The following is a 144179-nucleotide window of genomic DNA, read 5'->3' as shown; positions in this document are numbered from 1 at the left end:
AGCTTGATGAGGAGCCAAAGAGGCCGTTCATGGGTGATGACTTGGGGTCTCGTTAGGGTGGGGAGGACAGGCCTGGCTCCACCTCCCCCCCCATCCCGTGAGACCCAACAAGTTTCGTCACTGTGGGCCCAAGCCTGACTGTCCAATGGCCTCTGGAGGATGACAGCCACCAAGTCGCCAAGAGGGAGCAGGCGGAGGGACAGCACCCATTCCCCCCTGGGGTGGCCCGGCGACAGTAACATACTGTGGAGTCCGGATGCGTTTCTGCCAAATGCCACTGGGTTTTGAGATTTGTTTCTGAGTCTCTGGGATCATGGCCGTTAAGCAGCTTGATCAGGAGCCAGAGAGGCCATTCGTGGGCGATGACTTGGGGTCTCATTGGGGTGGGGAGGACAAGCCCGGCTCCACCCTCATCCCGTGAGGCCCTGTGTGTCTCGTCACTGGGGGCCCAAATGTGACTATCCAGTGGCCTCAGAAGGATGGTGGCCACTGGGCCGCCAGGGGGAACAGGCCAAGGCATGAAACCTATTCCCACCTGGGTTGGCCCAGCACCGGTAGCCTACTGCAGAGACCAGACGCATTTCTACCTAAAGCCACTGGGTTCTGAGATTCGTTTCTGAGTCTCTGGGATCATGTCCATTAAGCAGTTCAATCAGGAACCAAAGAGGCTTTGCCTCCAATTATATAGCTGAGCCGGAGGTGGTTTGTGGGTGTGTTTCCCACATACCTAACTTTTGGCTGTTTACTTTCTTGGTAAACTTTGCCCCAAGTTTTTGGGGTCTGGCCAAAGGCACAGCAGCAATTTTGGGGTATCTGGAAGTCTGAAGTCACCATGAGGCTGCTGATGCACTCGCCTCACAGGTACAGATTGACCTGCTGGCAGCACCATACCCCCTTGGGGTGAGCTTTTAATGTGACCAATTAAATAAACTATTTTATCTGGTGTTCCTCCCATTCATTCCCATGGTAACAGCATCACCTCTACAAAACCCCATCCCTGATGTTTTGTTTTTACAGTGCTTGGTTTTTCATACATTTTTTCCAGTCATAATTTATGCTATAAACAATGAACTTTGGATAGGGGCTAGTTTGGGGATGCAGAAGGAAGGACACTCAGAGTGGATGTGTGTGCTAGTTTGCTAAACCGTGTGTTGAAATCAGAGTTTTGGGCTATCAGAATCATCTGAAATGATTAAAACATTTCCTCGGAACATTCCTTGACTCTTCTTTAATACTGCTGCATCAGAAATTTGGGAAAAGAGGAGTGATCTATAACTGCATTTTATACACGTTCTTTCTCCATGTTATTCTAATGTGATCTAAAGGATACAACGGCCAGGATCCAGAGATTATCACAACAAGCTCCCGGGAGAGCACAAGGCAGAGTCTCCTACCCTGTGCCTGACTATCCTCGCCAGGGCCCAACAGCTGAAGACCTCCAGGCCCCAGCCAAGGCCTTACTGGGGCCACTCTCCACACATTTGGATAAGCCTCAGGCATAACAGAACTGGCAGAGGATCCCAGGTGTGTGGGACCTGGGGCTGAGATCTCCAAGCCTACACGGTTTGGGACTGGACCTGTCAGTAGCTATACAGTTACACCCTCCAACTGCCGTGTAACCCCAACAACGGCCAGGATCCAGAGATTATCACAACAAGCTCCCGGGACTATTTATTTACTTTTCTCTAAGTTTTCAGGGTACCTTAAATATCCAACCCGCACAGCAGAGCCTGGCAAGCTATCCGTGGTCTATGCCAAATAGACCAAATTGATATGCCAAATCCAGTAATAAATGGATCTCATTTCCCTAACCCTGAAATATGTAGAGTCGAGAAGGATATGGAAGGAGAGGCTGATAAAATACCAAGGCAGAAATAGGCTGCCAAAATGCAGAAAAACAAAAATGATTGTCTGTACTTTTAATGCTCGTACACTGGCATCTGCTGCATCCATTGAAGACCTTATGGTACAAGCGCGAAAGATCAAGTACGACATCATTGGTCTGACCGAAACGAGAAGACATCAATCACATCATGCTGTTTTCGACATTGGAGAAGAACTGTTCCTTGGAACATGTGATAAAAGAGGCGTCGGTGGTGTCGGTATCCTTGTCAACACAAACTTAGTCACGAGGATTGATTCATTCGAATGCCTAAAAACCCGAATCGGACGATTACACTTGAATAAATGTGGCTCACTACCGGCAGTTTCTATCTTTGTTGTCTATGCACCAACATCCAGTTATGGTGAAAGAGAAACTGAGAAATTCTACATGGAGCTGGAGAAGTTCTATAAAGAAGATCGCACCTTCTACAAGATCATTGTCGGTGATTTTAATGCCAAGATAGGACCAAGAAGATCAGTCGATGAACTCCACATCGGGACTCATGGCCTGGAATGGAACGAACAGGGTGACAGGGTGACAGACTGAGTTCATCATGTCAACCAAAACCTTCCAGGGTAACTCACAGTTCCAAAAGGCTGAATCTAAACGTTGGACATGGGAGTCTCCCGATGGACGGTTCCACAATGAAATAGACCACATCATATTCAATCGGCGGTTTTGCCTAACTGATGTTGCTGTTGTCCCAAAATTCCAAACGGGATCAGACCTCTGTCTTCTTCGTGCAAAATTCTACCTCACAGAACGAGGAGAAAAGAATGCAAGGTTTAAGAAGAGGACTCCCAGAACAACCACCAACTGGGAGCTCTTTGTCTCTGTTGCGGCAACATGGGAAGATGCTGTCATTGACAACATTGATGAGGAATACGATTGAATGATCCAGCACCTCCATGATTGTGCAAGGAATGCCAAGAGGGAGATAACCACAAAAAACCGCCTTTCTTCGAACACTCTTGAACTTATTCGCCAACGTGGCTTGGCACATGCCTCAGGCAACCACAAGCGAACATCCGAACTGGCAAAACAGTGCAGAGAAGCCATCAAGGATGACCTCAAAAACAGGAGAGCAGCAGTACTGGTAGATGCGGCAGAAGCTGGGAAAAGCATTCGTAATGCCCGCCTGTCCTTCACCAACTACAAAACCAAGATGACTGCCCTCCAACATCATGATGGATCTATCACATCTTCCAGAAGGGCAATGGAGAAGATTATTCATGACTTCTACTCTGATCTCTTTAATAGCCACGTCCACTTACCCACATACCACATACCACATGATGGATATGTCGTTCCCAATGTTCTCCCTTCCGAAATCCAACATGCCATCTCGTCGGTAAAGAAACAAATAGCACCTGGCCCAGACAAGATCAGACCTGAACACCTGAAGAACTTACCATCAGTACTCATCAATACATTGGCTCGGCTCTTCACACACTACCTGTCTGAATGCAAGGTTCCATCCCAATGGAAAACCAGCAGGACTGTACTACTATACAAGAAAGGAGACATCCATGACATTGGCAACTATCGCCCAATCTGCCTATTGTCTGTCATCTACAAACTATTCTCTCGAGTCATCCTGAATAGGATTAGCAGAACACTAGATGAAGGACAACCATGTGAACAAGCTGGATTCCGAAAAGGATTCAGTACCATCGACCATTTCCACACGATTACTAAGCTCATTGAGGTTTCTCGGGAGTTCAAGATGCCGCTCTGTCTAACGTTCATTGATTTAAAGAAGGCCTTTGATTCTGTTGAGATGGAAGCGGTCATGGAAGCCCTAGCCAATCAGGGCGTACAAACTCAATACATCAGGATCCTTCGTGAGCTCTATTGCGGATTCACTACCAAGATCTCACCATTCTACAAAGAAGTAATCATCCATATCAAGAGAGGGGTTCGGCAGGGTGATACCATTTCACCAAAACTCTTCAGTGTCACCCTCGAGAACATCATGCGATGACTAGAATGGGAAAGCATGGGAGTGAAGATAGATGGTCGGCAACTACACCATCTCCGCTTTGCTGATGACATCGTTTTAATAACACCAAACATCAGCCAAGCAGCACAAATGCTGAACGACTTTGACTGTGAATGTGGAAAGGTCGGACTACAGCTGAATCTTACGAAGACAATGTTTATGAGAAACAGCCTTGTTCCTGACGCTCCATTCGCTCTCAATGGAACCACCATCTCCGAATGCAACAGTTATATATGTACCTAGGTCGAGAAATCAACATGATGAATGACCTGTCACCTGAGTTGCGCAGGAGGAAGAGAGTGGCTTGGAATGCCTTCAAGAGCATTGAAGAAATAACTAAAAGGACAAAGAACCTCCAGCTACGAGCACATCTCTTTGATTCCACTGTTCTTCCTGCATTAACATATGCCTCAGAGACCTGGAACCTACGAAAACGGGATGAGAACGCTATTCGGGTATCTCAAAGAGGAATCGAAAGAACTATGCTTGGAATATCACAATTCACTCAAATGAGAGATAGAATCCGGAGTTCTGATCTTCGTCAACGCTCAAGAATCAGGGACGCTGTCTCATTTGCCAAGACATCAAAAATCAGATGGGCTGGACATGTAATGAGGTTTACAGACAACCGCTGGACTAGAGCCATTACTGATTGGATTCCACGGGACATCAAAAGATCACGTGGACACCCACCTACAAGATGGTCAGACTTCTTCGTCAAGACCCTAAATGATCGGTTTGAGGCTCTGCATGTTCCTAAAACGAACAGATACCATTGGGCTATGCTAGCACGCAACCGGGATGAATGGAGACGTTACTGGCACCCGCTCGAATAAATCGATGAATAACGGGGATTAAGTGATTAAGTGAAGAGCTAAAGGATCACATGGGCTTTTGTTTTTGGTTTTGGTGAGGGACATGTCTAATGGAGCGCAAGGCTTACTCCTGGCTTTGTGTCCAGGTATCACCCTTGGTGGGACACAGGCCCATATGTAGTGCCAGAGATCAAAACTGGGTCAGCCTCATTAAAGCCCTACCCACTGGTACTATCTCTCTAGCCCCCTCTCTACCCAGGTTCCTTTGAATAAGACAGTATTCCAATTTTTCAACAGTTGTTTATATCCAATCTAAACCTCAGGTTCTTGAGAAAGACTGTGGATGGCTTCATGTTCCAATTATCTATTGATGAATAACCACTTATCATTAAACTCAGTGGTTTAAAACAACATTTTACCTCATGATCCATGGTCAGGAACTTTGTCAGAGCTGGAGGGGGTTGTTCTCTGTTCTAAGAAAGATGGTGCATTCATGTGACAAGCAGTTTAGTGCTGACGGGAACTGGGATCTCAGTCTGATCTTACTGATGAGGGAGTGCAATTCCTCTTTGTGTGCAACAGTCCTCTGTGAGACTGCTCAACTTCCCCAAGATACTTGGGAGGTTCCAAGAGTAAATGTTCTGAGGACTGAGATAGATGCCACAGTGCTTCTTCTGACATGGACACACAGCATTTCTGTCATATTTGATTAAGAAATTGGTTAAGAAATTCACCAAGTTGACCTAGGAATGTGGCTTAGTCATGGATCCTGTAGATCGGAGGCTGTGACTTTGGTTTTCAGTGCTTAGTGCCACCTTAGTGGAACTCCCACAGGGATCCCTAGCACCACAGCAGACTATGTCATTTCTGGTGTGCTACAGCTGTGTGCCCCGCCCCCAACGTGGTCATTGTTACTGGAATACAATCATGCCTATGTATTTCCTTATTGTCATGTATACTTTTATGCTCTCAGAGTTAAGGAGCTATGGCAGAGACTGTGCATCCCTGCCAAACCTAAAATATTTTTCCATCTGATCTCTTACTGGAAAAAAAAATCCCATCCCTGATAAGGTGCTTCTTTTAGTCTGTTTGATATAATAAAAAAATGCCATCAAGTGGGTGACTTTCAAGCAACATAAATTCATTTCTCACAGTTCTGGAGACTGGAAGTTCAAGATCAGTGTTTCCATGGGGTATGGTGCTGCCAGCAGGTCAATTTGTACCTGTGAGGCGAGTGCATCAGCAGCCTGATGGCACTGTCAGGCTTTCAGATACCCCCAACATTGCTGCTGTGCCTTTGGCCAGACTCCAAAAACTTGGGGCAAAGTTTACCAAGAAAGTAAATAGCCAAAAGTTAGGTATGTGGGAGACACACCCACAAACCACCTCTGGCTCAGCTATATAATTGGAGGCTTGGCCCCTCTGGTTCCTGACCAAACTGCTTAACGGCCATGATCCCAGAGACTCAAAAAAGAATCTCGGAACCCAAAGGCTTGTGGCAGAAATGCGTCCTGTTCCTGCAGTAGGTTACTGGCGCTGGGCCACTCCAGGTGGGAATAGGTTTTGTGCCTTGGCCTGTTTCCCTTGGCCACCCAGTGACCACCATCCTCCAGAGGCCACTGGACAGTCAGATTTGCACCTGCAGTGATGAGACATACGGGGCCTCACTAGATGGGGATGGATCCGGCCCTTTCCTCCCCATCCCAGCGAGAACTAGAGTCTCCGCCTACAAACGGCCTCTCTGGCCATTTAGCTTGATCATCTGTCTCCTGATCAAGCTAATTAACGGCCATGATCCCAGAGACTCAGAAACAAATCTCAAAACCCAGCGGTTTTTGGCAGAAATGCATCTGGACTGCATACAAGGTGGCCGCCACCTCAGAGCTTATTGGAAAGCCAGGTATGAGCTGGCAGAGACGGGGCAACTGCAGTCTCATGGGAAGGGAGATGGTACCGGCTCGTCCTTCACGCCCTACCGAGGTCACGAGTTGCCCCCCATGAGCGGCTCCCTGGCACGGCCATGGCTCCAGAGGCAAAATGACTTAATCCAGAGCCGAGCAGCTTGCAGCAGAAAAGTGAATGGACCATGCGTTAAACTATGGTGCCATGCCTCCCTGGGAGGGAAAGGGTATTGCTCCCTTCTGCCTCTCCCCACCCCCCAACTAGCAAGGTGGCCACCGCCTCAGAGCTTATAAGAAAGCCAGGTATGAGCCGGCAGTGAGAGGGGAAGCAACTGCAGTCACATGGGAAGGGGGGGTGGTACTGGCTCATCCTTCATGCCCTACCAAGGTCACGAGTTGCCCCCAATGAGTGGCTCTTCGGCACAGCATAACACCAGATGCACAGAAATTAATCTAGTAATTATCTGGCTCTTTGTAGAAATCCAAAATCATGAGGCCACTATTGTGGCCACACGAGATTATATGATTCTCATAACCAACTATAGAAAACAAAGTATTTCACAATGCCTTTTCAGCAATTTTGATTGTTGGAGGGGGGGGGAATTCTAAACAATAATGGTGCATCCTTTGTCGAAATAATGAATGTAATCAAAGAAGAGAAGAGTTAAGTGGAAATCATCTGCCTCACAGGCATTGGGAGGGGTGGGAGGGGAGATATATTGGGGTTCTTGGTGAAAAATGAGTACTGGTGAAGGGAGAGGTGTTTAATCATTGTGTGACTGAGACTTAAACCTGAAAGCTTACTAACTTTTCCCACAGTGAATCAATAAATAAATATAAGAAGGGGAAAAAAAGATCAGTGTTTCCAGCATGGTCGGTGAGGACCCAGGTTGCAATTTCTTTATATCCTCATACAATGGAAACTGGGCTAAAGTGTGAGGTGGGGGTCTTTATTTATACATTTTGGATTTTTTTATTTGTGTGATAGAAATGGAATCCAGATCTTCACACATGTGAGTCATGTGCCCTACCATTCAACCATATCACTGATTATTTTTATGAGATCATTACTCCCGTCCCCGAGAACTCCTTCCTCCTTCTTCAGGACCTAATCATCACCCAAAGGCCCCATCTTTTAATACCTTTTCATTGGGCTTTAGGATTCCAACATATGAATTTAAAGGTGGGAATCTACAAATGTTCAGATCATAGGGGATTTATTCTTGGCCCTTAATTAGTTTCTTTGGAAAAGTTGAACTCCTATTTACACATTTTTTCATTTTGCAACTTCTCCAAACAAAGAGAACTCTTCCTATTTTTCTGTAGGGGAAACTCAAATTATACTAAATTTCTTAGGTAAAAACAAAGTAAAGGCCTTTGATAATCAATGAATATGCTGACCATGAGTCAGCATAAGGGGCAAAGGACTTTTAACACAAGAGCATGTGTTTGGGAGTTATTAATCCAGTAGTAGACATTTATTGCTTGTTATTTGTCTTGAATACAGTTCCTCTTTCTTTTGTAATAATCGTTTATTTATTCTGGGAAATTACCCCTCTCCCACTAAGTGTTGTCTTTGTTGAATCAAGGCACTTTGACCTATCCTACCCAAGTTTAGATATATTACTCAAGGTAGGGCTCTATGACCAAAGAATGGGAATAATCTTGAAGTTAACTCATTCACTAATAAAGGTATACATATATATCTTTATATATAATATATACATATATACATTATATATATATATAGAGAGAGAGAGAGCACTGTAGCCCTTCAGTTGTTCATTGATTTATTCGAGTGGGCATCAGTAATGTCTCACAACAAATTGTGAGACTTGTTGTTACTCTTTTTGTCATATTGAATATGTCATGGGTAGCTTGCCAGACTTTGCCGTGCAGGTGAGATACTCTCAGTAGCTTGCCAGGCTCTCTGAGAGGGGCAGACGAATCGAACCCAGGTTGGCCGTGTGCAAGGCAAATACCCTACCTGCTGTGCTATCGCTCCAATCCATGTATATATATATATACCTTTATATATATATATATAAAGCTCCTGATATATATACACACATATATAAATATATAACAGCTTATATATATATAAGCTCCTGTTACCTAGAGCTATAGGGACGTAAAATGTTTTGGTCCCTGTCCCTTTTTATGTTAGATTTTATAAACTTCTTTTTAATTAAACAAAGTATCTATAGTCTTTCAGTACATCTTTTTCCAATTACAATTAGTCAGACACTAATGCTTACATCTGAATGCGCCAAATGATACAAATAAATGATAATGGGCATATGAAGAAATGCATAAATAAAAATCAAAATAAGGGTTTTTTGGACAGTAAAATATTTTAATCTGGGAAATGAGAGAGAGAAGAGAGGAAATCTCTGCAAAGTAAATGAAAGGGATTGCATATTTCAAGTTAGGATTTAGGCAATGACCAAAATGAAGTTTTCCACAATTTGAGAAGAAACTACACATCCAGGGCAGGGGTTTATGCAACTCTAAGATGACTCTTACTCCTTGATTTTGAAGATCTGATTTTTATGGGATTTTTCCAAGATGCCCTGGCTTGGGGCTATCTATACAGATAATAGTTTGTTGCTAGTGTGTTGTTAATGAATGAGTTTGAACTTTTGCTGTTCTCCATTTAGTCTTATCAGGGTCATCAAAATAATTATTAATAGCCTATAAAAGTTAGCAGATATTAAAACAGTGATAATATTATGTCAAAGATATAGTGAACATTCACTAAGATTGCTGATTGGCATTTACTCTCTGGGGAAATTATTATTTTAAGTTTTATTTTATTGAATCACTGTGAGATCCTTACAAAGCTGTTCACGATTAGGTTACAGTCATATAGTGTCCCAACACTCATCTCTCCACCAGTGTACATTTCCCAGCACTAATGTCCCCAGTTTCCCTCCCATCACCGTCCCTCACCCCCAGTCTGCCTCTATGGCAAATGCTCTCTCTCTCTCTCTCTCTCTCTCTCTCTCTCTCTCTCTCTCTTCCTTTTGGGCATTGTGGTTTGCAATACAGATATTGAAAGATTATCAGGAATATCCCTTTACCTACTTTTAGCACTCAGTTCTTGTCCAATGTGATCATTTCCAGCTATTATTGTAATACTGTTCCCTTCTCTGTCTTATCTACCCTCTGCCCCACACACTGGAAATTATTTTAAAAATATATTCAGAGGATTAAATAATTTGTACCATTTGACCTAGACATCTTGCCTCTTTGCATTTGTCTAAAAGAAGTAACAGGAGATGGATATAGAGATTTGTGTAGGAAGTATTTAGTGCTCTTTAAGTTGTTAAAATATCGGAGTTTATTTAAATATCCAAAGTATTTGAAGGATAATGAAATAAATAGATTAAAGATGCAGTATATTGTAATCAGTCTGTATTTAAGTTCTATTCCCCATCTGATCAGTTGTTTAAATTGGACCAATTTCTCATCTTTAAAATATAAACAAAATTTTCATTTTCCAATTGTATTTTTCAATCTTCCAAGATGACCTTCATTGATATGTTTCCTGTTATTTATGACTTTGTGTAACTACATCAGTATTGTAGAATATTACCTATATAATCAGTGGAATATTATGAGAGTGACGAAGTTTGTCTTCTGAGTTTAGCTTATAAAGATGTTGTGGCTTCCATCTCGATCCCTTTGGGATTACTTGATTGGAATGAATTCAGACATTGAGTTGGTTGGTCACTCAAGCGATTTCCTGGAAAGGTCCATGTGACACAGAGTTGATGTCATCAGCCATGTGAATCAACCATATTGGGAGTGAATCCTGCAGCTTCAGAAAAAAACTTCAGATAAAATGTGCCAGATCGGGGCTGACAAGATAGTACAGCAGGTACAGTGCTTGCTTTGCACGTGGTCAATCTGGGTTTGATCCCTGGCATCCTAAATCATCCCCTAAACATCACTTGGACTAATCCCTGAGGGCAGAGCCAGGAAGCAAGTCCTAAGAACTGCCAGGTGTGGCCAAAAATCAATCTCCCCTCAAAAAAAAAAAAATCCCACCAAAATAAAACATGCTAAATCATTCGCTGACAGCCTAGCTGCAATTTTGTGAGTGACCCTAGCCAATACTAATCTCTCTCACCCACAGTCACTGTGAAATAATAAATGCTTATTCGCATTTTAATTACTAGCTTTTATAGTGATTTATTATGCACCATAGATAAAACTGGTAGAATTTTTATCAGAATAAAAAAATTAATGTTTATTACAGACTGCTTTTAACATTATGTTACTAAATGCTATGCAACTATTTTGAAAATTACCTTTTAAGAATTACTTTACATAAGTTTTTATTTTTTTTTTCATTTTTTCATTTCATCATCCTGTTAATCGTCGATTGCCTCAAGCAGGCCCCAGTAACGTCTCTTTCATCCTAGCCCTGAGATTATATTCACGGCTCTTTAGGAGAATGAGACCCATCATTGTTACTGGTATTTGGCATATTTGGTACGCCACGGGGAGTTTGCCAGACTCTGCCCTGTGGGCAGGTTACATTCGATAGCCTGCAAGTTTGTCTAAAGTAGGAATGAGATAATAAGATGTCATAAAGAAAAGTTCTGATAAGATGTCACGCGGCTGCGAACGCAGCCGCGCAGTTCCGGGATCTGAATTTTATAGTCTCTGAGTCTTGGCCGCTGATGGGATTACACGGCGCCAGGGGGCCAGGTGGTGGGTGTGACCCCCGCCTACTGGAATTTGGAGGATCTGGGTGGAAGATGCTCGACTCCAATTCGAGTAGGCTTGGAGGTCTCGGCCCCGGAACCCGCGTGGCTTTGTCCCTCTGCCAGTACCTTCATGTGTGCGGAGAGTGGTCTCAGCATGGTGGTGGCTGGTCCTGGAGGTCTTCGGCTGCCGGAGCCCCGGTCGGGGTGGGGAGGAAAGCTCGACCCGCTCCCCTCCAAGGGAGCATACAGTGTTAAGATATTATGGGGCAGGGACCGGAGTGATAGTACAGCGGATAGGGTGTTTGCCTTGCACAAGGCCGACCTGGGTTCGATTTCCAACATCCCAGGTACTGGTCGCCTGAGTACCGCCAGGGGTAATTCCTCAGTGCAAAGCCAGGAGTAACCCCTGTGCATCGCTGGGTGTGACCCAAAAAGCCAAAAAAGAAAAAAAAAGATGTTATGGGACAATATGTTGAAAGAAAACTGTTAAAGAGAACAAAGGGGAATGCCCTGCCACAGAGGCAGGGTAGGATGTTGGGGGGACAGGGGGTGGGAGGGATACTGGGATCAGTGGTGGTGGAGAATGGGCACTGGTGGAGGGATGGGTATTCGATCATTGTATAACTGAAACCCAAGCACAAAAATTTGTAAATCTACAACTGTCCTCATGATGTTTCACTAATAAAAATCTAGAAAGAAAGAAAGAAAGAAAGAAAGAAAGAAAGAAAGAAAGAAAGAGAGAAAACTGTTAAGAGGTGTTATTTCTGTGGTGGGACTATGACCATGTTCTTTGTTGCATTATTTCATATTTTCCAAATTCTCTACAATAACTGACTTTATGTTTGTTTATAGTTAGAAGCATCCTCAAAACATTTGAAGAAACATCACAACTACTGCAAACACAGTTTATGTTTTGCTGGGTTTAGTAAACCGTTGGCTGAGAAAATGTGCAAAATACTTTCAGGTGGGAAAAGGATGCAGAAACGTTGACCTGCTTCAAGAACATAGACATGCAAAGCTTATGCAGGTGTCAGGTTAAAACCCATAGACACCTATTTAATGCTGGTTAATCCCTAAAGGCTAAGAAGTGTCTGTGTATAAACACATAAGGCTACGAGTGCAAGTATAGTAGGATATTAAAAAAAAGTAACTGGGAAAATAAAGAAAATAATTTGCTATGTGGAGGTTTGGTAGGAGACAGTTTATAGTGTGGAATAGAAGAGACAGGAAACTATTATTAAGGAATCTGAGCTATTGGATAAGCTACTTTACATAATTTATCTTTCCAGTTTATAAAAGTTCTAAAAGTAGTAGCTTTAGATACTATAACTTGTTCTAAGCATTTTATATAGTTATTTATAGTAATTTTCTACCCCATTGAATAGACTCATTGGTATCTTATAAGGCAAGGCTTTTTATCTAAAAAAGAAATAGTATCTGGTAGATTTACATACCAGAAATAAATTTTGGGGAAAGATTTAGGCTAAGCCCTTGATTCTAAAGGGCAAGCTGTTGAGTTAAGTTCTAACAATTGATTAAGCCTTGATTACTTCCCACTTGTACAATGAAGGGATTATAGATTCAAAAGAGTTTTATTATTTTGGACTGGTTTCTTCACTTGCTCTCTATTTTATCTGGTTGATATTGGCTCTTTTCTCCTTGGTTTCAGTGGGTGAAGACAAATATGGCCTCCACACTCTGGAAACCCAAGTTCAACAAACTCTATAAATCAGCATTCAGAGTTCTATCCCCATATGAATTGTTCTCACTTCTGGGTCAACACCTGATAGTCATGACCTCCAAGGAGATCAGTGAATCATCCAGTCATGGGGTTTGGAGATGATTCAGCAAGATTGAAGTGGTGTCAGGAGTGCTTTTGGCTGAAGTTCTTCAAGGTACTGATTACACATTGAATTATGCAACTGGCCCTGAGGCTTGCATTGTGGTAAATCTGATTCTCACCCAAACTAGGCATTGAAGTAGGGATCTCACCTGGCAAAGCAAGATAACCTGATAGAATTAGGATCTTAGAAACCAGGAGAATTGTTTTTGTCAAGATGGTTCTCTTCCTTCTTTTCAGAAGATGTAAAATGGACTGAGGGCCACCTTCATCCCTTATTCATATTTAACTTCTCATTAGTTTCCCCCTCTTTTTGAACCAAGTCCAGGCACTATTGGGTGAACCAGAAATAATTTTTATGCTACGTCCTCTTGATCCACTTTCATGGTATGAAGGAAAAATTCTAGAGGATGAATCAGTTCTTAGAGTCCAACATTTAATAAACAGATTCTCATTCAAATGTAGCAAAACGTTGTCACTTGTTCTTGTAAACAACACAGAACTAGAACCAAAATATATGAACTTGGAATCAAAATCAACTCCCTTCTCTACTGCTAATTGAAGACTTGACAAAATCATTAAACATATTTGAGCTTCAGATTTATCAATGAAGAAAGATGGGTAAAAGGAAGACACAGAAGTTTTAATAGTTCACAATTCTCTTCAAGAAGTTTATTTTAAGTTCCTTATCTTTCATTTTCTATTCATCCATCCAATGATTTGGAATTTTTTTTATCATGTTCACTGTACTGTTCTAAGCATCAACAATTCATGGTTTCTACTTTTGGTTTATATTCTAGTGTGGAAGAAGGGAGGATAATATAAAGCAGACACAAAACAGAAAGCAAATTTTAGACAGGAGAAATTGAAGATAGTGGTAAGTGTTACAAGGGACTTATAAAGCAGGAGGCAAGAGTGACTGTATGGTGAAGTGGCCATGACTGCAAGAGGTGTTGATCAGGGAAGGATGCTTGGAAGGAGGTGATATTTGAGATAAAAATTAATAATAAGTAGGTAATATTTATTGAATGAATGAATGAATGAATGAACAAAAAAGGATTATAGAAATAGCTGGAGAAAGAACACTGTAGGCAGAGAAAATAGTTAATGAAATATCCTGAGGTGGCAATGACCTTGACCTACTTGATGACCAAAATGTAGGTAGTGGAATTGAAGCAGTCAGTAAAGTCGTTGAGAAAATTAGAACTAACTAGGCCTTGTAAGTCAGATTAAAGAGTTGGGTTTTATAGTGAGTGCAAAGGGTAACCATTGGCAGAGTCACAAAATCTGATTTACACTTTAAAAATATCATTCTGCAATGTGACACCACTTTCCACCCACCCAGAATGGCTAAAATGAAAAGGACGATGCCAATATCAAATGTTATTGAGGATATGGAGCAACTGGAACTCTCCTGCACAGCAGGTGTGAGTAGATGTTGGTGTCTGGGTTGTAAAACTTACTGCCCACTATCTGTTAAGCAAAACATATCCTATGAGACAGCAAATTCATTAATAGTGAAACACACAACAGATATGTATTCACATGTTCATCAAAAGATATGCACAAGAATGCTCACAATAGCCCAAGAAGAAAACTACAAAACTGATCTGTAAGAGTGCAACATGTGGGCTAGAGATGGTATAATGGGTAGGGTCCTTGCCTTGCATGTCACTGACTAAGGTTTGATCCCTGGCACCTGATACAGTACCCAAAGCCGTAACCGCAGTGATCCCTGAGAGCAGAGCCAGAAGTAACCCTGATCATTGCTGGGTGTGGCTCAAAAGCAAAACCCACAAAAATAAAAAAAAACCCAAAACCAAAACCAAACCCAAGAGTGAAACATGCATGAAATAGTATATGGTCATAGTTGAATGCTACGGACACAATAAAAAAAATATTGCTACCCATGAGAACATTAATGTATTTCACAAATTTAAGATAAAAAAAGAGAGCTCTATGCCAGATTTCAAATTATCCACTTTTATTTATATTAAGTTCACACACAGGTAAATTGATTTTTTATTGATAATTTGTGATTTACAGTACTGCTAATAAAGGTTTCTCACGCACACAGTTCCACACAGAATCCATCACCAGCGTACCCATATCCCTCTCCCCAAAATCTCAATACCCCTCTCTCCCTGACTGTCCTCCCCAACCCAATTGTGTGAATCAGTGCTGCCATTACTATTATGTTGTGTTTGGACCTCTGTTGTTACCTTTCTGTGTATCTTTAAGTCTCACACATAATAGAGATCTTTCCGAAAACAGATGCATTTATTGTGTATTTATTATTTTATTTTATTATTTTTTATTAAGTCACAGTTAGATAAACAGTTACAAAGTTTTCAATAATTGGGTTTCAGTCATACAATGTTCCAACACCTGTCCCTTCACCACTGTACATTTTGCACTACCAATGTCCCCAATTTCCCCTCCTTCTACCGCCCTGCCCTAGTCTGCCTCTACAGCAGTCAGTTCTCTCTCTCTCTCTCTCTCTCTCTCTCTCTTGCTCTCGCTCTCTCTCTTTCCTTTTGGTCATTATAGTTTGTGGTACAGGTACTGCAAATTTATCATGCATAACTCTTTACCTACTTTTAGCACTTAGTTCTTGCGCAGAATGACCATTTGCAGCAACTGTTATTGTTATAATGGTCGCTTCTTTTTCCTGTCCTCTCCCCCTTCCCCCTATTTGTGACAAGCTTCCAACAGTGGGTCAGTGCTCCTGTTCCTCCATTTAAGCAGACATACTTTGTCTGAGGTGTTGGAAGCCAGGATAGTTGTTTCCTTTTGGAGAGGAAGGGGGCATGCAGGAACCCTCTCTGTTCTATTGTCCTGTTCTGGATCTAGATGCTGGTCATGACAATGGGTATGTTTAGTAGCTTTCTCTAATCACTGGCTTCCACAGGCCAAATAGACCTGAAGCCCTGAGAGATGGAGTAAAGAACATGGAAGAAAATTTATCCCTTGTCACTATGAATTCTTTTTCTCTGTGCCATTTACTTTTTTTTTTTTTTGTCTTTTTGAGTTACATCCGGCAATGCCCCAGGGTTACTTCTAGTTTTGCACTCAGGAATTACTCCTGGCAGTACTCTGGAGGTCATGTGGGATACCACAATCGAACCCAGGTATACCACATGCAAGGCAAATTCCTTACCTGTTGTGCTATCGTTCTGGCCCTATGTGCTATTTATTTATTAAAGTTTTTCCAAGAGTGTTAGACAGATTAAAAGTATCCCTTTTATAGGAAAGGATATTGTAGTTTAGTCCCAAGGTCCCTGGACTTCCGATGGAAAGTCCAACCTTAAATCTAGGTCCCTGAGTGCTCTGAAAGAGGCTCACTGCTGTCTCCATTTCGCCATGCTGCCTTTCCAAATTGGATCAACTAGTCTCTCGAGCTCCCTTCTAACTCCATGACTTGGAAATGTTACATTTGCATTTGCAAATTTGAATCCTGAAATGAATCCAAAAAAGTATAGTGCTTCCACCATTATCTTTATTTATAGAGTCTACATCTAATTATTTTTAAAGGCAATGTTTTTGATTAAGAGTATAAAAATATAATAAGAAAAAAAGGAAAGAGATTAAACTTCCTTCATTAAAATGAAGAAACGGTGTTTTCAATGTCATATTTTCTCAGTCCCACTTCATGGACATATGGGATCATGTGTGATACATTTTTGTCCTAACCACAAAATTTTGTGAATTTTCAGTCACTGAATAACAAAATAAATCATGCTTTTAGATGAAAAGGAGACAATGTTGGATGCAAAAATGTTTCCTTGAACACTTTAAGAAACTAAGCCTTGACCACATTCACTGGGACTGAGCCTTTATAGGAACAGTGTGCTGTGCCTTTGGCATGGAAAAACGGGTCACTATGGGATGAGGAACTGGTAGCCATATGTCCAAGATCTATTTAGACTCTGTTTCTATAATTACTGTTTGATATATCTAATAACTAAGCATTGTTCATCATTAGGCAAATGACAGTTGCCTTTTTGATCATTGAAAAGAACAGAGTTTGGGGGCAGCAAGAAAACAGCATTTATGAAATTCCTGTTGGGTGGACCTCATGCAACTGTTTTGTGTTAACTAATGCACTGGAGATGCTTGTTCTTGCACACAAGGAAGATCTCATGGATCTGAAAGTGGAATTTTGAGGTGGGAAACCATTGAAGGAATTTGAGCAAGGAAGAGATCTGGCCAGACCAATCTTTTAGAAAGAGGATAGGACCATTCCTTCCTGTATCTGGCTAGAATTGGCCCTTCAAACACTGATTCCTGGTGGCAGGAGAAAGTGAGTGAGACAAGGGGATAATGGAGTCAGTGAGAGTAGTTCGGAGGGATCTCTTTGTACAGTCTTGCTGAGAGAAAGCTGCATCTCCATTCAGAACTCCCATGAAGCATTGCCATCCCCTCCCTCTCATTCTTGCTACAGTAATTGTTATAGGAACTTTAAATTTTAAGGCCTGTAGAGAAAATACAGCAGGTATGGAGGCTTGCTTTGCATGCCACTGATCTGTGTTCAATCCCTGACATCTTGCATGGTCCTTTGAGCATTCCTAGGAGTGATTCCTGAGTGCAGAGCCAGGAGTACCCCCTGAGCATTGCTAGGTGTGGTCCAAAAACCCAAAACCAAAACAAAACAAAATTTAACTGCCATTGATATTGAAATGCAATTGTATATTTCACCTCTACTTCTGTTATTACCCTCACCATTCACAGTTACTATTATTTCTTTTTCTTTTTTGGCTTTTTCAGATCATATCTGGCAATGCTCAGGGGTTATTCCTGGTTCTGCATTCAGGAATTACTCCTGGTGATGCTCAGGAGTATCATATGGGATGCTGGGGATCAGACCTGGGTCAGTCACGTGCAAGGCAAACATCTTACCCACTGTACTACTGCTCCAGATCCTACTATTATTCCTTTAGCCCTTTCTCCAGTAATTTTAAGTGCTTTCTCCTTATCAAGCCTCAAAAAGAAGAAGTTAGTCATAATTACTGAAACATAGTTTGCACAACCATGTCTTATTGGCATTGAGTCTTTTGTCCAGTGATCTTCTGTCATGTCAGATGATCTGTAAGGTTTTCAGGGTTCTTTTTATTTTGTGTTAGGAGTTTCACCAAGAAGTACTGAGAACTACTCCTGGATTTGAGGGTTGTTCTTGGCAATGCTCAGTGGACCATGGATCAAACTGGAGCTTCCTGCATGCAGGGCATGAACTTTATCCCATTAAACTATCTTCCTAATCCAGGATTCTGCCTTACAACATCATCTCTGGTGAGAAGATGGGAATAAAGTTAGGTGATCACTACTAGACTGCCTCAAGTTCTTGGGGAGAGGGCAGTTGGGATATAGAAGGGACCACTATGATAATGATGGTTGGAGGAACCACTCAGGATGGGAGATGTGTGCTGAAAGTGGGTAAAGGACCGAACATGATACACTATCTGTATTGCAACCCATACTATCTGTATTGCAACAATACACTATCTGTATTGCAAGCCATACTGCCCAAAAGTAGAGAGTAAGAAGAAAAGTGCCTGCTCTAGAGGCAGGTGGGGGTGGGGTGGGACAGGATGAAGGAGATGGGATTGATACTGGGTTCATTGGTGGTGAGAAATGTGCTCTGGTGAAGGGATGGGTGTTTGAATGTTCTAAGACTGAAAGCTTTGTAACTGTATCTCACAGTGATTAAAAAAATCTAGGTGATCACTGTCTTTTGGATGGACCCAGAAATGGGGTAGTCTGTAAACATGAGAGCATTTTTTTTATCATGAACCCCTGGGTGAGGGGCAGGATGGAGAGGACAGGAGATGATCCTGACTCCTTATGAGGATCTGAGTGATGGAGTGGACACAAGGCAGAGGACCTTGCATGCCTTTATCCCATTGAACATTCTTGTTTCACAGGGGTGGGAATGAAGGTCCATAGAAAGAGAGTAGATTGCAAAAATAATGGTTTAAAGGTGCTAAGTACTTGCAACTTTATGGATGTAACCTTTTTTACCCCCCTCCAGCCCCCAGGTTCCCCTCCATACAATCCAATTAGATAGTGCATTAGTATCCTGTGACTGCTACAACAAACGAACACAAACTTGGCCTAAAGTAACACAAACTTATCCTTTCACAGTTATGGAGGACCTCTCCATAAATCAAGACTGTCCTCCCTCCAGAGGTTGGAGGTGGCCATTCTTCCTTTCTTCTTCTATCTTCCAAAGGGTTCAGGCTGGGCTTGTGGGCTATAGAACTCCACTCTCTGCCCTTGTCTTTAACATAGCCTTTTCTTCTGTACCTTTAATATTCTCTTACAGGGCATTAATCATGGGGTTTAGAGTCTGCCCAGATAATCCAGGATTATCTCTTATCAAGATTATATTTGCCAAAGATCATTTTTCCCCAAATAAGGTAATATCTTTTGAGGAACCATGATTTAATCCACTGCAGTTTAACATCACCATCATCTTTGTTTTACCAATGAGAATATTGGTGCTCAGAGAGGTTTAGCTATCTTTTCAAGGCCAAGCAGTCAGCATATGGCTTATTGCAGTTTATAATGCACCATATTCAATAAAAGTCATGTTAGTTATAACTATCCCACAGATAGCATTTACATATAATAATTCAGTTAATTCTCTCAATAAATGGGCTGGAGAGACAGTACAGTGAATAAGGTGCTTGCTTTACACAATCTAACCTGGGTCCATTCAGTGGCATCCCATTTGGTCCCAGAGCCCTACCAGGAGTGATCCCTGAGTGCATAGCCAGAAGTAAGTCCTGAACACAGTCAGGTGTGGCCCCCAAACAAAAACAAACAAAAATCCTTGAGGAGTACTATGAAATGAGTACAGGGAGGATCAGGGATGATGGTCACTTTTTCTAGGGCCACACAGTCTATGAAAAGCAGTACTGGGCATGTTGGCTCAGTCTATGCTCTCATCCACTCAAGACACTGCCTTCAGGCTCCTTTGAAGATGGGAGAGGTCTGCACACAGATCATTGTTAAAGGTATTTTCAGTGTGACTCGGGAGTTTTTTACAGAGGTTCCCTAAGCTCACAGGGATATAGACTATATGCAAGCTGGCAGGTGGGACAAGAAACACTTGTCTGCGACTCACCTGGGGAGACCCAAACCTGTCTGCACTCTATCACTTCCTGGCCAGGGGCACCCTTGAAAACTCCTGCTGCCTTTTGTTTTTGTTGTGCTTGGGAGACCGTATGTGGTGCTGGGGAATTGAAACAGGGATGGTGGCATGCAAGGCAAGTGCCTTAACCGCTGTTCTATCTTTCTGGCCTCATGCCTTTAGGTTTGTACTTATCTGCTGATGATATCAGTGTCCTGTTGGTCAATCCAGCCAGCAGCTCCTTTTTCCTTGTTTCCTAAACCTTCCCTTTCCACATGCACAGAGTTGTCCATTCTCTATGCTACTGTCACCTAGTTTCATAGCCCCCTCCTCCCCTTCCATTGCTCTCTGTTCCATAGCTTCTTACCTCTTTAATCTTTCTAGGTCTTCGGGCATTGTAGCAATCATCTAGGTATCTATGTTCCATCATCCCCTTTCCCACATCACCTCTCCCCTCCAAAACCCAGCCATTCTAAATACAACTTTTCTCAGTACAGTGGGTAGAGCGCTTTGCTTTGTATGCTAATCCTGGTACACTTTATGGTTTCCTAATCCCTGACATGAGTGATCCCTGAGCACTGAGAGAGGAGTAAGGGCACTGCTGGGTGCATTTCCCTCACCAAAACCAAAATAAAAACACCTACCATTTCCTACCATTTCCATGTTGTATGTGCCAGGACCACTTCTCATTCCTTTGTTCAACATATCTCTCTGAATTGCCTCTGGGTATCAGGTGTCAGGAAAATAGATGTGAACAATGAAGCCATAATTGACTGTCCTCACAGCCATTCCATCTGGGGGTGGGGGACCATCACCTCATACACTCAGCAGAGCAAGTAAGACAACAACTAGTGATGGTGAGCTGCAGAAAGGGGGTTGGGTGAGAGACCGTAAGTGCCACTGCTGCAAGGAGGTACCTGCCAGAAGGTTCTTGGGTGACAGATTGAGGGGATTCACCTGGTGCTGAGCAAATGGGCAATCGATGTAAGCTAGTCTCATGCCTGGACTCTCATTCAGTGAACACTCTGGACCTAATGGCTACACCGGGGGGGGGGGGGGGGGGGGGGCACAGGCATCAGGGATATCAGTCTGGAGTGAGAATGATCTGGACTCTTTCAAACCCATTAACATTCTTAACTTTGCCCTTAAGATAAGGAAGTCAAATCAACCTAGACCCTAAATGGGGATTAATTCTTATTTTTTTTTCTCAAACACTCCATGAGAGATTATCATCTCAGAGGCTGGCTAATGACTACTCCTATTTTTTTCACCTTGGCCTTATCTGAAGTGTAGATGTCTCCACCTTGCTTCTTTTCTTAGCTCAATTCAGAAGGTTTTGATTTGCCTTCTTGTCTCTGATGAGGTGTGGGATGATGGGGTCTTTTGCAGGGTGGGGGGTGGGGGTCCTAACGACAGCTTCTGAATTTAAATACAATAAATTTCTGATCCTGAGAACATGATTCTTCCTAACTTATGACCCCCTCAGAGTCTGTACCATATCTTCAAAGCAGCATTTTTCAGGACCATTGGCTCAGGATGGGAGAATTATTGTGGAATTCTGAATCACAGACCCCGAATTCAGTGAACTCAAACCAGTGAAATAAAGAGTAAGATGAGACTTGTGGATATCTTTAGGGAAAACAAAAACCAAATTCCCCACACAAAGTGAATGACGTGGCGTTTGAATGGGAGCCTAGAATTCCTATAAGATTGCGTGAGAGCTGACATTTCTAAAACCAGGGCCCCTCCCACGGGCACCCTCTGCCTTGATTTCTGCTTTTAATATGCTCCCTCTCACAGACGTCACCCAAAGGCTTATGTTTGCAAGACCCGGAATGGCTTTTGTGGTGACATTTTGCTAACGGATTACTTTACCAGGAAAACTGCATATACCTGACACTGAGCTTCTCCTTACAGACCCTAATTCCTTCTTGATTGACTTTTTTGCAGATGCATGTTGGACTTATAGGAAACTGCTTGGAAGCTGAGTTGTATATATTGGCCTGGGAGTTCAGTAAAAATGTGAAATGGTTTTGTTTAATTCAATGCATAGTCAGTGGGTGTCCGCAGTGCCAGACTGTCCTTAAAGAGAGAAAAGCCATGATCCCTGCTCACAGACAGTCTGGGGAACCAGGGAAAGTGAATTGATGCTAGAGTAGATGAGTGTAAGCGGAACAGATGGAAACTCATCATGGAGGTCTTTTGGGATGGGATAATTTATCCAGGGGTTTGAATAGTGTCCTGTCCAAATTCAGATCCACCTGTACCAGAATGTTTTACGCAGGGCTACTCAGAGTGTGGCGGGTGAATCCCATTACCTGCCTCAACAAAGCCCCAGCAGCTGAAAACCTCCAGAACTCAATCACTGCCATGCTCATGGTGGTTCTCCATAGACTCAGATGAGCCTCATCCATGAGTGAATCTGCTGAAAAGCTCAGGTATGTGGGATCTGTGACCAAAGTCTCCAGCCCCACCCATCCCCCTGTTCTTCTGATAGCCTGACAGTCACATCCAGGAACTGCCTTTGGCACCATCTAAGCTCATTAATGGCCATGATCCAGAGACTGACAAATAAACCTTGGAAGAGAGCAAAAAACAAACAAATAAATACAAATTCAGGTCCACCTGGAACTTTGGGACATTCCTTCATTTGGCAACTGGGTCTTTGTAGATATAACCCAGGTTTAGAGGCAATATGAGATTATATATTATTATTATTATTATTTGTGGAGAGAGCACACTCAATGGTACACCCCTGTTCTGTGCTCAGGGATCACTCTTGACAGTGCTTGAGGGATAATACACAGGGTCAGTAATTGAACTAGGGTGTGCAAGGCAAGTGCCTTGCTCACTGGACTATCTCTCTGTGGATGTGAATTTAGAGGAACCTAAACTCAATGGAACACATAAAAGGGGCATACAGAAAAGAAGCCTTGTGATGGCAGAGGCAGAAGTGTAGTGAGTTAGCTACAGACCATGGAATAGCAGAATTTTCTAGAAGTCACTGGATCTTGGAAGAGATCAGAAATGAATTGTCCTTTAAGCCAGTGGTTTTCAGTCTCTGGTCCATGAGCCAATGTGGGTCTATGGATATAAAAGGGAGAACCACAGACTTCGAGCTTCCAATAGAGCACAGCCCTACTGATGCCTTGAATTTAAACCTCCAGCTCTCAGAACTATGAGAGAACAAGTTTCTGTAAGGTTAAGAAACCATATTTGAGGTGTCTTGTTGCAACAATCCTGGAAGCTCTATAGAATATCTAAGCATTGGAATAGAGTCAGTCTTTAGCTTTTCCCTCGCTGTCATTTCCTCCTACCTGGCATGCCAAGATGGGACAGCTTCATTGGCCTGGGAGGTCTGGATGGGAAGGAGTGTCTTGGTCCTCTTTGCTAACTCTGTGACCTCTCCACATTCACTTTCATTCCTGACTTGGAGGAGGTTCTGGTCTACGCTTGTTGAGTGCATCAATACTGAGTGTGCAAATGGATAAGTGAGTGCATAAACTGAGAGTGCTCAGCGGGTTGTGGGGGGAAAAATAGAGACTGGAGTGGAGGACACTATTCTTTGGGGTCAACTTCCCTTCTTTGGTGAAAGTGGCCCTTTGGGTGAGTTTCTTTTTGGGAAAACACAGATGTATCAGCAATGAAGAGAGAGAGTGGTCTCAGGTCCCGTCTGCTCCCAAGCTTGTTTGCTTTCTAGTACAATGTGCTGCATCTACTACTACTAATAATAAGCAGAATAAGCAGATGGGATCCATGAAAGTGCAACAGATAATGTCTTTCAAGTTCAGAATACTGGAAAATAGAATCTGTGGGAAATGAGCTATGGATAGAAGAGCACTTGAAAAGTTCTGGGGAATTGGGTCATCTGAATGCCACCTCCCGGGATCCCTTTAGCTTTCATTGAATGGTGCTTGCAAGGTTGAAATCCATGCCATTTTCTTCCCTACCCTCTTTCCTCCTATGCTAGCCCAAATCGTCTCACTGTTCCGACATCTGCACGAACAGTCTTTATTACTTGTTTATTAAATGAAATTTTCAGCTGTCTTTGGTTTAAGATGTCATGTAAGTTTGGGTAGGATGGCTTCACAGCTGGAGATGCACAGGCATCCTGGCCGCTACCTCAATGTTTCTAGTGCCACACGCCACTCTCAAACCACCCCCCTATCCACTCTCCCTTCCCCCTCTCTTTCCCTCTGCTGTCATCTTTTCTCAGTCTAACCATAATATTTTTTTTGCTTTTTGGGTCACATGTGGTGATGCTCAGGGGTTACTCCTGGCTCTGCACTCAGGAATTACACCTGGTGGTGCTCAGGGGACCATATGGTATGCTGGAAATCAAACCCAGGTCGGCCGCGTGCAAGGCAAATGCCCTACCCGCTGTGCTATTGCTCCAGCCCCTAACCATCATTTTTATTGTGATTGTTAGTTCATTGGATTTGATTCTTTATATTCCACCTACAAGTGGAACTACTTGGTACTTGTCTTTCACTTTCTGGATTATTTCACCTAGACCAGTCCCCTCCAGTTCCATCTGAATTATTGCTGAAAGAAAGATGTCACCCTTTCGAATAACTGAGTAGGAGAGACCACCATCTAGTAGGCATACCGCAACTTATTTCAAGACATGTGATACTAATTTTTAAGGGCTAGCTTCCATCTGGGCCAGAGTGATATCATACCAGGTAGGGCATTTGCCTTGCATATGGTCAGCCTGAGTTCGATTCCTTCGCCCCTCTCAGAGAGCCCGGCAAGCTACCGAGAGTATTCCACCTGCACGGCAAAGCCTGGCAAGCTACCTGTGACGTATTCGATATGCCAAAAACAGTAACAACAAGTCTCACAATGGAGATGTTACTGGTGCCCGCTCAAGAAAATCAATGAACAATGGGAGGACAGTGCTCCAGCCTCCATCTGCTTCCTACCTGATTTGATCCCCAATTTTCCCATGATTAAGCCCTCATTTTTATCTAGGGCGATCTGGCTGCTCCAGTGCTGATTTGGACCATTCTTAGATGCATCCACTGTCTCATTCCACACACATATGCTTGTTTGCTAAGGACTGACCCAACTAATCCAGAGGATCCTAGGGGCCAAGACTCTCTCTTTGCCCCCATGCCGAATCACCCTTCTATTTATACTCTACCTCTTGCTGTGATGCTGTCATGTGAAAGGAGGAGGAACAGATGTGTGTGAGAGAGAGAGGAGAGACAGAGAGAGGCAGGAGGTAGGCAGAGAGGCAGAGAGGTAGACAGGACGGGAGGTAGGAAGAGAGACTGGAGGAGGCTGAGTGTTAATTCACTGGGTACGAGGGAGTAAGTCATCCCTGCAGGGGGCACACCATATGCATGGACATGGGCATGGCCTGTTGAAGAGGGCCAGGGTGTCTGGCGTTCCAAGAAGCACAAAGATGGAGAGAGAGCACTGGGGTAAGGTGCTTGCCTTGCACGTGACCAAAACAGGTTCCATCCCTGCTGCTGCATATGGTCCCTTGAATATCACATATGGTCCCAGAATCTTCCCTGGGCAGGCAGAAAACCAGAAATAAACCCTGAGGACCACTAAGTGTTCCCCCACCCCCCAAAGGTGCCTCAAACAAAAAAATCCCCAAACCAGGTACAGTCTTGTTTTCTGGAATATCACCATTGACTTTTGTTGCTGGTGTTAATGATGCATTCAGCCCATCTCGGACTTCGGTTTAAGAAGTGAAGACTCAGGACTTTGAGCACAGAGAGTGGATGGAGAATTATAAGAAGGGACTCCAGGACGGTACTTTTTGAGGCGCATTAGGAAGCCCACTGAGCCTGGGGAGCAGCAGCCCTGGCTATGGGGGCCTTGCCACTCTGCCAGGGGACTGAGGAAGCAGAATCTGGCTGACCATGCCCTGCCAGCACAGGATTGGGTGTTGGCCTCAGCACAGCAGGTCTTCTTCCAAGAAATGGCTGGCTGTCTGGGCTGTGACCAGGGCTTCTAGGAGCACCTCTCTCTCTCCTCTCTCAGCTGCAGTGTCTCCCCTTGGGTGTGATTGTCTTGCTTACTGGGGTATGTGGTGGCAGGGTGGTTATGCTTATGAATTTTCTCACTAAGTCTTAGCTCTGTCCCATTCCGCCCACTGCTCCCCTTCCCTGGTTGTCTGCTGAGATGATTAGTTGAACAGTTTGACATTATTTTGCTTAAAATGTTTCAGTTGAACCACCATGGGCTAAATTTATTTTGACCTCAGCTCTGTACTGTGACTTGACTCAGCCTATGAGCCCAAGGCAACTTGGTGCCAAAACTCTCTCTCTCTCTCTCTCTCCCTCTCCCCCTCTCTCTCACCCTCTCTCTCTTACCCTCTCTCTCTCCTCTCTTTTTCTCTCTCTCTCTTCCCCTCTCGCTCCCCCACTTCCTACTGAGATTCTTCCCAGCATTCTTCTCTTGAATCCTGAGGGATTTTGAAGCAGGAAACACAGTTTGGGGTTGGAGTTTGGTCAGTGGGACATGTAGGTGTGTGACAGGCAGGCTCGGGTGTGTCACTGGGGGCAAAAGACCTACTCATCATCTTGTGTCCAGATGTGTCTGACACTGGGGCTATTTGATTTACCAACCCCACGGGGGCAATTTAGCTTGTTGGTATCCTAGGGAGACCGGATAAGCTACTAATGCAGACAGCTTATTAAATCCTGGGCTGAGACGAAGAAACAAAAATATCACGACATTATTGAGTCTCCAAAAGAGGATCGTTGGAGGCCACAGGAGTTTGTAGATGGCTAGTAGATTCACTCTTCTAATTCTTGCAAATAGGGTCCCCTAGACACAGCTCTTTTCCCACAAGGCTGGACCCAGGCAGACAGATCGTCCCCTCCCCAACCAGACTTACCACACTAGGTTCCAGGGGGAAGTAAGGTGGAGGGGGGAGGAAGGTGACTTTTGGTGGAGAACCTGGGGGCTGTTACCTCTGAGTGGGAGATGGAGACACCAAGATAAAGCAAGGTTAGTGGCTGTTTTCATTTTAATTCTTCTTTGATCTGTCCATCACACATTTATAGAGAAGTTCCAATATCATGGGTTGACACTCAGCGAGCCCAGGGAATGTGAACTACAACAGGAGTGAGAGAAGATATAGCAGGACAGACATTAATCAAGTCATTTCAAATAAAATGAGGGTCTCAGAGGGGACTTGGTGGGACGTGGAGGGCACTTAACAGGCTGGACTAAAGGTATGTGGAAACCGCTCTGATTCAGTGACCTTCTCTCTGGAGAGTAAGAAGTGTGGAAGTTACAGTTCTAGGGTCAGTGAGAAGCTAAGAGACATGTTTCACATTTCAATGACAAAAAGTTTCAAGTGCAATGATCCAGAGGTGAGGAAAGGGCAGATACAAAGGACTAAAGGAGCAGCAACAGCTCTGAGGGGTATGTGGGGTCGGGGGGAGGTGGAAGGGGGAGTGGTGGCAGAGAGATAGGCAGGGAACACTGGTAGAAAGTTCTAGAGCCAAAAGTATTGGGAGATTTGTGCTAAGTTCCCTGGAAGCCATAAAATCATTTTAAGCAGAAGAATAACAGGATCTGATTTGCACTTTTTTCCTTTCCTTTTTTTGGAGGGGGGCAATACTGGGCACTGTTTGGGGCTTACTTCTGGCTCTGTGCTCATGAACCAGTCCCGATGGGGCTTGGGGAACCCTATGGGTGGCAGCGATTAACTCCACGTTGGCCATGTGCAAGAGAAACACCCTACCTTTTGTACTATCTCTCTAGCCCCAAGACTTGTCTTTTAAAAACATTATTCCAGGGCTATAGAGTTAACTCAATAGGCCGAATGCATGTTTTGCAAGTGGGGGGCCTGGGTTCAACTCTCTGGCACCTCATGGTCTCCCAGGTACTATCAGGAACAACATCTGAGCTCAGAGCTGTGAGTAACCCCTGAACACTGCTAGGGATGGGCTCAAAATTTTTGAAAAAAAATTATCTCAGGGCTGCTGCTGCTAGGGATGTGGTGGGGTGCTCTGTGGACAGCTAGTTTAGCAGCAGAAAGCACCTGCTTGCAGGCGTGAGGTCATAGCTTTGATTTTTGGTGCTGCCTGTGTAGGCCACAGGAGGTCCCAATGACTTTGCTCTCTGGAACTTTCGGTGCTACATCAGTCTGTGTAATCCCTGGGCACCATAAAAACAACAATTGGAAAGAGAAATAAATACATGCATTTGGTTCTGCTATTTAAAAAAATAGTTCCAGTTGTTGTTTGAGAAGAAGTAGAGGTGTGGGAATGGAGGTGGCCAATCCCTGATGGGGTTGGTCAAAGCATGAGGATATTTTGCTCTCAGGAAGAGAATTAGCAATGAAGACAGGGAGACTGGCAATGTTTGTGGTCTGTGTTGGGGAGTCACTGACAGACCCCGATGGCGGACAGGGTGACTGGGAAGGCATTTCTGAGCAGTGCTTGGAGGAAAATCCAGAATCTGACAATGTGTTTATGACATCTGTGGTGAACCTTTTCACGTGGGATGTGCAGCTGATGTAAGACTAGAAAGTAGAGAGCTTTGTGGACCATGAGCCAAAAGACCACTGTGGAGACTGGACTGTGGAGGCAGGAAACAGCAGGAGACAGAAGGTGGGAAGAGCAGAGAAGGCAGGGGGTAGGGTGGGAACCATCCTTCAGTCTCCAGAAGGTCATCTGAGAAAGCTGGAAAGGCTTTGGAGAGTTTAAAACTTTGGGGGGAAGGCGAACCTCTTTTGACATTTATGATCACACAAGCTGACCTGTTGGGAAGAAAGAAGCAGAAAGACCCATGAAAAAATGACAGATTTTGTCTTTTCCTATTGCAAATCACATTCCATGGTGATCTGCCAGATACTATCAGCCACCACTAGGTAGCTGAAGCTGGAGGGGATCATGCTGAGTCAAGTCAGCTGGAAGGAGAGGGATAGACATGGAATGATCCTTCTCATATGTGGGAAATAAGAACTCAGAGCAAGGGAACAACAGATGACCCAAAGTTACAGAATATTTAGAACTGGTCCATAGGATGGAGCATACCAGAGCAGTGAGACATGGAGAGCGGGTGGGGATGGTGAGGTTGGGGAGCAGGGAAGCGGGAGACCCTAAGACAAGGGTGGTGGCAGGTGTGATGTTGGACTGTTGTATGCATGAAACTGCACCATTGACAGCATTGTGAAACTGTGAATATTATGACTGGGAATGGAGGTGTCCAGTCCCTGATGGGACTGGTTAGAACATGAAGATGTTTTGTATACTCAGTGGCTAAAGTAAAAGTTAAAAAATAAAATGTGTGACAGTTCAGGAGAGAAAAGGTGGCAGAGTAGGCTAAGAGTTAGGGCTGTGAGTAGTGAGATGCAACTGGGATCCATTTTTTTTTTTTGGACCACACCCGCCAGTGCCCAGGGCTTACACCTGACTCTGCACTCACGGATCACTCATAGTGGGTTCAAGGAACTGTTTAAGGTGCTGGGGATTAAACCTGGATCTACTTCATGCAAGACAAATGCATAACCCACTGTACTACTGTTCCAGCCTGAAGGGCTCTGGGTAAACTGGCAATAGACACAGCATAGCATGATAAAAAGGGAGTTTAGAATAATGTCTGAGATTTGGGGCCTTCTCAAGATGAAGAAATCTATGAAAGGAGTTGGCTTGATGAAGAAAGAGGGTCTTGATGTAGTAACGGTGGTTGTGACACATGTGTTTTACTCTAAGGTCAGAGATCACATCCAAGCTTGCTCTCCAGCATGGAATCATATCCCGAGGCCCCAGAGTCGTCTTTCTTGAACACATTTCATGAGAAGTATCTATTTAATATGAGTGGACATGTAGGGCAAGCTGTAGAGTCTGTAATTAAAAGAAACTGAAAAATGAGCAGAATTTGAAGCTAATTAGAAATTTAGTTTACAGTTAGTTCCTGGATAAGCCCACTCAACTAAGGAAGAATAGATAAGGAAAAAGATCTAACAAGAGCAAGGATGAGAGGCAAGAACTACTGGAATCCAAGATACAGGGAAAGAAAAGACTTAATGGTGATGAGCTAGCCCGCCGTTGGTATGTGGCTGACTGGTCACGTAGGACAAGAAATGAAAATGCACTGCCAGTTGGCCCCGTGGGAATCACTAGTGACTTTGCAAGTACTGTTTTGGAGTGGGGAGGGGGTAGGGTGGCATTGAGAGCCTGAACAGAGAAGCTCAAAGGCAAGAGGTTTGGCAAGAGGCCAGTCAACAGCTCAGGGCACGGTGTCCAGACGGGAGCCAGTCTGACAAGCTGGGTGGGGGATAGGGATTGCAAGCAAGTGGTCTAGAGCTCAGAGCAGAGTTTCAGATCTCAGCAGGAGAAACCAAAGGGCCAAAAATACATACTTGGAAGAGATATGTTCGAAACATAAGTCAGGAGAGCTGGAGGGGGAAGGAGGCATCAGCTCAGGGCAGCAGGCTTCTCCAGTGGGGAGAGGGACAGACCCACCTCGCTCTGAGGAACAGGGCTGGTGGGATGGGATCTCCACAACTGTTCTGGACCGGGCCACACCTTGCCAGATCTGGGTGCTTTCCCTCCAACCCCCTACCTGATTTTGTTTTTTGGCTATGATACTCCTGGCTATGATACTCCTGAACTTAGGCTCGGTACTTAGGGATCACTCCTGGTGGTGCTCAGGGAACCCTCTGCAGTGCCGAGGACTGAACCCAAATTGATCACTTGCAAGAGAAGTGCCTTACCTACTGTACTCTCTCTCTTCAACCTCCTGAATGCTTTTCAAAGTCACAGCACCCTGGGGACACTCTCAGGGAATCCCAGCTCACTTGCTTTGCCTGGGACTCAGCCTCATTACCAGATGTCTTCTCTGGTGACTGGGACACGCCACCAACTCCAGCTTATTCCAAGCTTGGGATCGAGCCAGTGTGGGAGGTGTGCTGAGATTATTGGGGCTCTGGGGAAAGGCAGTCACGGCCGTAATCTCTGAAGGAATGTGTTGACTTGCCTCCAGAGAGCAATGCGCAGGACATTTACCAAAATGAAAATCTTGATTAATTCTACAGCTCTATAGCTCCCTGCAGGCTGCAGAAAAAAAACCCATCATTTGCCACCAGAAACCATATTTATTCTGGTAGTGCAGATAATATTGCATGCACATGATGCTGAATTGGTCTTACTTTTCTGAAACTGCAACAGGCTGCAACACATAGAATTCAGAGAAACACAGCCATGACTGATATCTCTTGGGGCCACCTGGTCCAGAGGCCTGCAGGAACTCTCGAGGAATGCTCAGCCTTGTGCTGGATTTCAGTGTGCTCTAGGCAGAGAAGGCTCCTCAAACCCAGTCTCTCTTCCTTTGGGGCAACAGCTGTTGATGGGTCACATGCCATTTCCAGGACCTGTCAGTGACAGGTGTGCCCCATTCTACCTAGGGGCTAATTCTAATTAGGGGCTGGGGTCTAGCTTGTTAGAGTGGCTGCATGACCAGGCACAGTGAGGGTTCTAGAGATAGGTATGGAATGCAAAAGGGCCCCCTTGGCATCGTTGTTTCTGGTTCATATGTGGAGAATAGTTGCATTCTGGCTTGAAGAATGTGAGTCTGGATTTATCTGTTGTCACTGTCATTGTCCTTGTGCCATGTGGACGAAGAAGCTTGTAGAAAGAAACCTAGTAGAGATGAGGTAGAGAAGGAAGGAAAGAGCTGGGGAGTGGGGTGGAGGATGAGGGAGAGAGAGACAGAAGGAATAGGGGGAGAAAAATGATGGGTAGGAAGGAGAGAGGGGAGAGAGAGAGAGACAGAGACAGAGGACATGTGCACGTACACACACACTCACACAACAGAGTTCTGCCGACTGCATGCCTGCTTCCAGGCCTCCAGGTTCTGGAACTTTCAGTCCTTTGAGCTCTCCCTGCATCCTTTTTGTGGGGTCAGTTCTTGGGGTAAAGGTCTCCTGTAAGGGAAGTGGGGTTCTCATGGCCCCGGGAGCAGGTGGCTGGGCTGGGGAGGCTCTGCAGGGTGAGGCAGGCATGGTCAAAGAGTGTGTGTGGCAGCTCTCCCTGTGACGTCCAGGTGTCCGTGTCGGGGTCATAGCAGTCAAAGGCGGCCGAGTCCTCGATGCGGCAGTCACTGGTGAGCCAACGGCCGCCAGTCACATACAGCTTATTCCCCAGCACCGTGGCCCCGTGGTGCATCCTCCGGTCCTTCATGTCGGCACACTTGGCAAACTTGTTTGACTGGGGGTCGTAAGCAAGAGTCCTCCGGGTGTAACCTGCCAGTCAATGGCAAGGGACACTCTCAGTAGGGCTCAGTGTCCTGCTGTCCCCTGACACTGATGAGGCTGCAGGGGGAATGCAGCCATGGACATCTGGATCAATCGCCCTGCCTTGCTGGAGACAGAGCTAGGGGTTGGACGCAGCTCTGCCCGACTCTGGCTCCTGCACCCTCTCCACAGGTTGAGGTCATGCACCAGCCATTCTTGTGCATCTTTCTTGGAGGCCCGTTGAAGAGCTCTTGCCCTCTAAGGAAGAGCTTTTGGGCACTCAGGGATAGGAGACTTTCAGGACCTCCCTCTCTGCAGATATGAAAACCGAGGGGAATCACAGAGAGGAATCACTGACCCAAGAGCAGGTATTCAGGGAGGGGCAGTGTCGGGATTAGAACCCAGGTCTCTCTGACCTCAAGACCAGGCCTCCACCCTCCCTGGCACCCCATACCACTGTTAAGGAGAAATGAACCTCTACAATGTCAACAATGGCAAACATGGTTTGACTATTTGCCCTGGGTCTGGGATAGCGCCAAGTGTCTCTGATATGAGTACATTTTATGATCAAAACTCTTGGAAACAAGTATTGTTTCACCCCTTGTTTACATATAGAGACAGGGAGAAACTTCTGGATGAGAAAAGAACTTTGTCAAGTCATCCCCATGCCAGTGGTTGGATGAATGTGCTTTTAAAACGACCGTCTTGTAAGAACAACATCTGACTGTGAGGGACCGTTTTTCCACAGCTGATGCCAAGTTTGTGTCCGGCCTCTCCGTCCTCTGTTCAAACTCACCTCCCACGATGACGATCCGCTCCCCTAGCACCACCGCGGGGGCACACACATTCTTGATCATCCTTGTCTCCATTTTGAACCATGTGTTTCTGGAAAGGTGATAAACCTTCGGGAGAAACAGAAGCACAATACTGTATTTTAAAGGGATCGGTATCTTTTAAGAGTTAGAAGTCATAAAGAAAAGGGGGAGCTAGGCGGGCTTTTCCTCTTTTACTTTTCCCCAGTTTTAAGAATGTCTGCATTTTACTATTGGTCATCAAAGTATAAGTAAAGAAAAGAGACTATTAGTATAGTGACAATCTCTATGAGCTCAGTGGTCGTTTCTATAGAGTAAACCAAGAGTCCTGGAGTGTTGCCTGTGTCTGCTTACCTTGTTTGGAACAGATTTTCTCTCAGTGAGAAATGGAGTGACTTGGGTATTCATAAAACCTATGATTTTTCAATCATTTTCATCGCTGGCTCATATTTAACATTCTAAATGTATCCAAGAAGACTCTCCAGATTTGGGTCTAAATTTGGGGCTAAGTGAAGAAGGCTTTTGTTTTTGTTTTTGGGTCACACCCAGCATTGCTCAAGGCTTACTCCTGGCTCTGCACTCAGGGATCATTTGGGGACCATCTAGGGTGCCAGGGATCAAACCTGGGTTGGCTGCAAGCAAGGCAAGTGCCCTACCTGATGCACTTTCTCTCTCTCTAACCGCCCCCACTCTGTCAAAGAAGGCTTTTAAACAATTTTTGCCTTAATGTTATTAGAATCACAGAAAAATGAGAGGATAAGAAGGAAGACAAAAAAAGGTCAAGGTTCCTTTGCTGTGTGCTTTGAAACACAAGAGTGTCCCACGATCCCCAGAAACATGTTCCTGATAACCTCCTCACTTTAAAACTCAAATATTAAATGCAAATGAGTTCATTTGTGGCAAAAAATCTTGCATGAGCAATACAAAAGATGGCCCTCATACAAGAAAAGAAAGAATACAAATTCATTTTCGGAAGAAAATGGCATTGAAAAATAAAATTTGCAGTATTCTCTGGAAATTATTTTGGCATAAAATATACTTTCTAGCACTAATAAAATTTTATCATTTTTATCAAATTATAGCTTTTTTTAATCATTCTATGAAATGGATGTGATTAAACCACTGAAGCTCAGGGTCTGAAAAGTGGTTCCATGGCAGAACTCATGTCTTGCTTGTATGAGACCTGGGGTTCCATCTCTATCTAGGAAATTATAAAAGTAACAGATTAGACTCCTGAGGCTTAGAGAGGGTAAGAGATATGCTGAAGGCCACAAGGGTGAGTGAGTGGGAAAATGGAGCTGAGTCCAGTGTTCGTTTTCTTCCCACCACATTCAAGGCTCTGACTAAAGACCTATGGGTGTGGCCTTTCTTGAAGCGTGTTTTTGAGACTGGACATATCTTAGGGTCTCTCAGTTCTTTAAGTCTGAGGAGTCAAGTGCTAGAGTTAGTGCCAGCCATAGTGACAGTCCACCCATCTGCTTGCATCTGAAAATACATAGATATAACTCTTCGGAAAGTGGGATTCTGGGAGGATAAGCAAACATAGGGTGCATTTTCCATGAGTGAATAATCGCCTCTAGGCCTTCTGCTATCCATCAGCTTTGGGTATGGTTTCAAAAATAGACTCAACATTGGCTCACAGTACTTGTAATACCCACAGAGAAGCTGGGGCATAGGATAAGTTTTGACCAGTGGAAGAAATGATGTCTTCTGATGGTAAAAGGATTTGCTGGATGCCATACAGAAGGACAGGAAGCCAGACCAGGTAGAAAGAAGCATGTACACATATAACTCCTGGGCTCTAGAGTTCTTAAAAGAATGAAGATATACAGATTTGAACCATCCTCTGAACAAAACTCTGAGCTTTAGGACTGAAAATCAATTTACCCCATGCAATGATCCCAAGTATTCCACTTAAGCTATGGCAGGATAATTAAAATTTCTACCTTAAAATGAATGCTTTGCTTCTCTGCAGTGAAATACTCTTCTCCTCTCATCACTGATATGTACGAGGATTGCTCATATGTTAGTATTTTTTTTAATTTTGCAAGTGTCTTGTTTGGTTATACTATGCATTTCTTGATATGCTGGCATAAAAGCTTTTTTTCTCCCCTCTTTCTGATGCACTTGTATTTATTCTTTGGAAGTCTGTAACAATTTTGCAGTGTGAAATCATCTGCACTTTTGTTGATTTGATTTTGAAAACAAATTCAGAAAAGAGGACTGTAGCTGTATATAGAAGCACACTAGGCGTTCTCTCTGTGTGGCAGGCATGCGGGGCAGCGGAGCAAGTCTCTCTTGGCTCACGTGAGAGAGTGGGATCTGGACCAAACTCAGAACCTGCCTGGATAATCAGGGAAAGTATGGATTGGAGAAGCGACAACATGAAGAATAAAAATAATGAAACCAGCTCACCGCTCTTCTCTATCTCTTCTCCATCTCTTCTCCATCTCCACCACCTCACCCAAGCCCCATCCATCCTCCCTCTCCTGGATGGCAGGAGGAGTGCCCTACCTTCCTTTTATTTTGTCTACCGAGGCCCCCTCCAATTCCTTTTTCACAAAGCATCCAGAAGGAATGTTTACTTTTAATTTGTTTTTCTGACCACATCCAGAGACTCTGTGCTCACAGGCCATGCCTGGCGGTACTTGGGGGACCACATGCAGTGTTGGGATCTAAACCCATGTCCTGGGCGCAGCCCCATGCTAGCCAAGTGCCTTAACCTGAGTCCGAGCTCTCTAGCCCCAGGAGGAATTTTGAACCATATAAATTGGATTATTTCACCCACTCGGTTTGAAACTCCTTCTTGAGGCCTCAATATTTTAGGCTACAATCCCAATTCCTTGACAAGGCTTAGAGAATCCTGTTCCATCAGTCTCACATCCCAAGAATGTTCTAGAAGCTCAAGAGGAGAAACTCAGGGGAAGAGGTGTGGGTGGAGGAGGGTAGCTCACGGTAGCTCCTCCTTGGTGCACCCCTTTCCCCTCTCCTTGGTCTAACTTGTGCCTATAGTGACATGCTTTCAGTTGTTCAGGAAGTAGGCTGTAATGCTTTATATTTCAGGGTCTTTGACCTCACTGCCTCCTAAACGATATCACTGACTCTGATCCCTGCCTCCGAGGGCAGACTCATGTGCACAGGGAATTTGGCAGACATGGTGCATGCCAGAACCTTCTATCGAACTCAGGACTCTCTTCATCCTCATTTGCCTTCTTTTTTTCATCTCTTTCTCTCTTCATCTTCATTTGCCTTCTTTTTTCACCCACCTTTCTTCTCATTTCAGCTCCAATCACAGAGTTTCCTTCAAAGCCCCCTAAATATCTCTAGACCAGTGTGGGATACCTCCCTCCCACAAACTTTCAGGGCACCCTCTGTTCAGCACCTCATTTTCTGTTATTTTGTGAGTATCATTGGTGGACCCTGCCTTTCTCTCCAAGGCCTTTATTGACACTCTGACAAACAGCAAATCTCATAGGTCTCTTCAATTATCTTAATAATGGGTTCTTTACTTGAGTTTTTCTTTTCTTTTAGTGAACTGCAGATATTAGAAATTGCATCAAGTTCATATTCTAAAATTTGGTCTCTCTTATACTTCACAGAAAACTTGTTAGTAAGTGAGCATCCACCTCTTGTTTAAAACAGGGGTCCCTTGGGTCAGCGATGTGGTAGAGTGCATGTGTGAGGCCCTGGGTTAAATCCCTGGCACCATAAAAAATGCAGGGATCCTCTGGCAGTGACTAAAAATTTCCTGGAGACTTGCAAATGGTGCATGTCAGGACCACACATACGAGATTTTATCTAGCAGGTCTTTGGTAATAACTGTGGATCAAGTCTTATGACTTAGGCTGAAGCACCTACCAAATTCCTATAGGCTCTTACTGTATATGACATGTGTATAGTAAAGAAGTAAAGTAAAGTAATAGCATAAATGATCCTCTTGTAACGATCAAGATTGTGTCTGATGTGATTTTGTATCATATCAGCCTTACACCTAAGTATTGATAAGTGGAAAAACTCTTGCTGAAATTATCTTCCTCCCTCCCTCCCTCCCTCCCTCTTCATGCTGAAAATTGTAAGTGTGCATTATATGCATATAATGAAAACCGGTGTCCATTCATATAGGTATGAATACTCATATATGTGTACATTCATGCATGTGTATAATGGTGTACATGTATGTAGTATATATGTATACATAGATATGTACATATATGTGTATATATGTGTTTTTATAAGTATATGTGTGCACATGAGTGTATTTATATTAGCGTATTTGTGTATGCATGCGTGTACATACATGTATGCTTGTATGTATGTGACATATAATCATGAACTTTCGGAACAGGAAGGACCAGTTGATTACCTGGATAAGGCGCACAGGGTTCTGCATGGCGTCCTCTCCTCCAAAGAGGTACAGCCTTTGGTCCTTTACGGCCACAGCGGGATGGAGAACCCCCACCGGCATGCTGGCCATAGTCTCCCAGATGTTGCTCACGCTGTCGTACCTCTCCACAGAGCCCAGGACCTCCTGCCCTTCTCCGATGCCCCCGATGGCGAAGATGAAGTTCTTATGAGCCGTGCTCCTGTGGGAGTAGCGGGCGGCCAGCATGGGCTGCCCCAGACTCCACTGGTTGAGTTTCAGGGAGAAAACGTAGACTTGGCGACTGGGCACGTGCGCCCCCTCGCCCACCACCACGCCCCCCAGCACATAGATGCTGCGGTGCAGGGCCACCGAGGCCGCCTTGTAGAGCCGGACGGGGAGTTTGGCCAGGCCCTGCCAGCGGCCACTATGCCCGTCGTACAGCAGCACGTCGCGGGTGGTCTGCTGGTTGTCCTTCCTCCCCCCCACGAGGAGGAGGAACTCTCGGTACGCGTTCCTGGGAGGCACGTGCCACGGGCCCGGGAGGCTGGAGGCGCCGTGCAGGGAGAACACCTGCCTGCTGGCTGCTTCCAGGAGGGCCCTGCAGGCGGGCGAGGAGCGCAGGAGGGCATCGCTGGCAATGAAGTGGTGGAAGAAGGCGGGGTGGATGTACCGCAGCCTCACCTGCAGCAGCAGCTCCAGCATGTGCGGTCTGCGGCTGCCCACGTCGTGCCGCAGCCAGGCCATGAGGGCCTCGAACACCGTCTCTTCCTCGGCGCACAGCGCTGCGTCCCCCAGGTAGTCGCGCAGCTCCGTGGCGCCCAGCTCCTTGAGGTCGGCCGTGGCGGCCACTTCGGGAAACCGAGTCAGGGCCACGTCTCGGGCCTTCCGGCGGAGGGTCTCGCAGCTGAAGGTGTCCGAGAGCCGAAGGAGGCCCAGGCAGTTGCCGGGGCTCAGCTGGCCCTGCAGGTACGCCGAGCAGGCCTCAAAGAGCTTGAGGTACTGTAGCAGGGACGCTGCCTCCAGCAGCGCCAGCACGTTGCGCGCCGTGATGTGCGCCTCCCCGGTGTAGGCGTACAGGACGATCTGGCCCAGCGTGGCCGGCTCCAGGCCTTGCAGCTGCACGCGGGCCTCGCGGCTCTCCCGAAAGCTGCCGCCGAACATGGCCCGAAAGTAGGGGCTGCTGCAGGCCAGCACGTTCCGGTGGCACGGCAGCTCCGTGGCGCCCGCGCAGACGCGCACGTCCGTCAGGAGCCCTTGCTGTCGCAAGTTGTTGAGCTGCCTCAGTAAGTCAGAGGAGAAGTCCTGGTCTTTGAAGAGCATCTCCTCAGGGGGCTTCCTGTCCATCCTGCAGAGGGGAGGAACCCCGCGGAGGGAGCAGTGGTGGAAGGAGGGGCTGCCACAGCGGCTGCAAGACTGAGCACTGCAGCACTGCGCTCCAAGAACACCAATTGTGGGGAGATTGGGAGATTGGAAGGGGGTGGGGGCAGAACTCCCTGGACCCCAGACCTCAGAACTGGCACCTCTCTGTGAGTTACGATTGCTCTCTAGGGAAAAAGGTGGAAAACACCTCCAAATAACCAAGACAACAGAGCAAGCAAGACCCAGGTTGTTAGAATGGATGGTGGGGTGGGGGTGGGGGATGGGAATCTGAAGCCAGTGACCCTGGGTGGACATGTGGGTGAGTCTTTCTCCAGATTCTTCCCACCTCTAGTAAACTCGTCAAGCCTCTTTTGGGTTATTAATCATCCCCAAGGTGTTGTTCTGGGGGTGTGGCCTTCTGATCCCCAGCCAGAAATGAAGGATAAAAAATGGCCCCTTGCAATGACTTTTTTTTTTTTTAACAAAAGCGAAACAAAACACATGACTTCACAGAGCCGAGTTTTGTTTTAAAGTTGGGATAAATAGAAAGCAGAGAGCAAACAATTCCCCAGAAAGGGTTCATTGGATGATCTCTGGTCAGCTCCCCACAGAATGGGGCGATAGGGATTTTTATTTACCTTGTTCTGCAGCCGGGACACCCACCGATGTCTGGTCCGGCTCTGTCCCTCCAGAGAGTCCCCACCTCTAGCTCTGGGTGAAACCGTAAACCCAGGCCCCTTCAGTTGGCAACAGGTTTGTCCTGGGTTTGTTTATGCTGAAGGCGCTGTCACAGTTTTCTAGAGCTTTGTGAAAGAACCGCTGGGCAGGGAGACAGCGTATACATTCCAGAGCTAAGAATAGTTGTGTATGTACTTTCCACTGTTATGACATGTGACTTTCCAGTTGCCTTTTGCAGCAACCCGAAGGCCTGCAGGGCCCCGGGCGCATGCCCACATGGTGTGTTTCCTTGGCAAGTGTTTACATGGGCAGAAATAGATTTGGCGGAGGGCTTCTCTCCGGAGAAGACTTTGCTGCCCACTTGGAAACACCCCGAGTCCCTTGTCCTAAAAGCGCCTGGAACTCTAGATGTCCGTAAACAGGTTGCTGTGACCTGGGGGAGTTGCTGCCGACACTTCTGTGCAGAGGGTTATAAGAGAAGGCCACTTGGGGGCCCAGAGTGCCCGTTTCTGCACTGTCTGTGGTCCAGGCCTTGGGGAGGGCTGGGGTTCCTCCTCCTTGACTTTGGGACAGCTGTTTGTTTGGGGGCCACACCTGATGGTGCTCAGGGGCTACTTTCAGCTTCGTGCTCAGGGGTCACTCTTGAGGGTTGCTTCTGGAAAGTTCTCAGGGCACCATAGGGTGCTGTGGATGGAACCTGAGACTCTGCATGCAAAGTTATGTGCTCCAGTCCTTTGAGTCATCTCTTTAGCCTCTGACAAAGATTCTTGTCAATATTTATGGAGAGTCAGGGCTTCTAGACTTAGGAAGAGAAAGACCAGGCCTCCAGAGTCAGGGACTTCTGTTTTAAAGGGTCGGCACTCTTCTGGGTCATGCTCACGGATGTGTGCCGGTTTACTCATCCACACTGTTGTTAGAGTTGGAGTTTAGGCTTCCTATTTCTCTTTTATAATTTCATGAAGGAGGCTCAATTTGGAGAAAGAAGGCAGGACCTGTTGTTTCGGGATGTGGTAGAGAGGGAGGGAGGAGCAGGGCAAAGGAGGGAGAGAGAGAGGAACGGGGGAGGAGGAGGAAGGAGAAGGGAAAAGAGAGAAGGAAAGTGGAGGCAGAGGGAGAAAAAGGATGAGGGAGAGGAGAGGGGAGGTAAAGGAAGAGGAGGAGAGCACAAGCAGGGAAGAGAACAGTGATGATAGAGAAGGAGACAGAGTGCAAATGTGAGAATCCAAACCATGATGGAGAACTATGAAACCTTGAAGATGAAGATGGGACACCCACCTCTCTCCTGTTAATGTCTCCGAGAAGGCTATGCTTGAGGGTCCAAGCAGTGAGTGCCAGGAAGCCTGGCTTTCTCTCCTTCTCCAGTGTAGCTGAGACTATTTGCATTGGACTCTATCCTTGCTAATTTTTTCCTGTTCCCAGTCTTTCTGCCTCCAAAACTCTGTCACCACTAGGATAGCCCAGGGAAGGCAAATCAGTGCCTGCCAATGTTCTTCCGTGGCTTCCCCATGTCTGAAGGATGAAGTCCAGACTCCGGCAGGAATCAGATTGGCTCCCTGCCCACCTCCGGAACTGTCTCCTACCACTTCCTTCTCCCACTTAGATTTCAGTTTTGCTTGAAGATCTTTTCATGTGTATGATCCCTGCCACGCTCATCTGGTCTATAGGGTAGAGTGGCAGTAGGGATGTCTCTTCTCCCAGTTGTAGTTCATAGAGTGGATCATGCCCACAAATGTCTAAAAGGCCAGTGTCAGGTCAACATCCATGACCTGTCACTGAGATCTTGGGCCCAGAGGCCCAAAGAAGGAGCCAAGAAAGTCAGAGATCAATAAAGGTACAAGCAAGGTGCTGAAGAGAAGAGCTATGTGAGCAGACCCCTGTCCTTCTGAGTTGTGCAGGTGATATAACAGGCGGGTAGCCAAATTCCTTTAAGGGCTGAGTGTCACTCAGTTTCAAGCTCTGTGCCATGGCACATGCTCTGCCTTTGACCTTTCTTCCATTTTCACTTCTGCATTCCTACACATCCTTCAAGAACAGTTTGTATGTTAGCTTCTCTGAAAGTCTTGCTTGCCCTACTTAGACATTTCCCTTTGTCTCCATATCTCATTGCAATTATGTGAATTCATCTGTATCTCCATTAGAATGGATGTCTTATTGTATTAATTGCTCAATATTCCCAGTACTAGCATAGTTCCTGGTATATTATATATAACAGAACATGGTAGAGGAAAGGAAGGAGGGAAGGGAGAGAGAGAGGAGGGAGAGAGAGAGGGAGGGAGAAAGAAAGCACTCTGGTGAGTGTCTGGTTGGCAGGGCTGCCATGTGGAGCTTGTATGCTCCAATTAACTCCAGTGCAAATGGCACAGTGGAATGTCCCTCATTTTAATCAAAGCCAGTTATGTGTTGAAGTGAAAAGTGAACTAATTGCCTGATACAACAGCACAAGAATTACATACAGGGTTGGGAACTAAACTGAGGTCCTCTCAAAATCAAAGCTAGGGTTGTAGTCCCTGGCCTTAGATTTAGCACAAAGAAAAAAGAGCTTCCTAAGTGCTCTGAAATGCCTTATCATTTCTCCATCAGCTAGTGAGCCAGTCATGGGAAGGATTTCCAGGAGTGAACCAACACAGCACCATCCATGGGTAGGAAACTTGGCCTTCAAAGATCCAAGCTTTGTCAAGTGTTCACTGAGTCTTAATAAGTAGTAGTAATATCCAACCGACTTTTGTAAATTCCTTTAATCCTAATTTTAATCCTTAAACGGGCCCATTCCATTGGTCTGTCCTGTTGGTTACCTCTGGTTCCCTATGAAATGTCAGAAAAGGAAGTCTTTATCCTAAAGGAGCTCAAACCCAGCGACCTCAAATCCAGTCCAAAAAATATCTCTACCACCTACAATGTAACCCAACCTGCCTACTTTCAACCTAAAAATCTATTCATTTTAAAGAGATTTTTGCTTTTATTTTCACTTTATGTCCATCCTTCTCTGGAAGCTGTCTTAATTCAGCATATGGGAAACAAAATAAGATAGGATATTCTCAGGGCCAAGATATTATACAGGGGGATGGGTTAAGACACATGCCTAGTAAGTACTTGGCCTGGGTTTTAATTCTCTCACCAGATAGTCCCCCAATAACTATTGGGTGTTTCCCTGGAGGCCCCGGCACTGTCTGGATGTTCCAGGTATCCTCAGCACCACAGGTCCCTCAACAGCATCATATCCTTGGGTCTTTGCATTGACCCATAGCTCACTTGACCAAGAATTGCCTATGGGCCCCCAAACCTCCTAATAGGCGTTGGTGCCCAGTTTTCAGTGTCCAGTCTGGTATCCTACTCACTCTACCATATGTTTCATATTTCTTCAGCAATATTTCTTGTTGTCTACTCTCACGCTGGGGGTCCTGAATTCGAGTCCAGTTTCTGCCATGAGCTGGCTCTTTGTCTCCAGACAAGTCACTTAACCACTCTGAACTTATTCTTTCACCTGGCCCTGAAAGTGCAGGCCAGTTGACCTCTGATTCTTGCCTCTTCCCATTGGTCCTATGCTTTGTGCCCTGAAATAGTTGAGAAGGGAATGCTGGGGCCAAGCACCCAAGGGTGAGAGTTCTGAGTTCTGCACACCTCTGGCCTGGAAATAGAAGCTCTGGGCTGAGTCCATGCTCTCCAATTGCCCTTGGTGACTGGACTGTTTGAATGAACTCCAGTTTCCCAGTAGAGTTTTGCACTGACATTACTGAATGCTTTTGACTCCAGAGACCTTGGTTTCTCTCTGTCCCCGTGTGCTGGGCCCAGACTCCCTGCTTTGGACCAGCAATGAGTCTGACAGCTGTAGTGAAAGAAGCCACCATGGGTGCCCTACCCCTTCCATGTCCTCCTACCACCCCTTGGGGCAAGGCCTTCCATCTCCCGGGTACTCCTTTGCTCTGTGGCTCTAAGGAGCTGTTCCACCAGGGAACAAACACGCACTCTGCATCCATGTGTCAGTTCCTCCATACCAATAGGGCTTTCCCCTAGGCCTGGTGACTTCTGTTCCTAAAGTTGGCAGGTAGAGGGAAAAGGTGAGGGGCAGATTCTCATTTAATGAGACTTCCATGAATGAGAATCCAGCCAGCAGGATGAAACTTGCCTCTTGCTCTGCAATTTTAACCCTTTTCTCTCTGCGTGAGTGTGTGCCTGTCCATCGGTGTCTGTATCATGCTGGCTGGGTATGTTTTGTAGCCAACTTGTAGAAAACTGAACGGGGACTTTGTACTCCAAACAATGACCGAAAAGCAGCCTGTGCTGTGATTCTAGGTTGCTATGACTACTGTCCTCAGAGAGCCGAAACCCCTCTGCTACTTTTACCAGGGCTCCAGTGCCAATGGCTCCATTCCCAACTCTTCCTCCACCCTGCTCCTCCCATCCCCTGAAAATATCTTCATTCTCCACCCCCCCACCCCCTCCAGAGAGGGCAAGGAAATAATAAAAAATCCAGGAGGGATGACGTCAGGGCCGTTAGCAGATTTGTGATATATAACCCAGTTTTCTGGCCCCCCTTTCTTCCTGCAAACTAGAGTCTGACCTCATACATCATTTATGGCACAGATCAGCTTTCTGGGCTCTAAATCAAATTGGGGGGAAAAGAAAGAATAGGATCAAGGATGCATTTTTACTCTCCCATTTTAGCACTCTGAGTCACAAAGAATAACAGTGCCTGGGCCTCTCTGTTCCCTGGGGCCCAGCGCTTCCCAGCGGGGTAGGTGTTTAGGCAGAACATCTCTCCCCCCAGGCCACTCAGGCAGAGTTTGGCAGCTCGCTTGCTTCTACGGGACAGAAGGTGATGACCCACAGTGGGAGGCTGAGCTGGAAAGGTGCACTTTACATTTACCTTATGAATGGGGTGAGTTAGCATCATTACAGGGCAATGAAAGTTGATCCTAGTAAGGATTCATGCATACAGTCATACATCCAACAAAAAGTATCTGTCAGCTATCCACTCTTTATCTGTATATTATCATTCATCGGGCTGGAGCGATAGCACAGCGGGTAGGGCGTTTGCCTTGCATGTGGCCTACCTGGGTTTGATTCCTCTGTCCCTCTCGGAGTGCCCAGCAAGCTACCGAGAGTGTCCCGCCCACATGGCAAAGCCTGGCAAGCTACCTCGGAAGATCAGTTAGGGCTAAGGACTCAACCAGGGTCAACCCTGATAATATCTCTCCTGTCCTGAAGATATGTATGTATTCAGTATGCCAAAAACAGTAACACCAAGTCTCACAATGGAGACGTTTCTGGTGCCCGCTCGAGCAAATCAATAAATAGCAGGAGGACAGTGCTACAGTGCTATTATCATTCATCATCCATCATCATCCATCAGCCCATCCATTCACCTTCCATCCATCCACTCTCCACCCTCCATTTATTTATACCTTCACCATCCACCCATTAGGTCACCATCCAGGTAGCCAGTTCATCTCTCTATTCATTCATCTATCATGCACCAAATATCCACTCACCCATCCATCCTTCCCTCCACCCATTCATCTAACTGTTCATCATCTATCCAACCATCTGTAATTCATCGATCAAGTGAAACACCAGGGAGACAAAGTTCACAGTGTTTATAGTCTGGTAATGAATAGAAACAAATAATATGTTCTGATTGTTCTAATTTGTTCAAAACCTCCTCCTTTTCACCTCACCCCATCCTTCCATGAGTTCTGTGTCCCCATAGATAGAGAGCTCTATATCTTCATGTCTTTAAGAAGCTTCATATTGAAATCCTCAGTTTAAAATTTTAACCATGTGTTTCTATTTCTCCCCCTACACTGTAGCTCCAAGGATGACAGAGATGAGTCTGATCTCACCACTTATTAGGAAAAGCAGAGAGGAAGGACTAGTGGAATGATTATCAGATGGACACTGGAGACTGTTTGCTTACTTTTACCCTTATTGGACTGTTTATATATTTACTAGTAGTTTTGTACATTTCTCCAAAACAGGTTTTGCCTTATGTTTTTCACATGATCAAAGATAAAAGAATAGGGACTGGAGAGATAATCCAGAGCATACAGCGCTTGACTTGTATGAAGTCAACTCCAGTTCAATCCCTGGCATATCATATGGTCCCCTGAGCACTGTGAGGAATGATCCCTGAACACAGAGCTAGGAGTAAGCCCTAAGCACTATCTCACAAACAAAAACTAATTTTTGAGGAAGGAATAGAAATGAAGAGATAGTACGGAGGCTTACTCTGATTCAGGACAGGAGAGATATTATCAGTGTTGACCCTGGTTGAGTCCTTAACCCTAACTGGTCTTCCAGTGCAGACCTAGAGGCTCCAAGCACTACTAGGATAGCCGGGTAATCTCTGGCATCACAGACCCTGAGCAATATGGCAGCCTCAGGCTCTTTCATTGAACAACAAGCCTGGCCTACTGAAAACCATCTCCCTGGGTCTCTGGAGCACTGCTTGGAAGGAAATCCTCCCCAAATAAAAATAAATATGTATATAAAATAGAAGAATATATTTGACTTCCTACTGCTAAGTAGTAGAAAGTATCTGAACACTTCTTTTTTTTCCCCATTCTCTGGTTTTCATAAAGAACTTCTGGAGGTAAAGGTTCAGATTGCTTTTGTCAAATGATTTCATACACAGTACCTCTTCTCCCCTTCCCTCTCCTTCCTCCCCTCCCCTTCCATTCCCCCCTCTCCTCCTTCCTGCCCCTCTCTTCCCATTTTTGGTCCACACCCAGTAGCATTCAGGACTTACTCCTGACTCTGCTCTCAAGGACAATTCCTAGCCCTGCTTGTGGGGGCAGGTACCATATAGGGTGTCAGGGATCGAACCCCAGTTGGCTACAAGCTAGACAAGCGTCCTGCCCCCTATACTATCACTCAGGCCCATATATCTTTTCTTTAAGCAAACTTTGCTATTTGCTTTTGAATCTTATTTCCAACCTGACTTAAACTTATCTCTCAGCTTGAATACTTGCATTATATGCAGCTGTAGCTCTGTGGTTTGATTCCCTGCATCATGTATGGTCCCTGAGCATCATCGGGACCAGTCCTGAGTGAAAAGCCAGAAATACCTCCTGAGCACTGCCAGATGTGATTCCCCCAATCCATTCCCCCCACCAAACCAAAATAATACATATTTACTGCCATTTTCTTCTCCCCAGTTGTCTAGGCCACTGTTCCAAATTTGCTCTTCCTACCAGTGGTGGACTTTTCTAAAATTTTTCTCTTTGCTGCTTCTGATGCAGATTTGACATATGTTATCAGATTTTTATTCCTTTGAAACAATCCCGTAATTTATCTAGATCCTATTTCTGGTTCAGTTTGATTTCTATGAATTTCAATTTGTTTACAGAAGGTATGATGCTGACATTTTTTGATTAAAAAAATAAAGGAAAAAAGTCTTTTGATGCCAGGGAAAGAGCTCAAAGGACTGGAGCACATACTTTGTATACCCAGAGTTTTACCCCCAGCTTTACCTGGTCACCTTAGCACCTCTAGGGTCACTCTAGTGATCTCCTAGCACTGGCTGAGTACAAGTTGTATTACAACCAAGTCTGAGCCCTAAACCCTTAGTGCCACATGGGCCAGATTGAATATTGCCAGGAGTGGCCTCTGGGCTATGTAAGCACTTCTAGAGAGCACCTCCCACTCCATTCCATATGTATCTTCTGGACATGTTCTTTGGTCTTCAGAATGGTGTGTCTTTCCTTTCCTGCAGTGTGTATGAAACTGGCTGCCTCAGAAGACTCTTTCAGTCGAAGAGCTGAAGTGTGGGTGAACTGAGCCTTTCTCTGTACCCACTTTCCGTGAATTAGGTCTCCTCACTGCCAAGAGAGCAAATATCGCCATTTCTCTCAAACTAACTGCATCTGATTCCGATCTGGGGGTGATTCTCATTAAACCTGTCAATTTGAGTTTTCTGAGATATGGTAAGTCTTTGCTGTTCTTTGGAACTGTATTTGGCAGGGAATAGATGTTAGTAAAGGGATGCTATTTTGTATTTGCTTCACACATTGTTCCATTGTCTCTGTCCTCAGAAACTGCCAAAGGAGCCTGGAGAGAAAGCACAGGAGTTTCAGGCACTGGCCTTACCCACAGCCAACCTTGGTTCAATTCCTGGCACGGTATACAGTCCCCTGAACACTGCCAGGATGAACCCCTGAGCACAGATCCAGGAGTAAGCTAATATCATCACCAGGTATGCCTCCCTTTCCCCCTGAACACACACACACAAACACACACACAGACACACACACCCTGCTAGAAGTTCAGAAGTCTTTTGGATAAAGGAACCATCTTTTCTCACTGCTTTACTTTTCCCTGCACCTGAATAATCAAAAGTTGGAAAGAAGAGTGGGCAAAGATTTGGTAACCCCCACTCTTAGGAAATCTTGCACAAGTCCCTGGGGCTTCAGATAAGGAAATGGGCAGGATCTTCTTCTAGTTTCCATTCCTATGACAGGCTGGTACAGGTCTGGGGTTGCAGACCTGACTGGAGGTCGGGGAGTCTGCCATTTAAATTCTTCCTAACACTTCAGGTATGTTGAGTGGCCCAGAGGCATTACACAATTTTTGGTGGTAATAATAGCAATTAGAAATCTGCCATTCCATCTGGGAGAGGTACACATTATTCTTATTGTCATCTTCAGAGTTTTCTTCAACACAGTGCCAGGAGGGGAACTTTCTCGGTTTGTGACTCTCTAAAGTGGGACACGGAGGAAGAAGAGGAGGCGGGTGTGGGGGACCGATGGGTCAGCGGTGCCAGGCCTGAGCATCCCTATGAGCCACCTCTTCTTTTCATGGGTCTTTTATTTCAGTTTTCAATGGCTGCTCCGCCAGGAATGACTGCATAGAAATAATAATAATGCTGGTGTTTCTCTGAAATAGGTGTGTCACCAGGTTTTACTCGCTGGCAGAAAAACTTGGCACACTTCTATGTTACATTCCCTGCTCCTGGAGCAGATTTGGAGAGATGCACACAAATCTCGTTTCATTAGGCCTCTGTTCTACCTGGAAGAAACCTTCCTCTACTCCAATGAGAGCAGATAGTGAGTTAGACAACATCATGGCAAGGAAAACAAAGTGAAAGGAAGTTTATTCCAGAAGGTGTTACCAAATATGAATCATCTCTGGGAAGAATGTCAGGGCTATGTTTACTTTGTCAGATGAGATCACATACACCCCACCCCTACCACTGTATTAGGGGGCATTTCCTTGCATGCTCCCTGAATTTGATCCCTCACGCAGCTTGACCCCCAGGGTAGCCCTGGAGGCCTTCAGCACCGGGAACCAGATCAGCACCACAGTGCTGGTCTCTAGCACGGAGCCATTCATGCTGGTTGCCTGAACATCGATGGGAGTGGCCCCAGGTCCCTTGAGCACTGCTGGGAGGCACTCCACTCCCCAAAGATTGCCATTAGCTTGTCTTCCAAGGAGCACCTAAGGGAGGGAAACAGGATGGTGGTTGGTATCAGGCTGTTGTTTTTCTTACATCTCTGAGATGAGTAGGGTGAGTAGACATGGTGTCACATGGGGACATGGTGTCCCCCTGGAAGGACAGAAAAAAAAGGATGTCAGAGACTAACTTGTTTACCTACAGCTCTATCAGACTTGTCTGAGAACCACAGAGAACTTTTCCCTGTACCTTGTGCATCGTGCCAGGTACCCCTAGGGTCCAATTTGGGCAGAACAGATCTTTCTCGCTTGACATTTCCCCACAATCTTTTTTTTTTAATTTGTATTAGTGAGACACCATGAGGTACAGTTGTAGACTTACAGATTTTTGTGCTTATGTTTCATTTATACAATGATCAAATACCCATCCCTTCACCAGTGCCCATTTCCCACCACTACGGATCCCAGTATCCCTCCCACCCCCCATCTCCCCCATCCCACCCTGCCTCTGTGGCAGGGCAGACCCTTGTGTTCTCTCTCTCCTTTTGTGTGCTGTGGTTTGCAAAAGAGGCATTGAGTGGCAATCATGTTCAGTCTATAGTCTACTCTCAGCATGCATCTCTCATCGTGGAAGGATCCTCCCAACATCCTTTATTTGGTGCTCCCTTCTCTATCTGAGCTCCCTTTTCCCCTAGCATGTGTAGCTGGCCTCCAAGCCATTTCCCCACAATCTTGCTTTGAGTGATCTCTCCCTGGGCCCTGTTCCCTTCAACTTTGGTCCTCATGATCTTCTCATCTCGTTTTCTCCTCTTGCTCCACAAATTTATTGTCCCTGTTAAACCCACTATCCTGTTATCCCTTCTGTTATCATTTCTGAGGAGGAACTTGGCTGGACACAACAGTATTGGGCTCTAGTTTTCATCCTTTCCCCCTTGTCTCCTGGGTTGGTGGGGACAATGGGAGAGCAGAGACCATCCTAAACCTGGAGAATCTGCTGTCACTGGGTATGTTTGCTCAGTAAACTGTGAGTCAGTAATATTCATCCTTTGTTTTCTTACCTGAATGACACCTGCTCAAGCAGCCCCAGTTGTCTATTCCCCACTGTGAGAGCAGAAAGGGGGTGTGGTCTCTTTAGCCAAGCCCTTCCATGCACTGCCCAGGGGTTCAAAAGCACTTTCTGTCTGGTGGAGAGATTAATCCCAAGATTGTGATTTCATTAAGTTTGGGCTTTCAGTATAAATAAACCCCAAATATTGCACTATCATATACCTATTCATGATTTAAAACCCATGTCCAAAGCTAAGTGTGTCTCCTGTGTAGTTTTTCCTTTTCCCTTTTATGGTTGTTGGAAAAGTCAGGGGTTCTACACTTGCATGCAATGCTTGAACACTTGGTAGTGGGGGATTCAGGAAATGCCACACTTGTGGCTTCAGGGAGTCCCAATGACAGTGTCATCAGGATTTCCTGAGGCATGTGCAGCAATGCTCATGGCACTCACATCTGCAGAGTATGGGGTCCACTGTCAAGCTGCATACCTATTTGCTAACCCTGGAGACCTGTAGTGCAGCCTAAGTCACAGATGAGGTCATGAGCGCTTGAGGTTCTGTGAGGCTTGGGGTGCTCGATGGGTGTTAGCTTCTTGCTCCTGTCATTTCCCATCTCCACTGTACAAGGAAATTTGTTCCTTCTAGGTGTGTGATCTGGGACAAGTCACCTACGCTGTCTGTGCTTTGATTTTCTTCTCTGCTAAATGGAGATAATGCTAGTGAAAAACAGGAAGCCTGTACAGTTTTGAGGCCAGGACAGTTGCTTCTTTCATTCAAAAGAACACTTCTTTTTTTTAAATTTTATTTTTATAAAGTTATTCACAATAATTTATTACATTCAATATTTCAACACCAATCCTACCACCGTTACACCTTCCCACCACCATTATTTTGAAATTTCCCACCCCTACCCAAAGCCTGCCCCAAAGGCAGATCCTAAACAATTTATTTTGTATTGCTTGTTATGAATAACATGCTAACAATGATCAAAAATTTTCCTTAGAGGAAAGTGTGTGAGGATTATTTAACTCATGCCAGAACCATAAGCCCTTGTATAAGAGATTACTAACATGTTGTTACAGGTTGAGCTTTGTGTGATTTTATATATATACATATATATACATATATACATGTATATACATATATATCACTGTCACTGTCACTGTCATCCTGTTGTTCATTGATTTACTCAAGCGGACATCAGTAACGTCTCTATTCATCCCAGCCCTGAGATTTTAGCAGCCTCTTCTTACTTGTCTTTGCCCAGTGATTGGAGGCTCTTCCAGGGTCAGGGGAATGAGACCTGTTGTCGTTACTGGTTTTGGCATATCTAATACGCCATAGGGAGCTTGCCAGGCTCTGCCCGTGCGGGTGGGATACTCGTGGTAGCTTGCCGGGCTTTCCGAGAGGCATAAGTGGGTAGAAAGTATTTGCGCCAAGTGTTTCACTCGGGGTGCCCCAGGGTGGGGCAGGTGAGAGCCCTCCCCTCCCCTAGGGACCCAGCCCCGGCAGCCTACCTCCACTACCCAACCACCTCCATGCTCCAGGCCACTTTCTGGATGCTTGGACCAAGCCTCACACATGAAAGAAGTCCCATGGAACTCAGGTAATGCAGAACTTTGTGACCTTGGAATGTGAACTTAATGGGACCTGGGAGCAGAGATCCTCTGCCTGCTTCCCCCAGTCTCTGGTGACCCAGTGGTCAGACCCATAAGCCACACCCTGCCAGCACCAGATAATCTCCTCATCGGTCACCCTCCAGAACTCATGGCTAACCCTCCCAGATGGGGGTATAAAATGAGGCCCCCATAACCATGTCACCGGGCTATGTGCCAGGCTGTTTTCACTTGGGGCATCTTTGACTTGGCGCTAAGACTGGCCACAACTTCTCACCTGCGATTCTTATCAAATTCCCAAGTTCCAGACAGTGCCCCATTATATATATATATAATCAGTGACAGTGACAGTGACAGTATATATATATATACTGTCACTGTCACTGTCATCTTGTGGTTCGTCAATTTACATATATATATATAGCTCAATATTGGTTGCTTTCTACTTTACACTCCATCAAATGTAGTGTGCTACCTTGGTTTATTAGTGCATAGAGTATGAGATGTTGCAAAGCCATTGAGAAGAAGCACATCCTTGACCATCTAGTTTACTCTTATATGCTTGGGTCAGGTGAGATGAATGAATAGCCAGCTCTGTTCTATGAGCAACTGGGGATACTAAAGAAGCTGCAAACTGAAGTTCTTCCTAGAAGGCCTAGGATCCCATAGGAATCCAGTTGTGCCCTGATGGAGAAGACAACAAAATCATGGTATAGGGCTTTTGGTTCCCTGCGAATTCAAATGTGAGACTAAGGAGGGATGAATCTTAATAATTGTAACAAATGTATGAGTGGTGCTTCAGGGTGCCTGCCTAAAGAATTAGGGCTTTGTTGAAAATATAAGCACCTCAAGAAAACCTAGATTGAAGTATATCTTGTATCCCTGGAAGGACACCTTGGGGAGACAAATCTGAATAGCCATCTTTCAAGTCATTTCCTTAAAAGAGCCTGGCAGGTGATAAGAGTTTCTGGGAATTTTCACGATCACAGATGGAGCCCAGGTTTCTTCAGAGCATCTTTGACTTGGCGCTAAGACTGGCCACAACTTCTCACCTGCGATTCTTATCAAATTCCCAAGTTCCAGACAGTGCCCCATCCAATCGAATCTAAATATTCATGGTAGGGGTCTTGGTATGGTGATTCCACTGGGCCCAGAGAGAGGTCCAGAGAGAGGACTACCAGGCCAGTCACAATTAGCATTTTTTTTTCGCAGACTCCAAGGAAGATTAACCTGCATATCTCACTCTCAGTAAGAAAGTAGAAACCAATAATGTTCCTTTTATTATCCTCCAAGATGCTCTGCCCCAAGGTAAGGTGAATTCCGGTGTGCATATTTAGATTAGACATGCTATCTTGATTGGCCACACTTTCCCTTCTACAGAGGTGAATGGCTGTTAGCCAGACTGGTATGCCATCCCAATCAACCATCATTTGGGGATACTGGGTGGCTGGCAGTCCCGAGCTGGCTTTTGTCCTATCCACCCCATTAGCCCATCCCAGCCTCCACTTACTCTGCCCTTGGCATAGCTGCCTTACTCTACTTGAATCTCTCACTTTTTTAGCAGTGCATGGACTTAGAGTGACATACTGGGGTTGATACTGGTTCTAGGTCACTTGAAAGGTGCCCTGCTGAAGTGCCTGGCAAATTTCATGTCCTGCTCCCCCGCTCGCTAGATGAGCTGGAAGGGGTCACAGAAGTCAGGTGGCCTGAGGTGTCCTCTGAGATGGGACTGATGAAGCTCCTTTACAGTTTGAGAATTTGCATTTGAGATCTGTTCTACCATGTGTCATTTCTCCCCCTATGTCCTTTGCCTGTTAGTATCTGTTCAACTTCTTGGGCTGCAAATGCAATGTGACCTACAATGAAATTGGACATCTGGACGATTTTCTGGAGACCTGTTTCTAATTGGACTAATTGGTGTAGAATGAGTAGCACTGCACAGACTGACTGGACTCATCTGGATTCTCACTCCCCAACCAATAAAGAAGCTGGTGGAAGCTCAAGCAGTGGATGCCCTGGAGCAACTCAAGACCCATTTAACTCATTAGCCAAATCTCTCCTTGCCCTCTTCCAGTCCAAGTGCCTTGTTTTGGAAACCATGAGTAACTGCTGCTATCAGATCAGGGATCACGTTCCTCTTTGGAGTCCTGAGGTTTATAATGTTTGCAGTGACCGATTAATTACTCCTTTCTGTAACCAACTCATTGAATGCCTCACTTGTACACAGATTTTTATTGAGTACATATATGTATCAGCCACCATTCTAGATGCTAGGGACATCTGGGGATGGGGTAGAAAATAGAAGAGGTCACCAACAGATTAAGATGAATAGATGTGACATGATGATAAATGTGACCAAAGTGCTAGTGATAGAGAAGGGGGTGAGGAAAAGACCATTTCATAGCTACTGATAAGGAAAGGTGATTTGTAGGAGGTGCAGACAATTAGTGTGTGTTTGGAACTGGAAGGGTATGAGGTTGTCCCTAGTCTCCTAGAGCTTTTGGTCCAGTTGGGCTATGAATAAAGAGAGATGAAGGACACTGTGCTAAGTGTGCCAGTGGAATTGTTTGCAGTGAGTAATTAGCTATACAGGGATGGGCTCAGGCAAGGCAAAATGCTGATGCTTAAACTATAGAGGAAAAGGGACAGAAAGGAATGAAGTTGGGCAGAGAAAGAGAGATGGTAATTGTCTTGGGTGCTCTTTTTTTGTTTTAAGATTTTAATGGAATTTCTGTGAGATAGACCCTTACAAAGCTGTTAATGATTGGATTTCAGTCATACAGTATTCAAACACCCATCCCTCCACCAGCGTACATTTCCCAGACCAAATGTCCCCAGATTCCCTCCCATCACCACCAACCCCCTTACCCCCCAAGCCTGGTCTATGGCAGACTTTTTTCCACTGTGTTTCTGTCTCTCTCTGTATCTCTCTCTGTATCTCTCTCAAAATTTGGGTATTGTGGTTTTGTAATATTGATACTGAAAGGTTATCCAGAATATCCCTTTACCTATTTTTAACACTTAGTTCTTGTCCAGTGTTATCACTACCAGCTATTATTGTCATACTGGTCTCTTCTCTATCTTACCTACCCTCAACTCCACACACACTTGTGGTTGATACCAACCATTGACCAGTCCTCCTAGCCCATTTTCCTTGTCCATGGATATTAGACTTCTACTATGTATAGTTTTATATATTGCAAATGAATATAGTCACTATATATCTGTCCCTTTCCTTCTGATTCATTTCACTCAGCATGATACTCTCCATGTCCATCTACTTATAGGCAAAGTTCATGACTTCATTCTTCTAACAGCTGCATAATATTCCATTGTTTAGATATACCATAGTTTCATTATCCATTCGTCTGCTCTTGGGCACTCAGGTTGTTTCTAGATTCTGGCTATTGTGAATAGTGCTTCAGTGAACATGGGAATGCAGATGGTGTTTCTGCTGTGTTTTTTGGGTATATTGCCAGGAGTGCTATTTCTGGGTCGAATGGAAGCTCAATTTCTAGTTTTTTGAGGAATGTCCATATTGGTTTTGGATGTTCTTTTGCTAGTCTGCATTTCACTGAGTTTCTGCTGTGTGCCAAGTATTGTGTACCAAGCAATTGAGGAAGCAGGAAAGCTGGTCATGAAGCCATTGTAAGACCCCAGATTGGACGCTTGACCTGGAGGGTCTAGTTTTAAGTGATAAACCATGGAAATATGAGATTTTGAAGACTAGAACTGACTGATAGAACTTCTAAAACATGGTCCTTGAGAATTGAGGGAGGCATGGAATCAAAGATGACTGGTTTTAACAGCTGTGTGATTAGGGTGACTCCTGGGACAAGGAAAGTGGAGAAAGGGATAGAGTTAGTCGGAAATCTTTCTGTGCAGACCTTCTGTATGAGTCACCAATTGGATATCCCAGAAGAGAGAAAGTAGTTACTTGTAAAGACTTGAGATGTAAGAGTAGCAAGCTTTATCTGGAGGCCAGGTGCCTGGGGAGAGTGTGGGAGAGAGTGTGTTTAGAGATGTCAATAACAGATGTGGGATGGGAAATAGCCTGCAGGAGGACCATCAATGGAGGCAGGAGACCAGCTGGTATGTCTTGTTAGTACAGGTGATAAAGGGCAGAAGGGCATTTGTACCACCTGTCTTGCACCTACACCTTAGATTTGCTTTTACTGCAATAAACTACTTCGTGCTTCTGCTTGTGGGTTGGGTACCTCAACACAGGTGGAGCGACTTGGTTACCTGACCTGGTTATCTAGCTAGCATACAGGGTCCATTTCTGTGCTAAAGGATTCCAGTACCTGTTCCCATATAAACTGTACCCAAACCCTACAAGGTCTAGCTATGGTTCCTTCATGTAGACATAAGTGCCATAAAGATACCCTCTGTCAACTGTCAGAATTATCTTGTTGGTCCTGCAGGTCTTACTGTTCTCATCTAAGAAAACACTTTTGTACTTGGCTATCAAGTAGGAGAAATTTTCTCACCCAATCATTTTTTCTTTTTGGTCACACCCAGGGGTTACCCCTTCAGGGGTTACTCCTGGATCTGCACTCAAGAGTTATTCCTGATGGTGCTTGGGGAATCCTATAGAATGCAAGGGATCAAACCTGGCCACATGCAAGCAAATGCCCTATTCCACTGTACTATCACTTTGGCCTCTCACTCAATTTTTCTGAGTGTCAGGAGAGCAAGATGACTTTCCAAAGTGACCCAACCTGAATGGAACATCCAGGAGCCTCTCTGATTTTTCATTCTTCTCTGCCCCTTTTCTTCTTTTCCTAAAAAAGAGGGGACATACCTATACTCCAAGGGCCCCAAAATACAAGGAAAAAATACATCTGCACTTTTGTGTTCATTATAGCACCATTCACAATAGCCAAAAATATGGATACTACCTAAGTGCCCAAGAGCAGATAACTGGATAAAGAAACTATGAAACATGTGCACAATGGAATACTAAAGAAATGAGGCATGCAATTTTTGAATATCTCATCTAGGAAAATTTCACTCAGCATGATACTCTCCATATCTATCCATACATCTAATTGTTCTCATCTAGGAAAACACTTTTTTAGTTGGTCATCAGTAGGAGAATTTTCTCACGCAATTTTTCTTTTTTCTTTTTGTCACACCCAGTGATGCTCAGAGGTCACTCCTGGTTCTTCACTTAGGAATTATTCCTGGTGGTGCTCAGGGGAACGTATGGAATGCCAGGGTTCAAATTTTGATGTATGGATAGATCTGGAGAGAATCATCCTCAGTAAAATGAGTCAAAGGAGAGGAACAGACACAGAATCATCTCTTTTATATGCAAGATTCAAAGAAATATAGTAGGGGAGTAACTAATGCCCAAAGTAAATAGAAACTAAGAGCAAGATAACATGCCCTTAGTAGGAAGCTTGTCACTGTGGGGTGAAGAGGGATGGGACCACCACAACAGAGATAGAGGGAAGGGGTCACTCTGGAGGACTGGGTGCTTAAAGGAGATAAAGTGATATACTTGCTAACCTATCAGTAACAGCATTGTAAACTACGGTGCCTAAAAGGAGAAAAGAAAAGGAAAAAAGTGTCTGTTATATTGGGGGCTGGAATGAGAACACAGCGGGTAGGGCATTTGCCTTGCACGCGGCCCATCTGGGTTCGATTCCCAGCATCCCATATGGTCCCCTAAGCACCACCAGGAGTAATTTCTGAGTGCAGAGCCAGGAGTAACCCCTGTGCATCGCGGGGTGTGACCCAAAACGCAAAAGGAAGTGTCTGTTATAGAGGAAGGCTTGGGGGCTGGAGAGAAACTGGGGAGGACATTGGTGGAGGGAAGTAGACACTCATGAAAGGATTGATGTTGGAACATTGTACATCTGGAGCTCAATCATGAATAACTTTGTAACTTTCACTGTGATTCAATAAAAAGAAATAGGTAGAGGACACCCAAAACAGCAAAAGGAGGGGGACACTCCTGAAAGGGCTTAGAAAATTGTGTGGTGCTGGAAATCAAACCCAGGACCTCACCATGTGCAAGACACTTGAGCGTTAAGTCACACCCCAGTCCTTCTCAACCCTGATTCCCCATCACTGCATGGAGGGTTGTTGAGTGTCAGGGGGTGTGGGAGGCTTTTGATCATAGAAATGAGTGTGTTTATCATAGACAAATTGCAAATTATTGCTTCAGAAGGAAGAATAAATGTTACACTGGAAATCCTCCTCTCTGGCACACTGAAGAAGGGCAACGGGCCATTTATACCTAAGCCAAAAGTGCAATCATTACACCAGAGCATCACTGCAATAAAACATACATAACCCAATTTTATGCTTCATGTGGAGCATTCAAAAGGATGTTGATTTACTGAGAACTTTTCTTTGAGAGTGAGCCAGTGATGGACACTTGTTATTATTGCTTATTCTTTATTTTTTAAAAAAGAAAAGTATCAGGGCAATACACCTTTATCTAGTAATTTCAAAGCAATTGATTCCACTTTTGAGTTTGTAGCTGATTTTTTGTTAATTACATTTGTTAATTAAATGATATAATTGCTACAGTAGCAGAACAATAGGTATGATTTGGGAAAACTACAACAGATTTGGGAAAAAAACAACCCACTCTTGCAAAGCATGTAATCCCCTAGAGGAGCTAGGGTGCCCAACTCTGTCCCCCACCCATGAAGCAGCCTTTGGAACATTAAAGATATCCAGGTTAACCCTGTAGAGAGAATGGGAATACTGGCAAGTAGGACAAGTGAGATTCAATTAAAAGAGTTCCTATGGATAGAAACACACAGACAGCGTATGTTTTTAAGTGCCAGGCACTTAGAGTGAATGAAATACTTGTGTGAAAATGATTTTGCTTTTCTGATTTTCCCTTTTTTCTTTTCCAACTTTTTCTAAGGACTGGTTCTAATTTGAGCTGCTTCAGTAGGATTTTAAAAACAACTTTGATTTTGTTTTCAGTGCAGTGGGGGAGGGGGGGACACAATCCAAAACGACCGCCTCCTACCTCAGGACTTGGGTTGGGTTCAGAGTTCAGCCAATTACAATGTGCCTTTAGATTCATGAGTCATAGTATCGTGGTCCACATTATTCAAAGTGAGGAATGACTTCAACCCAGTGCTTTTCCCCTTCTGACTAGGAGTCTGAAAATGCGTCAGGCTTCTTTTGTCCTACGCCTTTTTTTTCTTTTAAATTTTTATTAGTGAAACATCATGAGGTACAGTTGTAGACTTATAATTTTTGTGCTGGGGTTTCAGTTATACAATGATCATCTACCCATCCCTCCACCACCACTGATCCCAGTATCCCTCCCAACCCCCCCCCCCCCCCCATCCCACCCTGCCTCTGTGGCAGGGCATTCCCTTTTGTTTTCTTTCTCCTTTTGGGTGCTGTGGTTTGCAAGAGAGGCATTGAGTGGCAATCATGTTCAGTCTATAGTCTACTTTCAGCATGCATCTCCCATCCTGGGAGGATCCTCCCAACACCCTTTATTTGGTGCTCCCTTCTCTATCTAAGCTGCCTTTTCCCCTAGTGTGTGCAGCTGCCTCCAAGCCATCAAGTAAACCTCCTGTACCTATCTCAAAAGTCTTCTTGTTCTAAGCAATTCTGAAGTGATGTTTGTTGGGAACCAGAAATCAATGACCAGAATAGAACATAAAATGACCTACTATTTTCTAATTCTGATGACCAAAAATGATTTTTCCCCTCTCTCTCTTGAATGGTTTTGATGGTCACCAGACACATTTTGAGCTCGCTGAGAGTTTCTTGGGAAAACACAAAACACCAGTGCTTCTTGTTTAGTCATTAAGAAACCTTGGCGCATTCTTCAAAACCTAAGATACCTCCTTGGGAACTTGATAATGGAGGCTCATGGCTGTCCCTTTTCCCCAGTCCCGGGGCACATACTCTGCTTTAGAATGGAATACAATCAGTGGTGCATGCAGGTTTCCATGTGCTTCACTTTGAATCTTCTCCTGGATCCTTTCTTGGGGGGCTCCTCTCCCACCATCTGGTCTCCTCTTGCTGTTTTTAGATATTAAGATTTGTCACTGTCATGCGGCATGTGGTTGAAGGTAGAAAACATAACTAAATATAAATACAGGTGAATCTATGTGTATGTTTACATCTATATTTACATCTATATGTATACCTATATAGTCTATGCATATAGGTGTGCTGATAATGATAGATAGGTATACTTATATGGGTTTTTCTGACCTCTATTTACTGAGTGGGCTGAGCTTTGAGCACTGTTGTTACCCAGATCTTGGTTTCAGGTAGCGTTCTTCCACAAAAGGGAGAATCCTCCCACATTCTCCACCTCTGTGGGAGAATTCTACTAGAATTTCTTCTTTGAGAAATGGCTACTACTAGGACTGGTGAAGGGAATATATAGGATGAGCGTCGAACCCCAGTGTAGTTCCAGAAATGGAAAAAAATACCCCCAAAAAATCACAGGGCCGGGGTATTCTAAAGACATGGGACCAAATAGGAAGAGCTCCCAATAGAGGAAGCTGGGATGATCTGAGCAACAAAAGTAAATAATACAGTATTGGCTTTAACCTGAAGAACAAAATATCCTCAAGTCTATATACTGATATGAATAAATAAATGAGGAAGACCAGAAATCCTTGTTAAAAGGAATCCCTGAGAGGGATACTGGAAACATTGGTGTTGGAGAATGGGCACTAGTGGAGGGATGGGTACTTGAACATTGCATGACTGAAATGTTATCACGCAAGTTTCAAAGTTTGTAACACTACCTCACGGTGATTCATTAAAATAAAAAAAATCTCAGAGAGTGTGTGTAGTGACACCTTGCTCAGGGAGTTGGAACATCAGCCCCTGGTCCTTCAGGGTGGTCAGTGCTCAGGGACTTGATTGTGTGTACTCAGCTGTCCACATGACCTCCCCCCACAGGATTCAGAATAGAGCCAGAAAAAGGGGAGGATGACTGGAACCCACAAATACTGGGGTGGATCTGCGTGAAGGAAATCACTTGGGACTCCTAGAGCTGCTAACCCAGATTAGGAGGGGGTGGGACACTCATAGTTGGTCACTCTCTTTGTTCCTCGGGTGAAATGTCATTGGTTTAACCCCAGAAAGTGGCCTGAAATTACTCACCATGCCTGTATGACCCACTATGAGGGAGCAGCACTATGGACCCCCCAAAAGTCCTAGAACGTTACCCATTCCTGGGCGAGTTGTATGGTGAACTGCTGTGTGCATCTACTGGACACATGCCCTCCTGGTGCAGCCCCCATTCCACACATAGGGGTGCTGGGAGCTGGAGCCCCCCACAGAGGTCCTAGAGGAAGGAGCAGTGTGTTGAGCACGGCTGTGCCATAGTGGGTGACATTTTTTGTTCTCGTCTCTCTTTGCTTTTGTCCTTTCCTTTCTCCTACTCTGAGACAGGCCCTTCCCCACTGAGACAGGGCTTGGTCAGAGGTGGTAGTGGTAAGCAAGGCAGGGGGGTAATGGTTGCCCTGGTCAGAGCAGAGGTATATAGAAGATAAATAAAGGACTTTCTAGATCTAGCTGTGGCAGAAGGAAGAATGTACCTGGGACAGATCTGATCAGAGTTCTCAAGCAAGGTGGCACCCGCCCCCAGTCACAGACTCAGTATGTTTGGATCAATATTTAGCAGCAACAGAGAGAAGGGCCTGAGGCCCAACTCAGCAAAGTTTCAGAGAAAGTACTTGTGGGCAAGATCACAGGTATTAATTAGAGTCAGAAGGACTGGGCTTTGAATTTCGACCCTTCCTATGTGTGCCTGTGAGCAAATATGTTTGTTTTTTCCATCTTTCTTAGCCTGCTCCCTTGCCTTGAAATACCTCCTGCTCTCCTCGACATGAATTATGGCCTTCAGCAATCTCAAACACTGACTGTTTTTTCACAGCTCTCTTTTCAGCTTTTTGTTTTTCTCTCCTTACCAGTGAGCTCAGATCCCAAGAACTAGCTGTTTTTGTTTCTGTCTTCAAGGCAAAGACCAGCCAAAGACAGGCAAAGACAGCAGGTTAGTAAGCACTAGTATGCTTTGTCACTGAAAACCATTCTTACGTGTTAAAGTTCCTACAGCAAGAGTTGTTAGGTAGATAAACCATATGTTAGCAGAACTTTTTGATTCATCACCCTTAGAGTCCTTAGGAAGATACACACTGAGCTATGTCTTAATACTGAAGGTTTGGACCCTTTACATATGCTGATTCCACCACTAAAGTGATTTGGCAAGGCCTGGATCTGATTGTTTCTCATCTCCAGAAACCTCCATGACCCAGAAGAATAGGTGTGTGCTTGGCATCCAAAAATCATTGCAAATGTGCTTTAGTCGCTTCTGCAGCCTCCTGACTGCCTCTCCAATAATCTTCCTTTTATCACATCCCTTCCCCAGGAGAATGGATTTTGTTGTTTCCAGAATGCACCCCCCCCCCTTTCATGCCTCCTTTCCATCTTCTGCTGCAGTCTGTAGATTTTCTCCACCTCATCTTGGAGCTCACTGATTCTGTAACAGTAGCAGCTGTTGCTCTGCTACTAAGGCCTTTAAGTGAGTTTTTCATTTCACCTACCCGGTTTTTCAGATCTGCCATATCTGTTTGTAGTTTCTTTTCTATGTTCCTCATTTCTGCTCTCATATTGTGTGTTTGATTGGCAGTGTATCCCATTGTTTCTTTGTACTCCTTATGCATCCTCAACAATTTTATTCTAAATTCCTGATCAGAGAGGTTATAGAGCACAGTCTTACTCACCTGGGTTATCCAGGCTAGAATCTTTACTCACTAATCCTGTAGAGTTTCTTTGTTGCTGAACTACTGTAACCTTTACAGTTTGGGATTGTTTCTTGTGTGTTGTGTGGTTAGGATGGCTTTGTATGTTTACAGTTATGTGTTATGCAGAGGCAAAGAAATGTGTAGCTGGGGCACTTTCTTTGCAGGTGGGGTTTGGTCCTGACATGGGAAGCCAAGATGGTGCTCCTGAGTTTGACCTAGAACTCCTGCCCTTTCTTTCTCTCTAGCCTCTGAACCTCTGTCCATGCCACTTTCTTTGTTTTTCTGGATAGATTCAATGCAAAACCCAGTGCAAACGCATCTCTGTGACTTGCTCACTCCCTACTCCCCATAGGTAGAGCCATGCACTCCCATTTTACTCAGGGGAGAGTGCTTCCTATGCCCTAATGAAGGAGCTCACAACATCCTGAAGATGATTGGAGGTATGTATCTACATTACTAGTATGGGAAATGAACTCTTCTGCCTTTGGAGGATAAACGATGCTTATTGGCAATGCTAGGCACATGAAATTATCCAGTGAGTGCTAACTGTCCTCATTGAAAGCATACATCTTATTTGACAGACTTCTGTGTCTGCAAACATCTTGGAACATAGATTTTATTGGTGTGGGATCTATACACTTTAAAGTCAGAATATTGACCTGGATCTGAATGGCACTGTGCACAATTTAATCATCTGAGGATCAGACAAGAAGATCCAAATAGGCACAATATCTAGGGAATTCAGAAAAACCATTTCAACCAGGTAGCAGTTAATTTGGCTTAGTGACATTTCACATAGGCAAGCTAATAGTTTCTTTGCTATTAGTCTTGTTGGTGGATTTTTAAGAAACGTAACTTATTATTTTCAATATTTTGTTTGAATCTTACAAGTTATACATTTTTTGTTTTTGTTTTGGGCTATACCCAGCATTCTTGGGGCTTATTCCTGGCTCTGTACTCAGGGATCACTCCTGGTGGGCTCGGGGGGCCATATGTTGTGTTGGGGATCAAGCCCATGTCAGCTACATGGAAGGCAAATGCCTACCCATTGTACTATCTATTTGGCCCCACAAGTCATACATTTCTAAGACAAGAACAAAAATAAATCAATCCAGTCTTTCAAAAAGAAGCTGGTGGAGGCATAATCCTTAACTTTAATTAGCGTTGACTACACAGAAGGAAAGTTAATTGGTTGATTTTGTATTCCTCATATGTAATAATTCGGTCTTTGCCCAGAATATGCACATCCTTGTGCTTTTACAGAGTCTTAAAAATGTTTTACTACAGATGCATAATATGCTGATTTCATTTATGCTTCGGAAGCCCCCGGTTATCATCATAAAGGAAGGTTAAGAGACAGCCCAGATACCTGCCAAACCCACATTCAGGGAGACCTGCCCAATCCTGTGGCTGCTGCCCTTAACTTAAACAGCTTGACTTCGCCATAATGTTCAAACTGCCAAGAAAATAAATCAGGACTTGAGAGATTTGTTTTGGACTTGCATTGCACAAATGCTTTGGAATGGGCTCTTGACAAAGATGGTTCTTCCCTGTGTTCCTACTGGCCTGGCCTGGATCAACGCAAGAGGGCCAAGAGCAATTTCCGGAAGTCGCCAGAGGTATCAGAATCAACCATGTCAGCGAGAGACTTCTGATACTTCGTTTGGAACTTGGTTTTTATCTCCGGAAGGTCCACCTGGAGGAGAGATGACAATAGCCATGGGGACAAGAACATCTGGAACATGTTCACCATAAACAAAGGGAGGCATTGTTCTAACTTGTGAGTGATTCTCATTTGTTCATTTTGAGTCGTGAAACAACCCATTGAGAGAGGACTGTTATTATTCCTATTGGATGAATCAGAAAAGGGAGGCTGAGTTCAGCTGCCCGACACTACAGAGATGTCTGTATTTTAGTCTGAATTTATTTAGGACACAGAAAATTTACACTTCCTCTGATTTTGATGTGGACCAAATGATACTTTTGAAATTCAAAAAAAGTCATTTTAAAGTTAATGACTTTACAAAGACCAAAGGAATAGATCTGATTTGGGCTTCAGTTTACTAATTTCAGTATTGAATTAAGAGAGTTGTTAGCACTGAGATTTAAAATTAAGTCTCTTTTTCCCTCTGTACCCCAATCCACAAAGATATTATTGCCAATCAACAAAATTCATCACAATGCCATTTTGTGGGATCTGTGACCAATCTAATTCATTAAAACCATGATAGAGCCAGGCCTTGGAGGTGAGGTAAGGACTCAGAAGAAAACATATGAAAAGATTATTCTTCTCTAAAGACTCTTAACAACCTATTGCAAGGGAGATAGCATTGGCACCAGAAAGTGTATAATTTCAGGCAGAACAGTGAGTCTCATAAGAAGCACAGAGCTTTCTTTAACCAGGAAGCCTTTGTTCTTCTTCTGTTTTATGATTTAGACTCTATCTTGTATTCTAGACTCACAAGCCGTGGCTCAGGTTTCTGGTTCTTTTTATTTAGCCCCCGTTAGAGGCAGAATAGGAGAAAGATGAGAGGAGAAGATGGGAGACAGAGAAGCTGTTCCAAGTGGGTGCAGAACAGGAGAGTAGTGTCAGGTGGAGGGTGTCGCCCTGATAGTGTACTTCCTGGATGGGTGAGTGCAGGGATAGGGTAGGGAACACTGGAGGCTCTGTTTTGTTCCCCATGATTTTGGCTGTTCGGAAGATTCACCAGTTCTATTTAACTTGGCCTGAAGCATTTTGAAAAAAATGGCTCATGCATAGAAATGACCCAGGACACGTGGTCAGTACTGATGAGATGGGCTTGAATATCTTGGAACAAACATCTCTGGCCTGTAGGGGAGGAACATGGAAACATGGAACCCTGAAATGCTCCGACCCATCCAATTCCCTTTGGGTTTTGTTTTGTTTTCCCTGCTTTGTAACCAACCTGCTTCTTTGGATCTCTTAGTGGTTCTTAAGACTTCAGCTGATGATTGATTTGCAAAAACAGAGCAAGAGAGAAGTTAGAGACTAGAGAGCAAAGGGCAAGAGAGATTCGGAGTCAGGTAGGAGAGTGAATGAAAGGAACTGAGGCTGACCGAAAGGAGGAGGAGAAGTAGAAATGAACTTCAAGAGAGAAAGAAAAGTGTGAGGAGGAGGAGGAGGAGGAGGAGGAGGAGGAGGAGGAGGAGGAGGAGAAGGAGGAGGAGGAGAAGGAGGAGGAGGAGGAGGAGGAAGAGGAGAGAAATTCCAGGAATAGAAATCAAAACGAAAGAATGATCTTGTTGCTAAATTCTATTAAAAACAATGTCACGTGTTAAGTATTACTTGTCAAAAAGCTGTGACCAGAATTTGGGTGGGGAGCGTTCCCCTGCCTTTTATTTAATCATTTTTTGAGTGACAAGGTCTGTGGGTTTTAAGTGTTTGGTTCTACTTTGTGCCTCATGGTTTCTCTTACTGTAGACTTGATGCCCTTCCCCCTTTATTTGTAGTTTCTTCTCTCAGTGGCCTCTATTCCAGATTCTTCACTGTTAATTATGACAATGGCTCCTAAGCCCTTGGGGAGGCAATATGGTTCCTCATGAGGCAAACATTGGTTCTCAGAGAGTGAACAAAGTAAAAAAGTAAAAAAATTTTTTTTGTTATGGAGTATAAACTGATATGCAATAGCTATGTGGCATGAGCATTTTTGGGAAGAAAACTGTGATTAAGGAAGCACTGAATGTAAGAAGGCTCTTCTGCAGCATGCTGGGTTTGTAACAAAGAGATGAATGAGACACACTGTCTTCTACCGATGTTTCTTGTTCAAAATTGTACTGTTGAGATATTCAAGTCAATGAAGGGCCTAGCTTAGGGGCGAGGCATTCATCTGCTTGCTCTTTCTGCCTTGAGGTGACTCTGTCTGTGGCTGCCCTCCCAGGGCCTCTGCTTGGTCACCCTCAATATGGATTCAGTGGGGATTGCTGGAGCCCAGAGCCTCTATCTGTCCAGGTTGCCTCCTAATGTTCTGGAGTCACCGGTGACAAAAATGGAAGCAATTATCATTATTGTCTTTTTCTTAAAGAGACTGAAGTACAGTTCCACCCATACCAACACCCCCCCCACCCCACCCCACCCTTTCCCGCAAAACATCTGGGAAGGTCAAGATTGTCTCTAGTATTTTTTGGCTGTCCATAGGTTCCTGACAAAGGGCAGTTTGTTTATGATGTCTGGGTATCAGAGTGAAGGGAGCGCTGATGGGGGTCTTACCTCGGCTCGGGTCACAATGATGTGAATGAGCGTCTTCTCATCAGTCCCTGCCCCCTTCATGGCCTCATACAAGCAGTCTGCAAAATATTCCGCACGGTCCTGGGCACTCCTTACTGTGGGGGTACGGGGTGAGGGGAAAGACAATGCAAAGTATTCAGGCTTTGTGGATTCACATGAAGATCCCTACCCTCCACCCATCGAGAGAACTGGGCTGGCCTCACATGGTACCTGGCTGCCCTTGGCTCTGACTGAATCAGAAGGGAGATGTCTTAAAGAAGTCAACTTTATACTGTTCTGGTAAAGATTCTAGAAGATTCACCCCAGGCCATGGTGCCTGGAGTGTTAAACCAAAATCAAGTCAAACAAACCCCTTCAGACAAATAAGAACTATAAGGGAGGAGGAGGAGGAGGAAGAGGAGGAGGAGGAGGAAGAGGAGGAGGAGGAGGAGGAGGAAAAGAAAAAGAAAGGAAGAAGGAGAAGGAAGAGGAAGAGGAGTGCAAGGGCTGAAAAAGAGGAAGGGGAAGATAAAGGGGAAGGAGAAGGAGGAGGAGAAGGGGAAGAAAGAGGGAGAAGAAGGAGAAGGAGAAGAAGGAGGTATCCAAAGACATCCACAGATTCTCCCTGCAGAGCTCAAGATTCTCACCAGCAGAAACATTTTTTTTTCTGATGCAAGATTCTGGAATGAGGTTCTGGAGGGGAAACACAGATTGACCTCCATTTTATTGCAAGACAATCTCTGAGTCCTGGGGCTCTGTCCCTGGGTAGGATGCTCTGCTGGGTGCCTTGTTTTTCTCAGGTGTTTACTGTATGAACCTCAACTTGAGGTTTCTTAATTTCCCTACCACCTTTGTAGGTGGGGGTCTAGGGTGTGGCTGGGTAAGATGTCTGGATTGCGGGCCACCTTCCGAGGAAGCTGCCAGTTGCTCTTTTTTGGTCCTGTCCTTGCTCACCATCTTTCTTCTGAGTCACAAACTAGTGAAGCACAGTTTCAGTTCACCAGCCAAATGATGCGGTGTCTCTACTCCAGGGAACAGGTCATTCTTTTTCTCCCCTTGCTCCCAGGATTATGTGGGTTCACCAAGATTAACACTTTGATGGAATGAGCCATCTACTCTTTCTCATCCTTTTTTTGAAAGCGCAGGGGGAGTTTGGGCCCCACTCTGTTTAGGGTTTACTCCCTCAGGGTTTGCTCCTTAGGGATTACTCCCAGGTCTGTGCTCAGGGATCACTCTTGCCAGAACTCAGGAGACCTGAGGAGGAGGAGGAGGAGGAGGAGGAGGAGGAGGAAAAGAAAAAGAAAGGAAGAAGGAGAAGGAAGAGGAAGAGGAGTGCAAGGGCTGAAAAAGAGGAAGGGGAAGATAAAGGGGAAGGAGAAGGAGGAGGAGAAGGGGAAGAAAGAGGGAGAAGGAGAAGGAGAAGAAGGAGGTATCCAAAGACATCCACAGATTCTCCCTGCAGAGCTCAAGATTCTCACCAGCAGAAACATTTTTTTTTTCTGATGCAAGATTCTGGAATGAGGTTCTGGAGGGGAAACACAGATTGACCTCCATTTTATTGCAAGACAATCTCTGAGTCCTGGGGCTCTGTCCCTGGGTAGGATGCTCTGCTGGGTGCCTTGTGCTGGGGATCAAGTCATGGGTGGCCAGAGGCAGGCAAAGGCCCTAACCTTTGCACTATCCTCTTCAGCCCCAGCTATGTACTCTTTGAGTTGTTACCTTCTTCCTAGAATATATAATTTCTCTTAAATGTTTGGATGGGCCATGCCAGGTAGAAAGGAGGGAAGCCAGCCTTTATACTATCTTCTGCTCCTCCAGCTCCAGTGAACATTAGCTAACCCCTCGGAAAGTTTGGTGTGTGTTTTATTAAAAAATTTTAAACTAAAATTTTTTTGATTTGCCTTTAGTTTATATAATATAAATGGTCAGTGATCAGTTTAATACACCTGTATTGTGTATAAGCCTTACTGCACGAACCACCAAAGTTCCAGTGTCATTCCCATGATCAGATTTCCCCTGGGGAGCTCCTAAAAGCGTGAAGTCTGGTCATTATATTTGAAGGTTCCAAATGCTGAACCTGAGGTGGAGCCCAGGAGATTGTGTCTTTTCATGCCTCCTCTGGGTGATTCTGATGCAGGTGGTCCATGGGCTCCTACTGTGATAAGTGATCTTCTAATCATTAGGTCTCCTAGCCCCTCCTCCTTGATTTATCTAAAATCTGGGGTCCTTATGAGTTCAGTGGGAGAAGGGTGAGATGATCTGTACAATGTAGTCACAGAGACAGATTCTACTGTTTGTATCATTTCTTCCAGGTTATTTCTAGGTCACATCTATATTAGCAGCCTCTGGGGGTATATCTAACTCCTGTATTTCATGGTTCCTATCTCTGGGAACTGCACTTTTCCTTCCTCTGGACCCTTTATGCTCTGGTGAGGTTTGTTTTCCTCCTTACCATATCTATAACTGTGGATTTATGCTTCAACTTTAAGCTTCCACCACCATGAATTTTAAGCTTCTTTTTTGGGGGTGTGGGGGATGTCTCCTGAGCAGTATTCAGGGGATCCCAGAGCATTCTAGATGCCAACTGGGCCAGATGATTAGTCCTTGGGCCCTGTCGTACAGTGCTACAAGCATTAGGGGCCACCAAGGCAACCCTGATGGTGCTCGGGGGTTACATGTGGTTCTGGGATCAAAACTGACGCATGCAAATCATGCCCTCCATCCCTTTGAGATGACTCCCTGCCCCTGACTTTAAACATCTTCCGAACAGGAACTGCACTTTATTTACTTATCTTCACTCCTAATGTACTTACTACCTTGGTGCAAGCAGATGCTAAGTTAAGGCCAAAGAAGTTAATGGTTTTATTACCATTAATAATTAATATTGTTTAACTGAATTCTGATATTTCCCTGATTCTCTGCACTGCAAGCATGAAAGAGGTTGTAGACCTTTGAGACTGACACCAGGGAGTCTTCCTAGAGGGCCTAAGGACCCACATGGACCCAGTGTGAGTCAGAGTGACATTCTGGATGCTTAGGTTTCTGTACATCACAATCGAAATCTTCTATTTTGAGTGCAAAATGAGGAGGATGGATGGAAAAAATATCAATTGCTGACATTGTTTCCCCCAAAGGGGGGGGGAAACAAACCTCAAAAAGCAAAATAAAACAAAAAGTCTGGCAGTGTGAGCACATTTTTTAACTACCAGGGCTGCCTTTCAGTTCTTCCTGCTCTTCTGTGGATCAGTCTCCCCGTTTCTTGTGCCATTTGGGATGGTGCCCTGGACTCCTCACCATGGGCGGGAGTGTGGACAATGGACAATGCCTTCATTCCAGGCCTTTCAGAAAGGAGAAAGAAGCCTGCCAGACAGAGCCCCATGCCTATTGCTCTGCTATTTCCTGCCTCTGGGCAACACCTGGAGAGAAGGTTCTGGGGTTTGCTTGGCAGAGTCAAGAGCTGGTCTTCCTCTTTTTCTTTCTAAACAGACCTCATTCATTCCAAATGTTGAAGGGTACCAAGTGGGTAAAGATACCCTCAAGCCACCAGGCATATGCAAACACTTATTCATGGATTGGATGGGGGGGGGGGGGGCGCCTTTTGATTGTGTATCATAGGCATTGCATACTTCCCTGGAGCCGAGGCTGTGGCCCCATGCAGTTGATAGATGCTTGTTGGAGGACCCACTGTCTTATGGGGTGCCAGATTCCCTATTTAGGAACCACGCAGGTCTGTTCACTGCTCACTGCTGAGTCTATCCCCAGGAATGGCCTCCATGGGAGATCTTTCTTGCCCATATGCCAACCTGGGTTGCAACGAACTGGCCCCTTTCTTGCACTGTGGTCATCTGGCTCCCCGGCCCTGTTATACCTATATCAAGTTCACTCTTTCCCTTGACCAATACTGTGATGTGTGAGATGTTCCCCCAAATAATTTCCCTATGCAGTCTCCTGTATGCACACATCTGTCTCTGCCTCTGCTTCCAGGAGGCCTGACCAAAGACAGGGAGATCCTAAGACAGGGGTTCTCTTAGCTTTTTACCCAGAGTTAAGTAGGCCTTTTGAAGATTTCCCGAGGTTTCTTCTTTGATGGATTCCTCGATATCTTTGCCGATGAGCTAGAAAGAGAAAATCCAGACATTATTTTAGGTTTTGCTTTTGACATTGGTGCATTTGGAGGTCCTTCTTCTTCTGAAAACACTATGCTCTATTGCAGCATTGTTTATAAGAGTTAAATAGGAAAGTAGCCCAAGTGCCACTGAGAGACATTGGTTAGAAGAGATGGGGTAAATTTATACCAGTGTTTTCCAGAGAAGGTGACACTGCACCCCTGAGGGGAATGGAATAACCCAAGTGGATATTCCCAATAACCCAGTGGAAAAACCCAAATGATAATTTTTTTTCTGAAAAGGGGCAGTAGACCAGATGAGTCTGGGGCTTATCATGGAATATTATTCAGCTATGAAAAAGATGATGACTTGTTATTTGCAGCACAATGGAAGAAGCTGGAGGAAAGAGAGAAGTAAGAGAGACAAGTATTGGATGGCAGTACCCATGTGTGAATATTAAAAAATCAAATTGATGAGCAGACAAAACAGAGACAAATATGTTGGCATTGACAACAGAACAAAGGTCACCTGAGGGAAAGGAGGCATGGAGAGAAAAACAATTTGAGGGGAATGAAAAAAATAAGGTGACTTTGTAAAAGAAAATAAAAGCCTTAAATTTTTCCAGATCAGGTCATGTGACCTTAAGGGTCTCCTGCCCAGCTCTGTGCCTTGCAGAGCTGTGAGTGATTGTCTCCAGTTATTTGAGTGGGGATCCCCTGGCTGAGTTAGTTTAGATCTGATCCCACTTAGCCTCAGTTTCCTCCTCTGAAAAATCAAAACAATGAGTACTATCACACTTGGTTTTTATTCTTTGGTTTTTATTTGCAAAATTTATTTCAAAATTTCTTTCCATTTCCAGTTTTCTAGAAGGCTGTGTTTCTAACTATCTTCCCGACACTTTTGTGGTCTCCTGTCACCTGAGAAGCAGTGCTCAGGTACCTACAGTTTAGGATAGATGAGTGGGGGCTGTGATGTTCCTGGTGGAGACTTGGTCTGATGGTTCAGAGAGAGTTGGGTTGCGCCAGCTGGAAGTGGGAGCTCAACCACGTCCAAGCACCCCTCTTCTTCACACTGGGCTGATTCCAAATGATCCTATATTCGCTCACAGCAGTGCACATTAGGACTCTTTCCAAATATTTATAGAAGCTGAAGTTCAGAGTAAATTGTGACTATGCTTAACACAAGTACCACCCGGGCCAAGCCCAGGGCAGGCAAATAGCAAGAAAGGAGAGCTCTGTGTTGGGTTTAGAGAAGGCAGGCAAAGATTAAAAATACTGAGACTTTTTCTTAGAAGCGATCTTTGGAAGCTCTGACACAATTTGGGAGTCTCTACATAGTTGAGGCCTTTTGGACACACCAGAAGAGTTTGTTTTAAAAGTATGTAAACAAAATACTCTTTTGGGGATTCAAAGCACAAAAGATGTGGGGGAGGAGGTGCAGACGGAACAAAGCAAAGCAAAGCAAAGCAAAGCAGGGCTCCTTCACCTCCTTGGCATGATTTGCAAGTCTCGAGACTTGACGTTTGAGCGTGTGTGTGCGCACGCGCACGCGCGCGGCTGTGTGTATCTGTGTGTGTGGGGAGGGGGGGATGGTGGGGGGGGGGTGGGAGGCTAGATCAGGAGGGCTTGACCGCATTCAGCCCTGTCCTTGAGCTGCTCTCAATCTTGAGTTTAACGTGGGGGCTGCTCTTTTGGAAAGAAATGCTCTCACTTTCCTCCAAACAGGGTTCTTGCTCCCTAGACTGAGATTGTGTTTCCTGAGGATATTGCTTTCACACAGATTTGCATTTGCTTAAACACAAAGTCGTCCCAGGCATCCACTTTCTGTTTCTATGGTTCAGGATGGCCTGGAACTGGGTTCTTCACATTTCTGTAGAATTTTTAGCATCCAAGGCAGAAGACCAGTTGTTTGGGGGAGATGGGACGTGGGTTTCTTCGCCCAGCACAGCTCAGGCTTCTGCTCACTCAGGGGCTCTTCATTGCATATCTTAGGGGGCACTATTTGCCCATTATGAGACAGTATTGCCTCCCTTCTCTATTTCTGCCGCCGCCCCCGCCTGCTCTTTGTAGCTACAAAGGTGCCTCCAGGGGCTCTGCGCAGTGCTCCATGGGAATGAATGGCCCTAGCTATTTCCACTCTTCTTCACAAAGTTAGAGAATTTTCTCTGCAGTTACCAGGAATCTTAAATGCTTAGGGGGCTCTTTGGAGCCCAGGCTTTCTAATCTTGGTACAAAAACACTCTAACAAGGCAGATTCCAAATGAGCTATGAAGGTTTTTTCCTAATCGGGTACCATTACCTGCAGGGAAACTGAAGGATAGGGAAAGAGATGTTTTTCTCTTAAAATCAGGCTTTTCAAGCTGACATATGCCTAGCCTCTGCCATCTGGCTTTGACTGCAGCTGTGAAATGACTAAACTCTCAAACATGGGCTTAAAGATGCTTAAAGAGGGGAGGGGATGTGTTAGAGGGTGTGATGGGGGAGGCAGTCAGTCGGACTGTGGGTATGTGTACCTGTGATACATATTTTGACCTTGTAAGTATGTCTCTCCTTCCTGCTGAACTTTGAGGCAGAAGAAGGCAAAGGGAGGAAACTAAAGATTCTCAATTTGAACATTTTCTCATGCAACACCAAGGACGGTATGTGGGCATCAATTTTGAGAATTATTCTCCTAGAAACTATCCTCTGGTATTGGTTAGTTTCTGTATGTACAGCACACACATACACGTTATGTGTGTTTCTGTAGTCTGCATCTGTGGCAGGCAGTTCTTAGAAACTCCATCCATGGCTGAATTTATGTGGGAAGAGGGTCTAAGTGAGAGAGAAAACCTCAGGCTCAGAGTCCACAGCGCTCCAGGCACCGGAGACCCTGGGACGGGGGCCAGCTGCCTTTGATCAGGACACTGGGCAGGATCTGAAAGCAGATGGCCCTTCAGGCTCATAGACGGTGATGATAAAATTCCGAAGCTTTATTGTCTTCCCATCTACTGGCAACCATAGGAAACAGTATTTCGAATGAGCTGCGGCCAGCTCCAGCCGGGGCTGGAGTGTGGACTGGAGAATCTTGGAGTTCTTGTCCACTTTGAGCTACTGGCTTGCTGTGTGGTCCTGATAAGTTACAGATGGTTCCCATCTTGGGCAGGCGTTCCTTGTCTGGCATCTAACAATGACTGTTTAGCCTACCTCACAGTTACCGTATTGTTGGGAAGTTGGAATGAGGTACAGGCACAAAAGTGATTGAACTGGGTAAAAAAAACTATTTACAAATATAAAATAGGAGACTAAAAACATAAATATATATTCTGATAATTCTGATCAAGAAAAATATTCTGATAAAAGCAACAAAATATTTCTTGTTGTTAAAGACTGATTTCAGGAAAGGACTCACTATTTAGTGTCTTGAAAAAATTCACTCATCTTGTTGGATTAAAAATTAAATTTAGATAAAATTAAATTGTCTGAAAACAATTTCAAGACCCAACTTTTCGGGAGTGTATCTGAGGTGTACTCCATTTGACTTTGGAGAAATGGGCAGTACTAGCCCACTTGTAAACTGGAATAATAAGAGTGAGTATCTATATGCTTTCCATATGCTAAATACCATTCTGAGTTTTGGTTTTCTTTCTTTCCTTTTTGGGGTAATCTGTACCCTGTGGTGCTCAAGGCTTACTTGTGGCTTTGTGTTCAGGGATCACTCCAAGCAGTGCTGGGGGACCGTAGGTTGTGCCAGGCATCAAATGAGGTTGTATCGTGTGCAAAGCAAGGACCTTAACCTCTGTATTATCTCTCTGACCCCAGTTCTGAGTTTATTTATTGGTTTCAGAGTTATATCCAGCAGTGCTCTGGGCTTACTCCTGGCTCTCTGTTTAGGGATCACTCCTGGCAGTGCTATATGTGCCAGGCAAGTGCCTTAACCTCTGTACTGCCACTAGTTTATTTAACTCTGTGTGTGGTGAGGAGGCTACCAGGTAGGGTTTTGAAGGTCAGGGCCATTTCCGGTGATACTTGGATGTGTGCTCCCCCCTCCCCCCCAGGGCTACATAAGTGGTACCTGGGAGCAGGCAGGCCTAGTGTGTGTCCGGCATGTGCCCCAGCCCTTTGAACCATCTCCCGGTTACTATCTGATTCAGTTCTTAGAATAATTCCATTGAGTGTGGTGGTGAAAAAAGTCTTCTTTCACATGGCCCAGGATTCACAGATGAGGAAAGAGATCTTAGTTCATTTGCCAGAACCAGAATTTGACCCCCCGACCATTGAGTCTAGGCCTTTTGCTACACTGATGCTGCCTTTGGGGCCTGATGATTCTTTGTTCGTGAAGCTTCGCTGACATATTGTAGGTATTGAATAGCTTTCGTGGCCACCCTCACCCACTAGATGCCACAAGCACTGCCTTCTCCAACCCCACTCAATATGACAACTCTAAGTGTTTTAAGGGTGCAGAAGACAAAAGTCACTCCTTAGTTGAGAACTGATATTGTCAAGGATCCCTCCAGCAACATTTGCCCATTCTTGGCTTCTTTTAGAAGCAACTTAAGATTATGTTTTAGCATGAAGTTGGATGCTCTAGAACTTGATTACTTACAATTTGATAGGCTTGGAAGGTGGCTCGTAGCTGCTTGTAGCTCCTCTTGGCCAGGACTTCATTGAAAGCAAGCTCATCTGTGCCCCAACGGCCTTCCCCTGCCTGGGGGAGCAAATGCAGACATTTCAAAAGTCTTTTTGTGAAGAAAAAAAAAAAAACAACCTAAGTCTACAGGACTGTGAGCAGGCCTAACATATAGGAAACTAGAAAACAAGCCCTGAAAAGAGGCCAGATTGAGTAACCAAGCACATTATTTTATATTTTAGTGGAAATATGAATATTTATGGGCCAGAGATCATATCTTTTTTCTGAGTAATTCCCAGTCACGTGAAATAAAGAGATGTTTGTTGAAAACAATGCCAAGGAGTTAAAACAGAAGAATTTGCTGAAACCGGGCACATCTGGGCACACTTACATCATACAGATCTTTGGCGTCCTGGCCAGCTAAATCTTTGTCCACATCATCTTCTTTATCGCGATTAGCCTAGAAAAATCAACATCTTGTTATGTTCCTGCTTGGCCACAGAGAAAGGGAAAGTCCTGCACTCAGTCCGGCTGCCTTGGGAAAGGTTACGTCTGCCAGTGCTGCTCTTTGCTGCCATCTTTTGGGCACAGCCAATTCATTTCCCAAGCAACACTTTTCCCTTTCTTCTAGAAATCAGGGACTCCCCAAAACTCCTCTGAGCTCTGCAAAGCAGGCAGAAAGCCACCTGATGAGACTTGGTAGAGTGAATCCAGTGGGAACGAGTTGTCTTCCTTCCAAAATATCAAATGTCCCCTCTCCGGGTTTTCATTTTCATGAACCCTGAGAGTTGGTCAAGGAAGGTCCTGGAATCCAACCTTTATGGCAGTCAGAAATCAAAGCTGACTGTAAGGACCAATACTCTTCTGTAATCCAGCTCCCATGAGTGCGAGCGAGGCTGTGACTCTGATGAGCTCTCACTCCCATAAGGATCTTGCTTTAATAGAGCCATGGGATGATATTTATAGAGGTAATTAAGATCCCTAATCAGATGAGTTAATATAAAGGGATGTGCTGAATGGGTCTGATCCAATTAGCTGAGCAGAGATGCCAGAAGTCAAAGAAATGACCTTTGCTGGCCTGGCTCCTTGTTATGAAGTGTCTGGAAGGCACCTGGCAGGGAACTGCAGGTGGCCCCTCAGAGATGAGCACGGTCTAAGGCTGGCAGCTAACAAGGAAACCAGATGTCAGTTATCATCTAGCTACAAGGAGCTTAATTCTGTGCACAACCAGATTTGTACTTGAATGAGAGCCTCAGATCTCAGAGGAGAACACAGGCTTGAGAAACTCCTTGATTCTAGCAGGGTGAGACCCCCCAGGGAAGAATTTGACTAGTGAGTACTTGGATTCCTCACCCACTCTAAGTTCGTAGATCAGAATAAGTTTGAGGCAACTTGTTACTATAGCAATGGAAAACTTATAGCTCCTGTTTGCTGCTCTGCTGTTAGTCTCTGTTCATGGGGAAAAAGATGAACCAGAAGAAAAGTGCAAAACTCATAAAGATGGGGGGAGTAAAAGGAGGATAGACTGCCTGGAATTCTGGGTTTGAATCCTAACGAGGCCAGTTCTGAAAGTCCTACTTTCTCAACCGACTCTTTGCAGCTGTTACAGGTCTAGCTAGACCTGGGTGAATATCAGAAGGGAATGTAGACTTGTGCTATGCAAAAGACCCCTTGAAGATCATAGTTCTTGTGTTCTTGTGTCTCTGTTATTGCTCCTTCCTGGGTATGTAAGCATGGGCAGGTTACCCATTCTCTCTGGGAGCAAATTGAGGTGGTGATGCTTAAAAAAGATAATTAGCAGAAGGATTACAAATCGCAAAGGATTAGCAAATCATTATGTTGGGGAAAGTGCCAATTGGATAATTCCCAGAGGCTGGGTTGATGATCTCAACATTTTTCATAAAAGAAGGAAAATGCTGATTTACAGTGCCCTTCCCTCCACAGTGGTACCTTGTGGTTGAGGACCGTTTCCCAAGATCATTAAGCCCGTGAAACCTCTTTGCTCTTACCTGGAGCAGGGACACCAGGATTTTTTTTAGGTTTCCACTTGTATCACCTTTGACGTCTGATTCCAGGCTATTGTTAAAGACTTTGGAGGGAGAAAAAGGGAGGAGAGAAAGTACATGATTTACTTCCCATTTATTTTTGCAGAGATGTTTTGAAAAGGAACATTCCTTATCCAAAGTCAGAACAAAAGGTTACTTACGCCTTTGGTAGGCCTCTTTAATGGCGGTGATTTCCTAGGAGAGTTAATAAAAAAAGGAGAGTTAATAAAAAAAAAAGAAAGAGAAATTAATGCTCCAGGGTGGGGTTAGTTAATGGGATGCAGAAAGGCCAAAAAGGAAGAGGTGGGAACCCATCTCTGGACACTCCATGTCCTCTGAAGAAGTCATCCCAGTGGATAAGCCTCAGGCGTGTGCCATGGTTCTGCAACTGTGGGGTTGGTACTCAAGCTTTCTTCTGGCTCTGTGCTCAAGGATCACACCTGGGAATTCTAGAGGGACTATCTGTGGTGTGGAGGGTGTAACCAGGATCAACCACACGCTAGCAAAGTGCCTTAATCTCTACTATGTCTTCATCCCACCGCTGAATGAGACCATCCAGGATTTGGACAAATCATTCTCTGACTTTTTCACTCAGTGTAAATGATCCAACTGTGCATATACGTAGACAGCTACCTTGTGTCTTCAGTATTTACTTTTACCCCGCACTGCTCAAATCCACCAAAGTCACAACCTAGTAGTGTTTGCTGGGCCAGTGTGCCAGTGATCACATACATACATACATATGGACCATACATAGCCTAGGGGAGGTATGTTTCCACACGTGTCATTTCCCTCCCCTACCAAGTGCATGGACACGAAATGTTCCAGTCTACCACTTTTTTTTTTTTAGCCAGTCTCATCTTGATGGGCTTTTAGGTTTTTCAGTTATTCTCTTTCAAACACCGTCTCCCTTTAGCCAAACATTAGCTGTTTGCCTGCTGCACATTTATCTCTAGGGGATACCTGACAGGAATGATTTTCTCCTCAGTGTTGCCTTACTCACACCTGAACCAGCAGTGTGTCAGAACAGATGCAACCCACAGCTTCCCTTGTGAGTTGTTTCAGGCAGAAGGCAGCGACCGACAGAGAGAGGGTGGGTGGAGGCTGGTAGGGGCTGACCACTAACTTGTGCTGTAGAACCCATCCCTGCCCCCACTGGTCTTCTTTCAACCCACTACCACGATCTGCCTGAACCTAGGGCCTGCATCCCCCCCTCCCCCCACGCGCCGCGGGCTTGCTTCTAGTTCCTGTCAGATCTATTTGACAAGAAAGAAAGGGGAGCCTTCTTTGGCTGTTAGAAACTGAAACTGAAAATAAATGAGACTGGGGGGTTAACAGTGTTTGGTCAAAGATGATTAGAAAAATAATGATGAACTGAAGTTTGCCAAGGTGGGCTGGCCCTGACCCCCGCCACTTTGCTGCATATACTCCCCACCCCCACCCCAGGTCTCCCTGACTGGACTGTCATGAATCTGGAAAGGATGGGCACAATCCACAATCTCACCCTCTGTCAAGGAGCTGAAACTCCTTGGAGAAAAAGTTTTCAAGATCTCATGGTCATAGGGGGAATATATATATACATGTATATATATATATGTATATATATGTCCATATATATATTCAGTCTTCTGCCCCCCGCGCCTGGGTGTTCCTTCCCGGGGCCCCTTGGAGGGGAGCGGGTTGAGCTTTCCTCCCCGCCCCGACCATGGCTCCGGCAGCTGAAGACCTCCAGGACGAGCCACCACCATGCTGAGACCACTCTCCGCACACATGAAGGTACTGGCAGAGGGACAAAGCCACGCGGGTTTCGGGGCCGAGACCTCCAAGCCTACTCGGATCGGAGTCGAGCATCTTCCACCCAGATCCTCCAAATTCCAGTTGGCGGAGGTCACACCCACCACCTGGCCCCCTGGCGCCGTGTAATCCCATCAGCGGCCAAGACTCAGAGACTATAAAATCCAGACTCCGGAACCGCGCAGCCGCAAATGCGGCCGCGCGACACCTTATCAGAACTTTTTTTTTATGACATCTTATTGTCTCATTCCTACTTTGGACAAACTTGCAGGCTATCGAATGTTGCCTGCCCACAGGGCAGAGTCTGGCAAACTCCCCGTGGCGTACCAAAATGCCAAATACCAGTAACAATGATGGGTCTCATTCTCCTAAAGAGCCTTGAATATAATCTCAGGGCTAGGATGAAAGAGACGTTACTGGGGCCTGCTCGAGGCAATCGACGAATAACAGGATGATGAAATGAAATGAAATGAAATGAAATATATTCAGATATGTATACCAAAGCTCACATTGCCCAAACTTTAACAACATGTTAATGATATCCTGTAGAATGTCTTAATGGCTCCTGCCAAAATAGAACAATCTTCACACTGTTTCCTATATGAACACTTTTTTCTAAGAATATTCAGCATTTCTTCATAACAGACAATATGAAATATATTGTTTCGATTATGTTTTGGGACAGGGATTGGGGTTTGGGATCGAAACATCTCGAATTTGGTAGTGGGAAGGTGTAACGATGATGGGATTGGTATTTGAATATTGAATGTAATCAAACATTGTGAACTAACTTTAAAAAATTTAAAAAAAAATTTTAAAAGGAGCACATGCCCAATTCAATCAGCTTAATCAATGGCTGAATAAATAGCAGTGCTCCTACATTATAAAAAAAAAAAAAGATCTTGTAGGGGAAGCCCGGGAAGCTCAGGAAGGCATTGGCCATTGGAGCTGCTGTCATAGTGGCTCTGAGGACCGGATTGCCCAGTACAGGATGGTGGATGCGACTGCACAGGATCTCAGCCCTCCGGATCTGAATTGGCTCTTTCATATCCAAGTGATATTATCATTTTGTTCTGAATGATTGTTCTAATCACTGCTTACTTTCCTACCCATGTTTCCTATAATGGCTTCTGGGGTTTTCTGATCAATTCCTTGCTGGCCCGCCCCATTCTCGGTAAGGTTTGTAGGAAATATAGCTGGAGTCTTCAAATAGAGATCGGTGGGCCCTCTTCTTCCTCAGGAGTTTCCTGCTCCTCTGGGGTCTAGAACCAGAGACAAATTGGCTTCCACGAGGGTCTGAGCAGATGTTCTTCCCAGCCCCAGAGATGGTGGCATGTGTCCAAGGGCCAAGAAAGCTGATGCGAGGACACAAGACTTGGAGAGGGGCATGGATCCATGGGTCATTTAGTGAGGGCCTCTTAGCGCCACCACCCTCCCTGCCTCTTTATACAAACATACCTCGGAGACATTGTGGGCTTTGTTGCAGACTACCCCAATAAAGCAGTCCCAACAATGAAGAGAGTTCAACCAATGTTTGGGTTTCCCAGTTACTACAGTCAATAATATCTGCAGTAGCTTTATGTCTAGCACAACAATGTACATCTTTTACTAAGACTATTTTGTTAGGGCCCAAGAGAGTTAAGGCCTTCCAGGCAACTTACCCAGCTTCAATCTCTGCCACCACATATGGTTTTCTGAACAACACTAGGGGTTACTCCTGGGCATAGAGCCAGGAAGATCCCCTGGGAACAGCAAGATGTGACCCAAACTGCACCCTGCTCCCCCACTTTTTCTCCCCTGCCACACACACACACACACACACACACACACACACACATACACACACACACACACACTTTTTTTTTCTGCTGATAAATGCTATCTTCTGAGCAGTTGGGAAAATGATATAATAATGTAATAATGGCTGGCTTGATCAACAGAGGACTGCCTCAGTTTTCTGTTCATAAAAAAACACAATATCTTGGGGATCCAAGGACTGCTTTGCAAAGTGTGAGGTCACAGGCTCAGTCCCCAGGCCCTCTCCACATGCACCAAATTCTGGTGGCACCACTGTTTGTGTTCCCTGGGACCACCACAAAGTGTGTCATCTCCAGTGCACCACAATCAGGAGCATAGTGCACTGAAGGTCAAGGAAATAAAATATTTCCTGCAGTCCACTTTGGACTTTAGGCTCAACCTGGATCTCAACCTGGCAGCTACTCACACATGCTGCTTTGGTCTGCCTGTTGCCTCACCCAGAAACCCTGCAAAGGGGAATGTGGACTCTTGCCTCCTGTTTATAAATCTATGCATCTCACTAGAAAAACACAGAAGCCAATCAACTATCATTCTGGAAGGATCTGTTCAGTCAATACAAGGATCTGTTTGGTCATACTACCACAATCAACTCTGCAATACTGAAAGAGCGGGAACAACTCTGCTCACAAACTGGGCTCACCCATAGGGCACAATGTGGGGAGTAGTTTCTCTTTTGGCTGTTGCCATCATCTGTGATGAGGGTAAAGACACACTCCAGCCTAGGGCTGAGGATTTGGAAGGGACTAACCTGGTTGGTTCTTGTGCAAAGGATCTCAATGAGCACCGACTCATCTGTGCCTAGACCCTTCATGGCCTTGTGCAACTGCCGAGCATCGTATTCCCTGGGCTGGTCCAGAAGTGCCAAGGCTGTTTTCTCGAAGTTTCCACTCAGCTCACTCTTGAGCACCTCCTCCAGGTCCTTCAGGAAGACAGTAAGAGAGCCCTTATTGAATGCCCTGCCACAGAAGTATGGTGGGATGGGGGAGATGGGGGGTGGGAGGGATACTGGGATCCGTGGTGGTGGGAAATTGGCACTGGTGAAGGGATGGGTATTTGATCATTGTATAATTGAAACCCAAGCACAAAATTTATAAGTCTACAACCATACCTTATGGTGTCTCACTAATAAAAAAAAAAGAGAGAGAGAGAGAACCCTTATTGGCAAAGGCATGTGGGGGAAGTCTGCTATCAATACCACGGGGCCTCGGGGACATGCAGAAACTTTCTGGAGACATGGAGAGGCTCTATAGACACAGGCATCCAACTCTGGAAAGCAGTGGTCACCCAGGTTCACCTTCATCTTCCCCCAAGGCTGGTTGAAGGGCAGAGAGAATCTCAGGGCTGGAGAGTCCCAAGAAGAACCAACCAGAGTATGAGCATCCAGAGTTTGTCAGACATTTTAGGGCTCCGAGAACTTTTTCATTGATCCTCAAAATGACTCAGTCAGTAGAAGTATTGGCATTACTTCAATTATTGAATCTCACCCCTACAAAATTCATCTAGAAAAGACTGAATAGAGGTTTTCGAGCTATGGGGATATGATAGCAATGATCTCCCCAGTGGGATATTTGAGGAACAAGTTGCAGGGGAGCAGCAGGGATAAAAGGGACTATTCTGTGCAATCCTGTAACATTGGGAATCCTCTTGGATCCTGAGAGGGACATGTGGGGGTGGGGGAATATCAATCATGGTAAAGAAGCTCACAGAGTTTGCATGGCCCCAGGCAGTGCACATGGCTGGTCAAGGACTGCAGGTGCCCAGCCGCACATGATGATAATGACAACAATTCCATGCTAAAAGGAACTTTCAGAAGAAAGGAAAAATTCCCCTTTTTTGCATGATTCTGGGTACTGAAACTTGGGTTTGAATAAGGTAATGCTCTTTCACTGAACTGAATCCCTGGCTCCCTAAATGACCTATTTCTTAATCTGCAAATGCTCTTTGCCTGTGCTATGCCTCCTGCTCAAATCAGTGTTCTTTCTTCTCTCCTTCCTTCCTTCCTTCCTTCCTTCCTTCCTTCCTTCCTTCCTTCCTTCTTTCCTTCCTTCTTTCCTTCCTTCCTTCTTTCCTTCCTTCTCTCTCTCTTTCTTTCTGTCTTTCTTTTTCTTTTTTCTTTGTGGGGTGCATACTTAACTATACTCGGAGCTTGTTCCTAGCTCTATATTTAGGGAGCACTCCTGGCAGTGCTCAGGGGACCAAATATGGTGCTGAGTTTCAAACAAAGGTAAGCTGCGTGCAAGACATGCACCTTAACTACTATATATTTCCCCACCCCCATTCTGCCCAAATCAACTATTTCTTAAGTAAAGCTGTAGCCTCTGGACGTGAGAGAAAAATCCAGAAGTTTGGCACAGACTCTAGAATCTGAAATCTTAAAGGAGTCTTCGGTGTTACTCCCACCCCCCCCCACCCCCACTCACCCAATCCCATACTTCTGCTCCTTTTCAGCCTATATCTCACGAAATCCTTGTGTCAAGCCTCTGGGATATGGGTCCAACCAAAGAATGGAAGTCCTTCTTTCAAGCCAGATGGGTATTATATTGGACAGAGGAGAAAAGAAACTCCAGCTGCCTCCTCTTACAAGCCACAAGTATGGAAACAAATCTTTGTGTGTTTACACTGAGTTTCAGACACAGCGGCCCTTAGAATACTGCAGCTCTAGCCCTGTTTGCTTGCTAACAAGCTGCATCCCCTGGAATGGCTGTTCTCTTTGAAGTCCAGTTGATAAGGGAACATTAATCTGGTCATTTCTTACATCTTACTTTGTGATGGCCCTTCTTGATCACCCTTTTGGTGACCTCAGCTTTCTGAAACACAACTGAGAATAGGAAACTAAGCCAATGGTTGACAAAGTTCTGTGCTGAGTTACACTCTACTTTTTTGCAAAGGTCCTCACTTCAAAGCCAAGGCTCTTATTTCACAGTAACATTTAAGAAGTCTGGCGTTCATTTTCTCTCTTGAGAGGAGGATTTTCTCTCTTGAGTCAGAGGATTTGTGGAGCTACTACCATTAGGCACTTTGACAGGGATCAACAACTAGTTAGATACAACTGAACTAGAGTGGCTTATTTTCATCACTGTCATCAGTGTGTGTCATTGACAAGTTAGATTTCAAAGAGAGAAACAAAAGCTCTGCAAGGTTGGTTGTCTGGCTGGGCCTTCAGAGTATCAGCAAACCAGTCGGAGCCCGGTGTTGTACTCTCCGGGAGCCCACAGACCCTGGAGCCAGAGGACCGGGAATGGAGCCCTGGTTCTCCCACTTCTTCAGAATGTGATTGTACCTAAGTTACTGCAGCAGATGAGCTTCACCTTTCCTTTCTGCAAAGTGGAAACCATCAGACCCAACATGGCATTCCTTTACTGAATTGGTACACCGTTATCCTCCTTGGTTCTCCCACCTGCACCCGCCTCCCAAGAAATGAAGCTTTCATCAGTATTGTTCTCTTTGTAAGGGGACCCAAATGTAAAGAGGTGGTTGCCTGCCCTATGTCAAATACAAAAATTTATCTCTATATCTGTTTATACACATACACAGAGTAATCGTAACTATAAAGGTTTTAGAAATATGGGTTTGAATAAGCGATAATAATTGATATTTGTTTTGCATAATGAGGATTCCAATGGCACTAAGAGAAAGTTGAATTGTGTTCATTGTGTGTTGTTAAAGATAACAGGGCCCTAGTGCTGTATATAGAACAGCAACAGAAGGAAGGGAAGAAAAGAGATGTGAAAAAAGAAAAAAAAAGATGCTGTCACTTAATGAAATGGAGGAGGGTATGTTCTGGTTTTCTGAAACAATCACTTTTGAAGACTAGGTAATTCTTGAAGGTGGCTGAATAAGTGAAGCATTTGTAAATAAAGACTGTCCTCTTAAAATTGATCTTTAAATCACTATTTGTAAGTTAATAATTGTAATGAGTTTAGATGAGTGGAAAAAACATAGAAAGATGAAGTCTATTTTTGAAAAATGAGTTATAGAATTTTGATTTTCTAGGTTACTAAGTTAAAGCAATTTTAGTTTTTCTGAATTCAATTTAAGTTTTAAGTAGTTTAATTTTTTTCCTCTTGAATTAACTCAGGTTTTGAAGACATTTCCTGCTGCTCTCGTAAAATAGAGGATGCTGAAATAGTCCCGATCAAGGGCACTGTCAATGCTCTTTCTTATGACCTCCCGACTCACCTTGCCATATGTTGCCTTGTACCGTTGCTTTATTTGTTGCCTCTCATTCGATGTCCTGCTTGATAAGATCTCAATGATGGCTGCTTCGTCAGTTCCTAAAGGAAGGAGAAGCAAACAAGGTAACAGTGAGAAAAGACAAGATGGAGGTTGCTTTCCAACAAAGGTGGAGACTCCGGGGTGATGATCAGAAACTGGGGTGAAACACGTATGGGAGATTAGCTTTAATCTGATGACAACTTTCTCTTTACCCTGACTCCACAAATGCTTACCGAGACCTCACATGGAAAGAAGACAGTACCGGGCATGTGATGGGAAGAGGAAGGAGCTCAACCTGTTTCTTAATGTCTCTCTTAGATATATATTCAAGAGAAATGAAAATGTATGTTCTCATATAGCTTGTAAATGTTTGTAGCATCATTTGGAAGAGCCCAAAGAAAAAAACAGCCCGAGTGTCCATATTGGCACAAGCGGATCTACAATATGTGATATATGGAATATGATTTGACCAGAAAAAGAAGTGAGGTGTGTCATGTAATGAATATTCGATCAAATAGGAACCAATTTTATGGCTTGGGTCTTCATAGGTTATATCATAGACTATGTGCACCTGGCTTGTGCAATAAACTTTATGACGTTCGTACAAGAAGAAAATCACCTCACAACATATTTCTTCAAACACATTAACCCTTAAGTAGTGCATAATTCTATATGATTCACTATATTAAAACTCAGATTAGGGAAATCTGCAGAGATGCAGAAGAGATTAGTGGCTGGAGATGGAGCTGGGGAGAGAATAGCAGATGATAGTTAAAGTGCAGGAAGATTCTTTTGGAGGTGGTGAGAACATTCTCAGTTAACAGTGATGATGAATTGACACATCTATGAATACATTAAAACCATTAAATTGTTCACTTCAAGTTAGTGAATTGTATGGCATGTAAATTATATTTCAGTTAGACTAGTTTGTTGTTGTTGTTGTTCTTTTTTGTTTAAAGCACCATGATTTACAAAATTATTGACAGTTGAGTTTAAGGCATACACTATTTCAACACCATCCCACCATCAGTGTCAGCTTCCATCTACCAGTGTTCTATAAGCCATCTATCTCCCCTACATCTCCCTTCCCCCCCCCACACCCTCTGTCCACCCTACCTGGCACCTTGACAGGCACATTACAAAGTTTGGTGGTTGCAGCTTAAATTTCATGTTTTTAGTATTGGTCAGCCAATGCTTTGGATGTATAGCTATGCCACTCTCCCGCACCACCAATATAACTGATGGTGATTAGCTCCCCATTATTTCCCTTCATGGTTCCCCATTATTTCCATTTCTCATCTTCTTCCTTCCCCCTCTTGATTCAACCAGCTAGTTCAAACACACTCATCAACAAGGAAACTGAGGCACGGCACTTCTGCCTGAAACTCTGAAATAAAAGGTTATCTAACCACCACTGCCCTATCCAGTTATTTTATATACCTCAGTGAGAGTATTAAAAAAAACTAAATATAAAAGAATCCTTTGTTCCTTAGTTTCCAAATACTTAAAGCTGAAATAACACAATGAAGGTATCAGCACCATTTGCGACAATATCAAGTCAGCCATGAATGGGTTCACCTCAGAAGACAAGTCCTCATTAGGTACCTGCATGGTGGCTTCTATTTGTACTCCTGTAGCACATTTAATAACCCTCTTTTGTGCATGTGTTCTTCCCATGATGTAACAGGTTGCTGGAGGTCATTTGATCAGTACCCTAAATTGTCATGAAAAAGAATGAGGGAAAGTTTCCTTTTTGGAAGATGGAGACAGGATAAAAAAAATTAAAAAAAAATTAGCAGGTATTGCTGGTGAGGGCATGAGAAAGTCAATTTAACCAGCAAATCCTAGATTTGATTTCTTCAGATGAGATCCAAAACATAACTCCATCCTTAGTGCCTTGTCAGGATTTAGTGTCCTCACCTAGAATTACAGTGAAACTATAAGAAGCTGTTGTGGGAAGGAAATGAGAGAATCCTTGCAGGTGACCATGGTGTCCCTGAGTGTGCCATTCTCCTGGGGTTGCTTGTCCCAGCGACTGAGAACTTGAGGAACATAAGAGAAAATTATAATAGCCTGGAGGAGCATAAGAGGCCAGCTGGTTCACTCATTGGCAAGGAAGCTGAAGCATGACACTTCTGCTTAGTTCCTGAGTATACCTGATAGTTTGACAGTATTTGAATTTGTTGGCTATTCCCTGCTTAACTGCTTTGCATCTCTCTGGTTTCCCCTGTCCACCTCTCCTCCAGCTCCCTCCCTGCATCCTCCATAAACCACACCCATCTCTCACCTCTTTAACTCAGCTTATAGTTTGCCTTGATAATCAAGGTTCCTGTTCCTGTCCACAGTTCAGTCCTTCTCTCTGAGTTCAGTCCTTATTTCCAGATGCCTGTGGCCAAATTCCCAAGGCATTCCATGAAGCTAAGACTGAGCTCATTTTGTCTGTCCTCAAACCCGGCCTTACCTTGTTACCTTATCCCCGTGTATGATATGACCTGAGTTAGAAATTCCAGAGTCGCTTTGGGAGGCCCATCTTCCATCTCCTTGGCTTTCCAATATGTCAAGTCCCATCTCTCACACCTACAGGACTCTGACCCTTTCTTCCTGCTGCCCTGGTCTCGTGGGCCCTACCGTACCAAGTCCCACCCTGCAGTTTATCCTCCATATTGGGTCCAAGTCAGCTTTCAGAAACACAGGTATGCACATTTCACCCCCTAATTAAAATACCTTTACTTATTCTCCATGATTCCCAAATTAGAATTTCCTCCTGTGGCATTAAGATTTCCTGTAATTTGATCTCAAACTTCTTTTCTGCCCCCATCTCTGTGCAGAACCACTCCACATTCTTTTGTCAGGAGGCCAGAGCCTTTTATGACTGCCGAAGCACTGAGTTTTTGCTTCCTCAGTTTGTCCGTGGAACATTGATTTTCCATCTCTAGGACTGAGGCAGTAATGATATGAGATTGCAAATTCGACATTCTGAACTGCATAACTGCGAACATGCATAACTGACATTCTGAACCTGGTGTCTAGGCCACAGGGCATTGATGCTATGTGGTAGTATGCACTATCAACAATAGTTTGCTTCTGTGACATTCCACCAAGGGTTACCCAGAAATTAGTCCAGGGTTATTGAGAGACGAGGGAAGATACTAAGAGGCTGCATTTGGGTAGAACACATTTTTTTCTGGCATATACATTAATTCATAAATATATATGTATATATTGCAATATCATATATATAAATACATGCATATACACACATGCATGTGTGCATACACACACACATACATACACACACACACCCCACATCAGTTCAAGGCAGTTCCCTTGCCCTGATCTAAAATATTGGTTAGATCTCTTCCTGTTGAAATTAGAGTTCATTGCAAACAACCAGCTGTTTGCAAATTGAGATCTCAGAGGAATTGTTGCACCTCATAATTTCTAACTATCTTCTTTTTTGACATCTGCCATAGGACCTGGGATCCCCACCATTGGAATTCCTTAAATAAAGCTATTTTTTTCTAAAAGGCACTACTCTGAATTAATGCCATACAGAGTAACATATGAAGTAGGGAAAAGTTCATGGAGATCACCCCTTCCCTAGCAGCCCTCAGGTACTTGAAGCAGATGGTGTGGAAAGAGAAACATAACCCTTGGAGGTAGACAGAGCTAGGATGGTTGGGGCACACTTGTCCAACACTGCAGCAGATATGACTTGCAAGCATTTAAGTGGTGCTGGATTGAAGTGAAATGTGCTCCCAGTGTGATAGGTATATTGGATCTCAAAAACTTGCCTAAAAGAAAAGTGTCAAACATCTCAATAATTTATATACTGATAATTTGTTGAAATGTTTATTCTTGGGTTAAATTAAAAGATATTGTTAGAATTTATTTGATCAATTTGTTCATTTTGGTTTGGGGGGCCACACCTAGATGTCCTCAGTGCTTATTTCCATTTCTGTGCTTAGGGATCACTCCTGGCAGTGCTCAGGGACCTGTTCGTTGCTGGGGACCAAACCAGAGTCAGCTGTGAGCAAGTCATGGACCTTATCTGCTATACTTCCTCTCAGGCTCCTATCAGTTTGTTTTTACTTTTTTTTTTTTTTTTCGAAAAATGGGGCTTCGGGCCCTGAGAGGTGATACCTTGCTCTGGCTGATCTAGGTTCAATCCTTAGCACCACATGCAGTTCCCTGTCAGGACCCAAGAGAAGCCCTGAGCACATTCAGATGTGGCCCAAATGCCCTGTCCCTAGATAGGGCTTTTAGGAAAGCCTAAATTCCATTTGTGGTCTGCCTTATATTTCTGCTGGGCAGTGCTGCTTTGACTCTCACTTCCATTATTCATCTTTGAAGATAATGATTGAGTCATTTGATCCCTAGAGTTATGAGAGTATGAGATGAGAGGCTGAAAATAAAATTTTATGTTCAAATACGAGCACTTTGCTCATCCTTGCCCACAACAGTATGTACATTTCTACAAGAGGTGCATTAGCAGAAACTCCCATCTGACTCTTTTTCCTGTCCTGTGATTCTTGGAGTTGCCTACTGTTATGGGTGAATTGTGTCCCCATAAAATGACAGTTTAAAATTCTAACTAGTACATAGAAGAAATATAAAATAAAATAAAATAAAATTCTAACTAGTATTTGAAGTATCTGTGACTTACTTGGAAAGAGGGTCTTTGTAGAATTCATCAAGTTAAAATGTAATCATGAAATGGGACATGCTCCACTAAGACTAGTGTCCGTATGAAAAAAAATAAAAGGAAATTTGGACAAAGAGACATACTTGCTCAGAGATAAGTTGTTGTGAAGATACAGAAGGAGAATGCCAAGGAGGATAAGTGATTGGAGAAATGCTCATAGAAATCAAAGAATATCTATGGAAGCTGGCTTTGAGGCTACAAAAAATCAAGAAAAAAAAAAGACCAAATCTCCCCTCGCACTTTTAGAGAGAGCTTCACTGGTTCACTCCTTGATTTTAGACTTCTGGACTCTAGTTTGTGACATAGACATTTCTGTGGTTTGCCTCCAGTTTGTGGCACTTTGGTATAGCTGCTTGAGGAAATGAAACACCCACTATCCTCAGCAATAGCTCCAAATTTTAAGAAAAGAACCACAAAAATTTCCTCTTTGCAGCCCAAATCTGGCCATTCCTGCATGGTCTGTTCCTGTTCTGCTCCCTGTGTCTGTTACTTACTTTATTTTGCAAAGCACGTGTACAATAATTTTTAAATGGAATTAAATTAATTGGATGTATACAAGCACGCCTACTCAGCCGAAAGGTCAGGATCCTGAATGAACAAAGAAAGGTGCAGATGTATGTTGGGGCATTCTGATAGAAAGGCTGGTAGCCGGAAATATCTGGGTCATGGGTATGCAAGGGACGAAGTAAGCCCCGACTGGAGACGGAGAAGGAATGTGAAAAACAAGAAGTTCTAGCAAATGCCTGAGGTTTTCTTCCTTGCTGTGACTCTGGCATCGTCATATAAGACAGCCCCATTCTAGAGGTGAGAGAGCTGTGTTCCTGTCTCAGCTCAACTGTCAGCTTTATGTCCTTGGACTGTTCACTTAGCTATTTTAGCCCTTATAATTCTGGAGGGAATCTAGCTGTTTGCTTCCAATGGGAAGAACAGGAAGACGAGGATGAGCTCACTTGCAAAAATAGGAATTAATTGCCAGCCTCATTCTGTTCCATCCCTGCACTGTTATTTACGTTGTTCTGCTTCCTTTTCTCCTGCAGTTTCACCTATGTCATGTGGCTCCAGTTACTTCCTCTGTGACACGACTTTCTGAAAAAACAAACTTCGGAATGCCAGAAATTTTATGTCAAGAGAGATTTCTTTTCCTTGTAAAAACTCAAGTCCTTCTCCCACACTTTGCATGTGGGCTCTTCTTGTCCAGGTCTAGAATCCGACCCCCATCTTATGCCTCAGTCTTCAGGGTTGTCATGGGAAGAAGGCTCTGGTCTCCCAGGTGACCCATAGTCAGTTTGTGCCCTTCTTTTATCTCACCCCACACCCAATTGGGGAGGGGGCATGAACGCCTCTCTCTTCCTCCTGCTTTATGTCTTTTAGAACCACTTCCCCCATCCTCCCCTCTGCCACCCTGCTCAGCAGAACTCCGGAGATCCCACACAGGGCTCCTACCTTCCTAGCACAACCCTTCATGTGCAGATCAGCCTGATCACGCATCAAATACTTTCAGTAAAGGGTCCTTCAACTCCAGAGTGAAGCCTTGATGCTTCGGTGAAACAGTGAAACCTTTTGCAGTCGGGCTGGAGCGTTAGCACAGTGGTAGGGCATTTGCCTTGCACACGGTCAACCCGGGTTTGATTCTTCCACCCCTCTTGAAGAGCCAGGAAAGCTACCGAGAGTATCTTGCCCACAGGGGAAGCTACCCGTGATGTATTCGATATGCCAAACACAGTAACAAGTCTCACAATGGTGATGTTACTGGACCGCTCAAGCAAATCGATGAAAAACTGGGAAGTCACTGATAGTGACAGTGACCTACCTGCCTGGCCAAGTCTTACCCCTCCCAGCCCTGCCTCCCCCCCAGGCCTTCCTCCTATCCACTCCAAAAATGCCTCATAGCTATGAGAACAAGCAACGCTTTCCTTCTTGTCTCTGGGTCTTTGAACCATCATTATCTTCTATTTGGAGCACCTTGATCCTTGATCCTCAACTCTCCAGACATTTCTAGAACAGAGGAGATACTCCTCTGTTACTGAGTCCCCACACTGCCTTTTTGCCTTCTCTGGCCTGTCTCTGCTCTGACACACTGCAAGTTTCAGAAACCATGGAGTTTGACTCGCTGGTGTATGCATGGAGAAAACTCTCAACAGTTATCAGACTCACTCTGTGGCGGCATGTTTCCACCCATGCATGCACACGTGAATAAATGAATGCTTGGTGAAGTTGGCACAGTATGTGCCAGAGTCTGTCTTAACTTTTGTACAGACTGCATGCATTACTCACTGGTTTCATTACAAGGAAGGATGGAACGAAAATCCACTACTCTGGCACCAAAGTTGTCACCTCATAACTAGGTTGTTCAGGAAGATCAAGTTAAAAAAGCTTAAAATAATGTGTTTCAAACTTTTCTTCCTGTGCAATGCTTTTATAAAATATAATATTGGGCTTGAGAAATAGCAAAACCAAGAGTGATTCCTGAGCAAAGAACCAAGTGTAAGCCCTGGTCATAGACATTGTAGCCCCCCAAAACCAAAACTAGGGCTGGAGCAATAGCAGTGGGAAGGGCCTTTGCCTTGCACGTGACCGATCCAGGTTCAATTCCCAGCATCCCATATGGCACCACCAGGGGCAATTCCTGAGTGCAGAGCCAGGAGTAACCCCTGTGCATGGCCAGCTGTGACCCAAAAAGAAAAAAAAACTAAATAATTTTGTGAAAACTGAGGTTAGAAAGCAGTTGGGAAGACTTGGCTGGGAGAGGAGGAGAAGACAGGCTAGAACTGACGTAAGGGCAGTGGCTGGGGGTGGTGGGTGCAATCACTGTGTACATCAAAGTCATCAATTGACATTATAGACATGTTGCAGAAACTGCAGTGAAAATTGAACATAAGAAGTATATATGTATATATACAACAGAATACTATGCAACTCCAAGAAAGAACCAAATCATGCAATTTGCCACAACATGGATGGAACTAGAAGATATAGTGCTGAATGAAGTTAGTCAGAAGCAAAGGAATAGATACAGAATAATCTCTCAGTCTCTCTCAGTTGTGAAACCTAAGATACACAGTAAGGTAGGAACAAAAGGCCAAAGGCAACACAACAGGTGAACTGATCACAAAACTCTGTGTGTGTATATATGTGTGTGTGTGTGTGTGTGTGTGTGTGTGTGTAAGGGGAGAGGGCTTGAAGGAGGGAGGGACATTGGGAAGTGGCTGTACTGGTGAGAGATGTGGTGTTGGACTTATGTGCATGGGAAACCATCATTAACAGTATTGTACATCACAGAATTTCAAAATTTTTATGTTCAATTTTTAAAATTATTTATATGTGTATATCAATAAAATTATGTATATATATGCATGCATGCATATGCACATATATCTAGAAAGAGAGCAGAGCAGTTCCAGGATGACTCAGCGGTCATCAGAAAGTGAGGAAGAGAGCAGGAGTGACCAGGTTGTCGGAAAACCCTTTATGTCTCAGGTCTTTCTCAGGAGCTCGTCCACTGCCAAACCAGGAAGCGACTGGCTGAGCACTGACTTCATTTCACATATCACAGTATGTGTGTCAACGAAACAGGCTGTGCTGCTGAGAGGTTTCCTATAAACATTTACAAGATAGCCCTAGAGGCCAGTCCCCAGAGGTTCTGAGGAAGACTTTAAAAACAGAAAAGGGAGAACCTCGTGGTGTCTGAGCCTCAGCCACTGAGGGTTGCAGGGATGAGGCGTGGGTGAGAGTCAGCTTCCAGAATGACTGTGGTGGGGCGGGGAGGAGGCCGGGGTGAATGCATCCCAGCTCTTTCATTCCCAGCCACTTCCTAAGAGACCAGGTTACAGCAAGATGGGTGTGTTGGGTTTCAAGTATCTGCTGCTTCCCATTGGGTGTGTGTGTGGGGGGGGGGGGTGTTTCTACAGAAGAATGTAGACAGAAATTAAGTATTAAGTTTGGCCTCCTCCAAGTCTCCTGCAGCTTCCAAATGCCAGAAACTGCCTCTGTCTTGATGCCCACAGCCAGTCTCTGCTAACACCACAAAGCTTCCTGGCACCTCCCTTTCTCTTAGAGAAAGGGGGACTGGAGGGGACTGTGTCTAGTACAGGGCACGTGCTTGCCTCACACATAGCTGACTCTGAAGCAACTCTGGGAGTGATCCTTGAGACCCCCAGAGCAAGGAGTGACCCACCTTGCAGCACCCAAACTGAAATGGGGATGAAGGGAAGATAGATGAAGTAACAAATGGGTTGAATCCTGCCTATTTGGTGTGTGTGTGTGTGTGTGTGTGTGTGTGTGTGTGTGTGTGTGCGCATGTGTGTGTGTGTGTGTGTGTGGCGGGTCATGTCCTATCCCTTGGCCACAGGTAATTTCACAAACAGGTAATTTCAAAAAGCAGCGTTTATTCCTCCCAATTCTGGCCCTAAGAAGTCTAGCATCCTGGGGTCCACACTGCCAAGAGTGGGTGGAGATGGGGTGAGGGTTGTTTACTTCTTGCCTTTCCCATCTTCTAGTGTCTCCTGGAAACCCTTACTATTTTGGGGCTAGTGGTAGCAGTATCCCAGTGTCTGCCTCTTCACATGGCTTCTCTCTGGACATCTTCTCTTCTGCCTTTTTTTTCTTTTTGGGTCACACCTGGCGATGCACAGGGGTTACTCCTGGCTCTGCACTCAGGAGTCACTCCTGGCGGTGCTCAGGGGACCATATGGGATGCTGGGAATCGAACCCGGGTTGGCCGCGTGCAAGGCAAACGCCCTACCTGCTATGCTATCTCTCCAACCCCGTCTGCCTTTCTTTTTTTAAGAAAAAAATTTATTTGGGGAGAATGGGCCACACCTGGTGATACTGGAAGATATTCCCAACTCTGTGCACAGTGGGTTGCTTCCAGCAGTGCTTGGGAGACAGCACTTGGTTCCAGGGATTGACCTGGTGTTGGTTGCACCCGCTATAATATCTCTCTGTCCCTATGGTATGGAATTATGTTTGATTGTAATGAGGATGTGTTGCAGAGGTGGGAGGGGAGTATACATAAACTGCTGGAGGCAAGGGGACTCTAGCTCCAAGACGGTAGCCCTCATCACACATGAGTGGCTTCTAAGAATTTGAAGTGTGGTTGCTCCAAGTCTAAGTGTACTTTAAGTGTAGCATTCTCATCAGACTGTGTTTGCCGTGGTTTTGGTTTGAGATTCGCATGCAGTGATGCTCAGGGATTACTCCTGGCTCTGCACTTAGGAATCATTCTTGGTGGTACTCAGGAGGCCCATATGGAATACCGGGGATTAAACCTGGATCTGCCTCATGCAAGGAAGCACCCTAGTGTACTAGCTCTCTAGCTCCTGATTTTGAAAACTTAGTGTTTAAGAAAAGAGAATGTAAAATAGCTCAATAATTTTTTCTGGAGGTTGCCAATTAAAATGATAGCTTTTGCGGCAGAAAAGTGAATGGACCATGCATTAAACTACAATGCCATGCCTTCCTGGGAGAAAAAGGGTGTTGCTCCCTTCCACCTTCCCCCTCCCCCAGCAGCAGGGTGGCCGCTGCCTCAGAGCTTATAGGAAAGCCAGGTATGAGCTGGCAGTGACGGGGCAACTGCAGTCTCATGGGAAGGGGAGCAGTACCAACTCGTCCTTCACCCCCTACCAAGGTCATGAGTTGCCCCCCACGAGTGGCTCTACAGCACAGCCATAACACCAGACACACAGAAACCAATCTTGTAATTATCTGGCTCTTTGCAGAAATCCAAAAATTGCATGGCCACAATACCGGCCGTGCAACATTACATGATTCTCATAACCAGCTATAGAAAACAAAATATTTCACAATGCCTTTTTAGCATTTCTGATTGTTGGGGGGGGGAATTCTAAACAATAATGGTGCATCTTTTGTCGAAATAATGAATGTAATCAATGTAGAGAAGAGTTAAGTGGAAATCATCTTCCTCACAGGCATTGGGAGGGTTGGGAAGGGGTTTATTGGGGTTCTTGGTGGTGAAAAATGAGTACTGGTGAAGGGAGAGGTGTTTGATCATTGTATGACCGAGACTTAAACCTGAAAGCTTAGTGGCTTTTCCCAGAGTGATTCAATAAATAAATATAAGAAGAAAAATAAATAAATAAGTAAATAAAACTATGAAAAAAAAGGAAGGTGGAGTTCATGCGCAATTCAATCAGCTAATCAGTGGCTGAATAAATAGCAGTACTCCTACATTAAAAAAATAAATTAAATTAAATGATAGCTTTGATACTAATACTGGTAATAAAGCATATGATTAGGTAAATATACCTGCTTTTATTGCTCTTTATAAATGTTGGCTTCTCAAAAGTGTTTATTTCCCTATTGGGCTCACCCTAGTGACAATTGAACGAGACCTTAGATACTTAACTTCAGCCCTGACAGAGTGAATAGATCAGTGGAATGGCTGCAGGATTTTGCAAACAAGTGTGACCAATGATACTATTTTACTCTGACTCGTACTTTCTAATAGAAATAGGAAATATTTCTTTCTAATAGAAATTGGAATTCTAAACTCCCATAGCTCTTCAATAGGCCTTAGTTTCCAATAACTCCACCCTCCCTTCATAACTTTGACTTTAATCGAAACGTTTAACTTCCAATCCTCAGCATTGACAACTGTTAAGTCATTATAATAATCCAGCTTTAAAGGATTGTTGGAAGTATTTAACAAGATAGTGTGAGGGTAGCACCCGGCTCAGTTCTTGCAAAAGGGGTAATCTTAACAGCAACCAGTGTTCACTTTGCTTTTTGTGGTCAAACCCAAAAGAAGGAAGAGAATTGTGTCACTTTGGCATGTGGTAGGTCCTCCATCGGTGTTTGCTGAATTGAACTTAATAGAGCCAAGAACAGTTAATATATATTAACTGTTAAGTTAAGTACATTAACTGGAAGCTAAATTCCATGCCCACTTCAGCTCCTGTCTCCAGCTCACCTCCAGGTGTCAAGATCTCATTGAGGGACAGCAGGGAAACTCCTGGGAGACTCACCCAGCCACTCGGTCCACTCAACTATAAACATCCTGCTGCTTCCAGGTAAACATGGCATCTTACAGCTTTATGTGGCCCAAATACAAAGTTGGCCAGATCAGAAGATGAGAAAGGAGCTCTATCATCAGAACCCTCGAGCCTTTTCTCTGATCCCCCTACCAAAAGAACCAAGAAACCTAGTTGTCATCATTCATTTCCGTCTACTTCTCCTCTTTCTCTCATTCTCTCTCCTGTTCTCTCCCATTTTTTTCCCACAAGATATACTGTGATGAAATACTTTTGACTCTTTTCCTACCAGATCTCCAACACCAGATTCTTTAGGACTCCCCCCAACATTTCTAGACCAGGAAAAGTATGCTACACTTGAGTGGATTTATTATATTAAGTAAATTCCATCTTAGAACTTCTACCATGAATCTCAGCCCTTTCCTCTGGAGTTACAGAGAATTTATAGCCATTTTGGCACAACCATACTACTCATTCCTAGGAAAGTACATTCCCACAAATTTACTTCTACGTAAAAGGTCTAGTGTTTGTTGTTGTAAGTGTTATTTTGCTAATACGTGCCAAACGGAAAAACTTCAGACACCAAATGGTACATGTTTCATGGTTTATATTGATATGAAATGTCCAGAATATACAAATCCTTAGAGACAGACTGTAGATTAATGATTGCCTGGAACTAATGGGTGGTAATGTGAATAAAGTTGGGAAGTAGCATCTTTTGGATGATGAGAATATTCTGAAATCACAGGTGATGGTAGCACAGTGCTGTGAAGATCCTAAAACCCAGTATTGTGCTTTGCAAAAGAATGTTTTATGTTATGTGAATGATAAAAATCACAATAAAAAAGAATTAAGTGAAACATCCGTGGGTGCACATGGCTCCAACTGCTATTAATAGCACGAGCCAGGTCTTCTCAATCCTAACCTATCACAGACAGCAGCTGGAGGCTGAGGTGGGCTGGCTACAAGGGCTTTAAGCTGGTGGCATGTGGAGTGAGTGGGAGTGAGAGGGAGGAATCGTGGAGAGGTTGGTAACAGGAATAGGTACATTCATGGGTGTTGTGGTAGAAGAAAGCTCACACCTGGAAATCCAGCTGTGCTCAGAGAATGGGAGACAAGGTGATCTGTCTATGTTTGGGTTTCTATCCTCCTCCAGGCTTCAGGGACCTGAATCTTGCTTCATCAGAGACTTCTTAAATCCCAGAGCCCCTCTGCTGGGCCTTAGTCTTAGACTGACTCTCTCTCTCTCTCTCTCTCTCTCTCTCTCTCTCTCTCTCTCTCTCTCTCTCTCCTTCTCACTGGGTGTATTGTACTGTTGACCTTAGTCTCTCAATCTTAGCAGGCTCTTACCTGTAGGCCTGGATGTCTTTCTTCTGTTTGGACCCATGATCTATGACCTGGGCCGTGGTTTAACTTCACTTCATTTACATCTGGATGTCACTCCCAGATCCCAGAGCCAACCCTTCTCTCATTTGCTTCCCCACAACCTCCCATGAAAAGCATATAAGGGCTTTCTATGACATTGTGATTGTGTGGACTTACACATCTCATGGAGTTCACCTCAAGGTCAAATTCACTGTCATGCTATCCTGTTTCTAGTGATTATATTGAATTGTGAAGAGTAAGAAAATCTGATTATAACGTTGAAATGTTTTATAAAGAGAGCCTAGGAAGTAAGTGACTTTTCTTGGAATACACCAAATCATCTTTCTAAGAGCATGGGAAAGTTGGACATAAACTCAAGTTTCATCAATTTCAAAAGTAAATAACAAAACACAATATCTTTCATACCCATTCCTTTGCAGGCTTTGTACAGGGTTTTGACATCCCGTTTCACATCAAAATGCTGATGACTTGAATCTTTGGCCTGGAGAAAATAAATGAAAAGGTGAGTGGACAATATAGGCATTATTAAATGATCTCTGAATGAATGGAAGCAGTCAGCTAAATGAGGGGCCAGCTGCCACTGTACACGTGACACATGTGGAAATCAGCTGGGAAAGTTCTGTCCCAAAGAGATGGCTGGTACTTCTCAGGGCAGCTGGCCTTGGGTGACCATGGAGAATGGACCTCTCTGTTCTCAAGGACAATCAGCCTGGTCAGCTCTAGGATCAACCCTACCTTTGTGCGTCTGTCTCTGAAACAGAGAGTAATACAGTGGGCCAATGTTCTGGAGCAATAGTTCTCCCCTTTAGCCATGGGATATGAGTGTGTTTAGGGAATAGTATTGCCAGCCAGAAGCTCAGAGACCTGGAGTCTTATTATAGATTGATGTGACAGACTGAGCTAAAACTTGCCACCCATTCCAGCGTTTCTCAACTATGTTCTAGGATATCCCAAGGGGGTTGAAGGTGAAAATCATGTAAATGGGGCACCATGGCATGAAACTAGGGGACTAACTGATAGGACATGGGCCACATGAAGGAAACAAGGCCACTGTCAGTAAAAGGTTGAGGAATGGGTCTACCAGTGAGAGATATGATTCATCAGAGTTAACAATATAGAATCACAAGACTATAGTGAGTGGGTTTTACTGCTAGGAAAGAGTGGTGGTTTATATGCTAATCCCACATTTCCCATAATTATGATTAATGACTAGCATAATTACACATATTTATTTGTTCACAGCAACTATTTTCTTCTACTTTTTATTTCCCACAGATCTACTTTGCTTTTTATTTATTGGGTGGTTGGGTGAGCCATAATTGGCAGTGCATGGGCCTATTACAAGCTCTGTGCTCAAGGGTGACTTCCAGAGGCGTTTGGAGGACCCTGAGATTCTGGGAATCATATCCGGGTCAACCCATGCAAAACAAGTACCTTAACCCCCGTACTCCCCGTACTGTCTCTCCAGACTCTCTACTTTATTTTCACTTAAAGTTATTTTGAAAAGGAAGCTTTCTATTAGGACTATAGATGGAATATTTCCTCTGTGCTGTGAAATGATGGAAAACTTGCTTCTAAAGTTGACCAGACCAATTGTCCTTCAGAACAGAGGGGTTCATTAATGTGGTCATCCAAGACCACTGGTCCCAAGGACAATCACTAGCACAACCAAAAAAGTAAAAAACAAAAACAAAAACAAAAACAACTCCATCATGACAAACAACTTAGAGACATTCCCTCCAGGTCTGCTCTGTCATTCTCCCTAGAATACTCCTACTGCTTCTCAGATCTTTGCTTTTTCTTTGAAAAATTCTCTTTGGTGACACACTTCACATATTTCCCATCCTTCAATGAAGGTTGCTTAAGAACTACTGTCTCCACATCCTAGTTGCCTTCTCCTCTTCTTTCTATTGGCATTGATGGTGAACAGTCAGCCACCCAAGCATGCTCAGTGTGCTGCCTCCACACCAAGTGTCCTATTTCCTTTGGAGAACTTTGCATCCCTCGTTTCATGTGGTCTCTCTGGATCTCAGCCATGAGGCTTGCGCTCTGTCATTCTGCCTCTAATGGGCACCTTCTCCCATCACATTGGCAATTGTAACTGGGTTGTGAGTGAATGAGTCTTTCTCTTAATGGTTAGGAGATATAGTGGGTGGGTTTGGATTTCTAGGCAGAGACTCAGGAGGGCTATTAGAGACCATCTTACCCACTACCCAAAGGGAATGTGAGTTCAGAATGAAACAGAGATAAAAGAATGAGAGCGAGAGAGTGTGTGTGTATTAGAGAGAGAGAGAGAGAGAGAGATTGATCTGTGCCTTTATCTTCACACTTCGCAATTTTATTGACCAACAAGTAACCACTTTCCCCAAAAGTATTTATATGAGTTGGATTTGTAATGGGGTGACCCAAAGCATCCTGACTAATATGGGAGGCCTGGAGATGAGGATGTCTGCTAAGCCACAGCTAAAGGATATTTATGACATCACATAGTTCAAGTCTCTCAGGACCACCTCCCAGCCATTGTGCTTGATGGGGAAGCATCTATTTCTGAAACAAATAGAGGCGGCATCTACCAGCAGAGCATTTGTGCTTATACATAACACCTTCCTCTACAGTTTATTCTTTTTCTTTACTTTTTAATTTTTAAAAATTTTTAAAAAATTTATTTTAATGAATCACAGTGTGATACAGTTACAGACTTACAAACTTTCATGATTGCATTTCATTCAAACAATGTTCGAGTACCCATCTCTCCACCAGTGCCCATTCTCCAATACCAATGTTCCCAGTATCCTTCCCCCCACTCCCACCCCTTCCCACCCCCTGCCTCTGTGAAAGGCACATTCCCTCTTTCTCTCTCTGTCCTTTTGGGTGTTATCTTCTTCAATTTTAAAAATTGAATCACCCTGAGATAGAGTTGCAAAGTTGTTCATGATTGGTTTTAGTCTTGTCTTACAATGTTCCAACACCCAACCCTTTACCAGTGTACATTTCCCACCACCAATGTCCCTGCCCAGTTTTCCTCTTGCCACCCTCCCCAGCCTGCCTCTATGGCAAGTACTCTCTCTCTCTCTCTCTCTCTTCCCCCCACCCCCCCGATTTGGGCATTATGGTTTGCAATACAGTTCATTCTTTATGATTTAAAGTGAAGAGTGGGTCTTCACAGTCTGCTTGATGGGGAAGGAAACTGTGTGGACAGGTCACAGCAATTGTCTGAGGGCTCCATCTCTGCTCTTCTCAGGAATGAGGGGGTCTTTGAGTCTTGCAGGGACATGGCAGGGCCCGTTTTCCTTTACAAATCTTGGCGGGGTGGGGGTGGGGGAGACTGGGAAAACTGTTACTTCCAAAGACTTGCTTTCTGGACTGGCAACAGCGTTTGAAGACTTTGGCACAAAATATCTAAATGTAAGACAAGGGATAAGGCAACTGCCTTGCACATGCTCATCCTAATTTGATCCCCAGCACCATATATGGTTCCCTAAGTCCCCCCAGGAGTTATCTATCAACACAGAGCCAAGGTAGTCTCTGAGCACCACAAGATGTGTCCTAAAACTCCAAACCAAACCCCCAAACAACAAGGAATTCAAGCTGGTGACTTTAGAGTGTTTAAGCAAAACCAGGGTCTTTCTGATTATGGGACCTATGCTGGTGCTTATCCACCCCAACCTGATTTTTCCCCCCTTAAATTGTCCCCTTTCCTTCCTGCAGCTCCCACATTTTTTTTTCTGCTTTGACCAGAGGTCACACGAATTTGGCCATGGCAGTTCATGGTAGTGTTGGTACAGATGTGGTACACTGCCCTGGAGGTACTTATGTTGTGGCATCAGGGACCCCAAAGAGCTCTGCTGCCAAGATCGTGTCAGAGCAAGTGTGTGGGGTGCTTGCCAGGAATTGAACTCTCATGGGAGGAACAACCCATGCAGGGAACCAGAGGTATGGGGGACCCTCCCGGTGATTCTCAGCCAACCATACTGGCACCTCAACGTGGTGCCTGAGAATGTGGCACTGTTTGGTCCCGTGCTGCTAGGAATCACCTATGCCTGTCAGGCAGGGCTCGGGGACCTCTAGAGCTATACCCAGTAGTGTTTGGGGGTCTCCAAGGATGGACCTGGTAGTGCCTGGGGGGCCACCTGGTGCCAGGCAGAGATTGAGCTCGAACTGACCACATCGAAAGCACACACCTTACCCCTGTACTCTTACCTGGCCCCTGCGCTGCTTTTTGACTGGATTCTGAACTGGGTGTGGGAGTGTGGAAAGAACAATCTTCAAGGATCAATCAAAAAATCTCTGCTTTTCATCAGAAGTATTATGGCGGGAGCTGGGAGATAATTTGGGGGTAAGGCACTCACCTCACACATGGGTGACCCCGCTTTGATCCTTGGCACCACATAAGGTCCCCGCAGCGCTCCCAGTGGGATCCCTGAGCACATCGCCAGGAATGTCCCCTGAACACAGTTGTTTGTGGGTTCCCTCCAGCCCCCCGCAAATACTATAGTAGGCTCAGGAAGCACGACTGAAATGACTCGCAGAAATCTTGGTTAACAAGCTGATCCTCAGCTGCTGTCATTGTCCCTTCATCAATGCTGTGAATTGGTTGTGGGATGGGGACACTTACTGTCTCTCCTACATAACATAACGCACTGATGCAGACACGGAGCTCTGTTGAGGCTGTGGACTCTGCTGCCTTTGGGCCCCACTGGGAGACAGGGGAGGGGGCTGGCATCCTGTGGAGGTGACTCTAACCTTCCCCGTGCCACCAGTGTGGTTTCCCTTGCAGATGAGCCCCTTTCCCCTCGGTTGTGCTGAGATACGTTCAGGATTGCCAGTGTCCCTGTGGCATCTTGTTCAACCACCCAACCAGACAAGTGCTGAGTTGTGCCAGGGATGTACCCGGGACTGATTGTGGGCTTTGAAATGCCAGCCCTGCCTCTCTCTGCACCCCAACAAGTGAAGTGCTCCACAATGCAATTCCAGAGAGTCCAGGGAGCAGAATCCTATGGCCACATTCCCAAAGCTGAAAAGTGAGCAAGTAAGTGTCTCGTAGTCCAAAATAATAGTGATATTTGCAACAGGCTCAGAGGGGCTGTAGTGGGAGCCCGCAACGTGTGTAGTTGAACCACATGTGAAGAATAAAGATGGGAGAGTTGGAAAGATAAGAACAGGGGTAAAAGGGGCTTGTCTCTCACGAGCCCAACTACTCCAGCTCCATCCCTGGTACGGCTATTGCTCTCCTGAGCCCCACCAGGAGTGATCCCTGAGCACTGAGAACACCTCCCCCCCACCCCACAAACCAAACCAAAGCAAAAGACGATGATTAGGAGGCTGAAGTGTTTCTTCTTCCCTTCATGGATAATGCAGATTAAGGGTCTGTATCAGATGCATGACCACCGAAGGGCAGGATGACATCTTGAGTCATGCTCCATATCTTTCCCACTTTTCTCCAGAGATTTTAGTCTTGTTCCTTCGAAGGGCAGGGTATTGGATGCTGGAGAAATTGTCTGATTTTATTTTATTTAGAGAATAAGAAAATATTTCATTTGGAATTTTCTCCTTGCAGGGGTATCCTTGGCTTATCTGTCTGAGCAGTGGAGGAGTGGAGAGAGAACATCTCCAGGAAATTGGAGGAGCCCTTCTCTGTTCTTTGTTCATTGTTTTATTAGAGTCTCCCCTTTTCCCCCCACCCAAATCTGTAGCCAGGTGACTTGGGACCCTCGGCCCCAGGCCTGTTTGCCAATCAGGAAATTTATCTTTTGCAAACTGAGACCCCTGAGCATAACCTCACATAAAGTGGGTCTGCAGGAATATGGGTCAGACATTAAATGTGTGTTGCCGGGGAACACAGCTTCGGTGACATGTTTGTGAGGTTGTACGTGAACACATAGGTTTTCTTATTTGCTTTTGACCTTAAAGCAATATTGACTTGTGTGTTTTTAAACAGCATTTGCACAGACATTCAGACATTTGAAAAAGACAAGATGGGCTGGGCAGATAGTTTAAAGGACTGTAGCACATACCTGCCTCTGGGAAGCCTACGGCAGTGAGTTGCTCCCCCAAACACCACCAGAAATAACCCCCAAGTACAGAGCTGAGAATAGCCCCTGAGCACTTTCAGGTCTGCCCCCCCAAAAAACAAAACAACACAAGGACATTATATGCTAGTAGAAAATAATTAGGCAGGTGTACCTTAAAGTCATAAGGATTTGAGTTTGATATAGTTCTGTCCCTTTTCAGTCATGTGCAATTGTTGATGAACCTCTAAACCATACTTGCCGTATGTGAAATGAGACAATGTCTGTCTGGCAGGGGCTGAGGCTCTGTGAGATATAATTTTTAAGTGCCAGATATGGACAGTGAAATTGGCAGGTAGATGGGCTTGAAGAGACGGTCTGGTAATGAATTCTTGGAAAGTAATAAAACCAAGATGGGATTTGAAGAAGCTACTCTGTCACTAGCCTTAAAGTAGCAAAAAGCATTATGGACGAACCCACTTTGTGGACACAGGTACTGAGGTCTGATGAGAATCAAATTGGTGCCAGGCACAGGTCCAGACCAAGGCTGGACCCCCAACCTAATTCCAAAGCTCCAGAACTTCACCTCCAGAAGCTCCAACCGGGTTATGATAAGGACACAAAGATGTCCCACCAAAAGTTCTAAGCTCTTTCCCTTGACAATGCCACAACTGTGGACTGTTATCTAAGTGGGAAGCCCCACCACAGGTTAGTTTGGCAGAAAAATCTATGAAACCAACTCTGCAAAGGCCAGAGGGATGCATCCTCATTCTGGGGAGTGGCTGGCATTTCCACCAGAGAGATGGACTCTGATCTCTCCCCTCTGGAGCAGCCTGTGTCCTCTCTTGGAGCTTATTCTCTCCTTTTCCTTCCTAATAATCTTTAAATTATACTGTTTTACTTCACTATGCATTTTCTCCTGGAATCCTTTTCTGTGAGGTAAGGAATTAATCTTGGAAAACTTGGGGAGAATTTAGGGCTGACTTTTCTTTCCTGCAAAGTTCTAACTCCAGTGTGGAGCCATGGCTGCCCAAGAAATAGGGTGGCAGGGATCATTTCCCAGGCTGGATAGAGCAAATGAAACCCAGGTGGGTTTTTTTTTCTTTTTGGGTCACACCTGGCGATGCTCAGGGATTACTCCTGGCTTTGCACTCAGGAATTACTCTTGGTGGTACTCAGGGGATCATATTGGGATGCTGGGAATCAAACCCGGGTGGTCCGGGTGCAAGGTAAACGCCCTACCCACTGTGCTATTGCTCCAGCCCCCCGGTGTGGTTTTGACAGCTGCCTCGTTGGGTGGGTGAGACATGAGGTCTGTAAACTTTCACCCGGTGGTTAAAGAGAAGAACATGTAGGCTCCCTTCTCAAGGCTGCTGCTTCTCCTCTCACCACACCATCTAAGTCACCTGCAACAGAGAGGAACCACAGAATTCTTATCCTTTCCATGAATGTATGAAGCATCTCTTGTCTGTTTGTCTGATAAATATTGAGTTTTTTTAATTGTTTATATTTGGATTTGTCAAGTCTGGAAGATATCTCTGCCTTCTACTCTTGAGAAATATATATTTGATTTGAAATTCAAGTTATATGCATAATTATATAATTTATATTTGTATCACATAATATAAAATTTCATGGTATAATATATTAGTTTACTTATATGTATTTATAGAATATTTTATATTATGTATAAAGTGACATATGAAACATTGCTTATATATTGCTAAGCAATACTGATATGTATATACTATGTTTCAAACAGCACCATGTTTCTCATGGGTGTGAAGTGAAGCTAGATTGTCAGGTTTGAGACTTTGGCTTTATTGTCTGAGTAGATCTAATTACCAGTTTAACTGTGTAACCTTGGGCAAACTTTGCAACCTCTCTGCTGGAATTCCCTCTCAGTAAAGTGGTAATAACCACAGTTCTTATCTGTACGTCTCTTGTGAGAATTTTAATGAAATAATTCAGATAAAGCACCTAAAAGGGAATCTAATATTTGTCGAGGACAGGTTAACAATTCATTCACCAGAAAATTTCAACACTTTCCTGCTTTAGGGGATCTCACTTTGAAGGTTTTTATTAATCACTCATGATTCTGATCTGGAGTTCTGGGCATGAATTTCAAATAGGGCAGGAAAGTGGCTTAAAAAGTCAGGTTTATGAGTGCCCGAGAACAGATGACTGGTTAAAGAAACTTTGGTACATCTACACAATGGAGTACTATGTAGAAGTTAGAAAAAATGAAGTCATGAAATTTACACACAAGTGGTACTACATGGAAAATATTATGCTAAGTGAAATGAGTCACAAGGAGAGGGACAGACATAGAAAGATTGCATTCATCTGGGTAACATAAAGTAACAAAATAAGAGACAATCACCCAAGAACAGCTGTGGTAAATACCAGGTTGTTCACTCCATGGCTTAGAGGCCAGCCGCACACTCTAGGGGTAAAGGCGGCTCAGATACAGAAGGGAACACCAAATAAAGGGTGCTGGGAAGATCTGCCCAGGATGGGAGATGCCTGCTGAAAGTAGTCTATGGACCGAACATGATTGCCACCCAATGTCTCTTCTGCAGACCACAGCACCCAAAAGGAGAGATAGAGCGAAAAGGAGTGCCCTGCCACAGAGGCAGGGTGGGATGGGGGATGGGGGGGGGTGGGAGGGATCCTGGGATTGGTGGGGGTGGAGAATGGGCACTGGTGGTGGGATGGGTACTCGATCATTGTGTAACTGAAACCCAAGCACAACAACTTGTCAGTCTACAACTGTACCTCATGGTGTTTCACTAATAAACAAAAAAAAAAATTCAGGTTGAGAGAGAGAGAAGAAAAGTGTCTGCTATAAAGACAGGCTGCATGGGTAGGACGAGGGAGGTGGGCAGGATGGAAACTGGGGACATTGGTGGTAGAAAATGAGCACTTGTGAGGGGATAGGTTTTGGAACATTTTATAACTGAGACTCAACAACAACTTTACAACTGTGTATCTCATGTTGATTCAATAAAAAAAAAATTCAGGTTGAGGAGGTTGGTAACTTAGGGTGCCACCCCAGGTCACATCACATTTTGTCAACTATAAGTGTGGTAATTTGACAAGTGTGATGATTTTACACCTTGAGCCCATGAGGTTCACACTGCCATTACCAGCCTTGAGGAAGGACTTGTAATAGTGCTAATAGGTCAGTCTCAGCACTGTAGCACTGTAGCACTGTCCTCCCGTTGTTCATCGAGTTGCTTGAGCAGGCCCAGTAACGTCTCTTCTGTGTGACTTGTTGTTACTGTGTTTGGCATATCGAATATGCGATGGGTAGCTTGCCAGGCTTTGCCGTGCGGGCGAGATACTCTCAGTAGCTTGCCAGGCTCTCCGAGAGGGGCAGAGGAATCAAACCTGGCTAGGATGGCTGTGTGCAAGGCAAATGCCCTACTGCTGTGCTATTGCTCCCCCCCAACCACCCCCACCCCCCACCCCCCGCCGTCAGTCTCAGAATGGAAACAAATACTATTCACTCTCTAAGAGGCACTGCCTGATGCATGAATAATCTGGCAATGTGCCATTCCTGATTCTTAATTCTTTCTAGCTCGTCTACATGGCACCATACCTTTATATTGCTACATCTAAAATAAAGAAAGGGGGAATAATACATTTTGCTGAAGAGGCACAGAAAAGGAAGCAGTGTCCTCCCTTCCGCCCTCCTCCCTCTGGAAAGAAAGGTGGCGGCCACATGGGGGCCTTGTGGACAGCAGATATGAGCCGGGGGTGTGGGGGCGACTAAAACCTCATGGGAAGGGGGGCGTTCTGGTCCGTCCTTCACGCCCTACCGAGGTCACCAGTTGCCCCCCACGAGCGGCTCTCCAGCACAGCCACGGCCCCAGAAGCACAAGGACTTAATGCAGAACCCAGCAGCTTGGAGCAGAAAAGTGAACGGACTCTGCATTGATCCAGGCCATCAAGTCTGCCGGAGGGGAAAGGGTGTTGCCCCATTCGCCCTCTCCTCTTTGGAAAGAAAGATGGCGGCCACATGGGAGCCTTGTGGACAGCAGGTATGAGCCGGGAGTGTGGGGGCGACTAAAACCTCATGGGAAGGGGGGCGTTTCGGTCCGCCCTTCACGCCCTACCGAGGCCACCGGTTGCCCCCCGCGAGCGGCTCTCCAGCACGGCCAGGACTCCAGAACACAGAAACCAATTTCTTAACTATCTGACTTTCAGTAGAAATACTTCCAGGGTCAATAGGTAAAAGAGAGAAATCCAAAACCAACATTTAATTCTTGAACCCAGCCGTAGAAAGCAAATCACTTCACAATGCTTTTTCAGCATGTCTGATTGGGGGGGGGGGGGGTAAACTCTAAATAATAGTGGTGGATCTTTTATTGAAACAATGAATCTAATCAAAGCAGATAGAGTGTTAACTAGAATTCATCTGCTTCACAGGGACGGGGAGGGGTGGGGGGTGGGGTTTTATTGGGGTTCTTCATGGTAAAAAATAAGTATTGGTAAAGGGAAATGTGTTTGATATTTGCATGACTGAGACATAAACCTGAAAGCTTTGTAACCTTTCCCACAGTGATTCAATAAATAAATTAAAAAAATAAATAAATAAACAACGGGAGGACAGTGCTACAGTGCTACACTTCCTCAGGTTCTAATCGGGTCCTCACTCCAGCCCCTTTTTCTGCCATGCTCCCGACCAGACTTCACTGCTCTGGACGAGCCTCAATAAATGCACTAAAAATCCCAGGTATGTGGGTTTTGTGACAGAAATCTCTAGGTTTCACAGAATTGGGGATGGACTACTTCCCCCATCTCCCTGTACTTCTAGAAGCTCCAGTAGTTACACACATTCTCCAAAGCTGACACCCAGTTAAACATTTAACTCCAGCTGTATCACTCTGTCAAAAATTTTGGACTTCTTGGAGCTACATCTTAAACTCTACAACAATGATAAACCAGGAGTAGCATACCAGATTGGATGGGATGTAATGTAGAGGCAACCAATCTTGATTAACAGAAGGCTCAACCTGTAACAACATCTTAATAATCTCTTCCACAAGGACCTGGCTCCATGGTGAGATAGAAAAAATCCTCACTAACTTTCTTCTAAGGAAACATTTTTTATCATTATGTTAGGAAATTATTGATAACAAGCAATATAAAATAAATTACTGAGGGCTTCTATGAGGGCAGGCTTAAGGGGTGGTTGGGAAAATTGGAGACAATGGTGGAAGGAAGGTGTAATGGTAGTGGGATTGGTGTTGGAATACTGAGTGCCTGTAACAAATCATCATGAACAACTTTGTAAACCACAAGGTATTTATATAAAGTGTATGGATATACTGGGAACATTGGTGGTGGAGAATGGGCACTGGTGGAGGCATGGGCACTTGATCATTATATGACTGAAACGTAAGCATGAAAATTTGTAAGTCTGTAACTGTACCTCACAGTGATTCATTAAAAAATAAAATTTTTTAAAAAAGAAAAGAAAAAAAAAAAAAAGGAAGCAGTGTCTCCTGGGCGAAAGCAAGCTCAAAATAATTACTTGATAAAATGACTCAGGGATAAGACAAGTTATCCTGTAGCAGGGAGAAAGCTTCTTCTTCTAGCACTGATACCCTTCTCTCCACAGCAATACACACACACACACACACACACACACACACACACACACACACACACACACGAGACCATCTGGCCAAAGGCTTCTGTTTCAGTAAGGAGTTCTTGACTTTTATGATGAAAAGGGCTCTTCAGGAGAAGTATGTGGAAAAGTGAGCTGAGGGATGTAGTTTGCATATTGGTAGTTTCATATGTTATATAGTAACCAGGACTTTCCAGGACCCAACCTTAAGTACACTCACATTGAGTACATACATACTTGTTAGTCTTGGTAACTTGATTTTCTGTTTGGGTAGCTTCACGAGTGGGGGAAAATACACTGTCTCCAGACAGTCATGCAGGTTAATTAAAAGGCAACAGGCAGTAAGAGTCACGTCTGAATGTTTTCTTGCTCCCCCATCTCCTTTCTTTTTTTCCCCTTCTTCCTTCATCTATCTTCTCTTTCCTTTTTTAACCCTCTCCCTTCCTTCAACAGACAGGCATTACAAATCTTGCATGGAAAGTTCTACCCCAGGAAAGGGGACTCAATGATCATTGAAATACAGTACTTGTCATGGAAGAACTTAGCATGAAAACCCATCAGTACAATTGTATTATAATATGGTAGCATTATTTTTGACTATTACACACATGATGTTCTTTGAGGCTTTATAGATACATATATATAGTTTCAAATTATTTATATATTCCATAGTATGTTCCAATGTTGTCTAATGTCACACAATCACAAATCAAATCATCCTGTTAATCGTTGATTGCCTCGAGCAGGCCCCAGTAATGTCTCCTTCATCCTAGCCCTGAGATTATATTCAAGGCTCTTTAGGAGAATGAGACCCATCATTGTTACTGGTATTTGGCATATTGGGTACGCCACGGGGAGTTTGCCAGACTCTGCCGTGTGGGCAGGCTACATTCGGTAGCCTGCCAGTTTGTCCAAAGTAGGAATGATTGTCTAACGTAAATATGGAGAATTAAAAAATATAAATGTCACAAGACAAAAGCCATAATTTCACCATGATATGGTAGCATTATGCTGTTTTGTCTATAGAAAATATGATCTTATATTGTCTGCTGAAAGTAGATAAAGGACCAAACATGATGGCCTCTCGTTATCGGTATTGCAAACCATAATACCCATAAGTAGAGAGAGAGAGAGTAAGAGGGAAATTGTCTGCCATAGAAGCAAGGAGAGCGTAAAATGAGGAGGAGGGGAGGAGGAGGGATACTGAGGACAATTGGTGGTGGAAAATGTACACAGGTGGAAGGATGGGTGTTTGATCAGTTATGAAACTCAAACATGAAAGTTTTGTAACTGTAGCTCACGATGATTCAATTTAAAATAAAACAAATATGATCTTATTGAGTCATTGTGATATAAAGATTCCAGATATATGGATTCCAGATCAAATTCGCATTAAGTAGATACATAGAAAATATATAGCCCTGGGAGCTGGAGTGATAGCACAGCAGGTAGGGTGTTTACCTTGCATGCAGCCGACCTGGGCTCTATTCCCAGCATCCCATATGGTCCTCTGAGCACCGCCAGGAGTAATTCCTGAGTGCAGAGCCCTGTAAGTAACCCCTGTGCATTGCCAGGTGTGACCCAAAAAGCCAAAAAAAGAAAAAGAAAAAGAAAATATATAGCATCATGTAAAAAATGTAAATACTACACACATAAAATTCATAATTGCTTTATGATATTGTGTTATAAGCACTGTCACTGTCACTGTCCTCCCATTGTTCATCGATTTGCTCGAGTGGTCCCAGTAACGTCTCCATTGGAGACTTTGTTGTTACTGTGTTTGGCATATCGAATACATCACGGGTAGCTTGCCAGGCTCTGCCCTGCGGGCGAGATACTCTCGGTAGCTTGCCAGGCTCTCTGAGAGGGGCGGAGGAATCGAACTCGGGTCGGCCATGTTGGCTGCGTGCAAGGCAAACGCCCTACCGCTGTGCTATCGCTCGGACACAAATCATTAAATGAAAAGAAGGAATTTTTATATAGATGAGTTGAAACTTGTGCTAGTTATTGAAATATGAATTGGGCAGAGAGATAGTACAGGCATTAGGGGTTATTGCCTTGCATGTAGGTAACCCTGATTTGATTCTTGGCATCACATATGGTTCCCTGAGAATGACTGCCAAGAGTGACCCCCAAATACATAGCCAGGAGTATCTCTTCCAGGTGTAGTTACAGCACCCACCCCTCCAAAATAGGAAGGGAAATTAGGCAAGCAAAAATATGAAAGAGGAATCAGAAGGGTGGAGGTGGGAAGGGCAGTGTGGGGAGAGGGGAGCAGAGTGCTTTCAGAGTCTGTGTTCATGCAGGCTTCCTTCAACCTGCCAGGGTGCTATTGTCAAACAAATTTGATTGATCTGAGCATGACACAGAAACAAGAATATCGACTGGGTTTCAGCTACACAGTGCTCAGCTACACCAGGTCTCATGCTGGTTGCAGGACCCCCAGAGCAGATTTCTTCTTAAAGATGGAGCAGCCTCTGTACTGGAGGGTATTAAGGGTGTCGGGGACTCAGGAGCACAGAGCAGCTGCTGGTATGCCCTGGGACAAATGCACATAGGAGGTAGGATATTCAGTGTCCTGGGGATGAAAGGGGCATTTGTGAGCTCTGAAACATCAAAGTGTAAAGGGAGTGACATTATGATTGTTTGCTCTTCGCTGTGTAGTTCCTTGGAAGTCCTGATATGCGGCAGTCAGCTCAGTAAATATTTGAAAAAGTGACTAATATTGAGGGTCAGAGTTAGGAGACCTCTGGGGAAGTACTGAGGACAGAGGGCAGGGGCTTGTCTGCTGATGTAAAGAGAGCTGATGTTTGAGCTGGCATGAAATCAGATGACTGAGGAGATTACAAAGGAGGGTCAGGAATAGAACCAGGCATTTGAGGTTGGGCTCTCTGTGTAAAAGCCCCACACAGGCAGGGAGGAGGCAGTGCCAGAGAGAACCTCAGACAAGCCTGTATCCACCTTGCTAGAAGCTATGCCATAGGTGCCGCTAGTTGATAGTGCTTCCAGCCAGGCTTAGTGATTTGGGTTCAAATGATCTTGTATAGATGTTGTAACCATTATAGTAGGGGAAACCATGTCCAATTAGGTTAGGAGATTTTTTTGGTTGATCATAAAGTCCCTCTATCCCTTCAATATCTACTCTGGAATCTGGTAGGATGTACTCATCTTTCTAAGTCTCTTTTTACCTATCTGAAGATGATTAAAACAGTCCCACGCCTTGTGGAATTCTATAAGAATATGTATCAAATGGTTGGGGCAGGATGCTTGGCATGTGGCAAGCGCTCAGTGCCTCAGTGTTATTGCTACTTTCTTCCAACTGAGCTCAATCTATCGAATACAAAGTGAACCCCTGACATGGTACCTTGTAAATAATGGATTGCACAATTTGTTAGAAATCAGATGCCATTTGTATGTCTACATTGGTAGTGGCAGAGGCTAAGTGTTTAAGAGGAGTTTATGGGAGAAATATTTAAAATTGAGAATAGAAAATGATAAAGCCCTTAGCATATGCCAGACACTTGTCAAAACTATTTAATATAATAACTCATTTAATCCTCATATAGCCTGTGACATAGGTATTATTACCTCCCGTTTGGCAGATGAACAAACCAAGACAAGAAAGGCTTGTTTTGAGAACCCAAGAGTCCTCAACTGGTAAGTAATGAAATCCAAACTGATACCATTTGGATCCAGAAATTCTGTTATTGAAGTCTTGTGAAGTGATTATTTTTGTACCTGTAAGAATAAATGTTTTTCATTGACTCATCTAATTTGAAAAAAAATTTTAATAGTAGGCATCAAAGAGATACTACTGTGCTTAAGGCCTTGCATATGCTGACTCTGATTTTATCCCTGGGACCACATATTTTCCCCCAACTGCCTCCAGGAGTTATTCTTAAGCACAGAGATAGGAGTAAGCTCAGTAACACTGCTGAGTATGTTGAGTATGACCCCCAAATAAAACACAACCAACTAAAAAAAAAACAACCCCCCCCAAAAACACAAAAAATAATTGACAGAAAAACTTACTACAATGCTTAGAATGTTGGTCTTTCACAGAAACATCAGCTGAAGTCTGTAACTTATTCATAACTGAGGACTCAGGGAATTTTCAGAGAGTTATCAGATCATAAATGTTCATGGGACAATAGAAAGTAGAATGAAAATCAAGACCAGTCGCCGAGGAAATGGCAGCCATCTCCCGGTGGGCAAAATGCATAGCAGGAGTTTTATTGCCAAACTCTACTTCCAATACAGTCAAATGGAATCATGGTTTCTGCTTCTCTTTTGTCAACTGGGAAGAGTGCCAACTGGACATACATACGATGAAATAAGACAATGTGCTTCATTGCAATGCTGTTGGCAGTAACCAAGATATATTGCTTGGCCAACAACCTAAGTGTCACAGATAAGTGAATTAAGAACAGTACAATGGATTCTTATTCAGCATTGAGAGAAAAGGGAAATCCTGTTATTTCCAACAACATTGATGGACCTTGAAGGCTTTAGCTTAGTAAAACAAGTCAGAAAAAGATGCTATATGATCTTACTCCTATGTGATATCTAAAAAAGTAGAACGCAGGGGACCAAGGATGGCTCAGTGGCAAAAGTACCTGCCTTGTATTCCATACCCTGGAGCTGCCCACATGTGCTGAGCTCACTGTCTGGAATCTCTGGGACCAAGCAGAGGGTCTGATCTCAAAACTTATAGCCAGATATACGTGGGAGCCCAAACTAAAATGTGTGGCCCCCAACAATTAAAAAAAATCCAAGTGTGACCACTGGTGAGTAGCACAAGGGTGTGTGTGTGTGTGTGTGTGTGTGTGTGTGTGTGTGTTTGTGTGTGTGTTATTGTAGTCACTGTAGTGATAGCAACAATAACAGAGTCAACTGACAGGGAATTTAAAGAATAAGCTGAACTCATAGAAGCAGAGGTAGAATGGTGCTTACTAGGGGTTAGGGGGTTTGGGAGAAAGTGAGAGATGTTGATCAAAGTGCATAAACTTTCAGTCATGAAAAAAGTAAGTTCTGGGCATCGAATGTACAGCATAGCAATTATTAATAGGTCAGGGGGATGGAGTGATAGTACAATGAGTAGGGCATTTACTTTGCTTGCGACCACCCAGGTTTGATCCCCTGCATCCCATATGGTCCCCTGAGTACTGCCAGGAGGAATTACTGGATGCAGAGCCAGGAGTAAGCTCTGAGCATTGCTGGATATGGCCCCCAAACAAATACAGAGTTATACCCTGAACAGTTCCTAAGAAAGCAAATCTTAGATGTCTTCATCATAAAACAAAAAATAAAAAACAGAAGAAATAGTAATTGCATGCAGGTGTCAGCTAATCCTGCGGTGAGAATTATTTTATAAGATGTGTGTTTTAAGTCAACACTTGAACATCTTAAATTTGCACAATGTTCTATGTAAATTATAGCTGAATAAATCTGGAGTAAGGGGCAATGTGAGAGCTGTGGGCAGGGAGGTTTCATTATAATGATCCAGATCTGACTAGGAAGAAATGGACTTTCCTGTCCTCCAACAGACTTTAAGGACAACTCCTCTTTCTCCTCCTCCTCTCCTTTCTACTTCTCTTCCTCTTCAATTTCCTTCTCCTCCTCCTCTTCTTTCTGTACCTCCCCCACACCCGTCTTCCCATTCCCCTTTCCTAAAGCTTCATGTCCTTGGAGAACTGAAAAATCTTTGACAAAAGGATCATGGTGTGCCAGGGGCTTAAATTTTCACACTTGTTTTCTGAAGGTGAGAGAGTCATGCACCCAGGAAGTTGGCCAACATTTCCATTGTATTTAGTTCTTGAGGCAACTTTTTCCACCTGAGAAACTGTCAGTTTTGTTTTGTGCTGCTGGGGATGAAAGCCAGGGCCACACACACACACACACACACACACACACACACACACACAAGAAAAAGTACTCCATCCCCAAGTCACATCCCCAGTCTCAAACATTTCCATAGGTAAAATGTCACTTCTCCAGATGGAACCTATCAAACATAGGTGATTCACACAAATAGCTGATTATCTGCGGGCGGGGGGGGGGGGGGGAGGGGGGGCATCGGTGTGAGGCAGGGGAAGAGGAAGAGGGACACAAGCGACTCCCTCTCTGTGGCCTTCCCAATGCTCAAAGGACCCAAGAAGCTTGGGAATAGACCTCAGGGATTCTCATGCCCCTCTGCATGTTAAACACAAGCTACTGACCTTTGGATCCTTTGGTCATGGTGGGGAACTTGTCTAGTTAAGGGAATCTGCTGAAGCCTCATCTTCCCTCTGAAAGCATTTGGACTGTCTCAGAAGGAGCCAAGAACCTTCTATTAGCGGTGCACTGAAGCTAATGCAAAAATTTCCCAATGGGTCCAGACTCAGATATCCTGGCAGGTGGAGCTTCTAATGTTATAACTGTGATAACCTCGAATGCTTCGTCCCTCTTACCAGAGCTGATGTGGGATCCGGCAGTGTGCCTCTATGGCATAAATATTTAAAATTCTTGAAAAAAGTTTACATGAGGAAGCTTATTTGAAATGGTGAAGTAACTTCCCCCCACAGATCTGTAGCCTTTCTATCCAGGGCAGATAATCTCTCTTTGTATATTCCAGAATATATAGCACCCACCCCTTCCTCTTTGTATCCAGCCCTTACTCTAAGGGCTTTATATTCATGTCAGGGGTCATTGGCAATAGTGGGGGCAGAGGAGGAGGAAAAACACATATTTAGTTCAGGGTATTGAGCTGAGAGTGACACGAAACCTTCTAGATAGAGTGTTGAAGCAGAGAGAGTAGAGGGACAGAATACTTAACAAGGGTGTCTGGGTGATGTCATCCAGACCGCCCCTGGAGGGACAACAGGAAATGCAAATGACAAGGGAGACCTAAGTCTTGGAAAGGAGGAGTGAGGGAGCAAGTAGGAACTTAATAAAGTTTGGTTTCTTGGAATTGTGGCTTAAGATAGAAATAATGGGCTTGGGAGAAAATGGCCTGCAGTAATCAGAGATTCAGAGCTTCTCAATCCTCCTTGCATATCAGAATCATCCAGAAATATACAAATGACCAAGTCTCATTAAATCAGAATCAATCATACAGAGGTATTTCCTCAATGCAATTATTAAATTTATTTGGTGGGGGAGGGGTTGGGGTCACAGCAAGTGGTGTTCCAGGGCTACTCCTAGATCTGTACTAGAAGTGGTCAGGGGACCATGTAGTTCTGGGGATCAAACCAAGGGAAGTTGCATGCAAGGCAAGCACTTACCCCTGTGCTATCCTCCAGCCTGATACAAATATTTAAAATTCTCAAGGTAATTGTGACGTGCGTCCAGAAGTGCAGACCATTGTTTGAATGATAAACTTCCCCATTGATATTCTGACAAATCAGAAAGATAACTCAAAAAGGTACTGAGAATATCTATGAATTAGAGAAGAGCTAAACAGATTGATTCGGGATAGTTTTAGGCAATGTCCTTGCAGCTAGTGCAGTTTATCAAGGTGGAGAAACCAGTAGCTCAATACTCTTGTTGCTGGATTCCAGAGGAGTCCTTCCCGTCTGCCTACAGAAGACTAAAAAGTCTTTTTCAGTGCGAGGGATCAAACCCAGAGCCTCATGTGCAAACATGCACTCTGCTGCCGAACCTTATCTATTACCCCAAGGTTCACCATCTTTTGTGGGGAAATAGCTATGTCTGGGCAGCTGTTTCATCAACAGAAAAACAAGGGTCAATCTTCCTAATAGTTGGCTCTTCTACTGTGATGAGAGAGGGAATTAGTATGAGAGAATGTGGAGGCCTGAAGACCAAGCCTGAAGGCCATCTGCAGGGTAGCTGATGGAAATGCAGCCAGATGAGCACATCATGGTGACCTCCCTTATTTTCCCATCTCCTTTCCAGCCAAGATCTGTGGCTGATAGAAGCAAGAGGTTCTTAGCCAACCAGGATTTCCCTCAGTGGGGACATTTGGCCATGACTAGAGATATTTTTCAGGAGTCAAAAATAGTGGTGTGCCATGCTAGGGGAAAAGGCAGCTCAGATAGAGAAGGGAGCACCAAATAAAGGGTGTTGGGAGGATCCTCCCAGGATAGGAGAAGCATGCTGAAAGTAAACTATAGACCAAACATGATTGCCACTCAATGCCTCTTTTGCAAACCACAACACCCAAAAGGAGAGAGAGAACAAAGGGGAATGCCGTGCCACAGGGTGGGATAGGGGAGATGGGGGTGGGAGGGATATTGGGATTCGTGGTGGTGGGAAATGGGCACTGGTGGAGGGATGGGTATTTGATCATTGTATAATTGAAACCCAAGCACAAAATTTGTAAGTCTACAACTGTACCTCATAGTGTCTCACTAATAAAAATAAAAAAAAAGAAAAAAAGAAAATAAAATATTATGAAACAAAAAAATAGGGGTGTGCTATTGACATTTAATCATAGGAGCTGGGGGGGGTGCTAAATATACTACATAGTACAGAAAAGCTTCTCTCAGCAAAAATGACCTGAAATATTGGTAATGCCAAGATTTAAGGTGTATTGTGTCTGCACACTTGGTCTAATTGTTAGAATCATCCTGTCAAAGTGTGTTTACAAAGGGCTTGAGAAGCTTAAGCTTTGGATGGCAAATAGCACAAAGGTCCTGCTTAAAGCAAGATCCTGTGTTGCAAGTTGCAACTTGCTGTGGTTACAACAAAGAAATGATTAGAAATAAGGTATGTTGTATTTCTGTAATATGTTGTGTTTTGTGTGTGTGCAGAGTAACTCAGACAATCTATTTAAAAGTCATGTATAGGACTAAGTAACCAGGAGGAAGAGTTTGAATCTGCCTGATGTGAGAAGGCTCACATCATTGCATTGTTTCTCTGAATCTTCATTATTGTAGAGTTCACAACCTCAGCCAGCAGCATCAGTTGATTCCATTTGGGAACCAGTTAGGCAGAGAGATCTGAGAGCCTCTGCTAGGGGACAGAATAACAAGTATTGGCTGGAAACAAGATTGCATGTCTTGGAAACAAGAACCATCAACTTTGAGATTTTTCTACAGATTGTTTAGGAAGCTAGAGACCTCTCAAGAGTGTTAAACTTCAGATATCCACTTAAGTGCTGTATTGGAGCAATGAAAGTGAACATGGAGGATTGGTGGGTATGAGGCGATGGCTACTATTTCTTAACTGTGAAAAGAACCATGGGCTGGAGCAATAGCACAGCACATAGGGCGTTTTCCTTGCACAAAGCAAACATGGCCGAAGCGAGTTCGATTCCTCCGCCCCTCTCGGAGAGCCCGGCAAGCTACCGAGAGTATCTCACCCTCATAGCAAAGCCTGGCAAGCTACCCGTGATGTATTCGATATACTAAACACAGTAACAACAAAAAGTTTCACAATGCAGACGTTACTGGGCCCGCTCAAACAAATCGATGAACAACAGGAGGACAGTGACAGTGACTGAAAAGAACCATGCCTTTGGAAAAATATATATATTTTTAAAATGTCAGTATGACTAAACCAAAATCTAGTTTTTAGAGTTAAGAAGAGAAAACTGAAATCAAAGATATATAGGACCCTTTGGCATAGCATGTAAACTAGGCCACCTGCATGGGATCGTGAGAGTCAGCTGCTCTTTGCAATTCAGCATAGCCTGAACCTCCCAGCATCCCTTGCAGTTGAGCGCAGTCAGTGACTGAGTTATAGTCAATGGAGGGTGAGCTGAGTGATGTGCTCCACTTTCATGCATAGTTCTTAATAATTTTCTGTGGATGTTCTTCTGCTATTTCTTTCACCTAGCTGACTAGGAAGGCTCCAAGGATGTAAAGGGTGGATTCCTGACTTTGTAAACATCATTCTTTTTTCCTTCACTTATTCATCATTGGATGACATGAGTGAGAAATAAAATGATTTATTAGAACACTTACTATATCGTTGTCTTTTGTGACAGTCATTAATCTACCCTGACTTATGCAGTTAACAGATATGCTGAACTTCTCTTCATCTGTAAAATAGGGCTAGTAATAGCTACTTAGTTTTTCCCTTTTTTTTGCTAATGGGACTCTAAGCATGGTAGGATCATTGTTCATTCTTTTAGTTTAAAGGAATCTGGATTACTCCTCAGCCTTACCATGTAAAAAGAGTGTGCACAGAGACAATATCCAATCACACACAAACATGCGTCCTTATTAATAAGTCACTTATAACACTTATAACAATGTTCACCCAAACTGCCACCTAAGAATGACTCACTAATGGATATGGGTCAGTTTGATATGGATAAAAGTCCTCTGAGGACTTTTGGGAATTTTTCTTTATTCGTAATAAGGGACTTTAAAAGGTATATTTGTTTTCCTTTCATAATTTTGCACATTATCAGTTGTGGATGTAAAGTTTAGAGTACAACTAGCCACTTATGCTCATTCAAATGCCAAATCTGATAGGCTGAAGATAATTCTGGAGCCAATCTTAGGATCATTTTACAAACAGAAATATTTAAGTGGGATAATTTTATATATGCCATTGCTTGAGCGGGCCCAGTAACGTCTCCATTGAAGACTTTTGTTGTTACTGTGTCTGGCATATCGAATACTCTCGGTAGCTTGCCGGGCTCTCCGAGAGGGGCGGAGGAATCGAACTCAGGTCGGCCATGTTGGCTGCATGCAAGGCAGACGCCCTACCCGCTGTGCTATCACTCCAGCCCATTATTGATGTTTTATTTCCCCACTTATGTAAAGTATGTCTGCTTTCAGTTAGAACTAAATTTAAATGAGTGTGGACTGAGTATGGTTATGGGTGATCATAAAGTCATCATCCTCATAACCATGATTATCACAGTTTAGAATTGTGTCTCTTCTAACCATAGCACATAAGTAATTCTTTATTTAATATCTTTAAAAGATTCTTGGAAGCTTATATTTTATGAAAAACAATGTATAACAAAATACGGTTCATGAATGCCACTGTTTTTCCTCATTCTTATTACTTTATTTCATCAATATTACAATAAAACAGTGTTGAACAAAAAAAAAAGAACCATGCCTTAAAGAATTGTGAAAGATAAAGCACTTTTCTCATTTGAAAAGAATGATCTATTTCCTTCATCTATTGCCAAAGGCTGTTTTTGTACTTTCCTCCCACATTCAATGAAACTATGACTTGGGATTCATTGAATGCAGGCCAATAAACCAACAAAAGGTGAGTGTGCTCTGAGACCCTCAAGAATCAGTGATGAGTAGGCAGATGGAATTGGGAAGACAACACTGGAGACTGGACCAGGCTATTAGAACATGGCAGGGGACCGAGCAGGAGGGAAGAACCAGCAGTATGTGAACAAGTTCTGATATGCTAGAAAGGAAACAATATGAAACAGATTTGCTTTGAGCAAATTTATGTCTCAATCAGAACAAAACAATGAATGATATTCTTTTCGGTAGGAAAAGAATTTAAATATGCATTGAATCCAAGTTTCTTCATTCTTTTCTTAAAATCATGCATGCATTTAAAACTTCCTCTTAATTGCTATCACAACCCCCCAACCCCCCCATTTCCTTCTTGCATGTATGTACTATTGTGGGAGATGTGTAAGATTTGCGCATGACAGTTATCTTGCACCCAAGCGAGGGGAAACTGCCCGGATACTGAAGGTAGATAAGTGGAATGATCAGACAAAGGGTCCTTAATGATATGACTGAGCCGCTAAACTGGCAGTGAAATCCCCTCCTTTCTAACTTCCTATCAGGATTAATAATGAAATGTCTGACAGGAGGGAGAGTGCAGTAGGTAAGGTGCTTGTCTATCACATTGCTAAGCTAGGTTCAATCCCTGGCACCAGACTCCCTGAGCACCTCCAGGAGTGAAGCCTGAACTCAGAGTCACAAGTAAGCCCTGAGTACTGCTGGATGTGGCCCAAATTACCCCTCCTACCATCACCCCCCTCCATGTATCTTATTTTAATTACTGTTCTTAGAACATCTGCTACTTGCAAGTAAATACATACAAACTTAAAACCAAAGCAAACAGTAACAATTGAAAATTAGTAAAATAAATAAAGGCCCTCCCGTTGTTCATCGATTTGCTCGAGCGGGCCCAGTAACGTCTCCATTGGAGATTTTGCTGTTACTGTGTTTGGCACATCGAATACATCACGGGTGGCTTGCCAGGCTCTGCCGTGTGGGTGAGATACTCTCGGTAGCTTGCCGGGCTCTCCGAGAGGGGCGGAGGAATCGAACTCGGGCCGGCCATGTTGGCTGCGTGCAAGGCAAACGCCCTACCGCTGTGCTAATATCTCCAAGTTATTTTAAGCCCAAGTTGTCTAAAATTCTTTCTTGAGTTTCAGATCCTGTTCCCTGCTTAGCATTGACGCAAGGGTATCAGAGATCTCCAAAACTCAGAACCAAACTCATTCTCTCACCTTGTACACTTTCATCTGCGTTTGCCCCACGATGTATTACTATCCACATGAACACAAAAATGGGTGCCTGGAAATCAGTTGGTCCCTGTCCTTGTTTTCCTATATCCCTCATGCAAGAATTCGGGTCCATTGGACCCTCCAATCGCCTCTCTGACTAGTTCCATTGTCACTGTTTGGAGTCACAAGCTCATCATCTCTCTCCAGGGATGTTATGAACCAGTGCTTTACTTGCCTTTATTATCATTTCTCTCAAAATCTTCTCCATTAGTTGTCAGCACAGTTCATCCAAAGCTCAACCTTGACTTTCTCAATCCCTTCTCTGAGATCCATTAAGTCTTTCCAACTGTGCTAAGGAAACAATGTTCAAAGTGTGGTCCCTGGACCAGCAGCATCAATATTCCTGGAAAACTTGTCAAAACTGCAGCTTCTTGGTTCTCTGTGTGAGTGTCTGCTGAATGAAACACTGTGGGTGGGGCCCAGCTTTATTCAAACCCTTTGGAGTGTCCCAACCCTTTGGATTAGGTGAAACCTGATGTGCAATGTCTTAAATCCACTGCAAGCCTAAGGTCATCAAGCACAATTTCCTTGGTGTAGTGGGTTGAAGATCATTTCCAACAATTCACATCTGTATTCAGATCCCCAGAATCTGAACTTATTTGAAAATAGGGTCTTCCAGGTATCAAAGTGGCACATCATGTGGCATGCTTGGAAGAGTAAAGGTTCAAATCTCGTGGGCCACTCCTCATTTCCTCAAGATAATGTACAGTGTAATATACAATTAATAAATGTCCATCATTTGCGTCATCGCCAAAGGCCTTAACAAGTTGACACCAGCTTGTGCCACTGATGGCTCACACTTGAATGTGGTTTTATTAACACTAATTGTATGTGTGGCATCAATTTGTTGTCTAGTTAGTTAGTCTAGTTATGCCATCATGGCCAGAGGAAACAGGGCAGACCAGCCAGCAGGAGCCAGGTCGCCCTTGTCGGGCCACTCCCTCATTGTACCCCTCCACTGAGTGATCTGGGTTTTTTTTTTTTTTTTGTCTTCAGAGTGCTTGTGGCATTTTCCCAGTCACACACGGCTCTTCTTCTGACAATGTACTTGACCGTGATAGCTATTTTCTACCTCTTAGAAAAGCTCAGCTTTTTATCTACTTGAGATAAGATACCCCTGAAGTTCAGATTGGGTGACAGTGTTAAAACTGTTGCCTTGCATGGGAGCTTTAAATAAGTAGGCTTGTCTTGACATGGGTCAGGTCTGAACAGGAAATGCCTCTTTGTCTCCTCTTCTGCTCTCAGCCAGGTTCCAGAGGATCCTCTTTCTGGGACAAAAGTTTTACTGATAACAGAGGTAGGGCTGCATGCTCTATCCTGACATCTGAAACAGTCCATCATGATTTTACCCCCCAAATCTATTCTAAAATAAATTGTTATGATTCATCATCAGCAAATGTTTGATTCATGTATCTAATTTAATTTAACTCATATAACCATATTATTGAGATTACACATGTTTTCTTGGGTGAACTGTACAACCCAGATTTATAAATGAAATAAATAAATGCAATGACAGACTTTAACCAAAGAATGGTTAGACTCTTGTCAGAATGCAGATTTTGTGGCTAGAGAGATATTATAAATTAAAGCACATGCCTTGCATGCAGCCAACCTGGGGTCAATCCCCAGTATCACATGGTCCCCTGAGGACCTAGAAGTCCCTCAGCAATGCTGGGATGGCTTGGGTCTTCTCCAAGATGTGGGTAGAACCCAAGCAGCACCACATTATTGGGCCGTTGCATTGAGCTGCAACCTGGCAGAGAATTCCTAGGACCACGCCCACTGACTTTCACCCCTTCATCTACAATAAATAAGTAAAATGCAGATTCTAATTCATTAGGTCTGGGTGGGCCCAACTGACATTTTGCATATGTCTGCAGGGAACAGAAATGCAGGTTCTTGTCCAGGGACACCATTTTAGGCTGTAATATGGCAGTACTTAAAACAAGTGCTTTTCAATTTTATGTATGTGGCTTGGAGCTTGTTCACATACCTGTCCACAGGACAGTTCTTACAGCCACCATGCAGATCACAGATTTACAACCTTACTGCACCTGTGAACCAGCACCACTGGGCCAAGCGTTGGAAACAACATCTTTAGAAAAACTCCTAAAGAGTTGTTGAAACTCCTACTAGTTCAGCAGCCTTGAAAATAAATTTCCAGAAAGCAAGAACTTCTTGAACTGGTGATTATTAGACTTCTTGAGTTGGTGATTATTTCCACATTGAGATGTGGCTCTCCTCAACCTTGTTCTTGCCACAATGCTGGGCTTGGAACCATAGAGCCACACTCAGACCAAAACCATCTCAGTGTTTATCTCTATTTTCCAGTGATTATCTTGATGAAACAACCCTCATGTTGAAAGAGAACAGAGGATTCACTAAGCTAAACCTAAGCAGAATCCTATGTTTATGCATAGAGCTCAATGTGTGCAAGCCTCTTCAGGCTAAGCAAACTTGTTGAAAGTTGTTTGATTGAGCAAATGATCATAACACACCAGCTCAGATAGTACTGCTCCAAATAGATTACTCACAGACACTAGATCTTCAGGTCAAAGAAGTCATCAATGAGAGTAAAAGAATTGGGGAAAGTACATGCTCTCTCTCTCTCTCTCTCTCTCTCTCTCTCTCTCTCTCTCTCTCTCACACACACACACACACACACACACACACATACACACAACACATATAATTTCTAGTTTTCAGAATTGGCCAAGAATCTAACTTAGTACCTTGAAAAATTTAACTTCCTTATCAATATTCAATTGACTAAAGTAAGGTTGGAAAATGTTGATCTGTGGATCCTGGTCTGTGGACATGTTCTTGGGAATTCACAAATTTCCTAGAAGACTTTTAAAATAGCATAATTGATTAGTACAAGACACAGTGGATCATCAGAATGACCAAGTGCTAGCATATGCCTTTATTTGTGTTTCTGTTTACGATCACATAGATATTACACCACCATACTTTATTTGTTGCGGGCTAGAACAGAGGAAAGTTTAATACAAAAATCATGCCTGCAGCTGGAAATATAGTACAAAGGGCTAGAATGAATGTTTTGTGTGTGGGACCCTGAGGTTGATCCCCAGCACTGTATAGTCTGTCAAGCATACCAGGAGTGACCTGCTAGCACTGAACTGGCTAATGCCCCGAGCACTGGTGGGTATGCACTTTCCCCATAGCTAAGAAAAGTATGGCTTTGAGCCAATAGAATATCCAACCATATCACAATGGGCCTTACAAGCAGAGGTGTCTCAGAAGGTTGAATAGAGATAATTAGAACAAGTCACCGTCCACATCATAACTTAAATGTGATGCAACTCAAAAGAAACCACATTACAGCAATCAGAACAATTTCTACATTGAATACAGCCATTTAATCAAGACAGCATTGTTTAGGGCAGTGGTTTTCAAATGCCAGTGCTGATCTGCAGGTGTAAGAAAGATCAAACACCAATGATCTGCAACACTAAATAAAAAACATACATTGGTACATCACTGACTTGTCTGTTATTATGTTTATTTCATTTATAAACATGTTTGGGTTGTACAGTTCATGGCAGCTCTTAGTACAATAGCCAAACTATGGAAGTAACCCAAGAGTTCAACGCAAATGAAAAATTAAGTCATGCTGTTTGCAGCAATTTAGATGGAAGTAGAGAGTGTCATGCTGAGAAAAATAGGGCAAAGACAGGATGATGTCATTCATCTGTAGTGCATAGAGAAGCAAATCAAAGCATGGAAAATATCAATTGATAACCAACCTCGGATACTAGAATGCAGACCTGAGAGTGCGAGGTTGGCAAGAGGGAGGAAAATGAATAGGCTGCCAGATAGTAACACATGAGTGTAAGTGGATGTTCTGGAACACTAAGGGAAGGGCCCCCTAGTGACACTATAGGCAGTAACAGTATGTACCAAAACCACAATTGTTGATTAACAAATAATGGGGAGGGATGGAACACTGGACTGCAGGTGATAGGGAGGTGAGACAGGGATGTCATTACTCTGTGGTGGTGGGAATGAGCAGTAGTTTTGGGCTTCAATACCAGTTGTAAGCAGTATAACTAACATATTCCGGGGGAAGGAGTGATGTGTGTGTGTGTGTGTGTGTGTGTGTGTGTGTGTGTGTGTGTGTGTGTAGATTTTCCTGCTTAGTAGTAATGCCTGAGAATGACATTTTCAGGCTGCAGGTTGTCATGGGTCTGAAATGACAAGTGATTGGTGATTTGCAGGACCGGTGAGAGCTCCTGGTGATACCTGGAAGTTGGAGGAGAAAAGCAATGCTTACAGGCTGCTGGGTCTTTGGCTCTCCTCTACCTGCCAGGTGGCTGTGTGGCTGCACGACTGCTGAGGGTTGGGTGTCCCCTTTGGGCAGCTGCTGACTGCCTTCAGAGAAGGTGTAAGACTGGCTCTGAGGATTCGAAAAAGAAATACAGAAAAATGCTAGACCACTCACAATAGCCTGGTGCTCCAGTGGAATTGATTTTAAAATATCTTCTTAAATTGCTAATGTATGTATCAGTGATGATTTGGGGGATCCTTTGCATCTATCTGAAATATTTTTAAAGTGGGTTTCTGGGCCGGGAGAGATAGCACAGGAATCAAGGTGCTTCCCTAGCATTCAGCTGACCTCAGATCAACCCTGGGCACCTCATATGGTCCCCCTGAAGGACCACTGGAGTGATTCCTGAGCAGAGCCAAGAGTAAGCCCTGAGCATAGCCAGGTATGGTTGAACCCCTTTCCCTGCCCCAGCCCAAAGTGGGGTTCTGCTTCTCAGAAAGATATGTTAAGAAAAAGCTTGAGAGTCTTGGTTATTACAGATGGTGTTTTCCAAGAAGGCCTTTTCAAGACACTTATAAATCTGAAACCATCTGAGTGTGAGTTTAATTTCTAGCAAAAGAAAAACTCTGATAAACAAAATCATTGTTTACAGAAAAAAAATAGAGTTGTGTTCTCTTTGTTCCTAGTGTCCACATACAATAAATTATTCTCTCCATGGGAAACAACCGTAGGGGCAGTAAAACCTGATTATAAATAATTATTGCAACAGCTTTCGACATATGTTTTTCAATGGAAAAATAATTAAGATAGAACTTTGACCTGCCTTTTACTTCCTTACTTCCAAACAGTTGGGTTTCAATCAGATTTTAGTCATTAATCATTTCTAGACATGATAGTCTACCCATTTTAGAGGAAAGTCAAAATTAAGTCCATCTGATGCTTATATTCAAATATCCGATTATTTGGTACAGTTTAGAAATAACATGAATATTTTCCTCCTTAAATCTAAGTACTAAGGGCTGAAGAAACATTTTCCTTTGCTCTACCAAATGCAGCATGCACCTGCCTTCTTTGCAAAACTCTGGTCGTTGTAGACATTTGGGTTTTATGTCACTTGCAACAAATTATTAACTACAGTCATACATTCCATAAATGCATATGAACCATTTGCTCTCTGCTAGACCCACTTAAAGACTTTGTTTCAAACACACCTCTTCAACTCCTCCTATGACATTTGTTTTACAAAAGAAGAAAAAAAGTATTTTAGATACCTTTTTAAAAAGACTTGCATATTGTGAAAGACAACAAAATAGAGCAATCCCAATAATTAACTATAAGCATGTTGGTCATAACTTTGCTATATTCTAAAAAATATTAACATTTTTCTTGATACCCCAAGGCAATAAATAAATACTCACATGATGATTGCCCATTTTCGGTTTTCTGAGATAGTTCCTCTGTATTTTATTAAGAGAACAGTTCAACAGAACAACTTTACAATGATTTTCCCAGGGTATTATATCTCTTGAGCTTAATAAGTAACTTGGACATTAAATTTGAATATATTGATGGGATAACTAGGGAGTGGCAATAGTTACAAATTAGCTTAAACTAACCAAACTGTCTTGATAGTCCATCTTTTCAAAATAATATATTTATTAACAAATCAAATATAGGCTTTCTAAGTTTAATTACTAATTCACAACTAAAAAGCTAACTTGTATTATTTCTGAATTATTGAGTTTTCCTTTAACTTGGGTATTTATTTAAAACATCTTACTCTTGGTAGAGTGATAATACAGCAGGTAGGTTGCTTTACCTTGCATACAGTTGACCTAGTTTTGTTTTTTGGTTTTTTTTTTCTTTTTGGATCACACCTAGCGATGCACAGGGGTTACTCCTGGCTCTGTACTCAGGAATTACTCTTAGCAGTGCTCAGGGGACCATATGGAATGCTGGGAATTGAACCTGAGTCGTCCACCTGCAAGGTAAACGCCTTACTTGCTGTACTATCGCTCCAGCCCCAGTTGACCTAGTTTTGATCCCTGCTACTCCATATGGTCCTCTGGTCCCTGCCAGATGTGATCCCTGGGCGCAGAGCAGGAGAAAACCCTGAGCACTGCTGGGTGTGGCCCTATAAACCAAAAGTAATAGTGAAATATTATACCTTATAATAAACACATTACATAAACAGCAGTGAAAAAAATACTGTTTTATGAATATCACCAATATAAGGAATCTTGTTGTGGTGATGATGGTACTCCGGGCCCATGCACGCCCAGGATCCACCTCTGTGCCTCACACATGCAAGGCATGTGCTCAACCACTTGAACCACATCCCCATCCACCAGAGAATCTTTCTGAATGCTCCTTTGAGTTAACACAGTTTTTCTAATTTAACTAGTTTTTAAAATTTAAAAAGTATTATATGCAGATGGTATATTTTCCCTAATAGCATGAAAAAAATACACCATGAAAAGTCAATCCATTGACCTCTAGTTCCTTATGCAATATGTTTCTTGTTAGTTCTTACTGAAATGGAAGGTGCTGTGGTACCTGTACACAACATATCTGTCTCTCTCTCTCTCTCTCTCTCTTTCTCTCTCTCTCTCACTCCCCTTCTCTCTCTATCTCTCCCCTTTTCTCTCTATCTCTCCCCTTCTCTCTCTCCCTCTCTCTCTATCTCTCTGAGCAATGGCTTATTTTTCTCTCAACAAATGAATATGTGTTTTGCATTCTGTCCCATGCCTGTCTGCTTCAAATGCTAAAGATTTACATGATATTGGTAGATTTCTTCTTTGATGGCTTCATAGTAGATAGTTCTGGATAAAACCCAAACCTTATTCCATCAGTCTACTATTCAAACTAATTTAGGTTATAATAATTTTTTACATGAGTGCATCTTAATTTCTACCTCTATGTATATATGCATGTTGATCTGTAGAATAAAATCTTATAATTTGACCAAAAATCTTTCTGGTCAAACAGTACATGTTTTTGAAATTCCAAAGGATATCTCTAAGTTGTAAAATTACCAAAATTAAAGTAAGGCCCTCCCGTTGATCATCGATTTGCTCGAGCGGGCCCAGTAACGTCTCCATTGGAGACTTTGTTGTTACTGTGTCTGGCATATCGAATATTCTCGGTAGCTTGCCAGGCTCTCCGAGAAGGGCGGAGGAATCAAACTCGGATCGGCCATGTTGGCTGCGTGCAAAGCAAATGCCCTACCGCTGTGCTATCACTCCAGCCCAAACCACTCTGAAAGACCACCAGAACTGTGATGTTTACTATCAAAAGATAAAATATACAACCTGCAACAATAACACCCGGTGCTTATTTCCCCCTTGACTAGCCTAAACAAAACACTCTTAGACGTTGCCACTTCTACTAGTTTCAAAGATTAAAAAAGGGGCTATCTACTCAATGCCTCTTTTGCAAACCATAGCACCCAAAAGGAGAGAGAAAACAAAAGGGAATGCCCTGCCACAGGGGTGGGGTGGGATGTGGGGGGGTGGGAGGGATCCTGGGAACATTGGAGGTGGGGAATGGGCACTGGTGGAGGGATGGGTACTCAATCATTGTAAAACTGAAACCCAAGCACAAAAATCTGTAAGTCTACAACTGTACCTCATGGTATTTCACTAATAAAAAAATAATAAAAAATATTGGATTAAAAAAATATAAAAGGGGCTATCTTATTGTTTAATTTCATTCCTTTGTTTGGATATTCTTAGAATTAAATATTCCATTCCTTTCAAGACATTTGTGTGATTTTTTCCCTGTAGTCTGCTTGTTTTATTCTTTTTAAAAATTTTAATACTATTGATTTGTAACAAAACAAACTCTCATCTAATCTTGGATTTTGTCAGTAATAATTAATTACCTTTGAATTTTGTTTCTGTTTTGTCTATACTTATGTTTTGAATATGTATGTGAAGAAAGTATTAGTTTTATGCACTGAAATATACCACTGTTGACATTGCTTAGGGAAATGTCTCTGTATTAACATGACTGACAGTTTATGTACATTTTCATTGGGTGGGCTGGAGCGATAGCACAGAGGTAGGGTGTTTGCCTTGCATGCAGCCAGCCCGGCCAACCCGGGTTTGATTCCTCCCCACTCTCAGAGAGCCCGGCAAGCTACCAAGACTATCTCACTTATGCGGCAAATATATATTCAATATGCCAAACATAGTAACAACAAGTCTCAAAATGGAGACGTTACTGGGCCCGCTCAAGCAAAATCAATGAACAACGGGAGGACAGTGTTTGACAGTTTGTTTCATTGGGTTCTTTTAACAGCTTAACTCTAAAAATTGCTTTTCTCTGATACATTTGAATGAACTTTGGTTTGGAAGAAGGAAATAATTAATTCAGCTTTAGTTATGACTAACTGATCTTGGATTGTTATTAAATTATTCAGTTTTTCTCTTTTGGTCTATATGGCATTTTTGTTAAGTCTAAGATGGTATTCTTATTTGGTCTAAGATAGATAAATTCCTATATAGCATTGTCTTAAAATTTTGATTACATATGGTTATTCTTTTGTTCTTTATACCTTTATTGTATAAATTTAATCTTTATCTTGCCTATGCTGTCTGTATGTTTGGACTACCAAAGTGAACAAGATGAATATAAATTACTCTTCTTAGACATTATCATCAAATATGAACTATATAAGAAAGACAAATGCAAATAATTGTATAGGTTTTGAAGAAAATAAGCAAGATTCTGAAATGAGAAGCAACATATAGGTGTATATGTGTGATTGTGACTTATTTTAAGTAGAAACAAGATTCTTCAAGGAGTAAATTTAAGTACCAAAGGATGAAAAGGAGCCCATTGTTTCAAAAGAGAAAGGGCTGCAGATAAGAAGTTTTTAGTTTGTGCTAAGGCTCAGAAATATGAGAAATGTACAAATTAGAGGAAACAAAAGGTGTTAAAGACTGGTGTCTAATGCACACCAGACAAATGCTGAGTGTTGGTGGTACTGTGCTGTTGAGATAAAATTCTCTGGGAATTGACAGTGGAACTGGGGAGAAGACAGATAGATGGAAGTTAACTGAGGAAAACTGAGATGTGCTACTGTGTCTTGCAGGCCTCTCCTCTCATCCCCCCCACCCCATTCCTGGCATCTTCTCAGGGTTGACTCACCCCTGTCCCACCTCTGCACTGACGTTAGAAACCCCTCTGCATCACTACCCTCTCTTACACCCACCTAATAAGTTTTATCTCCCTCACTGCTGCCCCCACTTCCTGCCCCCCCCCATATTATTGGAAGATCAAAGTTCAGAAGGAATGGGTAATTTGGTGTACAACACTTGCTGTGGAGATAAGCTCTGTTGAGGGTGCCTTTGAGTTTCAGGGCGCAGGAAATGAATAGCTCAAGGAGAGATATCATTTATGGCTTCGGGGAGGCCAACCAGTGGAAGCTTAGAGGTTGACTAAGAGGTTGACGCCTTTAAAATTTTTTTCTGGATTGTCACCATGATACTCACCTCTGGGACTTTTTTTTTTTTCAGTCAGTTATCATTGATTTACGATATTGTAATATAGCTTGATATCTCTCTATGTATCTGTGGCTTACCACACCCCTCCCTCACCAAAGTTTCAGGGCCATCCCCTCTGTCCTACCCTTCTCATGCCTTTAACTCCATGACCACAGTAGTTTCACTGAGACTTGGAGTGAATCTTGTTGGTTTTTTAACTTTAATAATGCATATTCCACACTTGAATAAGATCATCTGCTGAAATTCTTTGACCATTCACCTAGCATAACCTCCTCATGATCTAACCATAAGGTTTCAAAGGTTTCTTTTTTTTTTTTAACTTCTGCGAAGTTTTTAAACTACAGCGGAGTTTTCTTTCTTTCTTTCTTTCTTTCTTTCTTTTTTTCTTTCTTTCTTTCTTTCTTGTTAAATTTATTTATTGAATCACCGTGAGAAAAGTTGCAAAGCTTTCAGGTTTAAGTCTCGGTCATACAATGATCAAACACCCATCTCTTCACCAGTAATTATTTTTCTCTACCAAGAACCCCAATATACCCCCCTCCCTCTGCTCCCAATGCCTGTGAGGCAGATGATTTCTACTTAACTCTCTCTCTACTTTGATTACATTCATTATTTCGACAAAAGATGCACCATTATTTTTTGGAATTCCCCCGCCCCTCAACAATCAGAGAATTTTCAATTGAATATACACCACTCCTTCTTTATCCAATATCTATTGATGGTCATTTTCATTGACTACTGTGACTAGTGCTGCTATGAACATCAGGTTGTAAATATCTTCTCTAGTGTCTTAATTTTACTTGGATAAATGTCTACAGATGGCATTGACACATCTTATGGCACATCTCATCGTTTTTATTTTTTAAATAAAATCTCCATGATTTTTCCATAGAGACTACATAAATTTACTTTTCCTACAATTCTAAAATTTAGAAACAAGAAGTGTTTCAAATCTTTTTTTTATATAGCCTTTCTTACAGCTGTGAGGTGATATTGTGGTCTTGATTTTCACTTCACTAATAACAATTTATATTGAACAAATTATTTGTATGTCAATTTTTGAGAAGCGTCTATGTAGGTATCTGGTGCATTTTCTGATTGGATTTTACTTTTGTTGTTTTGGAGTTGTGTAATTTCTCTTTATAGGATAATAACCAGCTATTAATATGTTATAAATTATGTGCAAATATCTTTTCCTAGTTTTTCTATTGTCTTTTTTTTTTTTGCTTTTTGGGTCACACCGGCAATATACAGGGGTTACTCCTGGGTCTGCACTCAGGAATTACTCCTGGCAGTGCTCTGGAGACCATATGGAATGCTGGGAATCGAACCTGTGTTGGCCGCATCCAAGGCAAAAGCCCTACACTCTGTGCTATGGCTCCAGCCCCCTCTCTTTTTGTTTTTAATGGCTGTTTTTTTCTTTCTTTTGCTGCATAAAGCCTTTTTACAAAAGCCTTTTTAAGTTTGGCTTTTTTGATTTAGGGTCACACTCAGCAGTGCTCAGAGCTTACTCCTGACTCTACTGTGGGATCATTCCTTGCAGTGCTTGGGTGACCATATGTGGTCCTGTTGTGTAAAGTGCTACCAAAGCCAGCTAAAAGCCAAAACTCATGCATTGAGAAGTGGGAAAAAATCTGTTACATTACACTGGTCGACCCAGTCAAGTTCCAGACCTGGGTTCAGATAAAAGACAAAATCTCTGTTTTATAAAATATCTGATGAGGGTTGGGGCATTTTCTGGCAGCTAGTAGGAGAGTACAGAATCAGGAACTCCAAAACATGTTATTTTGCAAAGCAGGGTCTGGACCACTTCAATGATATGAACACATTTAGGATACATACCCAGGTTACCCAGGTTACCAAGTGAGACTCTGACCATCTCAAGGACATCCCGAATGCACTCCATGCCTATGTTATGTCTCCCAGACTCATCTGCCCCTTGACAGGTCCTGATCTCTGCTGTTAGCCAGACTGAAGTTAGTGTGTTTGAAATATGAACAGGTGTCTCTTTCCCTCAACAGTCTTGGGGATTAAACCTGGGTCAACTGCATGCAACACAAGTGCCTTAATCCCTGTACTACATCTCTGGCCAAAACCTTTTAATGTGAACCTAAGTCTTCTACTATATCTTTTAAAGTGATAAACTAAAGTGGATCACCTGCTTTCTTCTATGACTTCATGGCTTCCAGCTTAATGTACTAGTCTTAGGTCCATTTGGAATTAATTTTTGTATATTAGTATCTAGAGTCTTTTCTTTTTTCCTTTTTTATTAACATTCAGTTTTTCCAGTGTCATTTGTTGGAGAGTCTTTCCTCTCTCCCCTTTGTATGATCTTTGTTAGCTAGTTATTTAAAATTTTCACATAATCAAGTTTAGCTAAAAGCAGAATGAGTCCTGGTGTCCTCTCTTCCTCACCTTCTTCAGTTACAGGTGGCCTGTATAATTCAAAACAATAAAAGAGGGCAAGGAAGGGAGTTGTTTTTTTGTTTTGTTTTGCTTTTTAGTTTTATTGAATCACTGTGAGATAGTTACAAACTTTCATGTTTGGGTTACAATCACACAATGATCAAATACCCATCCCTCCACTAGTGCACATTCCCCACCACCAATATCCCCGGTATACCCCCCTCTTTTCCACCCTCCCTCTGCCTCCATGGCAGACATGATTCCCCATAATCTCTCTCAACTTTTGGGCATTATGGTTTGCAATACAGACCCTGAGAGGTTATCATGTTTGATCCTTTATCTACTTTCTGCACACATCTCCTATCTCAACTGATTCTTCCAGCCATCTTTTTCTTAGTGATCCCTTCTCTATTCCAGCTGCCTTCTCCCTTTGCTCATGAGGCAGGCTTCCAGCTATGGAGCAATCTATCTGTCCCGTGTATCTACTACCCTTAGGTGTCAGTATCATGTTATGTTGCTTTATACTCCACAAATGAGTGCACTCCTTCTATGTCTGTCCCTCTCTTTATGACTCATTTCACTTAGCATGATATTCTCCAGGTCTATCCATTTATAAGCAAAGTTCATGACTTTATCTAACCTGACAGCTGCATAGTATTCCATTGTGTAGATGTGCCAAAGTTTCTTTAACCAGTCATCTGTTCTGGGGCACTTGGGTTGTTTCCAGATTTTGGCTATTGTGAATAGTGCTGCAATGAACATTTAGGTACAGATGTCATTTCTATTGTGCTTTTTTGCATCCTCGGGATATATTCCCAGAAGTGGTATTGTGGGGTCATATGGAAGCTCAGTTTCTAGCTCTTGAAGGACTGTCCATATTGTTTTCCAGAAAGGCTGGACTAGTGGGCATTCCCACCAACAGTGAAAGAGTAGCCCTTTTTCCCCACATCCATGCCAGCACAGGTTGCTTTTGTTCTTTGGAATGTGTGCCAGTCTCTGTGGTGTGAGATGATATCTCATTGTTGTTTTGATTTGCATCTCAAGGAAGGGAGTTTTATGACACCAGGTCAACTCTGAGAGGAAGTCAGAGTTGAAGACCAGTGGGAAGGGGAGAGATAAGATGTAATGGAGGAGAAGAGGGCACAAGATGAGAGAAAAGAGGTTTTGGTTTTGTATACTTAGAAATATTTAGTGACTCCAAATTGTTGCAGGTACTTAATAATATCTTCCTCTACCTGTCTGAGCAAGTTTATTTACACCTCTTGAACTTTGGTGGTGCTGAACGTGATGGTGCCAGCCAAAGTTCAGATCTTCTTCCAAACTTATGAGTCTCAATAGCAAGTAAGTCATAAATCCTGATGAAGAGTTTTATAAAAGAGCCTTTTATTTTGTACTACTCAACATAGCAAAACACTTGACACCTCAAAAAATATAACTCTGGCATTGGAGAGATACCTCAAAAGACCAAGCACATGATTTGCATATGGGAGGCTAAGTTTGATCCCTGGCACCACATAGTCCCCTGAGCACTTCCTGGAGAGGTCCCTAATAGGTAGGGAGAAGACCTGAAACACCGCCAAGGTGTGACTCCAAAACAAAAAAGAACACATTTATTATAAGTTTTGTTTACACACACACACATACACACATACACACACACACACACACACACACACATACACACTACTTTTTAATCCTAGTTCTCAGTACCAGTTAATATGACTTTGTTTTGGAATAGGGTCTTCGTAACCAAGTAATGATAAGAACCTTAAGGTGAACCTGAGCATGCTATAACTTGTGTCTTCATGTGGGGAGGGAAATTTGAAGATACACACAAAGGATAGGGTTGTATGATAACAGAGGTAGACTGGAAAGCCATTTATCTTCAAGTCAAGTGTTACCCAGGTCTGATACCTCCAGTAGAAACCAGATGAGAGTCAAGGGAGGACCTTCCCTTTAAGACTTCCAAGGGAGGACATCCCTGCCACCATCCTGATTTTGAACTTTTAGTTTCCGGAACCATGAGACCATAAATTCCTATTATTTTTGGTTGCCTAGTCTTTGATACTTTTCACTGGCAGCCATGGGAAACTAACACAACATCTACAAAACCCAAAATAGTCTCAATATTTGCTGGGATTCTCAGAACTGATCCATTGTGCTGTGTCATTTGTTTTCAGTATGTTTTCTACTTAAAAACTGTTTTGGGAAAAGTCTCAAAATATGTGTTCATTGGATTACAAGTATGATGTGTGAATCTAAGTGAGGAAAGTAAGCATGCTGATAGGAAGTGAGCCAAGGGGAGGGCTTTATTTTGTGTGTGTATGTGTGTGTGTGTGTGTGTGTGTGTGTGTGTGTGTGTTGAGTGGGAGGGACAGGGTGAGATCAAGACCTGCTATTTAAAGAGCAGGGAGGTGACTTAAGGCTAGAAAAAAGAAGCCTGAGGTATAAAGGCTTTAGTACCCTGGAAGAACAAAAAAGATAATAGTGTGGCATCTGAAGGAGTGGAGGGTAGGCATGAAGAGAAGACGGGAATAAATGAGTGGGGCTTTGGGGGTTATGGTGAGTGATCTTGAGCTTCAAGTATGTTCTGTGAAGTGAGTCAGAAAGAGACAGACATAGAATGACTGCACTCATTTGTGAAGTATAAAATTATATATTGGGACTGGAGCGATAGCACAGTGGGTAGGGTGTTTGCCTTGCATGCGGTTGACCTGGGTTCGATTCTCAGCATCTCATTTGGTCCCCTGACCACCACCAGGAGTAATTCCTGAATGCATGAGCCAGGAGGCACCCCTGTGCATCGTCGGGTATGACCAAAAAAAGCAGAAAAAGTAAAATAAAATAACATATTATGAGACTAACACCCAAGGACAGTAGAGACAAGGGTGAGTAGGACTGGTCCATGGTTAGAAACCTGCCTCTAGTGCTGGAGGAGAAGGCAGTTGGTATAGAGAAGTGACCACTAAGTTAATGATGGTTGGAGAGATTGCTCGGGAGTGATATGTGTGTGGAAAGTAGACAAAGGACCAAACATGATAACCTCTCAGCATCTGTCTTGCAAACCGTAATGCCCCAAAGTAGAGAGAAAGTAAGAAGGAAAGTGCCTGCCATAGAGGCAGTGGGGTGAAGTGGGGTGGCAGGAGGGATTGTTGGTGGGAAAGGTACACTGGTGGAAGGATGTGTGTTTCATCATTGTATGACTGAAAGTCAATCATGAAAGCTTTGTAACTCTATCTAACAGTGATTCAATTTTTTTTTTAAAAAAATGGAATGTTCTGTGAGAGCATCAGGATCTGATCCAGTATTTTAGGCGACTGATACAGTGCTGGAGCAATAGCACAGTAGGTAGTGCATTTGCCTTGCATGCGGCCGACCCAGGTTCGATTCCTTCATCCCTCTTGGAGAGCCTGGCAAGCTACCGAGAGTATACTGCCCGCATGGCAGAGCCTGGCAAGCTCCCCGTGGTGTATTTGATATGCCAAAAACAGTAACAACACATCTCACAATGGAGACATTTCTGGTGCCCGCTCGAGCAAAATTGATGAACAATGGGAGGACAGTGCTACAGTGCTATAGATGTAGTGCTGAGCATTTGATGGACTTGGATCTTGGTAATGAGGATTCTTGGTAGATGGCAGAGAAGTCAGACATGCAAGTGGATGTGAAAGAGACCTGGGGACAGCTCATCAGCACATGGCAAGTCAGACACTGATAAGATATGGCTGAGGAGACTGGGTGAAAGGAGGTAACACGAGGTATGTCAGAGCTTACCTGTTGGACATAGAATAGCAAGAGGCAGAGGCAGGGCAGGGGGAAAGCAGAGGGAACCAAGAAGGTGGTTGTCTGAGGAAGGCCCAAGAAAAGAGTGTTCTGAGAAAGAAAGTATGAGCTATGCTGAGCAAGCCTGAGGAATATGAAGGGAGCCACGGACCATAGGATAGCTTCCATTTCACTATGTAGTAATCATCCTAATATTATAGTGCAATATAAATAATTTAAATAAGACATATTTCATTTCTAAATATCAACCTGGCAGGCTTGCAGGTCAGTATGTATTCCATGAACAGAGGTAACCACTTCTTGGATAGTTTAACTATTCAACTTAACTATCAATACATTCTTGATCAATCTATTTAACTACTTCAGTTAATTTCATCAAAGTTGTGTAAAACCATTGAAATAGAATCAGACTAGAATCCTAATCCTACTTGATGAGGTAGAGCAGCTGGCTGTTTATGGGGTCACACCAGGGACATCTAAGTCTTCTGGCAGAGGTGCCAGTGCTAAGACCTGTCAATCATTTTTCTGTCCTTGGTAGGTGACCTAGTGAGCAAGCCCCTACCTCGTGCACTTGCATTTCTCAGTTCATAAGCCAGGGAATCAGGTTAAGTTTCTTTCTGCTTAACAGTACTTTGATTCTATGATTCCAACCAGGACTATCTAGCCCCTTTTTATTGGAATGTATAAACATCAATTAAAAGCACACATTCTGTGGCTATTCCAAATCTTTGCTAAGTTCTGCATTGCCCATTTTCATGTGTAAGAGAATATTTCTAGGGGCTGCAGCGATAGCACAGAGGGTAGGGTGTTTGCCTTGCACGCGCCCGACCCGGGTTCAATTCCCAGCATCCCATCTAGTCCCCCGAGCACCACCAGGAGTAATTCCTGAGTGCATGAGCCAGGAGTAACCCCTGTGCATTGAGGGGTGTGACCCAAAAAGAAAAAAAAGAGAATATTTCTATTTCTGACTTTACACATCACAATTCTAGGTAAGATAGTGTCAGTAGATTCAAGATCTCCATTTTCAGTTTATTTTATGGCATTTTAAAGCTTTGTGTCTGTGATTAATGAAGTTTTATAAGAGCAGCCTCTACTTAAGGTGCTGAAGATAAGAGCCCCGTGGCTTTTGATCTCCCTCACCTTTTGACTCTTTATTACTGGCCAGCGTTAAATATGAACTTTATCTAAAGAAGGTAGACGTTGAGAGTAATTTGTTCCAAGACCCTGTGCTTGCCTGAGACCATGGCATGTGTTGGCTCCATCTGGGAGGCCAAGGGAGCATGGCTTGATGGGCCACATGTGGTCAAAGGAAAAAAGAATGCAGTTCTATAAAGAAACAAAATAGGAGACTAACACCCAAGAATAGCCGAGATAAGTACCCAGAGGTTTACTCCATGGCTTGGAGGCCAGCCACACATGCTAGGGGAAAAGGCAGCTCAGATAGAGAAGGGAGCACCAAATAAAGGGTGTTGGGAGGATCCTCCCAGGATGGGAGAAGCATGCTGAAAGTAGACTATAGAACAAACATGATTACCTCTTCTGAAAACCACAACACCCAAAAGGAGAGAGAGAACAAAAGGGAATGCTCTACCACATAGGCAGGGTGGGATGGGGGGAGGGTTACTGGGATCCGTGGTGGTGGAAAATGGGCACTGGTGGAGGGATGGGTACTTGATCATTGTATAATTGACACCCAAGCACAAAAGTTTGTAAGTCTACAACTGTACCTTATGATGATTCACTAATAAAAATTTAAAAAGAAAGAAAGAAAGAGAAAGAAAAAAGAATGCAGTTCTAGAAACATGTCTTTTTATTCCACACTTGAGATCCTTGAAAATCTTTAATTCATCTTTTTTACTGTTATTTATTCAGCCATTGATTAAGCTGATTGAATTGGATATGAACTCCACATTACTTTTTTTTATTCAGAATGTTAATTTTATTTTATTATTTTTAATTTTTTTTAATCACCATGAGGTACAGTTACAAAGCTTTGCTGTTTGAGTTTCAGTCATACAATTATTGGTCACCCAACCCTCCATCAGTGCACATCTTCCATCACCAAGGTCCCCAGTATCTCCCCCATCCCATCCGTCCCCCTGCCTCTGTGGCAGACAATCTCCCCCATGATGAGTGAATATTCATTCAGTCAGAGGTGCTGAGACAAGGAATGCGGGAGAAATTATTTTCACGGAGCATCACAGGACTCGCTCAGATCCTGTAACAAAAGGTAGAGCATCCTGAGATCTCCTTTTATTATCATCCTACCCTACATACCTCTAAAGGGCTCAATATAGTGATGTCATCAAAAGAAGTTACAGGAAGAACATTGAGGCAGCAAGGCATGCATTGTTTCCTTGTGTGTGCAAATGTGTGGGTTTCAAAAGAAATACAAAACCGAAAGTACCTGGTGTTTGCATACCAAAGACAAGCGGGGCTAGCACCTGGAATCTATATGTCAAAGATCAGGCTGAGAAAGGGATGTTCAGCCTCATCCAAACCAATCTGGACACACACACAAGCGTGATCTTGCCCATTTTCATGGGGCCCTTGTTCCTGCCCACGTGTGGTACAGCCTATAGAGCGAATTCTGACTGCTTAGTCCAGCCCCAATACCCCCATACTCTCTTTTGTTTTGTTTGTTTGTTATGAATAACATAAGATGTTGTACTGCCACACAGTTAGTATGTGGAAGCCACACTCACAAAACAAATCTTAGAATTCTAAAATTTTAGATAATTAGAGCTGCTTGATTCAGAGATTTTTTTGTGTGTCTCTGGATCATGGCCATTAAAGAGCTTAAGTAGCAGCTAGAGGCAGTTTGTGTGCGTGACCTCCACGGTCCCATGGGGATGGGGAATGAGAGGGACTGGCCCATCCCTATCCCTTGAGGCCTGGAGTTTGCCATCACTGAACCCGTGTACCTGTACTTCTCACTGGGTTCTGGAAGTTGGCAGCCACTGGGGTTTTTAGCAGGCAGGTGGAAGGATGACTCCTGCCCCCGTATGAGGCACCCCAGTGAAATTGGATTGGCTTAAAGTCTGGAGGCGTCTCTGCCACGAGCTGCTTCGTTCAGAGATTCTTTTGTGTGTCTCTGGATCATGGCCCTTGTTTCCATCTTTTCCAGAGAAATAATCTATTGGCATATGCCCTGCAGGGCGTGCCCACCCTCTTGTCCACAGGGCGCTGTGCTATAAGCCCTAACTGCAGCTTTTGATCTCTTTCAAGATTTATGGGTCTCCGAAATAAGGCCAATAAATGAGTTTGTATAGCTGTGCTGGAAGTGGTGTGTGGGTGTGACTCCCACATACCTAACTTTTGTCCGTTTAATTTCTAGGTAAACTTGGCTCCAAATTGTTGGGGTCTGGCCAAAAGTACAGAGGCAATTTTGGGGTATCAAGAAGTCTAAAGTCACCATCAGGCTGCTGATGCACTCCCCCTGCAGGTACAGGTTGACCTGCTGGCAGCACCATACCCCCATAACTTATCTTTCAAGGCGGTATAAAATAGAAATGAAGGTCACATATAGTGATAATAGATTATTAACAGAATAGTCACCTCCTGATCAACATGACAAGAGGATGTGTGTGCCCAAGGGTAAAGTGTTGAATGCCCCACCTTTCCTGTTAGCAGACACCTCAGGCTATCCAACTTTTCCTGATCAGCAAAACCGCTTTTGGCGGTTAAGTGTGCTTCTATGTGTGGCATTAGGGATCTGATCCAGACCTTCACACATGCATGGAAAGTACAGGCAAGCCTACTTTTATAGATAGAATTCTTAAAGTAGCAAATGACATCAAGCATTACGAGGATTAATCAAGAACATAAGGACTTGTATTACTCAGAGAAAAAAAAATTAAGCTGTTCTTCCTCCCAACTTATTTTTATATTTATCTGGCTGGAGCGATAGCACAGCGGTAGGGCGTTTGCCTTGCACGCAGCCAACATGGCCGACCCGAGTTTGATTCCTCCTCCCCTCTCGGAGAGCCCGGCAAGCTACCAAGAGTATCTCGCCTGCACGGCAGAGCCTGGCAAGCTCCCTGTGACATATTCGATATGCCAGACACAGTAACAACAAAGTCTCCAATGGAGACGTTACTGGGCCTGCTTGAGCAAATCGATGAACAACGGGAGGGCCTTTACCTTTACCTTTACCTGCTTCCTGAAAAGAGCAGGTTGAAAATTTTGTATTATATTTTGTGATGCAGAGGAAGTAGATAGAAAACATAAAGCGTTTTTAATTTTTTAATTCCTATTTGCTACTTTACATGATTTACAATGCTGTTCATGGTAGTTCAAGATTTTTCATTTCAACACCACACCTACCACCAGAGTGTTCATTTCTTTAACCAATGTCCCAAGGACCCCACTTACCCCACCCCTAGGTAAGTTTGGTTTTGTAGACCAGCTCTTCGGTTCTGTTATCTTTGGCCATTTGTTGCTCCTTTACTATGGTTTTTTTTTTTCATTCCCATACATGAGAGAGATCATTCTGTATCTGTCCCTTTCCTACTAACTGACTTCACTCAGCTCTAGATCCATCCATGGAATGGCAAATTGCATAATTTCATCTTTGCTATGAAGTCTTTTGAATGGTGGGTGAGTGAAATAATTTATTTGGATCCATGCACTCATAGGATCTGTAGTAGACAGCTGAGAAAACAAACACTCAAACAAAGAATGATTATTTGAAAGTAGGTATAGAAAATAAACAATGATAAGCATTGAGAAAGGCACATGCCCCGCCCTCAGCAAATACAAAACTCAGTCCATATGGACGGACACTATCTTGTAAAGAAAAACATTCATTTATTATTGATTCAGTGTCACCAGCGGCATTCAGGGGCGGGGGTGAAGGGATACATGGGAGCAAGTGTTGTGAACAAAGACAATTAAGACCATTAAAAGGGACATTTTCATTGGGCTGAATAGATGGGCTAGAATCACCTTATCAAGAAACCCACTGCACAGCTTAGGCATGTGAACACCACTCAGCATCAACCATGGAAAACCTTCTGGTGTTCTAATGATTGCTGTGAGATACACTGCAGAAAAAGGTTATTCGAGACAAGTTTATCCACCCACGGAGGGTTGTTCTGTTTTCCTGAGAAGAACCTCAGTGCCTCTGAGGCCAGAGTGGGAGGTATGAAGAGAAAGGTCGGAATCAGTGTGAAGGAAGAAGCCGGTGAGCTTTGGACTAACAGACCTGATTGTTCCTTTTCTAAGTGAACCTGGCTGGGCTGAGAGCAGCTTCGATAGCTGGTGAAACCGCAGGCTGCACCCTGCTCAGGAATCTATTTGCACAGTGGTTTATATTTGCTTTCTGCTCTTTCCTGTCACAGCATCCTCCTCGCTTGCCTGCTGCCCGAGTATTGCGCCCTCACGGAAAATGTCAGCCTGTAACTTTATCCTTCCGTTTCCTAGATAATTGTGGCCAAGATAATGGGTGTGGCTTTTTTCTTTTTCTTTTTTGCAGTGACTTATTCCATATGCCAAACACAGTAACAAAAAGTCTCACAATGGAGACGCTACTGGGCCCACTGGAGCAAATCGATGGACAATGGGTGGACAGTGCTACTGTGCTACAGGGTTTGAACGCATACAAGGCAACTGCTCTACTGCTGAGGAGAAGAGAGAAGAAATGAAGAAAGGCTTCCTGAAGGAGGTGGCTCTGGAATGGTA

At 43.8% G+C, this 144179-nt stretch overlaps 2 protein-coding genes across 2 annotated transcripts; both read right to left on the bottom strand.

Moving 5' to 3' along the window:
* Positions 1-29425: 29425 nt before the first annotated feature.
* On the bottom strand, positions 29426-39764 carry KLHL38 (kelch like family member 38). The gene is made up of 4 exons (XM_056110921.1): positions 39677-39764; positions 37680-39024; positions 33301-33406; positions 29426-32513 (listed from the first exon to the last, which is right to left on the bottom strand). The coding sequence occupies exons 2-4, from the start codon at positions 39021-39023 to the stop codon at positions 32173-32175; spliced, it is 1791 nt and encodes a 596-aa protein (XP_055966896.1). The 5' UTR covers position 39024; positions 39677-39764; the 3' UTR covers positions 29426-32172.
* A 23911-nt stretch (positions 39765-63675) lies between these two features.
* ANXA13 (annexin A13) lies at positions 63676-128231 on the bottom strand. Its single transcript, XM_056111536.1, has 12 exons — positions 128217-128231; positions 126805-126927; positions 98816-98891; positions 85295-85389; positions 81864-82034; positions 77665-77698; positions 77468-77547; positions 75850-75918; positions 75435-75536; positions 70787-70862; positions 66751-66863; positions 63676-64218 (listed from the first exon to the last, which is right to left on the bottom strand). The coding sequence occupies exons 1-12, from the start codon at positions 128229-128231 to the stop codon at positions 64099-64101; spliced, it is 1074 nt and encodes a 357-aa protein (XP_055967511.1). The 3' UTR covers positions 63676-64098.
* Between the last annotated feature and the right edge of the window lie 15948 nt (positions 128232-144179).

Source organism: Sorex fumeus, unplaced genomic scaffold, assembly GCF_029834395.1.
Source record: "Sorex fumeus unplaced genomic scaffold, SorFum_2.1 ptg000002l, whole genome shotgun sequence".
Classification (NCBI taxonomy): Eukaryota; Metazoa; Chordata; class Mammalia; order Eulipotyphla; family Soricidae; genus Sorex; species Sorex fumeus.
Note: the sequence above shows the minus strand (reverse complement) of the source record. Positions and strands in the feature narration are given on the sequence as shown.

Excerpts from the sequence above, each read along its gene's own strand:
- KLHL38 (XM_056110921.1), bottom strand. The coding sequence starts at position 39,023 with ATGGACAGGAAGCCCCCTGAGGAGATGCTCTTCAAAGACCAGGACTTC. Across the intron at positions 33,407-37,679 it reads ACCCTGTGCGCCTTATCCAG|GTTTATCACCTTTCCAGAAA; the intron begins GTAATCAACTGG and ends TTTCTCCCGAAG. Across the intron at positions 32,514-33,300 it reads GCGGATCGTCATCGTGGGAG|GTTACACCCGGAGGACTCTT; the intron begins GTGAGTTTGAAC and ends ATTGACTGGCAG.
- ANXA13 (XM_056111536.1), bottom strand. Across the intron at positions 70,863-75,434 it reads CCTTCCAAGCCTATCAAATT|CTCATCGGCAAAGATATCGA; the intron begins GTAAGTAATCAA and ends TTCTCTTTCTAG. Across the intron at positions 66,864-70,786 it reads AAAGGCCTACTTAACTCTGG|TAAGGAGTGCCCAGGACCGT; the intron begins GTAAAAAGCTAA and ends GTACCCCCACAG.